The sequence below is a fragment of the Betta splendens genome, chromosome 3 (genome assembly GCF_900634795.4).
Source record: "Betta splendens chromosome 3, fBetSpl5.4, whole genome shotgun sequence".
NCBI lineage: Eukaryota > Metazoa > Chordata > Actinopteri > Anabantiformes > Osphronemidae > Betta > Betta splendens.
The window spans coordinates 17,058,519-17,179,187 of NC_040883.2; the positions used below are offsets into that span (position 1 = coordinate 17,058,519).

The window sequence follows — 120,669 nt, forward strand, 5'->3', positions numbered from 1 at the left end:
GCCCTGCCGGTTGAATCCCTTTAATCACGCTCAGTAGTCGTGTTAATGTCATCTTTCCCTCCTGCAGCAGTAGCTGTGATTGAAAGCACCAGGTTGTACAATGAATGGATGGCAGGCTACGTGCACACACACAAACACGGTCAGCCACAGTCAAAGAAACCCACATTTAACAATAGAATCCAACTGTGCCCTGAAAGCCTTTATACATGAGTAATGTGCTGCTTGTTTAAGTCTTCAGCATTTCTTACAAGACGGCAAGTTTAAAAGTCCTGGCGTGTTGATGCGACGGAAAACAAAAACCATCTTGTCTGACAGGTCCCCCTCCTGGGCCTTTCAATATAAGCATGCTGTTTGAAATCTGCCTGCACACTCGCATGTATTGTACGCATACACACACACACCCACTAACATCCCGGTTGGAGGTGGTGGAAGTGCCAGCTATTATCAATTAATCTTTGCTGTGTTTTTTCTCTTGCAGAGAGTGGTGCCATATGGTTCCCTGTCAGCCACTGCTTTTAATTTACTCCTCGTGTCTGCTGTGAAAACAGACCAACAACCTATCTACGTAAATTGCTGATTTGATAGAGGGAGGAAGACGGGAAGGGGAGCAGGCACATGCACCCACACACACACACACACACACACGCACACACACACACACACACACACACACACACACACACACACACACACACACACACACACACACACACACACACACACACACACACACACACACACACACACACACACACACACATATAATGCTGCTAAAGAGGTCACACGAAGGATGAGCCTGCATGTGCTAAGTTTTGTCGCCCTCCCAATTTTGGGAAATTTGTTTCCTATGGCATACTGCAGAACTACCCAAAACTCTTATTACCAGGCAATGTAGTCAACTTTACCAACACCACTAGCAAATAGTGCCCAGTGAAAAATAAATACAGTTTAGGTCATTTTCTGTACAAATGTCACATTTCGAGCATTTAGATCTTTCTTTCATTTGATGCTCACTTAATGAGCAGCCATAGTCGTTAAATGATACTTCAATAAAAAATATTTTTGTTATTTTTTTTAGTTGTTGTTTTTTTGTATTTCACTGTTATTTTCCTGCTAAAAATAATTGATTGAAACAGAATTTAAATTGTCCTAGTCTACAAATTGCATGAAATAAAGATAATAAATAGAACCACCAAGGCAGAACAGTCCCATACCCAAAGATTACAACACATAACAAGGCTTCAGTGTACTTTATTATTTACTGTCAATGCATCACAGCCAAAACTGCTACAAGACTCAGCTCAGAGCCTGGAGTGGGGACGGCATCACTCAATGCATTTAGGATAAACACATCCTCTATTTGACCGTACAAATTTTCCCACTCCACTAACTCTGGTTCTGAGGCTTGGCTTGTCAAATTCACACGTTAGCTTACTATTGCAGCTTGTAATATTCACAGCTCATTGTGAATAACCCAAGGTTACATGCTCCTGGCTGAGCTGGAGTGCCATAGACTGCTTAGATGTTTTATGAAGCACTGGCAAAGCCATGGAGGGCAGGGAGCAGATCCATTCTCCGTGCCCTGTTGTGTGTGGGTGTAAGAGGGGCAGAGGTGAAGATGGAGAGGTTATTTGTGTTGTGGAGGAGGGTTAAGGACACATGTATGTGTTCTTTTTTTTCCAAGTGTGAAGGTCTCAGGTGGAAAAGGAAATATGTGGGTTGGAGTGACGGTAAGATAAATTAGAGTGTGTGTGTGTGTGTGTGTGTGTGTGTGTGTGTGTGTGTGTGTGTGTGTGTGCGTGCGTGTGCGTGTGTGCGTGCGTGCGTGTGCGTGTGTGTGTGTGTGTGTGTGTGTGTGTGTGTGTGTGTGTGCGTGTGATGGATGAGATGTGCTCATGTGGTTTCTCACCACAGATATTATGGTCAAACAGACAATCCATCAGTGAATATTGGACCAGAGGATTCCTCCACTTCCAGCACTGGAGAAACGGAGGTAGCGCGCGGCATTCTCTCTGGGGACTCCAAGAATAATGACAGCGCTAATGTGGATAAAACTCTGCTCTGTCTCTACTAGACACGTTATAAACACAACCTATTTTAACCTGTAACCGAAGAAACAGAAGCCAGTACATTAAATCAAAAGAGTTACAGTTGGATTCTAAAAGCTGTGAATTTTTAAATCACATTATTTGGAAATGCCTCTTTCTACTACATGCATTTTATTTAGTGAAGCTGCGCCTTCGTGGGTACTAGGTACTGGACAAACACCATTATAATGAAGCCTTCTGAGAGAAAGCAGCAGCAGCAGTGCTGTCAGGAGCGAGCCTGGCCTGCGAGCAGTGCTCAGGTGCTCAGTGCTGAAGGTAATCATCACAGTGTTGGCTGTGTCTAATGAGGGGATCTCCATGATCCAGTATCCAGGACAGGGCACTCTGACCCTCATTGACCAGCTCTATTGGCTCTGGGCCTCAGCTGCTACTAGGCCCTAGTGGTACAGGATGTAAACCGCTGGAAGGAGTCACCTCATGCTGAGCTCACCTCATACAGAAAGTGGTAGTGATTTGAAGACAGTGTTTTCACATCACATTTACTGCATTCAGACAACATCAGCTATGCAGAAATAGTGAAGGACACCTTTAAATTGCTTCAGTAAATGTATATGAAAAAAAAGGCAAATAAAAAAACTAGAAAACATTCCCATAAGTAAACTGCAGATTTACAAGGCTTGAAAACAAACATACTTTCTTTATACTGTGTATGTAACTTTCATAGAATTTCACAGGAGGAATCACAATGAGTCAGACAAAGAAATTAATTTCAGCATTCTCCCATTTGCTTCTCAGACAGGTCCTTTCACTCGCTGCGAGGTTGTATAACTAACCTTGCATCTCCTGCACCGCCAAGCTGTTTGTTATGTTCTTGGTTTGTTCTTAAATCGGAATGTCAGATGTTTTCTAAAGCCGAAGTCCTTGAGGTGTTTCAGTGAAAGGAGCTACATGATACCAGTCAGAGCGCTTTCTCACTCGGAAAGTTAGTGCTCAGTCACTATTCACCGCGTTCTCGTTAAATCGCGGGACTTCATTGTTGTTTTTAATTACCATAAAAAACAACACCTCCTTACTAATACAATAACCAACAACCAACACACAAAACTATTCAGACAAGTGTGTGAATCTGTACATTCTTCTTAGTGTCAGTGTGTGTGTGTGTGTGTGTGTGTGTGTGTGTGTGTGTGTGTGTGTGTGTGTGTGTGTGTGTGTGTGTGTGTGTGTGTGTGTGTCTGCGCGCGTGTGTGCTCTCGTTGTACCTGGTTGTTTATTCAGAACGAGCAACGTGACTGTTCTCAGATCTTTCAGGTTGGATAAAGTCTCCTGGAGGAAAAAGCAGATAAAGGAAATAATAATAAAAAAATAATACATTTACAGAACATTGCCATTATGATTAAATTAATCTGAAGTTGGCATTGAAATGCAGTTCAGCTGGTCTGAGTGTGAGAGTTCAGTTGCATGATGTTACTCACCTTCTATCATAGAACTTCCTAATCGACATGCAAACAAGCTAAGAGTGCCATTAATTAAGATATGCTAATCACAAGAGCGTTATTACAACTAAAGCATTGTTTCTTACTCGGTTAGGATTCATTTTCCATGCACTATATTCCCTTTTAATCCACAAAAGACTGGAGGTCACTGCAAAGACAAAAAGCTTTTTAACACTTTCAGACGGTGTGTTTTTGTTTTGTGTGTGTTTTGTTTGTTTCTTCACATTCAATGAGACGACATCCAACGTGGCCCTCAGAACTTTGTTGAACTGAATTGTTCTGTTTGTGTGTTTGTGTGTGTGTGGGTGTGTGTGTGTGTGTGTGTGTGGGGGGGGGGGGGGGGGGGGGTCATTTGGGGTACCATTTTACATGAACCTTCATCGTGTTTTATCTCTGGAGAAATGAAAATGTCTTTCACTTTAGTTTCTTTTAAAACTTCATTAAAATGGATTGAGCTTTCAAGCACTTTGTTCAAATCATTATTTCAAGTAGTAAAATCTCAAGTCAGAGCGACTCCCATGTTCGACCTCTGAATATCAAATCGAGGTCTTAGGAATAAACTTTGACTCCATGTCCATTTATTTCCATTAATGCTTTTGAGACCCTTTAACAAAACACTGCACACATACAGTAATCATACACGTGGTGTTTGAACAAAGGCATCTTGAAATCTGACAACTCTCTCAAAGATCTCCAGTCTGAATGCTAATTCACCGACAACACAGTGAATGCCAGTGTGGAAAACGCATTTGATCACACACTAAGCTGGATCTCTGTGAGATGCTGATCCCGATGAGGTGACGCACGATTTATTCCACAAGCCACGTTCGCTCCTCCAGTTTATTTTGTACTAGCTGAGACCACTGGTCTCAAAATCAAATTAGCAAAACAAATCAAGCATATGATGCGCAGCTTGCTGATTGCTGCTTTTTTTTCCCCCCGTCTCTTTTTTTTATTGGCATATTTTCCCCTCCTTTCCGCCTTTCCTCCTGAAGTTGCAGCTTTCTCGCCACGAGGGTCCCTGTGGACCGGACCAGATGTTCCAGGCAGCACACTTCCCCACTCTCTGCCTCATGGAATATTCATGGGCAACCAGGCACCGCAGCACAGCACAGCACAGCACCACGCTGCACAGACCAGAGACCGCTTATTTATTTATTTATTTCATCACCCTGCTGCCAGGCTGTCTGATGCACAACAACAGTCCGCCGTGCTGGAGCGTCTTCTCACCTTTCCGCTGCTCATGGAGTCACTCACCACGTCCTTTGGCTGTTTGTTTGTTCTGTTGCCGTTTCTTCCCACTGGCACGTTTTGCCTGGATGCATAAAGATGCCCTGTGCGTACGTTCATGGACCCTTCTCCGCTTTATCGTCCTTTCTCTCTCTCTGTTACTCTCTCTCTCTCCTCTCTTGCAATTTCCCCTCTCTTTAACCCACCACCACCACCATCACCACCACCACCACGCCTTCACTTTTATTAGGCGGATAGATGGGGAGGGAATCGAGTGTTGAATAACTGATGTTTGTCTGTGAAGCCTAATGGTAGTGCTTAAATACAATGCCATTATTTACAACCCTGCCTAATGCATTGGGACACTTAAATTCTTTGTTTGCTGGTGATAATTGGGCTAAATGCTCTACAGTAATGCATCCTGTTGGGCTGTTAGTGGCATGTTTTTCATGATGGATAGGCTTGTTGTTTGAACAGAGGTCTGGAGGCCATTACTAATCAGCAGACACCCGGGCATTTGCCGATTTGCCGGGGAACAGGAGGAGGAACCGGGTGATCTTCATTCACCTGAAACACTGCGATGAAACCCGTCAACACTCACTTGTGAAAAAGTTTGCGCGAAGGAGCGGCGCTGAGGCAGCGACGGGCGGCGAAAAGACGAGGGCGTTTTCTGGGTACGGAAGGAGGCAGGAAGGCAGGGAGCCAGGCGGTACCTCTGCTCCACTTGACTGCGGTCCAAAATGACAGCTGACGGCTGCGGCGCAGACATCATGGACGAGCAGATGTGGTGGCAGCTTTCCAAGTGCAGCAACACTTCATCCCTCCTCTCTTACTCAGTGTTCCCCTCTTCCTCCTCTTCTCCTTCAAGGGGATGCTGCTCCTCGTCTGCACCCTTCCCTCCTCTCGTCTGCGTCTCAACCCCCCCCCCCCCCCCCCCCCACCTTTTTTTTTTTCCTCCTTTCCGTCTCCTTCAACAGTTCCTTGCAGCTTTAATTGCACACCTTTATCTCGCAGACTTTTACTTTTGATGTCCCCATCCAGTAAGAGCTGTGAGCGAGGCAACAAGAAGAGGTCTGTGTTTAAAGAAACCCTTCAGATGCCGAGCAGTTGTTTAGTTTCCGAGACTAATCCCCCTGCTGTCTCCCAGCATGCACCTGTAGTAAAGAGGTTATTCAGCTCTCTCCCAGCTGAGGCACAGCTGACTACACCCTGGCCCACATCCGGTTCTATTTCCACTCAGCTAATCACATTGCTTTTACATCATCAACTATTTAGCAACAAATGTTATTCTTTAACTATTTCAATGTTTGATGTTAACAGTACTTTGACATCTACACTCCCTGGTGTTTATTAAAAGTCTGATTCATACATATCGGTCTACCTCCTCTTTACAGGTAGACTTTACTCCGATCGCTCAATGTTTATAGGCTCCTTTGGTCCAGAAGATAGTAATCTGCACACAGCAGCAGGGTAAAAAAAGAAGCAGGGATCCTCAGCGGGACGAGTTTATCAAGAGTGTAGGTCAACTAGGCCAGTTAATAATGCTGTTATCTTGGAGGCAAGGAGGAGAGGGTTGAGGAAGGAGGGAGGGAGGTAAAGAGAGTGGAGATGGAGGGTGTAAGAGACAGAGGCAGAGGAGGGAGCAGAGAGAAAATAGAAGTAAATAAAAGAAGGGAAGGAAGGGTTGAGAGGGAGGGAGGGAGGCGCATTGGAGAGAGGACAAGAAGTGCAAGGAGGGAATTAGCCCATGGTTCAAAAGGAGCTGTGCCCACAGAGAGAGAGAGCCCTGCTGGGTCCATGCAGGGGGGGCAGGTGGCAGTCTGGAGGGCTGTGTACGTGTGTGTGTGTAACACATGTGTACGAGTGTGTGTGTGTGTGTGTGGCTGTGATTCTTTGTGTCTCAGTGTATGCAAAGGCTGCTCTGCCATATTCAATATTCCTGTCAGGCCAGACTTAGAATACCAAAACAACCTGTCTGGGAGTGTACAGATGCTACTGCTCCTCTACCCCCCCCCCCCACACCCCCCTCGTCTCCTCCTCCAGCTCCTCTGCTCTGTTTTCCTCTCCCTTCCCTCCCCTCACACATATGGTCTGCCGTTTCAACTGCTATTCCTCTGACAAAACTGATATTTGTTTCTAATGGGGGCTTAAGTTTGAATAAAACATTTTGTTTCATAAGCTGCCTGACGTGCGCTAATAGATAAATAGTTGCACTGCGTTTTGTTTAAGGCGATATAGATCTCAGCAGTCGCACAGATGCTGGCTCCGGTTTACACGGTTTGATCTCTGTCAGTGTTGCTGAGCGGAGGGAAAGTGCTGTATATTGTTAAAGGCCTATTTTTGACAGTGAAAAAGAAGAAGAAAGCAACAAGGATTGTAATTGCCTAAAAGAAAAAAGAAATCACTGAAATGTGTTTTGGAATAGTAAATGTTGTGGGTCTGAATAGGAAGAAAAACAACATTGTAAGATTTCTGTGGATTTCTCACTCCTGCTCCCTCTCACATTTAGACAAACCTCATAAGATATGCTTGTAGTGTTGAGAAGAAGGCATGCTCTGCAGAACAAATGGTGTTAATTTGCCGCGCCTCTCTGAAGCTGCACATTAGAGAGAAGCCTTCGGGGAGAGAGAGAGCGGGGGGGAGGGAGGGAGGAGATGCGGGGTTGGGGGGGTGGCTGGGGATGGCGGAGGGAGGTGGAGAGAGGATGGAGGGAGGAGGAGGCAGCAGCTGTGCTGGAATTAATGTCTGCATGCCAAATTAGAAACACCATGCATCTCCGTCAGAGAATCACAGAGAAAAAATTAGGGAGGGGATGGAGGGAGAGAGAAGAAAGCGGAAAGAGTGAAATATAGACATAAACATTACGAGACACAGAAAGGCAGAAAGGCAGACAGACAGACAGACAGACAGACAGACAGACAGACAGACAGACAGACACACAGACAGACAGACAGACAGACAGACAGACAGACAGACAGACAGACAGACAGACAGACAGACAGACAGACAGGCCTCTTGGAAAGTGGACTCCGACGCGTGCACTGATGTGTCATTGATAAAACACCTTCACAGTGGCAGTGCAGGGCTGCTGGGGGCCACCTCTCCCAGTGGTGCCCCCTAGGGACGGAGCATGCATGGCATTATCAGGCAGGGGATCAATAATGAGAGTACAGGCTCCCTCTAATGATAGCTGCAGGCCACGGGGCCGGGGGCCTCGGGGCAGCGAGCTGGCAGACAGGCCTCATGAATTCACTATAAGAGTGCATGTGTGTTACGTACAGGAGTGTGTGTGTGTGTGTGTGTGTGTGTGTGTGTGTGTGTGTGTGTGTGTGTGTGTGTGTGTGTGTGTGTGTGTGTGTCTACATGGGCCAATATGGGTGAGAAGTATGTCAGATGAAGGACACAGAGAACAGATGGCTCACTGGAACTGTGTGAACACCTCACCTCCTCTCTCCCTCCGCGCCTTCAGCCCTTTTTCCAGGACTTGTTCCTGCGGAGCACCGTCGCTTCCCACCTTCCCAGCCACACACGCGTCCTTTGTTATACACCGCACGCACACACGCGCAACTGCTTTGGCACCGGGAAGATTCAGTGTTTGCACCTCTCCACCCCACATTGTGCAACACATGCACAGATGCGAGCCTGCTCAGCAACACGGCCCGCCGGGTGCAGGTGCTCCTCACTCGGATGCCTCGCGAGCGGCGCCGGGTCACGTCGCAGAGAGACCGTACGGAGCGACAGTGGGGACGGCGGCGCGCTCATTAGCTCACTTTTCCCTTCTTTCTGCGCTGAGCTAAATTAACCATCCCACTTCTCTTCTTTGTGTGTCCTCTGCAGAAACAAAGCCATGCTGCCCCCCCCCCCCCCCCAGCCCTCCCTCCCCTCCACCCATCCTGTCATCGCGAAGTATGCGTCTCCCGTCTGACCGTCCTCCCCCTTTCCCCTCACACCTCCTCTGCACCCCCCCCCCTCCCCATGACAACCATTGCCTTCATACCTTACCCTAACCCCCTTCCTCCCCAAGCACACACCCACTCCCTCTCTTCCAGCCTGCCATCCAATCATCCCCTGGGAGGTGACATCTGCTGGGATGCGCTCGGCTGGTTCCAGATGCACCACCGCCTCTTCCACCACCGCCGCAGCAGCCGCCGCCACCCGAGTGAGTGAGCGAGCGAATGACACCCCGGCACTCATTTCAATTCCATCACCCTCTCCCAATCATCTTGCCTCTCCCCAGTGCAACATTAACGAGCCTCTTTCATTTGAATACATAATTAGCCGCCCGAGCACTCTGCTTCACTAATTTTGAGACAAAAGAATCGAGCGGTGGAGGGGGGTAGGGTGGGGGGGTTGTGGAGGGCGAAAGGGTGGGGGTGGGCATGTGGGATGAAGAGGATGAAGCAAATAATGATAACAAAAATGAAAAAAAAACATTTGCATTTTAATTTGGAAGGGAGGGGGGGCCTTTTTAAAGGAGCATATTTCTGGTCTTTGTCTCCCTCCTGGTGCCCTTGTCCTCTCCCTCATGTCTGGCTTTGGGTTTTGCTCTGGATGCAATTTTTTTTTATATTTTACTGCGACTATATCTTCCATCCACTGCTTACTGGGCGCTTCTTCACTCGTGAGTGTGTGTGAGTGAATCCATGAGGCCTTGGGGCGTGCGTGGCGCCCAAGACAAAATAAACCACACTCACTCCTGCACAATAAATCATCCTTCTGAATGGGCAGAAGCCAGCTGAGATGCTCTTCAGTGCATCACAATACCGTCTCCATTCAATAAACACTGGGCCTATCGCCCTCGCTTCGGGGGATTTCACTTTGTTAGAACCGACGGCTTTGGGGTTGTTCCAGTGGACGACACATTCGGATACAAATAAACATATCAGGCCTTTATTGGACTCCTAACGTACTTCACAGTCACTCCATCAGCTCCTTAGTACGTGTGTGCGTGAGCGTTGCATCTCCTTCCTCAGTCTTTTCATACAAACACAGGGTGGGGAGAAGGAGAACGGGGCTGCGCGTGCGCTCGCGTCGCCTGTGAAAGCGGTGTCGTCTCCCTTCCTTCCTGGTGCCGTGCCAGGCCTGGCCTCCTGTCAGCCGTCGGGGGAGCCAAACGACAGCTTTGATCCTATTAGGATCAGCGCCAAATCAACACTTTGCTCATTAAAGGCCTGCACGCGCCAGCTAACAACATGCCCGCCTTCCGTGCCGCGGCGCGGTCGACCCCGCGCGCCGGCGGCCCGCGCCCCGCGAGCGCCACGCTCACCTGTCATCGCTGGGTGAGCACAGCAGCAAAGGGGAAACACTTTGCTGACTCAGCGCCGAGTCAGCAGACTGTAAATAAGAGGAATTTAAGTACAGTTCAGTTCCGTGCAGCAAGTAGCTCGTTGCAGGAGACAAAAAGAAAGATTGACAGAGCAGCTACTCGTGTGAACTTAATGCATGGCTTTGTTGAAACATCCAAACAAATCCTTGACTGCATCGTTATCTATTTGACTCACACATACCAGTGCCCACAGATGCTTAAACGCAGGTGCACAAACCACCGCTGTGATGTGTCCACATCCTGTGAGGGGACACTTCAGGTTTTATTGACATGTCATTGGCTATTGACAGACTGGAGGGGGTCATGGAGGTCAGAGCACCAGGCTCGGCTCCAGCCCGATACACACACGGGAGACGAGCACACACACCTACAACACGGCCACAGAGGAGACGTTAGCTCATTACATCTTATTTACTACCAGCCCAGTCTCTGTCTTTCACCTTTGACCTCTACCTGGGGAATAACTTTATGGATCCTCAGTGCTTCACTGGCTTATTGAGCTGTCAAAGTACTGCCTCGCTACTCTCGAACTCGAAAGACTCAAAGTTACAAACGAAGACAAATGTGGTTTTGACGTCTTCATCCAGAGGAAATAATCTGTGTCGCTGTGTCGTCTAGAGTTTCACAAACATACAAAACATCTCTGTCACGTTTTCATTCCCTTTGTTTACCATTTGGACTCAAGGATTCCCCATATTGTTACGAAAGGGTTAAGTCCATTTTCAGTGTGTTGTCTGCTCCGCATCAATGTACATTATGTACTCCTAATTTGCATACTGCAGAGCGAGCTCAATTAAAATGAACTTTTAATTTCTTACAAGTAAATTAGTTTTGCATGCCATGCGTGCAAATGTCGGGATAATGGGTGCTTTTTAATGAGCTCACAAGCTGAGTGCACCCGATCCACTCCCGGGGTGGAGGAGAATGACGCGAGGGACCCGGCACCCAACCACCTTGGTTCGCTGTCACCACCCACCCCGCGGACGCCTTTCCTCCCGGTTCCTCCCGTTTCCTCCACCACCGACTCCAACCCGGTGGCTCCAGGACCTTATTCTCACCCTCTTCCATCTTCTCAGTCCCTCTTTCTTTCTCCCACTCCCACCTGGACCCTTGTGTTCTCACCCATTCCAACTTCCCTTCGCTGCCCCTCACTCGTTCTTACCTCCCTTTCTTATCATCGCATGCGCTCTCTCCCCTCTACTCTGCTCTTCCCGGAGCCCTAATTCATTCTCCCTCCTGCTGCTCCCCTCTGGGGTGCAGAGGTGGTCTTTGTGCGCTGAGTGCTGCTGATGTCATGGTTGCTGAACAGGTGCGCAGACAGAAAGAGGCTCGTTGTTGTGGCATGACGGCTGGGTAAACAAACGCAACAGAGGTCCATGCCACATTGTCACACACACACACACACACACACACACACACACACACACACACACACACACACACACACACACACACACACACACACACACACACACACGTTCCCCTATCCGACGCACACTCACAGATATCTATCATCTCAGTTCAGAAGAGTGGGAGTGTGGAATGGAGTTTAGGCTGGGGAGGACACACAAAGCGCTATTACAATGATGAAGCAACGCACACACACACCTGCGAGCGCACATGCTATTAGAGCAGAAAGTGTGTCACCACAGTGTGACCCTGGTCTGTGCTGCAGGTGCTCTCTGTATGAGCTGCTTCAGGCCAAGAAGCTGCTGAGGGATTATCTGAGAGGCAGCGCCCTCGCCACCCACCCACACACACACACACACACACACACACACACACACACACACACACACACACACACACACACACACACACACACACACACACACACACACACACACACACACACACACACGCCAACTTTGTGCCTTCGATGTGGTTTTGAGTGTTCTTCACTCTTTCACCGTATCTCTCCATCTCTTTGTTCTCCTCTCATCACTTCCTTCCGCCAGCATCAACCTTTGTCTTTGTCTCCCTAGCATCCTCTCCCTCAGTTGCCCTCTGGCTCTCCCTCCTCTTCCTCTCTCCATTTCTTTCTCCATTCCTTCCAGCGTTCCTCCGTCTTCCCGTTCCTCCCTCGCTCCATTCCGCTCCTCCCTCCTCCATCGCGCTGCACAGCTGTGCAGAGGCAGATTAGTGTGTTAGTACCTGCGAGGGAGAGGCACGGCAAGCTGCATGCTAAAACCCAATCAGCTAATGTTGATAAAGGAGGTGGGGTGCGGACATCTGTTCACACAAAACACCAAACTCATTTGAATCACAAGATGAAATGGCTCACATCTGCTGAATTGGAAAATATCTTTTTGCCCTCCTTGTTTTAATTTTGGGTGGAGGTGGGTATACTCCAGATGCCAGGGTGATGCTGAGTGACAGGCCTCCTGGAAAGCGGAGGAGCTTGGTGCAAATGTGTTAATCGAGTCCAAATACAAGAAAGGCTGCACATTGTAGCAGGGTCAACAATTTCTCATAAAGTTTTATAATAAACAATTGTGTTTAACATTATCCACAGGGCTATTGCACAGTCATGTTTGATGATGCATGAATGATGGAATGCTCATACATTCCATGCATCTAAGATGGGGCCATTATGTCACACTACAGTGCAATAATAGTCTGCGCTATGATTTTATTTGGTTGTATCTCAGATTGTTCATGCCTACTGTTGAGACAATGGAGGGAAGAGGGAATTCTGGCTAAATATGCAACTCTAGTGTCAAATCTACTGTTAAGTTTGTCTTTTGAAATGTCTCCTAATCTGACTTCTCCTCAGCTCTTTACAAGGCAACACAAAGTGAGATCTAAGATTACTCAGGTACTGATTGTTACACAACACACACTCTCTCTCTCCGTCTCATGCCACTTACCCTATGACCCAGTCAAACACTCAACACAAGTGTTTTCAGGGCAAACAATGCAGGGAGAGAGGGGAAAAGCAAAGGCTATTAAGGATTCTGGAGGCTACTGTGGAAGACTTAACAAAAAAGCTCTCAGTACGTGTTCTGCGTCAGTCTATCAGCATTTATCTGTGCACTTAGCACCATGGAAACTGTACTTAAATGTGATTAAGAGTCCTAAAGTTTGACATTTCCTCACTGGTAGAACTAGGAAATAAACATTCATTAAAAAAAACGCATCTAAAAATAACAAATTGTCAATTGTATTTTTTAAATAGACTTCACTACATGTGAGTTTTTAATGATATTTTTAGAACAATTTGCAGAAGAAAATAATCAACAGTTGTCATAACAGTTGTGAGAAAAGCTTTTTTAACATTATCATCTGAACGAGATGATTTTGTTTGATGTGTGCAATGAGTCGGACCTTTTCAAGAAGGCAGAATCCGAGATGGTGGGTGTTTGGATGCAGTTGAAGCAGATGTTAGCATAAAACATGTCTACAGATGTTTTGAGGATGTTTGAAGGATTTCATTCACTAAATGCTTTTATAGTAAATAGACTTCGTCTTAAGTCAACACCTGCAGAGCTGTGGTCAGAATTTCTTTATTGATTACATAAACAATTAACTTTATTAAACAAACTGGAGAATACAGTTTTTGTTATGACATTTGTAGATGGCCCCACAACAGTGGCACAGCTTTATTTTCCTCATATTTCATTCCAAGGGGCACGAAAATCACACATTTCAAAAATCATGGAAACACAAATCAATAGAATTACTGAAATACACTCATCTCAATAAGCAGTGATTACGGTACTAATCAAAATGATAACTCAAACCAAATGAATTGTTGGTAATAATAAAAAAATACAATAAAAACAAAATTATTTAATTTACAGTACAGTAATAATCCTAACAATTATAAACCACACAAATAAAAATTTAAACTGATTTTAATGTATGTATAGGTCCAAAAAAGATGTATGGTAAATAACACAGCAAAGCATCTACTACCGGTATATATATGGATTTTGATATTAAAGTGATAATGACACAATAAACTGTTACAAATTGCAATCTGAGTTAAAACTGAACAAGTTTGTAGTTGTTGTTTGAGTTTATGTTTTCATTCAAAAGCTATTTAAAAAAGTTGTAGTCCTTCATCATAAGGTAAAAAATATGAAAATGACAAAACTGACTTCATGCTAAAAACAACATGAATTGTCAAGATGGAGTTGTGTTATTTGTGTTGATGTCACAATCATTTAATGCTTCTACAGTACGTTTCATGTACAACAACTCTCTTGCTGGTTGCTGGAGTTGTGCGTTCATGCTCCTCTATGTCCGATTTCCGGTGGCCTATTTATGGGAGCTGTGCACAAGCTCGAGGCGTGCATATTTTCTTAGTACATGAATGGCGATTAGCGCAGCTCTGCCAATCACTATAATTTACATTAAATTTAAAATTAATTTCACACTTTTTCCCCCCTCTCTGTAATTATGTCAACAGCTGCTGTGAAACCAAGCTGCACACATGAATTTTAATGGCTGTTTCTTTCAAATCCTTCCGAACTTCGGAGAGAAAAACGCAGCATTATGGCAGGAATTCACTTATAAGCTAACAAAGATTTCACGTAAGGAGGGGAATTGATCATTAAGTGTCCCATGCTTCAGTCTCACTAAAATGCAGAACTGTCCCTTGATCCATCTGCTCATCCATCTGTCTGTCAATCTCTGAACTACAGACTGCTTCTACAAAACTGAAATTTATTGGCTGGGTTTACATTCCGTATGATACGTTGTGTTTACTGACATTATTGTTTTGGGCTTTGTACTTGTATGTACTGTATATAGTGTATAAAGACAGGAAGACAGTCAAATAAAGGACAAATGTACAAGATAAAAGCATTACCTGTAATTCACATCATTAAAAGCTGTCTTTGTTGTTGTTTTTATGATTTATGCAGTGACGACTGTTGCACCGTTTAGAATATCTGCTGCTAGCTGTGTGTCTGTTTGGGTCTATTCCTCTCTTTATCTCCATGTCACCGTATAGGCTTTAAAGACGGCACCTGTCAGGCCCCCACACTGCTGTGCATTAACAAAACTGGTCTGTCCAGCCACAGCCCTGCGTGGCTCCATCCCCCCGCTGGGCTGAACATTTAACAGTTCACCACAGGTGGATCTGAGCAGCCCACATGCAAGGTTCACTGCAGTGAGCCAGAAAGGAGGACGAGCGCGAGAGAGAGAGAGAGAGAGAGGGAGAGAGAGAGAGAGAGAGAGAGGGAGAGAGAGAGAGAGAGAGAGAGAAGGGGATAAAGACGAAGAAAGCAAGAGAAAGGGAACGAGAGAGCTCAAAAAAAAGGCAGAAAAACACGGGGTCAAGAGGTCGGGATTGAAGCAGTCAAGGCCTCATCTCCACACAGCAGGAGCCTACGACCAGTAGCCCTGCAATTACACAGCCATTTAGGACAGACACACGGAGAGAGGCCCAAGCCTGGACCCTCAGCACCACAGACTGCAGCTTAAACCCAGACCCCATGTCAAAATAACACAGGAGGCGTGAATATCCTTCAAACTAATGCTGATAAATCTACTGTATAAGGCTTAAGTTTGGATTGCTACTAGGTTTTGGTTGCTTAAAATAAATCATTTAATACAATTTCAATAAAAAAATATTATTCTGTACAGAGGATCTTTGTTCCAATAACTATGGACCCATAACATGTATTATTTTTATTTCATGAATAATTTAAGATGTGTCATCTTCATTTTACATGACTAGTAAATACAAAATGTCCAGTTTAGAAAATTAAAAAAAACAATAAATAAAGTATTACGCTACACAATTGATTAGTTTTAAAAAGAAAACAAATCCAAACTATTAATTTATGGTCTGGCAGAATGACCATCAATCTTCCAATTTTCCATCAATGCTGATCAATTTTGTGTCATACTTTGTTTTATTGCTTTCACCTTTCACCTGCCTGGAGCAAGGGGACGGTGGAGCTGGTATCATCTCAGGATTCTCCATTTAAGTCTCCCTTGTGCCCATTTGGGACATGTCCATCCAGGTTTTAGTCCACAACATGTGAAATCCTCAGTAACCCATACAACTGTTACTGAGGATTTCTGGGCCTCCTTAGTGTGTATTCATGAAACACACAGACTGGAAGGCCTTTTCTTTTGTATACATTAGCACACTGTATACATCCTATTGTGTTCTCTTAGCACAGCATTGGATCCTAAAGGAATCAACTCATTGTTACAGACAATTAAGCTCAGCCCTGGTCTGTGTCCCCTGTCAGACAAACGTACACTCTGCCACAGATGTGCTCGACCCGCCTACACACACAGTGAATAGACATCGTAACCATAGAAGTGAGGTTCAAATACCACTCAACCTCACGGGAGCCTGGTGACCTTTACCAGCAGCAGCACCATCCGTCTCTTCCCTCCTGTCACTCCATGGCTCATTCTATCGCTTCCACCTTCTCACCCTAGTCTCTCCACGGAGAGCTCTGCTCCTCCCCTGTTTCACCAAAGTCTGTCCTTCACATGTCCCTTTTATCCCTTGAACATCTCTGACAGGAGGACCAAGTTTTCAACTATCCATTATATCGTCACTGCCGCTTTACACCCACACCACGCGGAGGAACAACAGAAATAAAACAGCAAACATATGAAACAAGACGTAAGCCTTGCAGCGCATTAGTTTGATGTTGTTGAATATCACAATGTCCCAATTTCTTTATTTATAGGAGTAAATTATTGAAGGTGGATGAAAACTGGCCCGGGCTCTATTGGGCACTGAAATCTTCTCTTGAGAAACTTCCTCTCCTCATGATGAGCAGAAGAGAGGAGAAGCCAATATGTAAGAAGAGAAAAAACAAGGATGACAAGGACTCAGACAGAGAGGGGGGACAGGGTGCAAGGAAAAGGAAATGGGAGGGAGGACGGAGGAGGAGTTGATAGTTGGAGGGGTCGACCACCACCTGGTATTCCTTTACAACCAAGGAAAATGCCTGGAGAAATGATAATAAAATAGAGAGAAGTCGCGGAGCCTTCTGTTGCTGACAGGAGCTGTGTGTGTGCCCTGCAAGAGGTGTGTGTGCATGTGTGTGTGAGATGAATAATTCATGGCTGTTCATTAAGGAGCGAAAATGTGAGTGAGTGCTGTGTGTGTGTGTGTGTGTGTGTGTGTGTGTGTGTGTGTGTGTGTGTGTGTGTGTGTGTGTGTGTGTGTGTGTGTGTGTGTGTGTCTCTCTCTGCGCCACGTCGCCTGCCTTGTGGCTGCCATCTGGCTTCACGCCATCAGAGTGCCACCCTCCAAAGCCCTCGCTCTTGCAAACATGGCAGGAGAGGAGAGGAAGGGGCTGATGGTGGGTGTGGGGTGAGAGGGGAGGGGCGGCATATACGACAAAGGGAAGGAGGGGAGCGGGGCAGAGCCCTAAGTTAACTTCTTCATTTCACTGATATCATGTGACGTCCACAGTCTGGTAAAAAGAGATGTGCAGTTGGATGTGAAGCGCGGTGACAGTCCATCACCTATGATGCAAAGTGATGCTCCGTCATGTCCGCTCACGGAGACCTCTGCCTCTCTCCTCATCTCCATCCATTTATTCTACACATTCATTTGGGTTTCTCCACCACCGCCTCGTGCTGTACATGAGGCAAAGAGAATAGAGTTCAATGGCAGCTTTTTATTTATGATTTGTCCACTTCACTCTGTAAAAAGTGTCATTTTTGTTATACATATTACTCACAATGTATGTAGCGTTCGTCCTGAAATGATAGACTCCTCAAAATCTTGTTAGAATTGTTTAATACATTTAAGACATTCGTGACTTAAATCCTCGTGGTCTATGCGATTTACACCCACACAAATATTATCTAGGAAAAAAGTACGAGGCTTAAATGACTCAAATGCAGCGTGGGGGTCAAAGGTCAACAGTGGGCATTGGCATGGACAAACGTTCCTTCGGTGAATGATGGGAAGGAAGCAGACAGACCAGCAAGGACAGAATGAATGAGATGAATGCAGTGACCAAGGGGAAGGTGAGTTCGATTACTTGATGAAGCTGGTGACAGTAGACAGAGGGGGGGATCTGGAAGTGGGCGTGGCTAGAAAGAGAGAGAGGCCAGTCTCTGGTCTGAGAAGGGCGAGACCAGGAATCCTGACAAAATGATGAAAAACTGCAGTTTAAGGAAGTGCAGTAGGTACAGCACTATGCTACATGTATGTACTGTTTTACCTCATGGTTCCACTCTGCTCATACCCATGTGCAGATGACGGCGTGCTTTTAAGCACGGATTGTATGCAGTGTATGTAACCAGCAGGAGCAGCTACAGTACGGTTGCAGGACAGTATCCTGAAATGAGATGCCAGGTGTTTGTGTGTGTGTGTGTGTGTGTGTGTGTGTGTGTGTGTGTGTGTGTGTGTGTGTGTGTGTGTGTGTGTGTGTGTGTGTGTGTGTGTGTGTGCGCGTGTGTCCATCTGGAGGGGTGCTTGGGGGTCACAGTAATCTGGCACAGCAATCTTACACTGTAATCATCTCAGTGCTCAGCAGGTGGCCCCGGCAGAAGGCAGGGGAGAAAAGTTTCTGCACACTCCCCCTCAGTGGGCGTGGGGCCGCGCGGCGCCGGCGCCCCACGCCGAACGCCACGCGTGTGAGCGCACGCGGGCCCAGATCTTAACTAAGCCGCCCAGACGGGCGATTTTCATATCGCATTACGATTAACAGCAGGGCGATGGCCCTGTTGACAGCGCTGTCCACAGCTGATCGCTGGGAGGCGGGGCCTCGCGAGCCCACAGCGGTACAGCGCCGGTACAGGGCCACATGTAAGAGCGCTGGGCCACGAGGTACAACAGAGCGTCCTCTCCACATAAAAAGACATATTTCCCAATAGCTGTTTACCTCTCAGGCGAAAGCTCCCTATTCTGCTGTAATGGAAGGTGACAGATAACAGAGCAGAGGGGATAATAGTATATATCCCACCTCGCTTTCTTTTTTTTCCCATTTACCAGTGGAAGGTCTTAGCTCAATAGCACAGCTATTTCAGATCCCGGCCTTATCGTGCCACCACACACAGGGATAATGAACTTGTCCCGCCGTTGTATTATATACATGTGAGTGTGCGCGTTCTGTTTTAACTCAAGAGGACAGCCTGTGTGTTGTTACATAGTGATGAAGGGCGCTTGGTTATCTCTACCTGGCACTCTTATCACATCTGCACATGTGACACCTTTCAATAACCCCCCCAACTCCTCACCTCTCGCTCTCCTCTGCTCTCTGCATACAGGAGCCAGGGAGATAAAGTGTGTGTGTGTTTGTGTGTGTGTGTGAACGTGTGAGTCGGTGGGAGTAAATGAAAAAAAGGGAGAATAGGGGATTGAGTGAGACGAGGATTGGAATGAATAGGAAAGTCTTTGAAGGGGTATAATTATGTAAAAAAAAACAGATAACAGAGCAGCGGGGAAGTAATGGTACGTTTTTCAGGTTCTTTAATATACTTAAGTATATCCTTTTTATCGCTGCACATCAGATGGTGCCTCAGCAGACAGAACAACAGTATCAAGTCCAACAGGCAAAGTTGAGGGAATACACTTTATTTCATGTAATTTCATTGTGGTCCAACCAAGTGCTTCCATTTATTTTGATTTATTTGCGTCTGGTCTGGTTCTATTATTATTTTATCATACCAACAAAAAGGAGGGTCAAAACTACCAGCAAAGCAAACCGCATCGTTAGTGAGGAGCAGAGGGAACAGGTAGGAAGGGAAGCTGAGCGAGGAGGAGCGGGGAATCAGAGGCCGGGCTGCCGGGAGTGTGAATGGGCAGAGTGTGAAGCAGAGAGACTGTTGGCCGGCTTCCAGTGGGGATAGTGGGTGTCCCCGTGCCAGCTGGCAGCCTGCTCCTCCCATCCACAGCGCCTGCGAGAGTGTGCAGTAATCTCCTGGAGACAGCGGCTCGGCCCAGGCCAGATTTAAAGGGATACGGCCAGCTGGCCAGCCATGGACAGGTCTGCGCCGGGGAGAGAAAGGAAGGGCAGGAGAAGGCCAGCGAGAGGGGAGGGGCTGAGTGAGTGAGCCGTGCTGAAGCAGGTCAGGTGTAATGGCGGGGATGATACGGGAGCTGAGGATTGTCGGTCAGGGAGCAATAAAGAGCACTGGTAAGAATGATTACAGTCCAGCTGCCAGCGAATAATGGAACAGTGTCAATGTAATGTCTTTTGCCTTCAACTGGGAGAACTACAGTGGGCCTGCGCTGACGCCAGCCATGTCTAGTGTTTACTGTACCTGTGCCAATCCCAGCTTACGCGCAGGAAAGCTGCGTCTCGCCGCTCTGCCTGTTGCCTTCTCCCACCGCTCCGTGTCACAAAAGCAACGCTGCGGCTAATTGAAGCGAGTTCTCCGTGCCCAATCCAGCAAAAGTAATAAAATAAGCCGAGGGCCAAGGAGCGCAGCTCGGCTCTGGGTTCCGTCCTCGGTGTGATTGTTGCAGATGGCAATCGGAGCCCAGCTGGCCCGTCGGCTGCAGCTCAAGGCCTGGGTCTCAAAGTAATGTGGGTTTAAGCGACTCGTTTAATCCAGTGTTTTTACTGGAATCTTTTCCAACAGGACAACGGAATTTCGCTAATCCCGACTCATTCAGGACTTTATCAGGTTTTACCCACTCCGGTGTTGTTCTTCCTCAAGTCCAAGCCAAGAGATACAGTAGCTATTTGTTTAATTTGTTATTCTGTTCCCCATGCAGCTGCTCAGCTGTTTCCAGAAGATGTGGGCTTTTGACTGAATATCAGGGTCAGTGGCTCCTCCTTGCAGAGTGGGAGCCAGGTGAGGGAAGGGGGGAGCTAAGAGGGAGACGGAGGGAGCGTGGAGCTCACAGCTGGGGCCCGGCTGCATATACATGCGAAGACGCTCCGACGCACACGGCCGCGGCGTCTGGCCGCGCTCATCCTGAAGACGTCTGGGGAACGAGGCCGCGTGCGTGCGCGCGCACAGGTGCCGCCACGTGCACGAACGCGGGCGCTCACGGAGACGCTCACGGAGACGCGCACGCCCGCGGCGGCTGCAGGAGAAGGAGTGAAGTCATGCAAATTCCCAGATGTGCAGGGAGACGGGGAGGGCGATGGGGGGGGGCTACGGCGGAGGAAGATGGATGGGATGGGACGGCGAGGGGGGGGCGGCTGTTTACTACCTTTTAAACGGCAGTGGGTGCTGTGTGCAGATTAATAAACAGGAGGTAATAGCAGAAAGACTCTATATTTATTTTTTATCTTAAATGTTGCTTGTTTGTCGGGCTGGATGAATATTGACTGTGAAATTGGGATCAGGGGCGACACATGCCAGTGCTCGGCCTTATCTCTGGGATGCAGGCGGGCCCGGGGCCGTTATCGCCGTGCCACAGCGGCGTGCCGGCACTCCAGCGCTCTCAAAGCCGCCACATTCCCTTTGTATCTGCCTGGAGAAGCCTGTTTACCTTTCACTGGCTTGATATTCGTATTAGAGCCGCTGACTATTTACTCGCTGCCTCCTCCTCTCCCTCCACCGGGCACTGTGCTGTCTCTCATCTTTTCCTCTTTCAGTCTCCCTCCCTCTGTTCGGCTCTGCCTATCTGGCTCCTTTTTTACTCTGTGCTTTTTACTGTATATCTTTTTGTCCGGACTGCGCTTCTGACCTTCAACGTGACATAAAGTTCTGGACTCAGTCAGCTTCGCCCATAAAGAACTAAATAGGTTTTTGTATGAACTTTATGAGAGTAGTTTCACACAGACATTAACTACATGATGAGGTGGATGTGTTGACGCTGAGCACAATAAGAGGCCGTCCTTACCCACAAGTTCACGCACCACTTCAGACAATGCAAACACTGGAGTCAGCGCTCAAGCACTTTAAAAAACACTTGAGTCTCATCTGAACTTCATCTAAGATACAGAACGGGTTGTGATATTTGAGTTCTGAGCGCTGATTTGTAGCTTCCACCTCTGAAGCATCCAGCAACCACCGTCAGGTAAAACTATAACAATCCACAATCCAACGATGTGAAATGAACAAATATACAGTAGCAACTGTCAAAACAGATATTGAATTTGGATCCAGTTTTCCAGTACAGCAGCTTGACATCAGCTGTGTTCCAGAAGCTTTTCTAGAATCAACTGCGACATCAGGAGATCTGATGTTTCAGAGCAGCCACATTATCACCACCAACACAAACCTTACCAGGGAGAAGCAGCAGATGTGGTCCAAGGCCCAGAGGAAGGATTCTCTTAAACGCGTTACTCTCTCTGTCTGCGACCAAACCTTACTGTTACCAGCATCTGGGTACAGCAGACATCAAATGCATCACAACCTGCAGGCAAATACGGTTAAAACAGAGGAACTCTGGCTTCGGCAGTCAATCAGTTGTGTTTTTTAACAATTAGCAAGCGCAGATGTCGGAATATCAGCAACGCGGTATTTGTGTGACTTCAGCAGCTTCCTCTCCTTCAGGGATGGATTCCTTCAGCGACGCCTCGTCTCTGGGTCTCGTCTCGTACGGGAGCAGCGCTTTGTTTCATCCCTCTCTCTTTTCACACTGTGCCTGGTGCCACGAGGAGGGACAAGAAGCACACAAACTCACACAGGCAGCACTTAGTAACGCTGATCACAGTGTCCAGCGGGGTCCTGATAAGCCGACAGGCAGGAGAGGACCCGATGCTGGAAGGAGCGGGTTGCAGTTATGGGAGGAGGCTGCTCACAGTGAAGGGTGCCTGTTCTTAGAGTCTGTTCCACACACACAAAACCTCAAACTAAACCATATAGACCTCACGGTCCAAAGCAACGCGTGTCATGTTGTGTTCCCCCCGGAGGCCAACACTGAATATGTTGCTGTCCTACGTTTTTTGGATCCTTCACAACCCAAAAGTGTATTTCCATCTCGCCATCTTACTACAGTATGTGAGCATCTGCTTGTCTTTTGATGGTCGGTCAGTCCATCTGTCTGCTGATTAGTGCACATCTGTCTGTCTATCCATCTGCCAGCTTTTGGAGCCAAGGTGTGTGTGACATGAGCAACATTAGTGTTCTGTTTGTGCAGCACTGGAGGGAGAAATCAGAGAAGGAAGAAGAGAGGGAGACAGGAAGCGCATTAAAAGCACTAGACATGAGAACAGTCAGTACATCTTACTGTGTTTGCAGATAAAGCACTTTCTTCTGCAAAGTTCACTTCTTTTTATTATCGACCAACAATTTATTTATGGTATAATTAAATTTAGGCTGATTAATGAGCTCTTTCAAAGCTCTGTGATCGCGTTTGAGTATATGACACATACCATCGGTGTTTTAACCCGACTACAAGTAGCATATGGTTCCCAAGAAAAATAAACAAGGCATGAAAAGTATTTCCAAACGCTATGTATTTGACCCAGGTCTGTTTACAGATCAGTGAACCCTAATTGGCGCTGTCAGCCCGCGCTCACTTCCAGTCTATCCATTCCAATACCGAGACAATAACAACATTATGAAGCTCAATAGCTCATATTCCTACGTGGCAATAATATCTGGACCCCCCCCCTCCTTCTCCTCCTCCCAATGCGAATCAATGTAGTGAGATGGCCTTTGGCTTCATTTTTCATCCTTAATATTGACTGCTGTTCTACTTTGGAGTGCACTGTCAGTCCAATTACGGAGAATTTAATTGATTTTTCCTCACAAGCTGGGCTAGATTGGATTGGTTTATGCAAAGCAGGTCAAACAAGGAGTAGTCCCTGGACTCGCCTCTATGTGTAAAATACAGCTCTAATGAGCATCAGCACCCTGACACTTTGTACATCTCACCCCACTGTCCCTCTGTCGCTCTCTCTCTTTCCACGGACAAAATCACACGTAACAGCAGCTGCCGCAATTACTGTAAAGTACAACAATAGCAGAACTTTTAATGAAAAGTCTACTATTAAATGAGCGGCCATCTTCAGCACAATGCATCCACTAGGAAGTATTGTGATCAGTTACAGTAGGTAACTGAGAGTTAGACAAAGATTTGATAATTCATACAATTAAAGGTGATGAATACAACAGGCCTCTCCCCTAGTATGAAAATTTCACATTGACCTTTACAACGAGCCTCGACTCATGAAATAAATGACCCACAACACAATATGTCTGACAAGGATAATTAGGTGCAGGTAAACTCTGGAGGCTTTGCTTTTACTTCTGATTTCACATGCACAAACAAACCAAGTGACACCGAGTGTTTGCATTTTACAGTGACTTTGCATTGTTTGCCAGCATGTCATGGAGAGTTTGTATATTGTATTCATACAATATACAAAATGCGTGGTTCAGTATTTTGTCATCGATATTCACAGAGAAGTGAAAGCACAGGTTGCACAACTAGAAACTGGCTACACATGACTAGTTTGAAAATGAAGAGGATCTATATCATGGAAAAACATGAACAACCCATCTCACCTTTATCAAGATTATTTCAGTCGATTCCTAGATGCAGGACTGGCCTGATGCCCCTGAAGACACTCACAACAGAGACACAAACTCAAACTACTACAGTACTTTTCACAGCAGAAACCTCCTGCTATGAATTACACTGTATACTTCCCTTCATTTGCCATTTAACTGGAATTTTGCTGGGCTAAGGTTTAATATATGAGTCTATAATCATGTGTTTCTGCCTACTTAATGTATGTTTAATGTATGAGTATTCGGGCATATGTAATTGTGTCTGTGTGTTTGGCCTGCCATACAGCAGGGGAAACGTGTTGTGTTATCACAGTCTATCGCTTGTCTCCTCACTTAAATCTCCACTTTCACATTCCTGGAGGCTGGTATTGGAGCTAACACCCTCCTCTTTGCAACTCAGCAGAGCATCGAAGTGTGTGTGTGCATGTGTATGTGTGTGTGTGTGTGTGTGTGTGTGTGTGTGTGTGTGTGTGTGTGTGTGTGTGTGTGTGTGTGTGTGTGTGTGTGTGTGTGTGTGTGTGTGTGTGTGAGAACGGGAGTGAGATGGTGCTGCTGTCTTCTGTGTCTCTGGGTGCCCTTGCTGAGCTGTCATCACTCCCTGGCACTGGGTACACAGCACAGCTGCAGGGGAACCACTCTGCAGGGAACCTTCGTTTCCATCTGTCTCCAATTCACAGTGGCACCTATTTAGAGCAGCTCAGCGGCTGTGCATGCCATGGGCCACAGGAGAGGAGAGAGGCTGGGTTTGGGGGGGTCAGCAGAGGTGGGGTGGGCACCAGTGAATCATGTCTGAGGAAGATTACAGGGTTAGATGGGCAGAGGCCGAATACACCTGACATGCTGTAGGTGACTATCGTATTATTGCATCAACCTCTGTCACATATTACATTTTTTATTTATTTTCTGATGTAATCAGAGTCAGATTTTCTATTTTAGAGATGCAGGAAAGTAAGAAAAACAGTAAGTTTGCACTTTTCTGCACTGAACGCAGCAGTACAGTCTAAATCTAATCTGAAACTCAAACAGAGGGAAGGTTTGTGCAATGTTTAAGCATGAATTATGACATTAACCCATAATTGGTCAGATTTTCACTACGCTGACAGACACTTTCTGAGTTTGAAGAGAATTAACGTAACACTTAAACCTTATTCTGATTTAATTAGTAGATTTTAGAGAAATGTACAAACGCACTGCGCTCATCATCGCAGCGCATCCAAGCTTCTGCCCGCACGCGCACGTGCGTAGGTATGTGTCCATTTGTGAACGTACAGTATATGTGCGCTGCGTGTTGGTGAATAACGGGCTTAATTTAGCAGGTGTGCTTTGACAGTTCTTGAATGAGTGCCAAGTCTGCTGTGCAAAGGATAAGAAAGAGGAGGCACTCAGCGTGCATCTGTGTGGGGCTCGACTGTGACAGATGGGGACGGTTTAACTTATAGAGTTCTGTTAAGATCTGGAGGTTTTTCTGAAGCTGTCTGTGCCAAACAGGTGTCTACTCTAAAAAAAACAGCAGGGAGGGAGACAGAAAGAGAAGGTGAACAAGCCTCCACTGACTTATTTGTCTGATGGCGGTAGTTTTACTGATAGTGGGAAGTTGCCAGTGTGAACTGTGTCCTTAGTGCTGTTGTTCTCTGTTGCTTCTCATTCATGAAGTACAGCAAATGCAGTCACGCAACTGGTTCATCTGGTTGTGTCACACAATACATTCATATTGGTGGATAAGATGATTCCTGATCACACACATCATACTGTATCACGTCACAAGATGCGGGAAGGTTCTATTTGAATTATTCACAGGACCGATGCATTAGACGGATCCAGTTCCATAGTCAACATTGTTGCTGTTGAGCTGCAGTATGTGTTGGCTCCAAGTGCTTGAAGGATGGCTGCAAAGTTGAAGAGTTCAGCCCGTTAGTGGGGGCCAGGTGTCTCACAGGCAGCCAAGACGCTTCACCATATGGCTGCTTCTCACCACCGCACACCAGCCGTCTCAAACACTGACTTTCACATACTTGACTTTGCACTGTGCAGGGAGACAAGCTGCATCTGGTCCGAACCTTGACCATTGAACTGTGTTTGGGATGGTGATTGTTTTGATTCAAAAAAACAAAGAGAAAGCTAGTTTGACTGTGTTTATAGTGAAAAAGGGCAACTTGTACCATTCTGTGCCAATCAAATGACAATTAATGACCTGGTAAACACGAAAGCCTGATTTCCTGCATCCCACAGGATTTCTGATATAGCAACAAAGTTGCAGATTATGTTGCTCCTCTCCTGCATGCTGATCAGAGTTTTAAAGAGGTAATGAAGTCCTGGTGTGTCCTCCTGCTGGGTCTGTATTTGGCGAGGGGTGCCTGCGTGTCGCTGATAGAGGGATCTCTCTGACACGGATGCTCTGACCCGCCACATACGGAGGCAGCAGCGGCAGCCGCTGAGGGGAGATAAGGCTAGGCTAGCTGCTCGGCTGTTACGCACGTTTTGCCCCCCTCTGCCCCGTTCTTCTCTCCTCCCCGGCTCCTCCCTCCATCCATCCTCCCTCCCATCATCCTGCTGACCTTATCTCAGGGGAGAAGGCACCACTGGGTCGCTACTGTGATAGCACCTGCCAGAACCAGAGCTGGCCTCTGGTGATTATGGGGGAATCATTATCGCTCTCTCCCCCAAAAACTCATTTTATACCTGCCAACATCTGAGGGGAGGAGGGGAGGAGGGCACAGGAGCGGAGGCTTCTACTGTATAACAGGTAGCACAGAGTGTGTGTTGGTGTGTGTGTGTGTGTGTTTGTCTCTGTTAGGTTATTATAGTTGAGGTATATACTGTACTGTAGGCAAAACCACAAGCTCGCTCTGCCATGAGATATAAACGTAATAAAAGATTATGTAAACATTATTAGATGATGATGATGGATCACCTGTGTTAACCTCTCACATATGTACGATAACCTTAGGCAAATGGATGGAAAACATAATATGGACATAAACTAGATTCTCATCCCAGGTAACGTCTTCTGGATACTACATATATACTGTATTTACTCCTTTTAATGACTTTAAATGCACCTCATTCCTGTCACAGCACACAGTCAAGTGAGGGGGCGACTGTCAATCTCAGTAACACAAACTATTTTTGCTGCGTTTCTGACTTATTCTGTTTTCCTCTTCTATACAGTATGTTCCTGAACAATCACGCTTTCCAGCAACATCCACACATGCTCTCACATCGGTTCAGGTGTGTTTCATCTTGCTGACCACCTTCAGTCATAATATTTCTTCCATTTGACCTGTCCCAGTCACACTGTATAGTGTTTTTAAATGGGAGCGCATTCTGTAAGTACATGTTGTAAAGATGGGAAAGTCCGTCATTAATTGTGTGAAAATCAAAAAAACCCTAGATTTCATGTGCTCGTTACGTTGCGGGTTTAAAGAGAAATCAGTTCTCTCTCTCTCTGTCTGTCTCTCTCTCCCTTTATCTCTCTGTCACCCCCACCCAGAGACAGAGAAAGCAACATGCGTTTCTCTCACTTCCTCTCTGCTTATGACCATCTGTGTGTTGGTTTCAGCCAGGCACTCGGCACATCTGTGAACTCACATCCCCTCTCACTTCTCTGCTCTGCACAAAACCTGCTCGAATAAAAAGTACGTCGGCGTGTGTTTTGGGCGTGTAGCCGTCAGGAGCTAGGACCGAGTTAGGGGCTAATGACTCCTGGGAGGTCGGGAGGTCAAGGAGGTGACGGCTACAGTGTTGCTGGAGTGTCACATGAAAGCCATTGTCAGCTGCCCCAGCTTTGTGGAGTTTACTTTGGCATCTATGCTACCAAATGTGTGGCTGGAATGTCTCAAGCAGATGCCTATTGCCAAAACCTTCCTCCGTCTGTTTGCTGTGACCCTCACGAACGAATTGGAAAATAAACTGAAGGTCTAAGCATTAAATGACAGAGTTCAGCAATTACAAGGGCTTACTAGAGACAACAGACACAGATACTGAGGGTAATAGAAGCAATAATAAAAGTGAAATAGTATGTTTCAAAGCGCCCCACCCTTTAAATGTTCTCTTTCTTTTATGTCTCTTAAGCTAATGTGTTATGGGAGATAAAACTACCTTCATTCAAATACTTATGTTCACACTAGCTTTACCTAACTTCACATTTAACTGAAACTGCTCTCAAGGGAAAAACCTTGGTTTATATGGAATGCATAAAATGAGAAGTAAATGTTGAGCTGATGAGAAGAGCGGTTCCAGCAAATACTGTGAATAAAAACAAAAAGTGTTATTTCTACAAATGACGTTTCCGTTTAGAGAAGATGAAGAGTCTGTTTTTATTTTCCTAAGTTTTAGAAACACAGGTGGAAGCTATTTACAATGAATTACATTTTACACTGTTTTATTACGATTTGTTAACCTTTAGGGCTTATTTTCAAACCTTTAGCATTAACTGGAGACCATCCATCAGCACTGATTATGGGCCACAGCACATGCAGGCAGAGGGATCTTGAGAACAAGGTAAAGGGAACGCCGAGACCCGAAGATGCGAGGAGGGGAACGAGTGGCCGGCGTCCGCAGACACAGCTGGTTCCTGACAGAGGAAGCCCAGATGGAGGCCCAGGTCCTGCTGACTGCTGCTGTTAGCACAGGCACCGCGGCTGCGGCCCCTGGGGAGGCCCGGCCCGGCCTGCAACAGCAGCAACGCACACAAACTATCATACGAACGCACACTTCTCCTTTGAGTCGCAGCAGCAGGGCAGGGCGGGAGGAGGGTTCAGACGGGAGCACAGCCCATCAGCCGGGCTGCGAGAGACCGAATGACCTGGCTGTGACACACGCGCTCACACACATGCTGTTGCTCGCCCAACGCACACCCTGCTGAAAAAAAGGGAGGAGAGAGAAGCAGATGGAAGGATAAGAGGGACCGGAGGGTTGTGTGTACAGGAGATGAGCCTGAAGACAACAGTCGTTGGTTGTGGATATTAATATGCAACCTCAGCGTGTTTTTCTAGACAGTTTTCCGTGAAGCAGGAAAATGACTTGAGGAGTCCAGGAGTTTTACAGCGAGAAGACTCTGATGAGAGGGGAAAAGGACGCGACTCACACAGCTCTGACAGCCGTTAACGCACAGTGGGTGAAAGATTTACCAGCACAGAACAGGACAGGCTTCAAAGGTTCCGCCGTTTCTTCTTCGGTGGTGGTGAACTCTCGCCGTGGTGATTCCAAGGTCAGAACATGTCGGCTGAGGTTCATCTGGAGCGCCAGAAGAAGGCTGGGACTTCATCCGCTCCAGGTTTCGCTCCACGTGTCCCCACAGTCACGCTCGTCAGCCACAGGGAGCTAAGGGTTAAACACGCCTGCCGCGGACTCCGGCCCGGGAGCCTCGATCCCGACCCGGCCACCAGCAGCCACTACAACTGTAGCGAAGGTAGGCGCTTGTCATGTTGAAGGAGCGGTTGTGCGGAACCTTTTGGCACGGCGGCGCTGCGGTGAGTGATGGAGGAACCTGCAGCTGTCAGGTCCGCTCATTAAGTGGGAGTGATTGACGGATAATCAGTTTGTGTTGACTCAGCGCCGCGTGCTGTGAGGGCATTTCGGCAGCGGGGCTGTTATTCGATGAGTGACGCAAGGGTTTCAAGGTTAAAATGACATCAAACGTTTCATCGAAATGACTTTTCCTCACCCGGATGATTGAGTGCAACATGATCCCACGCTAGGACCCAAGTCAAACCAGTCCAACAAGAGCATTTTCTTATTTTCATGAGCTCAGATGAAGTCGTGGTTGTTGTGAAGGAGCCCAGAGGAGCGTCCTCATCCTGTGGCACAGCGGAGGAAAGGGAAAGACGCTGTCTGGGACGCTGGGTGGGCGGGGGCTTTCTTCCTGCGGGCTTCCCCAGGCAGCTGCAGAACCCGGTTCTGCAGTTTCGCTGCTCGGCTCGAACACAGATGCAGGTCGGAAGTGTGCAAAAGTTCCACACCGGTGTGGCAGCTCCAAAGGCGTCGAGGCAAGAGAAAAATGAAAGGGAGGGAAAAATGTAATTGATTCTTAAAGAAGTGAAAACACTGAAGTAGCGCCTGGAGGTAAAAATAAAAACCTTCACTTAAATCAGCAAAGGGTTCAAGGAGAGAGAGATGCTTTAAGAATCAGACATTAAAGGCCTAATTTTATAGACTCTAAATATGTAGAAACTGTAAGCCAGCGCCAGGACTAATACCCAACGTAGTGAATTACCTGCAGCGACTGCCGTCTCTTGGCAGTAATGAGCTTTGTGAACGTTGCAGCGATAAGGCCTCTATAATTAGGCTTAGTCAAAAGCATCCCCCCCTGTAATTCTGTGATAAAAACACAGTGGAACTCGGGTGTCGGTGCATTCGTCTCACAGCCACGCGTGCGCTCACGTGCGTGCGCCGAGGAAATGTGTCGGTGTGAGACGTAAACACTGCTCTTTGTTCAAGTAGTTCACCTGAAATAACTGTGTGTGTGTGTGTGTGTGTGTGTGTGTGTGTGTGTGTGTGTGTGTAAGGGGAGGCTAGAGTCCGGCAATACTGTATGTTCACACTGTATGGAGAAGCGGTGTGCATGCGCGTGTGTGCGTGCATGCGCGCGTGTGTGTGTGTGTGTGTGTGTGCGTGCGCGCTAGGTGTTGTGAGTTGCAGCGGAGGCTTCCTGTGAGGGAGCAGATGTCGCAGAGCTCAGGCACAGCTGCGACGGGCGATAACTGCGGTGGCAAGAATATGTCGGCACGCTGGCTCTTCTCCCTGGGTCTTATCAGTCGCACACAGTCGCACAGACGCACACGCACGCACACACACACACACACACACACACGCTCTACAATAAGGAACTGCCACCCAGCACCAGCACAGCCGCACAGCAGGCCCAGATAGAGGGAGGAAGGCAATGAGAGCGCTGCAGAGAGGAAGAAAAGGAGCAAGGACTAAATCAAGGGACTTGACTGAAAAGGTGCAGTGAATCCCTAACAAAGCCTTGGCTCATGTCGGCTGTATCATAGAGTTCATAATTTTGTGCCCATCCTAATCCTCCACAGCTATGAATAGGCTATTCCTTGGAGTTCTCTCTCCCTAACAGTCACCAGCAGCACTTTTATGCCGTACATAACACCACAGCCGCGTGGCTGTCATGATAGATCACCAACGCGGTCGCTCACGTCGCCACACACCTGTTTCATGCGAGCACAAGAGTTTCAACACTCTGTGGATGATGATGGGGCGTGTGTGTGTGTGTGTGTGTGGTGGGGGTGGGGTGGGGCTGTTATCCTCTATTTCCTCAGCACCAGCTTTGTGGTTTCCACGAGGAACAGATGTTCACAACTTGATACAGTGCCTCATCCCCTCCGCTCACTATCTCCAGCGCCAGTACCACCAACTGCCTGCGAACGCACAAACACACAAACAAGTGCCTCCACACGCAGCATTGTCTCATGGGAAACGCGCTCGCACACGCCGCGGCGCGGCGTTCGGGGGGGCGTGTTCGGCGTTTTTATTGTCCGTCTCCCTCAGACTCAGACTGCATATCCTGTTCTTGAGTCAACACTTGATTTAATCAGGTGTCACTTCCTCCTTCGTCAGCTTGCACTTCTGTTGGTCAACGCTAACGCTGCACTGAGGCCCTCATTCAACCTGGGAACACACCAGTGCTTACATTGCTGCACCCAGCTCTGTGCATGCTCACCCCTCACGACCGCAGACAGGTTTATTTTGGGAGAGACCTATGCTAAAGAGATTCACGCATTGCAGCTTCGTTATCTATGTTCTTCTTCATGAGTCCTTAATCATGTGAATCAGCTGAACTATGATTCTAGTATAGGGGATCATTTGGTTTTTGCCACTTTGGGCACATATTGTGGAGGCAGCGCTGGTGGCGGGTCAAGGACCCGTTCCACAAGCCACGTTACAAAGTCGGCCGGTCCTCCTTCACCGCATCACGGAGCAGAGATGTTAACACACGCGGCGAGACGCCGACATCCTCTCCAGCGCCGCTATCGGAGAGAGCAGTGTTTAAATGACAACACCGCATTCACAGATGACGCACGCGCTGAAAAGGAAATTTCTCAACACAATAATTTTCTATCAGCGTTTCAATCAGCATAACACAGCTCAGTTACGTTGGTGCCGTGATAAAGAGATGTGCTCTCTCTCTCTCTCGCTCCCTCCCCCCCCTCCATGGCTTCGCGGAACCTAGATTGGTGTCTTTAATGGCAACTCCATGAGAGTGTTTGTTGAATGTGCATGACAGTGGAGAAGATAGCAGAGGAGAGAGGAGCACAGGAACACAATGGGTTTAGCGTTCCTTTCACTCGGCTCAGGGCCTTATCTCCTTTCAACACACTAGCCTGTGACTGCCACTATAGGAAAGGATTTACAATGTGAATGAATGAAATGCTGCAAACTTCTCTCTTTCCCGCTCGCTTTTGCTCGCACACACGCATGCACACACACACACACACACAGACACACACACGCACACACACACACAAAAATTGACAAATTCAGACCAGCACAATGACCAAAACTAATTCTAGGAACTAAAAAAGCGTTTGTGCAACCAGGAGATGAGTGTCACTCTTGTCTGGACACAAGAGTCCAGAGTCTGGGGCTGGTGGATGGAGGGGGTGTGAGGTAACATTAGGTGAAAGACAGAGGACAAAAAGCTGTTTTGGTCATTAATGCCATCAAAGGGTCCACCAGTCATAGTATTATGGCAAAGGGAGTTCATGAAGGCGAGGTTCCCACCTCGCGTGCGCTCCATTGTGCAGTTTATCAGGCCAGCCACATGGAGTGTCAGCGCTAACCCAGTGACCGCTCAACAAAAGGCCAAATTAAGAGGAGCGAGGCGCTGTCGTACAGGGAGGCTGACAGGTTGACTGACGCCGCTCCCGAGGAGAATAGCATCCTGTCAGTCTCGGAGCTGTCACCTTGACAGGAATCCTTTCTTTGGATGCAACCCCCATCGTCAACCTTTCTGTCACTCAAGGCCACACACACACGCACACACACACACACACACACACGCACGCGCGCGTGCACACACACACACACACACACAGAGCCACCTACAGAACCGCAGTGACACACACTCACAAGGCTGCGTGCATTGAGAAGCTACTGTAGGGCCTTTACTCTCCAACACTCCCTATCTGCATTTCTCTTTCAGAGTAAGTTTTATAAACACTCCATCCATCTCCTTGACAACCATGCTCCGCACACTACACACTCTGCCGATGACACACCCGTCCTATAAGGGCCTGTAGCGCTTGTGTGTGTGCGTTTGTGTTTGTGTACGACTACGTTTGCAGACGCAGCCCAACATTCAATGCACCCCATGCTTCAAACATTGGGTCATTTCACTCGGCTGCGCTCCGATCAGCGAGTGCCGGGGTTTCCCTCTGCGCTCGGTCACGATATTTAATCAGTTCCGGAGCCTTTTTTTAAAAGTCCTCTGGGCTCCATTAGAAGCCAGCGTTTGTGTTGGAGGCTGGTGAAGCTGGTGAGACTGGAGCTGGGGCAGAGCAGCTGTCCGTGTGTACTTTACAAGCTGGTTCTGTTTGTTCTGTAGAAACAGAAGAGGGCAGAAGGGTGTCAGCTTTGTCTTCTGTCCCCCTCCACGCCTCTGAGTGTGTGTGTGTGTGTGTGTGTGTGTGTGTGTGTGTGTGTGTGTGTGTGTGTGTGTGTGTGTGTGTGTGTGTGTGTGTGTGTGTGTTTCAGGGAGCGCATGAGAGCAGGTGGGTGGGGAAAAGGGTCTCACAGACCTCACAGTCTGGACAGGTGTGGGGTTCTCACTATAAACAAACCAGATGTACCTGCCTCCATCTCTGTGTGTGTATTTCTGACTAACTAATACTGTGGTGTAAATGCACCAAAGTCAGTAAAACATCTATTTTAATCTGTAGAGAAGCCGGTATAATTCAGAATGAGCTGTGTGTGTTAACTGATAAAACTGATAAACAAACAATCAACTTTTTCTTTTTTCAATCTGAGGTGAATTTTTTTTAAAACAGTTATTGGGTCCAACTTTTCAAATCAGCGCCTCGAAACGATACAAAAACTGAGTAACAGTTCAATAATTCAAATACTAAATAAAGTTTGTTGTCCTGCGCTTACCTGGTTGTTCTCGTCGTCCTGATATGAGGAAACAGCGGCCCCTAGGGGCAGACAGAGGGACAGCGCAGCAGTTGTGTTTCACCTCCCGTTGCTTGTTGATTTGACTGCGCTGGTGTCTGAAATGACTTGACAGGACAAGGTTTATTTTAGGCTGCACTTCGTCACTCAATCATCAGATACATTTTATCACGTACAGTTGCATGTATAATTATATTTGCACATTTAATTGTAATACCCGGGTCAACTGTCAACTGTGATTAAGTCATTTGCTGATCTAGTGCAGTATATTTAGCCTCCAATGGCATCATAATCAATTTGCACGAATTGGAGTTTTTGAATTCAAGGATTCCTGTACAATAGATGCCAGCTTTTGCCACTAATGGTACCCGAGAGAGAGAGAGAGAGAGAGAGAGAGAGAGAGAGAGAGAGAGAGAGAGAGAGAGAGGTTAGGAGCTCCAGATGGTGTTTAAACGCAGACAGAAGGCTACTGCGAGGACAGAGAGGGAGGAGGAGGAGAGAGCCGCGGTTACTGCGCACAGTGGGCCCGCCAGCTCCACTCATCAGCGAAGATAAAAGTCCGAAAAAGCCAAATCGCGAATCCGCGGAAACCAAACTCACCCCTTCTGGTAAAAGCAGCTGATTGTGATTTTTCCTCGGGAGAAGTGAGTCTTTTCCAGCACCATCCGAAGACGGCTCAGCGGACGACCGTGGGAGGAGAGGGGGAAACGCGGCGGCGGAGTCGCCTCGGCGTCAACCGCGGTTCGAAGATATTAACGGAGCCCAGCCGGTGCCGTCGGATGTTTGAGGACTTGACCCCGACACCGCGGACTGAGCCCAAACTGTGTTTTTAAACTTGTCACAGCGGGATAATAACAGAGAAACAGACGCGCCCTGCAGACGAGAAGATCCGCATCTCAAGCGTTAGTTGCACGAGAGACGCGAGGATCTGTGGACTTAAAGCGAAGAAGAAAGCAGGTTGATAGTTCTGTCCACTCATAACAAAAAGAAACAGAAAGTGCGTTTTTGGTTTGCAGTTCGAATCGTATTGTTCCATTTCTGGTTCCTTTCCTGGATGGTCAGAATGAGCACGAAGGCGAGTCGATGACTGCGAGAAGTTCTGATTTTTCCCCGTTGTCCTCAACGCGAGAAGCTGTTCGCTCAAGAAAAACACACACGTCCTGCGAAACCAAAGACATCAGTGTCGTTAAGGATCCAATTGTTTCTTCCGTTTAGGCGAAAAGAGAAATACCTCATCATTCATTAACCCTGGATCATCAACACCGCTTGAGCTCCCAAAGGAAACTTAAAGCTTTTTTTCTTTTGTGTTAGACGTCGGCTCCTGTCGCTCCTTCTTCCCAGTACTTGAAAAACAAAAAGAAGGAATAACACCTGAACTGTGCGCACTATCCAGCACAGGCTTCGGACCAGTCCCTGTTTCCAAATAATGCGGATTGAGACGATATAAAAGCTGTTTTAGAAACCGTTTGGTGTGGATTATCACCGCTACAATTACCTCAGCTTGACCTCGACCTTCACAAAGTAAGTACAACCTGCAAACGCTCGCTATTGAAGCAATGTACAAAGGACTATTTTATTTCTTTAAAGAGTGAATTATTCAGGGGTTTTGCAAAAGTGAATAGGTTTTCGTAGTTTTGCATGTTTGGCATTCTGAAGAAGTTCATTTAAAGAACTTATGCAAGGAAAAAGTCTCATAATATTATGTCTGCAACTCATAGAGGCATAAAAATATATAAATATATGTATAAAATAAAACTAGGCTGGTTTTAAAATTGTCTTAAATTTTCTCCACTTTTATGGCATCCTTTTACCTTCAGTGTCTTAGAGGCTTTAAATTATTACTCCTACTGTATCATAATACTATTATTGCCCATCAGATCTACTTTGGTTTATTTGTGAACAGAACGTGGAGAGCTGAGGTGGACAGATAGTAAGAAAAAAAAGAGTGGGGGGGGGCGGGTGGTGGTTGTGAGTAGTTTGCTCCATCAGTCTCTGCTGAACATCAAAGCAGTGTTGAGACTCGGTGATGACACCAAATGTGTGGTCTCCATGAACTTGGTGTCCACCTGGGCTCCATGAAGGTGATGTGTGTAAAAGGATAAGTTTAGACACTTACCCTGAGCCCGACCCAGAATAACCTCTGCAGCCCCGTATGGTGCATTATTGCACCAGTGTGAGTGTATACAAATAAATGAGAAACTTGAATGTTTGTGATTTCTGGCGTGCGCGTGTGTCCATGCGCCCAAATCGTTGTGTGAAGGCGTTAAACAAAAAAAAAAAAAAAGTGTCCGACAGAAAAGCTGCGGCAACTGAAAGAAGTGAACGCTACTGAAACGTCAGCGAAGAAGCTGCGATCATAACGTGGGATCTATAACAAACCTGGCGTCTGTGAGGACGCTCCCTGAGCAGCTCGGGTCCGTCCCAAGGTTTCTACCCCCACTTGAACAGCCTCAGCAGCGCACTCTTCCGCCTGTTAGTGCAACAGTAAAACACTCAAGCCATTTTCTCTGCAGGACATGGGGCCTGTATAATTGGCCCTGGTAAATATCATCTGAATAATTGAACAGTTGATAATAGTCTCCAACAATGGATGAGGGGTTGCAGAGGTGAAACCGCAGTGCAGACACCCAGCCTCACCGCACATTATGGCTGCATCACCACCAAGCGAGCCTCTCTCCCTCCCTCCTTCCAAACCGGCCACATCGCTCGGCTCGGCCCGGCCCGGCCCGTCCAGCCACCTGCTGAGGCAGATGACCCCCCCTTTTCATTAAGAAGCTCCCTTTAAAGGCAGGCCATTCGTTCCAACCCCGGCCCGCCGGGCGTTAATCCGGTTCCGGTCCAGACGGGCCCATGCCACAGGACGCGTCTCTGAAAGAGCAGACACTCAGAGCCCAGTCTCACCTCACGTCTAGACAACGCAGGCATCACGCAACAGTGGAGGACGTGTCCCAGTGAGTTACGCGTCCAAAGGAGCCGTCCACCTTTTAGAACCTTCTGCTCGGCCGTGTCTGCACATGAACTGGGATCGCCGCGGGATGTGAGTGTAGCTTACAAGCTTACTGTGGGAGTGTGTGGCCTTGTTGAGTGCGTGTGTGTGTGTGTGTGATTACTGTGATCTAAATGCGGGCAGTGCAGGTGAAACTAGCTGTCTCCTAATTAATGAGCAGAGCAGATGGCCTTGGGTGGGCGGGAGCTGCGAGCACACAGCGAGCCGGTCAGGTGGTCAGCACAACACAGGCACCTGGGCCATCACAAACAAGACAAGCCAAATGGCTGTGTGTGTGTGTGTGTGTGTGTGTGTGTGTGTGTGTGTGTGTGTGTGTGTGTGTGTGTGTGTGTGTGTGTGTGTGTGTGTGTGCGCGTGGCCTTTAAGGAAAAATAAATACGTCCTGTACTGCTGTACTCTTGGTAAGTCACAGGTGTGTGTGTTTATACATGTGTAGTGAACACACTCAGGTAACAGAAGTGTTAGTTTGATTACTGTTAGTTTGGTTCATGTGAATTTAATGAGATCAGTGTGTGAATATGGAAGCAAGTCAGCAAATGATGGAGTGACTTTCCTGGTCTCGCTGCTGTTTATCCTCATGCGCTGTGGGAAAGACCAGTGGGGTTCTGGCTGCCTTCTGCCTTGTTCTGGGTCCTGTGTACTGTACGTATGCGTGTGTGTGTGTGTGTGTGTGTGTGTGGGTCCGCCTCGCTCTGCTCTGTTCCACATGTGTTTGACATTACTGTGACAAGGCGGCCCAGGCTCTCCGGGGACATGGAGAATGTCAGAGAGCAGAGCAGAGCAGCGAACAGCTTCCCAACATCGCACGGAACCAGAAACACACTGGCCGCACGTCGGCCCGCTGACGCCGCAGCGTGGGAGCTCAGCAGAGGCCGAGGCCGAGTAAAAACCCCCAAAGTGTGCGCGAGACGTCCTTTTCCCCGCCGGCTTCCCCACGCGTGCACGGAACGCTGTGGAGCACGCAGGCACGCGGTTGTTCCTCGTTAGTCAAAACGCTGTTTTGCACCCGTTGGAAATATCAAGTGTGTTTTCTTCCCGCGTCTCGTGGAGGCAGGTGAAACGCTCCAATTACCTTATTGTGTGAGAGTCAAGAGTGAAAACTCGTCCATGGTTGAGCGTGTCTGGAAATTATTTGTGCCATCGACTCTTCGTTTCCCCTCCCCCCACCATTCTCCCCACGGCACTTTCTCGCCTCCCACGTCCTCGTCCTCGCGGTAGGAAGTGTGCGCAGATCAGAGTCAGACACAGGAAACAGCTGCGCTAATCTCCACCAGCGCTGAGCTCCTTTTTAATCAAGTCAAATGGACACAGCGGCAGGCGGAGAAAATGGGAAGTTCATATCGCGTCTCCTACCTGATCCAACCAAACCCACCCTTTCCTACAGGCCGACCCCGGTGCCGCTGTCGCAGGCAGGGAGCAAACGAGCACAAAGGAGCGCGGGCTGAAGTCACGGCCTCTTCCTCCAAAGTCGTCCTCGAGGTGGAAGGAAGGCGCGTCTCGTCTCGTGTTCTGGAGTTGAGGAATTAAAAAAAAGGCGACGTTATCTCCTGGAAACAGATCCTGTGCCACACAGATGGTTCCGTCTCTCTTCAAATGGGAAGGCGAGCCACCGAGTGCCACCAGTCAGTCGGACAGGCCCTAATCTCGGCTCCAGCCTTCCTTCCTCCGCCGCGCGGCCTCTGCCGCACGCACAAAGGCCGACGCTGCCCCTCCAGATAAAAGCTCCCGCCCGCGTGCTGTACAGATCACTGCTAAATGGACATTTCAGCTTCTCAGATGTATTAGAGGCGCAGCAGGGGGGGGGGGGTCACCGATTTTACCGATATGTTAAAAAGATCAGTGGTCAACTTATTGGCTGGCATTTAAAGTCACGGGGGCTCAGCGGGGGGCCGCGGCGCGTCTGATGCTTTCAGCGCCGTCTTTCAAGTGCTGCCTCAGAGAGAAACCAGCTCCTCAGTAATGTGCTCTGACCTCCGCCGGTTATCGTTTAAAGAGCACTTCTTACACGTTTCTCCGGGCTCTGAGATAAATGGGGGGGGGGGGGGGGGGGGGGGGGGTGGGGGGGGGGGGGGGGTGGTGTGGGGGGGTTGTGATTGTGCTGGAGACGCCGGGCATTAGCGAGCGCGGCGCTCCGGACCGGCGCCGATGTGGAGCGCAGCTCCTCGGTCGCTCCTTCTTGGGCCGCGACGTCGGGTTGACAGCTCACCTGATCGGCGCGTTGACGGCCCGGTGACCCGCTCGCTCGGCGGCGCCGGCGTCCCGTAGTCGGGCCCGGTCCCGGAGGACTAGCTGGTATTTATTTCTGCAGCTTCCAGTATGAGCTGGCCGTGGGCTAAATGGAGAAACTGTCAAAGCTTCTCTCTAACCTGTCACATGAATTGCCCCCCCCCCCTCTGCATTCTGCTTCCCAGCAGCTCGTGTGTGTGTGTGTGTGTGTGTGTGTGTGTGTGTGTGTGTGTGTGTGTGTGTGTGTGTGTGTGTGGAGGCTACGGGGTCCTGCAGGATAATGCGGAGCACACGCTACCCGCGGCTGGCTAATGTCAGGCGCTATTGTTACTGTGCCCGTGGGCCAAATCAAGAGGCATGAGAGCAGTTCAGGCTGCAGACAGTTCTGTCAGCGCTGACAGCTCCGCGGTGACGGAGCAGACGTTTAACGCTGAATGAAATGAAATACGTGACATCAAGCGGGAGAATGACTAAGACGAAGCTGCTGTTTGTTTTCCCATCGCAGCCGCGGAGAGACAGCTCGGTGTCGGGGCTTTAACAGAACGAGGCGGCCACAATGTGTGTGTGTGTGTGTGTGTGTGTGTGTGTGTGTGTGTGTGTGTGTGTGTGTGTGTGTGTGTGTGTGTGTGTGTGTGTGTGTGTGTGTGTGTGCGTGCGTGTGTGTCTGCGTGCGCACCTTATGTTGCCAGGGTCAAATCTAAGTCTTTTGTGCTCCATAAATTCGCAGGCAGCGGCAGTGACGTAAGAACAAACAGAGCTGCTCGCTGCTGCAGCTGGCTCAAAAGAGGGAGAGACAGCGGAGAGGAACACGGGAGGGAAAGAGGGAGCAGGACAGCAGCTGTCAGGCCTCCGTCGCACACCTGTCACACAGGAAGCGAGCGCCGGCCACTGTTTCCTGGATACACCTCCTCAAACAGCGCTCCTGGAGGAAATGGACGCGGGACATCTGCCGTGACGGGGACGCGGATTCATGCAGCCAGAGAAAGTCGCTAAAGCAACTGCAGCGTTTCAGCTTCTGCTGGCGCCGTGGTGCCAGCTGCCCCCGTGTGTGTGTCCAGATTGTGTACAGTTACAAGGATGTTTGTGTTATCATAGGCGCACTGTGACAGACGGGTCTCTCTGTGGAGACTCCGGCCCAACTCTCCCAGAATCACAATGAGCCCACATGCCAGCGGGACGTTCCCACGGCTGCTGCTTCAGACCCCCCCCCCCTCCTCCCCCCACCCCTGTGACCAGTATGAACTAAGCCAGATGTAGTGTAGCTGCTCACAGATGTACGCAGGACTCCTCACACGGCCTTGCTCCGCTTTCCCCCCGTCCGTCCCATCGCTCAGCCGCCGGCCCGGCCTCCGCGTCCAGCGGATCGAACGCCGACGTGAAGTCACTCGGTGCTACAGTGATGCGGACGAGACACTTACTCACTGCTTGTTCTCCCCTTTGCACCCGGCGCTGCTCGGCCGCGGCCGCTCTTGGTATTTCTCGCCATGTTGTGTCTTCTAGGACGCTCTTCATGCTGCCTGTTTGCAATTAAGAGCGTAATTGAAAGCGCTAATGAGCTAATTGTGCTAGTTGACGCTGCAGGTGTCTGGATCAAGAGTCCTGTTTATGCAGCTCCTGTCACGTGGAGCATGCAGCGTGCAGGAAGACAGAGTTGAAGGTTTCAAGGGTTATGACAAATTCAGTAAAACTGTTTAGGTTTCGATCAGAGCTTAAAGACACCAAACAAAGTTTTTTGCTTTTGCAGAACTTTCTTTTTATTCCTGTGTTCTTCAGCGTGTCGTGTGTGACGGAGCTCGTTGGAGAGCAGAAAGACAAAACCAGGCCTAATCTGATGTTGGCAGCCTGAGGCTGAGCTCTCAGCTGGCATAATTAGGCTTTGGATGGATGCGAGGAGGGAACAAAGACGCGTTATCACACGGAGTTCTAGCTACATGTAAATCTCTCTGAGCTTGTGTCTGTGCCTTTACGTCTCTGGCCCCTTCCCAGCTGTACATGCTCAGTCACTTCCTCATGTGAGCGTCTCTTTCTTGTCTACTTCCTCCCCCATGTCTCTGCTTGCTCTCTCTTTCTGCCTCCTCCCTCCCTCCCTCCCTCCCCCCTCTCTCTCTCTCTCTCTCTCTCTCTCTCTCTCTCTCTCTCTCTCTCTCTCTCTCTCTCTCTCTCTCTCTGTGGCAGCTGTGCTGGTGATGGCTGTGTGCCCATGGTGCAAGCTGGCTGTGGGGTCCCAGGTGGCCCACATGACAGTTATTGATGTTCAGGTGTTCAGCTCCTCTCACACTGAGACCCCAGAGCCACACACACACACACACACACACACACACACACACACACACACACACACACACACACACACACACACACACACACACACACACTCTCACATGCATCCACAGAATACTGTACATGCAAGTCGTCGTGTACTGGCACAGTTACACATATAAAACCTATTCCTCTGTCGCTGTCGTGAAGTGTAAACAATGCGCTAACAAGCAGCTGCTGGGCTGTGTGACAAGCCACAAAAATGATCGTTTTCAGCGAGATGATAACAATGTTTTTCAAATTTAATGCAGAGCTGTTTTTACACTGCGTGATTCATACACATCAGTATTTGTGACCGTTTTGTTTCACGATAGCCAGCGTTGGTACCACAGCCCAGTTCGGCCCTAACACTCTCCAGATGTGTCTGGCTAACTGGGGAGTTGTTCTTGGCACAGTCCGCTTCAGCTAATGTCACAAATACTTTCCTTTATTTAGGAATGGCTCTGGGTTAGTGGCTGGAGAGGGAGGGAGGGAGGGAGGGAGGCAAGGATGGATGGATGATAGAGAGAGGAGGGAGTGAGCGGAACAGAGGTCGATGCGAAGAGAAAAATAAATGATTAGCGGCGTAGAAGGACGAAGAGGAAGGGAGACGAGACGAAGAGGGACAAAAGATGGAGGAGAAGGAGGGAAAAGTGAGCGAGCGAGTCACAAAACGGCTCCGGTCTCGCATCTGGATTTTATTAGCAGCCGTTGGGAAAATCTGAAAAGGAAGTTTTTTCTCTGCGAGCACGTCAGCAGCAGTGATATGCTGCACAGAACCACTTCACTGCCGACGAGGAGCCGGGCCTCCCAGAGGAGAACAGATGGTCGCTGGAACTTCAATACAATTACATCAATAACAGCTTTCACAGATAGAAGCGCTGTATGACAGGATCCCCACAGCTCACAGAGACAGAAGTGCAGCTCCTCTGCCCTCAGCACCTCTGGCCCTGGAAAAACACCCACCCTCGCCCGCTGCTGGCCATTTTAACCGTTCTGACAAATGACGTGGAAACCTGCCTGTGAATGATGTGCTGATGATGATCCCATCAAAGACAAAGATGGCTCTTGGTATTTCTTTCTACGCGCCCCCCCCCCGTTTGTTTTCTGCTCTACGTGTTTGTTCAGCCGGCGCTGCATGTGTACTATCGCAGAGATTGTCGAGTAACAAAAGGGGAAATGTGTGTTTGTGTCCGCAGCGTGAGCGCGTACGCGTTCTGCAAACTGGCGAGCAGAGATGCACGTGTGCGTTTGTGTACAGTACACAGCTCCGACCTGGAAATCACACGCACACACACACACACACACACACACACACACACACACACACACACACACACACACACACACACACACACACACACACACACACACACACACACTCCTGTCTTGTTAGCATCACGTTTCAGACTTCACACTGATAACGATGCAGAACAAGCAGGTCCTCGGCGGCTGCACACCCCAGGTCACTGGCTTCAGCAGTGCTTTCCCATTGCACTGGGAGGATGACAGTGGAGGTGGTGGATGGCTGCGTCTGAGGTCCACAGCGGAGGCTTACAATCCATATGTTTTGATATGAAGGCCTGGTGGGGGGCTGCGGGCCAGGGGCTCAGGCGCTGTTTGCGTGGACTCCTCAGCGGCCTGATGGGGAACAGATGTGGGAAGGCAGGCGGTTGGGCAGCCAGCCAGAGCAGCTGGGAGAAATTAAAAACAACAGCATTCCTGGAGACTGGGGGAATTACAGTGGGAGGGAGGGATGCAAGAAGCAGGAGACAGCGGGCGAGCGAGAGAGAGAGAGAGAGAGAGAGAGTTTTAGGGCTATGTGGTCACTGACAAGGGTCTCTGAGGAGCAGGCAAGATGGAGTAGACGGAGGGGACTGAAGGGGACTGTTGTGCAGCGGTTAGCTGATGTTAATCAGATGCAGCTGGGTTTCCAACACACAAGCACATGCAGTAGAAACACACAGGCGCACGTCCGTGTGACACCAAACTGCGCTACCAGCATCCGAATGGCGCTCGCTCCCATGTCTCTCTGCTTGAAGGCGGACAGACGGAGCATCGTGCAGCATTTCACGTCACCCCCTTTCTTTTTGTGTGCGTCTCCGGGAACTGTTTTAATTTTTTTCATTTTGTTTCATCACGGCACGAGCGAAGAGCGGAGACGGGAGCGCTTTTAGATCCCGGCCTGTTTCTTGAGAGCGGTGAGCAATCCTTTAGCTCTGGTTACGTCAAACGCGCCGTCATACAGTCCGGCGGTGCAGAGAGCCAGGGTATCGCCGACAGCGGCACGGAGCCCCGTAATGGCTGCATTGTGTTGCTTTATTCTCAGACCAGCATCCTGTATCCTGTGCACATCACAAAGTGGCCGCCGCTCAGAAACTCAGATCAGATCCTGTAGAGGGAAACGGAGCGAGCGGCCGGTGGACGGACCTGCTCGCCTGCTACCTGCTGCACCACCTCCTTCTTTTTCTCCATCAGGCTGGAATGTTTTGTCCTTCAGCGCAGAACACAATGGGAGCACAGATGGCCACAGATGGGCCTGCAGACCTAGCAGACCTCCTAATGTATTAAAAGTCAAATCCAGAGTATGGAGTGTACAGTATGTGTGTGCCCTGTTCCTGTAGCTGGTCAGATTAAACAGCTGTCCATAATCCCACGGTGGGAGCAGACAGACAGCCCCCCCCCCTTCTCTTCTCTCCATACATTTGCACAGAAAAACCTGATCAAAGCCGAGCTTTACTGAGACATATGGCTGCCAACCCACAGGAAGCGCTCCTCCCACCGAGCGAGCGGCACCGAGAGCTTGTTTGTGCGCCGAGAACGCTCGCATCTATTTATACCGGCCCGAACGCGTCTACCTCCATCCACAACCTTGTGTGTTTATGCTCAGAGCGTCTGGCATGGGGCAAACAGTGGAGTGCCCCTCGTGTTCACGAGGATCACTGTGTCAATGGTCCTCATACAGCACACTCCAGAGTGACACTCTTTAAATACAGACACCAGCTGTTGAGCGCTTCGACAGGAGCTCTCAGAAATAGGCTAATGCCAACGAGCGAGCGGAGCCAGCCGAGGCCTCGGTGATTTAATATGTTCGTTGGTGACTACGGTACTTTTAGTCTGCAGCTGTAAACAGGATTTCACATCAAAGTAAACACGTATGAGGACCGGAGCAGGATTCTGGATGAATTGCTTCAAAAGTGCCGTTGGTAGTGTTTGCTTCTTTTATTTGGTGGATGTTTAGTGGAAGCAGTGGCCTCTGATTTTGTTTAGATATTTGAAATTTGAAAAGGTGTGAAATTGCTCAATTTTATGTTTGTAAAAAATGAGCAAAGGTTAATATTTCTTCTCTCATTAACACAGACTGTAAGAGGCCGAAGTAAAAGCAAGAAGGAGAGCAGAGTCCAAGTACGAAGGTTCAGTGTGTGCTCTGAACCGCGAAAGGTCCTGATTCATAATTTTTTATGCATAGCGCATAAATTCATTGCCCTCTCTGCTATTACACATGTACACATACTAAAAAGTTATCTTCTCACAGGCTGTGAAAGTCATCACACCTCTCAGCTCAGTTTTTATTGCAGAGGGATATGGTTCCAGCAGCTGCGCTGACAGACAGAGCATGGACCCATAGGTCACCGAATGACAGAGCCGATACCCGTGTTTACAGTACGCTGCACATATAGAGTATATTAGGACTCAGTGGATGCTGTTCAGCACATGACAAGCAGGCAGTGCAGAATGCACGGTCGCATTCCTCCCATCCGCCCTGTGTGGACTATTCTCCCCGCGTCCCGCCGTTCCATCTAGTCCCTCCGTGCTACGGAGCCAAGCCTTGCCTTGTTTGGTCCTGGCAGGGTGTCTGGCAGAGGACAGCGGAGCCTCTGGTAGCAGGACAGAGGTGTGCTGAAAGCCAGTCGGCAGTGATGGACAGCAGCAGATCCAGCTGCACTTGTCACTAGCTGTCACGCAGGCTGTCTGAAGTAGGAGATGAGGGAGGACAGGCGGGAGAGAGCGTGCGTGTGTGTGTGTGTGTGTGTGTGTGTGTGTGTGTGTGTGTGTGTGTGTGTGTGTGTGTGTGTGTGCGTGCGTGCGTGCGTGCGTGCGTGCGTGCGTGCGTGCGCGCGCGTGTGTGTGTGTGCGTGTGTGCGTGCGTGCGTGCGTGTGTGCGTGTGTGTGTGTGTTTGTGTGTGTGTGTGTGCGTGCGTGCGTGCGTGCGTGCGTGCGTGTGTGTGTGTGTGCGTGTGTGGGGTTGGAGGTTACAGTGGAGGGGCACTGATTGGGATGTCAGAGCTCCATGAAGTGTGCATGTGTGAAGGGGAGAGAGGGGAGAGAAGCAGGGAGCTCAGTTAGCAGCAGCTGAACGGGTGAGCAGGTGTTACTGTACGTCTCCCAGGCCCATGAATCTCCAGCCAGAGAGAGAGACACAATACAAGTTTGGATGCGTTTCCAGTCCCTGCATTGATCTGTTTTGGTTCTGCTCTGGTTTAAGGAAGCAATCGATTGTTCCCAGGTGAAAATGTCAGCACTCTCCTCCTTAACCAGCCGTCTCCACAGTGAAAACGTGATATTGTTTTTTTTTACTTTGTGTGTTTTTTTATTTTTATTTTCTATTTATTTATTTATTTTTGACCACTCTGTCTCTGTTTTGTCTCCTTTAATCCCTTCGCATCGCAGATAGCAGAGTGCAGAAGGCTGGAACGATGCCCGATTCACCTGCGGATGTGAAAACCCAGCCCAGGTCCACCCCACCCACTATGCCTCCTCCGCCCCCGGCTGTCAGCCAAGCAGCCAATCGCAACGCTTCCTTCACGCCTACCACCAGTAAATCAAGTAAGCATGCGTTTTTCCCAAGTCTTGTTTGACTTGAAGATGCCACTTTAGCGTTAATGCTGTATCACAAACCCTGAGCTTAAATAACCCTTTTATTTTATAATGACCCATAGGAATTATTATCTAAACACTCATTAGATTTTTTCTAGGTGAACAAATTACTACACTCCTACTGTAGTCTCTTTTAAGTGAACTGCGCCTGTGTAACGCTCATCAGGTGCGTGTGCGTCAGTCTTCGGGAGCATGTGTGCGTCTTTTTGCCGCGCAGCGCTGGGACACGCGCCTTCGAGCAGCGTTCGCCTCGTTCGCCGGCTGACGGTGCGGCCGCGGGTGCAGGGACGCGGGTGTGTGGCCACCGCTTTCTTCCCTATATAGCACTGACGGGCTGTTGCATGTTGTTTCACCTGCTGCGGCGGCGGTCAGCGGGTGGCTCTCTCCTTGCACCTCTCCCCTGCGCTAAAACCAGGACACAAGCACTGCTTGTCGGGACCACGTGGATTAGAGCGCAGATTAGACCGACAAGCATTCCTGAGAGGACCTGCAATAGTAAAAGAAGGAGAACGGATACACCGTGGCGGTTGTGGTCCAACTAGCGCAAACACATGCCTGGAAAAATGAGGCATAATTAAAAAAGACAGGACATTTCCACTTCTTTTCTGTCGCATGCCAGACTGTTTGTACACTGCATGCAGTTGGTGCCATCTGGTTCCAATACACGAGCATGAAAACAAGAGAAAGGTCATACGTGTGTGTGTGTGTGTGTGTGTGTGTGTGTGTGTGTGTGTGTGTGTGTGTGTGTGTGTGTGTGTGTGTGTGTGTGTGTCCTCTGTATTTGTGAGTTTGTTTGTCTCTGTATTAAGAAGAGTATGTGAGTGATTATGTATGTGTATGAACGCTGTGTCTATTCTAAACCTTAAAGCTGCAAATCTACTTTCAGCTGGTGAACATGTGCGCGGCCAGATTTGGCTACACACCTGCTACTGGAATAAAAGTAACACAGGCCACAGGACTATTTTTGGCACCTCTTTAACAAGTTCCTCTTATAGTTGTATCCTAGTGAGTGGGCGAATGGGCGAGTGAGTGAGTGAGCGAGTGAGTGACTGAGTGACTGAGTGAGTGAGTGAGTGAGTGAAGGGGAGCAAGGGTGGTGAGACCATGAGACCACTAAACTCAGTACAAAACCACACACACACACACACACACACACACACACACACACACACACACACACACACACACACACACACACACACACACACACACACATTTCAAATTGTAACCACACTCATTTATCACCAGGATAAAACAGCTCCTGTCCCCTCGATGCCCCCCAGATCTGTCAGCTGCTCCCCAGGCTCCTTCCAAAGCCGCTGACCCACTTCACGTCCTCCTCCCTGTGTGTGTGTGTGTTTACCTGCAGTGCTGAATGGGAGCAGTCACTCCCCGACGTCGCTCAACGGTGCTCCGTCCACGCCCAACGGCTTCAGCAACGGGCCGGCCATGTCCTCCACGGCGTCGCTGTCCAACCAGCAGCTCCCGCCGGCCTGCGGCGCCCGGCAGCTGTGCAAGCTGAAGCGCTTCCTGACCACGCTGCAGCAGTTCGGCAACGACATATCGCCCGAGATCGGGGAGCGGGTGCGCAGCCTGGTGCTGGGGCTGGTGGTGAGTGGCCGCTGTAGTGACACGCTGTGGGCCGAAGGTGCCGCGCGTCCGCTAAGCTCCTCTCTGTTGTCTCGGACAGAACTCTACGCTCACGATTGAGGAGTTTCACTCGAAACTTCACGAGGCCACAAACTTCCCCCTGAGGCCGTTTGTCATCCCCTTCCTGAAGGTAAATGTCTTTGAGATAAGATATCTGTGTCACTAGGACACAGTTTTCATGTCCACGTCATTTCTCCTGTTTAAGTTCACCGTTGCCTTGATTCGGTGGACAGTTGTGTGATGTGCATGAGTCTCTGCCTTGAAAGTGCTGTGTGCAAGAGTGTGGGACCTCCTGGCGTGTGAGGATCCTCCACATCTGGGACATTGCAGCTATAGCTGTGTTATATCAAGCAGACAGGTCTAAGGGAGCTATTTGACAGCACTATTGCACACACACACACACACACACACACACACACACACACACACACACACACACACACACACACACACACACACACACACACACACACACACACGCGCCCCAGAGAGAGAGACACACGCATGGCAGAGGAATGTGTCAAGGGACCTGTCTTATCTCATCCTGTCTCATCGCTCACTTTCTTCTCTTTTCCTCGCGCTAATCTGGCGTCATTTCACTCTTGCCTCCGTCTATCTAACTTTCCACCGCGAGCTCCTCTCTCTCTCCGTTTGCCCCCGGCTCAATAAACCTGTCCCCTCGCTGCGGCCACTCATGCCACTGCTAATCCAGCCGCTTGCTCCTCTCACCACCAAAGGCGAACCTGCCCCTGCTGCAGAGGGAGCTGCTGCACTGTGCCAGGCTGGCCAAGCAGACCCCGGCCCAGTACCTGGCCCAACACGAGCAGCTGCTGCTGGACGCCAACGCCAGCTCGCCCCTCGACGCCTCCGCCGAGATCATGCTGGAGATCAACGAGCACGGCAAGAGACGGACCCCTGACAGGTAGCGAGCCCAACGCACACAGGCTTCACGGGCGCACACTTGTAGAGTACAGTAGATTTAGTAGTTTCCAAGCAAGTGTGTGGGGTTCCTTCCTCTCCCCCAACACAGCTTCACTCGGTCAACTACGAAGATGACACACGTGGAAATTAACAGGCATTTTGCTTTCTTCCATTTTGGACACCGCTGTCCTCTCCTAATCCCCTTTGCGCTGCACTGTCTTTGCACTGCCCAGCGGCCGTCCGTATGTCGGGGACGGGTCCAGATGGTGACGTGCCGACCGCGACACTGAGCGCGTCCTGAGCCGGGTGCGGGGAGGTGGACGGTGGTGGTTCTAGACGAAGCAGGGTTGAACGTGCGATCCCGCTGTAATCCCGCACACCTCCGCCCCCGTGACCTCTGGCTTACACACAGTGGGCGGGGCCCCGTGCTGGGGGGAGGCGGGGCCTACGGTGCGCCAGCTGTCCCTCGGGTTTATCAGATCCTGGAGGATGGGACGTGTACAAGTATATGCGCAAATATGAAAACACATTTTCCACACAGGGCATACGTAACATTTATTTGGCTTTGATCCCCGGGATGATAAAGGGAGATTTCCATCCGAATGCCTGGCTATTGCCATCCAGCTAAACAGATTAATATCAACACTCGCATTTAAACTGTCCAGATGGCTGAATAACACAGCCTCTCTCTCTCTCTCTCTCTCTCTCTCTCTCTCTCTCTCTCTCTCTCTCTCTCTCTCTCTCTCTCTCTCAAACACACAGACACAAATGAGTGTCTCCAAACATCTGCCAAACACACAGCGTTCGGCCCATATTGCCCCTTAAGCCCGAAAGCTGGATGGGGAGGGAGTGGGAGAAGTACTTGCAATCTAAGAGTAGGCTGAGGGATATTCAGATTAAGAGCTTGAGAGGTGGTGTACAGTTGGACTTGGCTTTGTTTGGTACATATGGCGTACAGCTGTGCAAAAGCTTGGCAGGGCCCAGTGAACAACACTAACTGAACAACAAGGAGCTCACAGACGAGTGGAAGTCTGCACTGCGTGGGGTTATTGACCCGTCTCACACGCAAAGACGTAGATAAACATCATGAGATGAATCACAGCCGCCTGTTTGCTTCACGTGGTTTCTTGCGACCCTTCGTGTGATTTGAAGGACATTTCAGTCTCGCTGAGGCACATTTTCCCAAACTGGGAAGTCACTTTGTGGCATCACTTATTCCATGGGGCAAAACCACCCCACCGTTTTCCCATGACTCACTGTGGTCGAGCAAAGGCACCAACAAGTAGAGAAGGGTGAAGCAGGCCACATGGAGGTCGCCTCTATTGTGGTAATTCAGACCCAGATTTAGGGTCTTGACACTGAAGCTCATGTTTTCTCCCCGTGTACAGGACCAAAGACACTTCGGAGAGGGACGGCCTGCACACGGAGCATCTAGCCAAGAGGCCCTGCACCATCAGCCCCAGCCAGCGCTTCAGCCCCAGCACGGGCCTGCCCGCTCACCCGCCACCCAACGGCCTCCCCACACACCCCCCCAACGGTCTGCCCCACCCGCCCAGCCCCCAAGTAGGACCCCAGCACTATCGCTTAGAAGATATGGCCCTGGCACACCAATACAGAGACGCTTACAGACATAACGAACACCGCGATGCCCGAGACAGACACCGGCCGACAGGTAGAGGAGCCGCCACCACAGCGATCACATGCTTAGGTCAATACAGTCGTATGGTCCTTCAGTAAACAGCGGTACACAGTATATGAGGGGTGCATGCGGAGAATAAAGGCCAGTTGTCAGTCCAGTGTGATAATCCTCCTGGCAATGCATCTATATAAAGCACACGGCCGCACATGCCCAGCGCTACAACTGTGGCAACCATATATGTCTTTACCTCTGCTTTCTCCCAATCATAGACAATCAGAGACAATTATTGGTCTCAGCCATAAAATGCTACTTAAATTTAACTACAGATGACACGGACAAAAAGAACAACCAAAAGCACAACGAGTCGCTCCTGGTGTGGATGTTTTAATGCAGTTCACATGCGGGTTTACATGGGTTTAACAGCGCTCTGGCCTTGTGCTTCTGTTACAGCCGTGCACGGAAGCCGCCAGGAGGAGGTGATCGACCACCGCCTCACAGATCGGGAGTGGGCAGAGGAGTGGAAGCACCTCGATAACGTGCGTGTCAGCGCCTCCCATGAGCCTTTTGTCTTGTTCATAAAGAAAAGCTAAGCCAGGTGATGAGCAGGTGAAAGTTAGCTGCGGGGCTAAAGATGGCGCACACATGTCGGGGACACCAACAGTTGAGAGACAGTCCCAGCTGAGTTAGCAGTTGACGGACAGCTGACCCGGCGGAGGTCCGTGTCAGTGTGTGGTGGCGATTTAACAGCAGACAGACACGTATCTGGCTTCCTGGAATCCTACAGCATAAAGGCAAAATCATGCACACTGACACACACACACACAAACAGGGCCCCAGATGGAGCTCAGGACTCAGCAGAGAGCAGCTCCAGCTGGGGAGAGCAGCTGAGACAAGAGCTGTAGTCATGGAGCGAACCGGCCAGGCCTGGACCCCAGCCAAATTAGAAACACTTCACTAAAATAAATATAGCCAACTCAGAAGGGGGGGAGTGGAGGGAGAGACAGAGAGAGGAAAAGGTGAATGGGAATAACGATTTGGATTGAATTGTCAATTATGACAAGTCCATTTCAGAGACCAGGTCAGGTCTGCAAAGGCGGGACGGGTAGAAAGAACTGACACTTTGGGAAAAGGGAGTGAAAAGAGGTGAACTCGATTGGCAAGAAATGGGCAGGAGGCTGGATTGTAACCGTGGACTGCTGTTACATTAAAATAGTAGTAATGCTCTGACAGTAGGTGCAGTGATCAGTGAAGGAATAGGCAGAAACTTGCAGCTCAGCAGCTCCATGTGTAACTTTAGCATACTTTATATATTTTACAGTCTTTTTTGGTGATGCATCTACTCACACCTACTGGTCTCATTGCAGCTCCTAAACTGCATCATGGACATGGTGGAGAAGACGCGGCGCTCTCTGACCGTGCTCCGCCGCTGCCAGGAGGCCGACCGGGAGGAGATGAACCACTGGATCCGGCGTTACAGCGACGTGGAGGAGATGAAAAAAGGTGGGAGCAACGGACAGCACTGCCTTCCTCCTCCTCCTCCTCTTCCACCTCCTCCTACTCCTCACAACTCCTCCTCCAACACAGCTAGCAGCAGCAGCAGCAGCAGCGAGTCGCTGCCCGTAGGAGCTCCCTCGGCTGCTGAGAGGCAGACAGGCAGACAGACAGGTAGTCAAACACCACAACACAGGGTGCGCCTTGGCAAAGCAAAACACTCACAGCAAGGTAGGGCTCATGTCACGCGCAGAAAAAGTCCCGACGCATCAATTTAGACAGTCAGGGGATCCGAATCATGAACAAATTTCCCAATTTTGGCTCATGCTGAGATGCAAATCCAGCTTTAGCATCCTGGCTCTTTAAACCAGCTGTTCGCACCCTCAAGTTGCCAGCGTGCTCATTCATAATTGCGATTTGCATTCATTTCTAATCTCCATCTTCCTATTCCTTCTTGGAAATATTTGAAAAGTTCACAACAGCTTGTTTACGGATGTTTCCACACAGTTTGCACTGCTTCCAAAGATTCCGCAGATCACATTGTGAATTGCATGAGCGGCCCGTCTCTGCACGTGTGCGCGTGCGTGACTGACGCCGTGTGCGTGTCTTCCAGAGATCCACCGAGACTTCTTACACCGGCCGCCCTCGGGATACCTCCCAGAAGAAATCTGGAGGAAAGCCGGTAAGAGTCCTCTCGTTTCCATTATCCTGATGATTGAGCTCCCTCACACTGACCAGACACACAAACACCATCAGCCTTCCTTTCTGGCTACTAGGACAGACTGAGCAGAAGCCCCACAGCCATGCAGCGTAGATCCATAGGCTTGAAGGCCATTAGTGCTAAATGCCCTCCATCCTTCACTGCTATGAGGCCACTGCAGTTAAAGCTTCGGTGGAAATGCAGTCACACAGAGCAAAGCAGGCCACAGCAGCGCAGCTACGACAAACACATAGGTTCTATGACTACTTTGTTAGTCTTGGAGCTCATAGTAAACCAAACTAAAGTGGAGGTCAAACACAGACATTTAGACACACAGACTGAGCCAATCTCCACCACGGTTGATGATTTCCAACTCAGCAGGTGGGAGTGTTGCACTGCACGGGCCCTTCCTGTACCCTGCATGTCAGCTAGAGCCCATCCCAGGAGTCGTCTGGCTCAGCCTTTGCTCCACCTCAGTCCCAGCACTATTATGTCGCAGGCATACTCCAATGCCCCGCGGAGGAAAGATGCTGCTGCTGTTGGCAAAATACCGTGCTGCATTTTCACCAGCCGAGAAAAGAAAGCCCTTTTAATAGCAGTTGTTTTTCATACAGGTACCACGAGCATCCCGCTCTCCCCAGCACTAAAGCACCTCCAAAACAAGCAGGGTGAGTAAAACGGCTCAGTCCCAACACCTCACCTCTGTGTGTGTGTGTGTGTGTGTGTGTGTGTGTGTGTGTGTGTGTGTGTGTGTGTGTGTGTGTGTGTGTGTGTGTGTGTCTGTGTGGGGGGGCGCCCCTGCCCAGCGTAGCTGCAGCAGCTTTTAATTAAAGCCAGACACGTATTCTTTGGTCTGGTTCAGGTTCAGAGACTGCAGTGCGTTTGAAAAATAACATCTGAAGTGTGAAAGCGCAGACAGAAATAACACATCTCAGAGACTTGCCAAATCCCAGCGGAATTAAAACGTTAATATTGGTGCCCCCGTGTTTTCGATTAGGTGCTAATTGCCCCAGCATCTGCTATGCAGTCTCCTTGATAAGAATTAATTAAATTTGCCAACTAATCTTAGTGGTGCATGCATTAGGCCAGATAATTGAGAAGCTTGGGATAGTGCAGATAGTGTGTTGCAAGGGAGAGAATAAGAGGAAGACGGTATAAGAAAAAATGTACAAATGTAATGAACGCAGAGATGGGATGTTTGAGTGGGACTGTACGTTGATGGAATTTGACAGACTTCTCTGCATACGAGCATGGGAGTCCTCTTCCTCTGCTTCCTTTTCCTAACACTACTTTGGAATAAGTGAACAAAGACCAGAGATGATGGGCATTTTTGTGCACAGAGACCAATAATATAAAACGTGATTACGCCTGCCTGTTACTGCAGGAAGCTCCTGTTTTAGACACACCTGCTTGTGTAAGAGCAGCCTCCTCACTCACACTTAGTGCTGGAAGAGAGGCCCCATGACAGAATCCACATCACAGGCAACTCTGGATACAGAAAATCATTCACTCGCTTACGGTAACCACCAACAAGTGCAGTTTGAATTGTTCTCATGACAACCCAACACCGGTGCAAAAAGGGAATCCCAGGATGCTGAGCATAGACATAAACTTTGGAGACACATCGGCTGTTGTTCGCGTGGAGAATTACTGTGGTTGGGCACGTTGGATTTAATTATTGAAGTCTGGCCGTTTCCTTTTTTCTGGCAGAAAGTTTAAATCTTGGATGATGTACATCTGTTCGCTGAGACACAACAAGATGGCAGCTTAAAAAGCCTGAATAAAGGATGTCAGCGCAGGCAGTGATGATGGTCATAAGCAATAACCCCCCCCCCCCCTCTCTCTCCTCTCTCTCTCTCTCTCCCTCAGAGGAGGCGGTGAACGAGGTGAAGCGACAGGCCATGTCGGAGCTGCAGAAGGCCGTGTCGGACGCCGAGAGGAAGGCTCACGAGATGATCTCGGCCGAACGCACAAAGATGGAGCGGGCGCTGGCGGAGGCCAAGAGGCAGGCGTCCGAGGACGCGCTGACCGTCATCAACCAGCAGGAGGACTCCAGCGAAGTGAGTACCCACCACCTCTCCTTCGGATCTGACCGCCTCCTGGCTCCACCCACCACCCTTCACCAGATCCCCTTCATCCCCTAGTTCCCTGGTAACTCTGCGTTGAGTAATCCACGCAGCTGGCTGCTCTCCCTCTGCTGCAGCTTGTTGTCATCATTATTGCATTATGAGCAGCCCAGTTGTCTGTGTAAACAACAGCAGACAGACCCAGATGGTGGGAGCAGAGGGCCACGCTGAGGCCTTTACGGAGCGGTTGACCACCACCTGCTGGTAACGCCAACCACTGGGTCGGAGCAGCCTTCAAATCCAGCGTCTGGGCGAATATTAAAGAAAAACAACTTCATTATTATTACAGTATAATGTCTTGAATTGGATTTTAACACGTGCAAGAAATAAACGTTACGCTGTCCTGGGGCAAGAAAGAGACTTATTTCTATCAACCAACTCTCCCCCCACTGTCTTACCAGAGCTGCTGGAACTGCGGGAGAAAAGCCAGTGAGACGTGCAGCGGCTGCAACACGGCTCGCTACTGCGGCTCCTTCTGCCAACACAAAGACTGGGAGAAGCACCACCACGTGTGCGGCCAGGGCCTGCAGGGGCTGCCGGGCGGCAGCAGCGTGCCCCTGGGCACCCCCTCCTCCTCCTCGGCCTCCTCCGGCGCGCCCCCCGCCCACCCGGAGGGCACGCCCCCGGGACCCCTGTCCCTGGCGGGCCAAGGCGGGCTGGGGGGGGGGGCCGGCAGCGGCGGAAGCGTGTCGGCCAGCCCCAAGGAGAGCAGCTCCAGCAGTGCCTCGCGCTCCACCACCCCGGCGACCCCCGCCCTGTTGGACGCCACCTCCCGCTGACGCCCGGCCCGTCCTCCCACCGCGGATGCGACGGTGCCCACACTCCACACAAAACCAAACTGAGGAATCTTCGTTGCACACTGCCCCCCCCCACATCAGTGTTTATTTCCCATGTATCCTAAGCCCTTCTGAAAGCCCTCTCACCACCTGAGGACAGACTCACCCCTCTCCCCCCAAACATGTTTTTTCCAGCCTTTGTCTTTGTCACAGTCGCATTCAAAGATTCCAGCCTGGGGTTCGGTGCAGCGTAAAGCATGAATATTGCAGCGTCTACTATCTCTGTGATAGAAACATATCAGATGTGTTTGCTGAGAACGTGAGCTTTGACTTGAAGATGCCCTCAGAAATGTTAGCATGGTAAACACTGTTCATGTACGGACAGAAGACAACACTGAAAGGGGGGGGGGGTGACTTGGCCAATTAGCACTTGGATCAGATTTCCCTTTAATTTAGAACCAATGAACCAACAGCACCCAGCCCCGAGATGTGCACTACCAGTCCAAACGCTTCACTGATGTGGCACTTTGTAGTGTCCTGGCGAGGGACGTAATTACTTTTTGTCAAGAAAAAAAAGTACGAGGGAAGGAGAAAAACCTGTGATGCAATTCATTTCTCAGACACAGCTTAGTATTTATTAAATGTTTCTTTCTGGCTTTAAGGGGAAATTAAGAAAAGTCCAAATATTCAAAAAAGGGAATAGCGATGATGACGATGCTAATGATGATGATAACCATAATAAGAAGAAAATTAATGAATTTTAAACTGCTAACTACCTTGCTAGCGAGCCAAGAAAATCTACACCGGACTCACCTCTCTTACACCATTGTGAACCCAAATGATTTCAAAGATGAAGAAGAACGTGATCCAAACCTTTGTATTACACTGCCAAAGTGAGTAAGTAAGCGATAAGGAGCAGCACTCATAACCAAACGCAAAGCAACATCACCTCCTCAGCAGATAAGCCAGCCCTGAGAGCCCCGGGCTGCAGAGGAGCCCACGTGACCCCACGGCGTCCGCCTGCAGCCCGGAAATCACCCGCAGCGATGCCACAGCGGAGGCCCAGACTAGTGAACGTGGACAAAGCTGTGAACTCGCCTAGCAGAGAGAAGGACTAGGGTTTCTGTCAGCAGAGGATCAGACGAAAGGAACTCCACGGCCTCAAAGGACACGTCCATGACGCGAACAGTCGATGGCAGTGGAAATGCCAAAAACCTCAAAACTAGCTTGAAAACATTTTCCAAGCAGACGATGCAGAATATGGAAAATGTTTGGGGAGATTGTTTTTTTTTTAGACGCTCCGCCAAAAGGAGACACTTCAAGGGATTGCTGTTACCTTTACATTCACTCCTCCCTCCGTTTCCAAAGCATGAACGGACGAACGAGCCCGGCGAAGGACGGTGTCGACCCGGTTCTCCTCTCTCTGTCTACCTCCCCTCACCCGCGCCTCCTTCGTGGCTCTACTTGACTCGAGCGAGGCCCGTCTCCCCCGTCTGCTTTGCACAGAGCAGTCACCGAGGGAAGGGTTCCAACCTGTACATATTGTTTTGGCTTTTCATTTTTCAATAACGTCTCCTGTCGCTGATGTCCACATGTGCTGCCCCTGTGTGTACCCGGAACGATGGACTTTTGTTTCGACTTTTGCTTTTTCTCCTTTGGGTTTGGGCCGAACAGGGAAGTCACTTATTTGCGAGAGGACGCCCCACATCGTACTTATGGTTTGCTTTGTTGTATCTATATTAATGAGATAAAACCCCTCTTGTAGAATATTTTGTATTGCTCGCATTGTAAGACAGTGAGAGGACGGAGGTGCAATATGAAGAGAATTCAGCTACTGAATGGAACCTCAGCAACTGCCCATAGGGTGTCATATAATATAGATACATATAAATATATTTAAAGTAACATCAGTAACTTAATGTGAATGTACATAGTATTTAAAGAGGTCCAAAAATGTGTTTGCCAAATAACAGAAACCTTTAAAGTTTAATGTCCAGAATATGATTTTCTCACAGTACATCTGTTTTCTCCAAGTTATTCGTTTCTTTCTTCTCTCAGACAAGTTAAACACTGTCAATTGTCCCTCGAATCAAAGTGTCATCTGGCTCTGAGTGGAAGAGACTGTTCGTAACGGAGGTAAACTGGCCTGAGTGCAGGTGCTGTAGCTGAAAAGTGATGAAAGCTGATTCAGGATGGATGAACATTGTTTTTATGTCCTAGACCTTATTTCAATTGTCAGAAAAACCCATTGCAGTCAGTTCATCAAGAGAAGCGTTTGACGGCTAGGAGCTTCATGTTCCCGTCTCTTTGGATCAAACTACCGCGTGCTGTCTGCCTCTGGGGTCGGTGTGCATCCAGCCAGGCCTCATCAGCTTTGGTTTTAGCCTGCTATTGACTAAAAGCTCAAAGAACGCCACAGTATAAAACAACATGACGGCTCAGCTTCAAATGGAGCCTGTTCACGTTAAACTTAGAAAAGGTCAAAGTTCATATATGGTTTCCCACCATCCTTCTGTGCTCGTGTACAGCATCGCTCCACCGCCTCTCTTCAACCTGCGTGTGTGATTACGAGCGTTCGTCTCCTCCAAGATGCAGAACGAACCGTCGACGCCGAGGGACACGCCAGTGTTAAGCTACTGTAAACTCCAAAGCTAACTTTGACGCCCGTATATTAGAATTTTCACCGTTTAACTGATTTTTTCAAAGAATATTTTTATTATTTAATTGTTTGCAAAGCTTCAATGAGAGCATAAGCTTCAGATGTGGGTCCGCGTCACAAGGTTGGCGTCTTTAGGTTGATCTTGATCTTTTACCCTTTGCTACAGCAACGTATCCTGCAACCCCTGCATCTTTCTATGAAACCATCTGTAGCTGGCAGCCAGACTCACTATGTACTCGGCCTCATACGCACCTGGACCAAATCAGTTTCTTTTTGTTGCGGTGAGTGGTGTAGGATGACAATAAGTCTGCCTTCTCTGCTCGTTATTCGTTAACAGATAAATAAAGTGGGGATATGGACTGATTCAGTGGGATAAGCTGTGAGGTGCCCCTGCATCTGTGTGTAGCATTTGTGTACGTGTGTTCTAATTACTGTGATTTGACGTTGACCTCAGCCGTTTTGTGTCATTCGTTCGTCCCTCCCCGGTGTCTAATTATTCCGCTATTCTGACAGACCACCTTCCACCCCACCACCACCACCACTCCCCTTTTCCAAACTAGCTACCTCCTGTGACCATACAGCGAACCACCAGGAGAGCTTGACCTGGACATTAAAAGCTGGGCTGGGAGCAGACACGGAAGTGCACGTTCAAAAGCCACCGCATCTGTTGAAAGGAGCTGCCGTTAGCGATGATAGGGAGGCCCGACCGCAAACGTAGGTCACGTCCTGTCACTGTGGGGATTTACTACACATACAGTAAAACGCTTATTACCAAACCGAAACATCGACTCCACCATGACAAAAACCAATAAAGCGCAGACCAAAGTACTCCTGCATCGCCGTAGTAGGCTGTGACATGTGTGTATTGACTGTAGGCTAGAGCTCCACTACACAAGCTAACCAAAGTGTAGGGAACACACACACACACACACACACACACACACACACACACACACACACACACTGAGCACACACTGAGCACAAAACTGAGGAGCATGCTCAGTGAGCCTCTAATATGTGGAATTGTTATTCAAGCAATCAAAGCGCTTGTTGTCTCCATGTCGTACAGTGCTTCTGCAGCTCCTTCGTCAAAGCCTACAGATTGCGTGTTCTGCAGTCACAAAGCCTCGCAGAGACTAAACCAATGCCTGGTATGTTTGTATGTGTGTTTGTGTGAACGGCGGTGTGCGTCCGTGTTTTGTAAAAAGAAAGAAAAACAACAAAAAAAAACGATGCTTTTTCTTTGTGCGTCTGTACGAACTACTTGAAACCTCCAGAGCTTTAATGAACCATCCCTGACAGACTACAGAGCGCTTCACGACGTGTGTCAGCGGCTTTGGGCCGTGAACCGCCGGCGTTCCGTTCCGTCTCCGTATCAACGCGACGCGGCAGTGGTAGTTCCATTCAACCCACAAGCACTTTGCGTGTGCCTCCGTGTCTGCGACCAAGCCTTGGGTGAAGCACACGACGAGCCCCACAGACCCCACAGACCCCACAGGGGTGACCAAAATGCAGCCACATCACACTTTTAGATCCATGTCCCAGCGTTGAAAAGGTTAACGAGGTTCACTGTGAGGCTACAGTCCACTAAAAGCTGACGGAAATGTCTTTTTCCCTCCTAATTTTCCCAGACAGCAACAATAGGGTGTTGTATATTTAGCTGTGAAGGTATTACAGATGGCAAACGCATAAGGGCTCTGCTGTTATTGAAAGGGTCTTTGAACACTTGACATTGGCCATTTGTCTGTTGGTTTAAATATGTACATGAAAATGGGAAAAAACGCATGCTCCGAAAAGACAAATATTAGCAGGTTGGCACCCCCCCTATACCGTAACTCTAGCAACTCTAGCAGTGGAGAGGCTCAGCTGGTGTGATGGCGACATGTCCTTCCTGTGAAACAGGCACTGATGAAAAGCTACAGTAAGAAAGTGGCAAATGGTGGATTCAGCACTTGTTTTCCCAAAAGCCGTGGCTCAGGATGGTTTTGTTTTTATCTTTGCAGAAATTGAAAAAAAAAGGTTTATGGTTTTCTATGTGTAGGGAAGCATTCTATACTGTATTGTGCAATACATTATTACAGAAAAAACACGTTTCTGTAGGAAAGGTTGGCGCTTTGAGGATCTTTCTTCCTTTTGTTCGATTTCCCTCCTCAGAAGGTCCCGTTGCCATTTTTTTAGATGAAGTAAACTGTGCCAGAAGAATGAAATTCTGATTTGTATTTATTTCTTGCATGCTTTCCTCCCTGTTGCTAATACCACTCTTTAACTGTTCGCTCTGTTGGATGTGTGAAGCTGTAAAACATTCTAATTCAGGTTATTGTCTGTGTTGAACAATGTAACTGTGTAATTAAAACATGAAATGACATATTCATCACCCTTGTTGCTTTTCTTCTTTATAAAAATTTAATCCAATTGAATCATTACTAACTCATAATTACTATGCAAATTTCTGTCATGATTGCATTCCCTCAAAAAGGATTATGATTTGAAAACCATACTATAAAAAAACCCACTGGAAACATTAAATCATCATCACATTATCAACACATGTAAAAACTGAAAACCTCTTAACAACAGGATAAGTCCACATATCAACTGATACCAACTGATAGTTGGGCTAAACTTTGTGGAAACATAGAAATGTTTATAGTATTTGATTAGATATTTGATTGATTTTAATTGTTAAGCCATGAAACTACTTCACTTAATATGAAAATTAGCTTTTGATTTATCTGAACGAGTGAATGAACGTAACATCAAGATCAATTTTTTTTCTTTTTATCAGGTTTTGTATTTTCCACTAGTGGTCAAATCCTGTACGCTTCAATGTTATGGTTCTTTTATTTCTTTTCTTGTTTTTCTCATAATCCGATAAACTTTGGGTATCTTAACGACAAAGTACTAGTTTCTTACATACAATTAAAACAGGAAGAATGCTGTAGCCTAATAAACTCTTGATGTCATTTAATAAGATTACAAGGTTTACCTGAACATTTATTTTCCAGTCCTCTGTATTTTCGCCCTTCATATAGGAAATATCAGTGTAATAAATAATTCAACTGCTAAATAAATGCCATTATAATAAGGGGGGCAGTGCCCCCTGTTTCATGCGTACGGCCCTGGACGGACTCAGCTCCTGCGGCTCCACTCCACTGACAATCAATCGGCCGCGTCGTTCACAGGTGATCTCTATTAGCGGACGTCACGTGCCGTCAGGTGTCGCGTGTGCGGATCATCAGCGCGTTGCCTCCGCGTGAGGCTTCATCTTTGCGGCGGGTTCGGGACAGCTGCAGTGCGCTTCGCAGGTGCCATGTTTGCGCGGTGAGCATGGCGAGGAAGCATCTGGAGCGCGGCTACCTGGAGGGCCAGTCGGTCGGGGAGCGTTTCGGCGAGGACCCCGTGAGTATCACCGTGTCCGTGTCGGTCGCAACGGAGCCGCCGCACAAGCCGTCGTCATGTAGCCGCTGAACGCCCGGCGGCGAGAGCCGTGCGTGGGTGTTACAGCCGTGTAACATGCTGAACGGGGCGCACGGCGTGTCCGCATTGTCTGCGCATAATGCGCTGACAGCGTGCTTAGACCGAGGGGACCCGCACCTGCTCGCGGTAGAACGGCGTTTTCCACGCAGCCTTTGGGACAAAAGCATCTGAACTGCACCATGTTAAACAGCTGGGGGATCCTTGTAGCTGATCCATATGAGGCTGATGAACAATTTATTTAAAAAAAACAAAACTATTTGAACTTATCTTTGTCCCCGCCCATCTGCTACTAATCAACATAAATTGTTTTTAAACATGTCTGGATTCTTTTTTTCGTGCCACTTTCCAGGCTGTGAGCTGAATTGCACAGCTGGTAACCTGTCTTGTCCATTCATTGCTTCGACTACTAGCTTTCCATGTTTGTGTCTCAGGAGCTGGCAGCCATCAAAGCCAGGGTCCAGGAGCTGGAGATGGAAGAAGAGCTTGAAAGGCTGAAGGAGGACGAGAGGTGCGATGCCCAAGAGATGCAGCTCCTGAGCAGCAGCCCCCGGCCTGGTGAGCAAGCAGGCTTCATCCTTTACGTAGGCTGATTCTGTGTCCCATTACTGCTGGGTGGGGTTGGGTTGCGTTGCAGCCTCCAGGCAGGTGAGGTAGCCGCATACTTCACCATCTGGTTAACTCCTGGAACACTTGGCTGTTCTCTGCACTCTACTTTATCCCCTACAGGACCTTTCTACAATATGACTCCAGAGGAGAGAATTGATGCAGACAACAGATCAGTTTATGTTGGAAATGTAAGCGCTTTATTTCTTCTTCACTGTCAGCACTTTTTCTATTAAACTCACACGCTGTTGCACAACTTCAGGTGGACTATGGCGCCACTGCGGATGAGTTGGAGATCCATTTTAACGGCTGTGGTCCTGTCAACAGAGTTACCATTCTGTGTGACCGCTTCTCTGGCCATCCAAAGGGGTGGGTTCATTTTGTGCCTGCACCACCTAGTTTTTGCTGTTTTGACCATACAGTACAACAAACTAGAACTGTCATGCCAGTGTATAATACTTTTCTCTCTCCCCCTCTCAGTTTTGCTTACATTGAATTCTCTGATAGAGACTCTGTGCAGAGTGCCATTGGTTTGCATGAGACAATGTTCAGAGGAAGAGTCCTAAAGGTATGGAGCATTGCATGACCTGTTCTCTGTATGTAAACTTCAATTTAGACAACTGCATTTTGGGCTAATGTCTTCAGACTGAACTTGTACTATGAAATAGACTTCGTTTCGGTATTCTAACCAGCAACCTGGCTTGTAGGTGCTACCTAAGAGAACAAACATGCCAGGTATCAGCACCACAGACAGAGGAGGACACCAAGGGGGGCATGCCAGAGGAAGGAGCAGAGGTTTCCGACCACCCAGACACCACAACAGCTCTCGAGGAAGGTTCCGGTACCAGTCAACCCGGCCGCAACAACAAACACCCCACCCTTACTACGGGGGAGCCCCAGTGGTAAAGAGACAGTGGGGACATATGGACTACCCTGAACACATGCCTAAACGTTATCCATGTCTTCTTCTCATCACGCCACCATCAGAGGACCTGGGGCCAGGCTCGAGTGGACAACACTACCCCCAGCAGCGCTAGCACCACCCACAGCTTATATCCCAAGTGGGTGTTTGAGGTGATGATTTTAAATTATTTCCATACTCCATCAGAGTGTTGTGGAAAAGACAGATGACTGATTTGCACTGTTGAATCAGTCGTTTGACTCCCTAACATGTAGACCTATGAAGACTGGCCATCTGTTTTAGCATTATGAACTTGGATTGCTGTGAATGCATGGACAACCCACAAATTATGCAGTTGTATCTAGTACTGTTTTTATATATTGATGTAAATGTTGTTGCTGCCTGCAATTTAATGTAGAATGTATCATTTTTATGTAAGTGAATAAATAAAAATATCTGCTTGTACTAAAAGCTGTGAGGTTTAGTTTTATTTCAGCAATCAAGACATGTAAACATGGGGGAGACATAGGGTTATGTACAGTGGAGGCTCAGCAGGAGTGGAAGAGATGTCAACCTGTTTGCGTCATCATTCCAGAAACTATTCCATCAAAGGCTCTAGGAGGGGGGAAAAACAATTGTGTTAACCACTCAGTAAATCCACAACAAAAACCTCATTGATTCTCACGAAAAACAACTTACTTAGACTGAATAGGGTCCCCAGGATTGTGGAATGGATTACACATTACATCAGTGAAAGAGTTGTGCAATTTTCTGAACATCTGGAAAACAAACAATCTGTTGTATAACCAAGTTACTCAAATCTGAATAAACTGTAAAATCTGCACACACAATATCACGTTTAGTGTGGTTTACATGTTGTATCAAGCATGTCATGAACTCATCTTACACTCCTAATTTCATTGTCTCGCAAGGACGTATTTGACGAATCCACAACAATGACAAATTTCACCTTGGAGTTAGTTACGTATCCATATCTTTCAAAACAGTCAAGGATTCAGTTTATTTTTGGTAAAGCTATTTGTAACAAAACCAATATTCAACTGTAACAGAAATCCAACAGCAGCAAATAGATATCAAATTATATTTATCTTTACATGACAAAACATATAGGTACCACAATATATTGTTAATGAGCTATTAGAAGAGCGCTGGCAATAAGACAAGATAGTTTTTTTTAAAAAAAACTACTAACCCAAAACATTCCAAATTTAATTCTACAAATGATAAAATCTCAAACTCTCAGTAAGAGGCACTGGTACATCAAGCACTTGGGTTCACTGTGATGTGGGATTCTCTCATCCCTGAAAATGACGATTAAACTAAAAACAGGATACACTTTGTAATCCTCGGTGGGATAGAGCAGACCCAGGTACAGCTCTCTCTGGTCTCCCAAGGATTTCCCCACGGCAGAGATCTTCTCCTCCACCACATCCAGAGATGTGTGCACTGTGTAATGGAACTTCAGCTCATTCTGAGTGGGAACACTGCGAATGTACAGCGGGTAGTTCTGGAAAATAACACACCAGAGAAGACAACAACAAGTGGTCAAAATACCAACTTTAAAGCACAACATCGAGGGAGGAAGATGCTAATGTTGTTAGCTTGTTGTCGTTTGCCCCTGTTGGGGTATTTAACCTGCTTCTGGTCAAAAAAAGAAAACAGACAGATTAACTATAGCAATATAAAGACGTTTAAACATTACAAACACAATACAATCCCAACCCAGGACGTGTAACCGCAGAATTCTTTACCTCTTTTGCGATCACAGCTATGCATACCGCCATCTTGGTGTTCCTCCTCCTAGCTGTCAGATGCAGTCACGTGACATTTAGGTGCATTCAAGAGCTGTTGGAAAAGTGAAATAACCTTACTATCAACTCTGTACCTGATGATTTTATTTTTCAACAATTTGACATGTCACTAAATGCAGCAGTTATCACGACATATTCTATCGAAATATTTTTTAGAGGTTTATCTGAATTGTGTAATGCTACAAAGAAATAAAACACACCTGAACACAGCTGTAATAAAAGTAAATAACTGAAACCAAAGTTGTCTGTATATGCGCAAATGCAGCGCCGACAACAAACCACTTCCTCGAAGTGAACGCTCGTGATCACAGCGTAGCGATGCCTGCGTTAAGTTTGGTTCTTCTCTTCAGTGCGATAATATGTTGTTCTTCGACACTGCAGCCAGTAAATACTTCATCTCCGAACATTATCATCATGCTGATGGATGACGTGAGTTATGTTTGTGTTTCGGTCCCTGTGACTGCAGCTCATCACATCAGCTGCGTTGTTTCTGTGCAGCATAAAGTAATGCATTTTCTGTGTCCCTTTCTTATTTCTTTAACATTTTGTTTGTTTGTTTCTGAGTCACCAGGGAAATCATCTGTCTGTAATCAAATTTAGCCTAATCTAATATATTTGACTGATTCATAAAACCGCCTGTGCTGCTCAGATGGGCTGGGGGGACCTGGGGGTGTTTGGGCAGCCTTCTAAAGAGACGCCCAACCTGGACGCCATGGCTGCTCAGGGCATGCTGTTCCCAAACTTCTACACTGGCAACCCCCTCTGTTCCCCGTGTGAGTCAGTCAAAGTGCTTTTAAACTTATATCTAACTTTGTGTTCTATGGTCAAATTAGTGCAGTATTAGATTGAGGGGTTGTTGATTTAAAGTTGTGCACGGAAACAGTCAATCTTAAGACTAAAGGAAAAGCTTTAAAAACATGTGACATACGGTATTTAACATGCAAAAAAAACAGAACAAGCCTTATAACATCACTCTTGCAAAGTGGCGTGTTTGTTACAACAGAATCTAGCTGCTCTTGTTCACACTCAAGGCCTCGCTGCTGTAGCACAAGCAGCCTGGGGCCTTGCATTGTATTATGTAAACACACAGTTCTACATTGTATCTTCACAAATGACACAGGTGGCACAAACACCTAATAGTGTTTTTCCCAACTATTCATGAAGGCATCATTCTTCTAATTACCGTACCTTCTATCTGTTATTCTTAACAATGAGAAAAGACCAGCTCAGAGATTCAAGTTATGCTTCTCTTATACTTCTATCATCTCAACCACAGCCAGAGCTGCACTTCTCACCGGGAGGCTGCCTGTCAGAAACGGCTTCTACACCACCAACGCCCACGCCAGAAATGGTACACGTTCAGTATATCCCTACTATGCACATTGTCCTGTGCAAATAATATCTTTTTACTGTCTATAAGTTACAGTGTTCAACAAAGTTATGGATGATTTTGTACACTGTTTTACCTCCTTTCATAGCATACACACCACAAGAGATCGTAGGAGGAATCTCCAAGGATGAGATTTTGTTACCCCAGTTGTTGAAGACAAAGGGCTACGTCAGTAAAATTGTTGGCAAATGGTGAGTGCTAATTAAATAAAAAAGAACAGCCATAATATGAATATACTCCATGTACTGTACATGTACAGTATAAGACCTGCAAAATAAGAGCACAGATGTACTATAGGAAAAAAGGTCCCTAACAGTATTACAGTGTTATCTGTTAGCAAAATTATTATGTTACCATGTTATTTATTATTAACATTATAACAGTTGATTTATGTGGAATGCATTTTTCTACACTTTTAAATAGGAATAGTTTTAGATGCTGTATTGATGCTGAGACCTGAGCATTACATGACAGCTGCACTCAGCTCTCAGTATTCCTCATGAAATCACTTCTTAGTAGACCCTGTAAGAATACATATAGGATGACTATACTGTGACGTTCTGAGATGAATGAAGATTTATTATGAGGAGCAGGATCAGAATATGCATACAGCTCTTCCAACCTATGGGTGTGCTTCACTTGTCACTGCAGGCACCTGGGTCACAGACCACAGCACCTCCCGCTGAAGAAAGGTTTCGATGAATGGTTCGGGGCCCCAAACTGCCACTTTGGCCCCTACAACAACACCGTCAGGCCCAACATCCCTGTGTATAACAACTCTGAGATGCTTGGCAGGTAACATTACAGTAGTACTCAGATACACTACAGCAACAGACAAGCAGGCTTGAAATCTATAAGCGATCCTCTCTTCTTCCATGAATCAGTGGAATAGTTAGACTGCATGTGTCTCCCCTCCTCTTCCTTCTCTGTACCAGCTGTGCTTGTATATTCCATTTTCCGCCCATTTGTTTTCCCCAAAACAGCCATATGTGTATTCTGGGTCATTGAAACTGGCAGCCGGGCGTGTTTTTCGCTTAGCCGTGGGTTTAATCAGCGCAGAATACCTGGGCCCTGGACAGACACACACACACGCGCATATAGACACACAGACAAACACACGCACACCCTCAAGAGACGGCAGGTTGCGTCGGCTCTATGCGAGGACACCTGGAGGAAGCGAAGCGTGAGAAGGAGAGATGCCTGTCACTGCTTCCCTGCTCGCAGCGCCACGCTTCAGCAACACCTCATAACAGTTCCCTCTGCTCGGCTCTGCGGAGACTTCCCAAATATGTCTAACATCAAAACCTCCTGCAAGAAAACAGGAGGCAACGCGCCATCCTTTAGTTTAATGATAGCGTCTGTGGTAGCTTTGGTCCATTTAGAGCCTGATTGGAGGCCTTGACAAAGCAGCCGGGTCAGTGAGAGTGAGTCTAATGCAGTGTCCTGCAGCTGTTCTGAACAATCCTGTCATCCCGCTTGTTTTCCAGGTACTATGAGGAGTTTAAGATTGACAAAAAGACAGGAGAGTCCAACCTCACACAGATGTACCTGCTGGTAAGATCAGAGTCCCTTCCTCTCCTTCGCTGCCTCATTCTCATTCCTTTCTGTGGAGTGTTTCAGGTACAACAATACAGAACAGAACACAACTTTATTTTCTGTCCCTGAAAAATGTCTTTGGCTCAACAAAATATAAAAGCACAAAAGCCTCCATCATCTTATTTAGCAAATCAGTCCCATGCATTAAACAAACTGTATTGCTGGTTTTTGCAGTCTTGTAGCGATTATTTCTGCCGCCTACATCGCTCCCTCCTAAAGGGGCTAAATGCAACATGCGGAGACGCACTGATTGCACGCTTAAGCAATTGAAAACTGTGAACCTCCACCAGAAGCGCATCCATCTGTAAAGTGGAGCTTTGTGAAGCCCACGTGAAAGTAGCTGCGCCAAGCCATGCGTATTTACAGCGTCGCATCTCCGCAGGAAGGTCTCGACTTCATCCTCCGGCAGACGGAAGCCAAGCAGCCTTTCTTCCTCTACTGGTCCCCCGACGCCACTCACGCCCCTGTCTATGCCTCCAAACCCTTCCTGGGGAAGAGCCAGCGAGGGCGGTGTGATACATGATCTACCTTACTTACTCACCTTACCGATGTGAAGCACATGCATATGGTTTTATATGAACGACGGGACGGTTTGTGTTGCAGATATGGAGATGCTGTGATGGAGCTGGACCACAGCGTCGGTCGGATCCTCTCACAGCTGCGAACTCTGGGTATCGAAAACAACACCTTTGTGTTCTTCACCTCAGACAATGGAGCTGCTCTGATCTCTGCCCCAAATGAAGGTACTGTACATCCCACGTTCTTTTTTTTGTCTCTAATGTCTTGCTACAAGTGTTTTGCTGCTCCACTCCTCAGGTGGAAGCAACGGGCCGTTTCTCTGTGGGAAGCAGACGACCTTTGAAGGGGGCATGAGGGAGCCTGCCATCGCCTGGTGGCCTGAGCACATCAAAGAGGGCGCGGTAAGCATCCCTCAGCGCTTTAGAGCTTTTACCAAGGAACAATCCAAGACTATCATTCACTAAATCCCTGGCATGTTCTCTGGAGACCAGGCTAGAATCCAGAGCCAGGTTCCTCGGTTCATTCTAAGCCTTTTTTTCGCTTGTTACAGGCATAATTGCCTGTCAACAGGTATCAGGGGCCCTTTAAAGATGGAGGCGATGTTCAAAACCGTGAGGAGTGTAAAGGAATTATTATTTTGGTAATCCTTCCTTTGAATGATTGTTGCTTTTTGTTTGGCTTTTGTATCATTCACTCAGTGTTCGCCACTGGTGCAGAAACCAGTTGATCTTAACTATGTTTAACTTCTGTCATGTAATTGGACAGTAAAGATTTTTGGCCACAAAGCACATTGGTGCCTTTTCCACAGTTCCCTCAAATATTTTTGGTTTGGAATTAATGCCCCAGTGCTCTCCCTTTCTCCCTCCCCTTCTTCAATTTAACCCCCCACCCACACCGTGATCCCCTAAGCCCGTGCGTTCTGCAAATGACTTTTAATTGTATTAGGGGCAGCTGTGACACGGGGCTGTGACGCAGAGGGATTTGGTGGAGGAGCGAGCGGAGGCTGCAGTCGGCAGTAAGCCTTGCCCGTGGCTCATCTCACAGGGGTGTGCTGGGGCCTGATAGCACGGCGGAGTAGTGAGGGAGAGGGGGATTGGGAGCGTCTTAAGCGGCTAATCTGTTTGTGTGTTTGCTGAGGTTGGATTGAGCCGTAATGAGGACTTCAGTATCTGAATATGCCAGGCGCGCGGGATAAAGGAGCGGGAGGGGCGGGGAGGGAAGGAAGCAGGGGAAGACGTGAAAGAGGTGGCGGGTGGAGAGAAAAGAGAGGGCGGCTAAAGGCGCTGCCAGGAACGCGGCGGGGTTTGCAGGACGCAATGATGCACCTGTGCCACATCACAACTGATCAGCGGCGTTTTGCTTGATACGCACGAACCCACGTGCAGAGCGCGTCTGTGTCATGTTTGATTGATCCCGCGCGCCTACGCACGCGTGCACGCTTCTTTATCTACGTCCCAGACCGGCTTGTGTTTGCGCGGGATTTTCTCTGAAAGTCTCTGGGGTGCAGATGTCAAAGCCGCCTCGCTGCAGCTACGCTCCTCAGCAGCTACATTCATCAGTGCGCTGCTTGGGAGGGAGGGAGGACGGACCACGCGATGGGGTTCTCTCGTGCTTTTATTTTGCCGTCGTGGGAAATCTCTGATGATGATCTGTGCGTTGAAAGGTTCATGAGCTCTTTTGAGGGAAATAGAGGCTTCAGCCCTTGTTGAGCAGGTTTATTATAACCACTGTACTCAGACTCGTCTTGTTGGTATTAAGATAAACAGTTTAAGAGGATTGTTCACACGTTACACATCTTACACAGACAAAAGGTCTTTTATCTGGGGATGCATCTGATTTATAATTACAGCGCCTGACTCGTGAGTGTGCAGGAAGGAGTAGCGTTGGTCTGAAGCAGGTGATGCTGGGTGGCAGCTGTACTGTAAGCTGCAGAAGTGGGTGGGGCGGCAGCCCCACGGCGCCGCTGAGCATCACAATTCCCTCTTGTTGGCGTTTTATCAGGCGACAGACACACAAGCACCGTCGGGGATTGAAGCGCTGCCTCCTCAGATAACCAGCATCGCCACTCACAACACAGGCGCCGGTGAGAGAATGAGGGAACGGGTGTAACGTTAATAGAGAAGGATGAGTCAGACAAAAAAAGGAAGAACAAAGGGCAAAGAAAGAAAACTGAGCTAATAAAGGAAGGGAATGATAGACGGCAACTCACCGGATGGAGTTTTAAGCTTCTTTTTGGCCGTTCATGGTCTAAATGCAACTAAATGTCACTTTTACTTCATCTTGTGTCCTTTTGTCCTGTTTTCTTCTAGTTTGTATGTCTGTGTTAGGAGGCATTTATAAAAGGAAGTAAAGAAGTAAATCTGTTGGTGTGTCTGCAGCGCGTGTGTCTGGATGTGCAGATAGATTGTGGAATGCATTGCAGAGCCTTTTCTGTGGCTAGTTGTGTGGATACTGAGGAACAGGGAATTCATTTCAGTGTGTGTGTGTGTGTGTGTGCGCGCGTGTGTGCGCGTGTGTGTGTGCTGGCAGCCGATAGGAGCACAGCGGCACATGGCGGTGCAGCTGCACGGGCCTGATAGCACTATCTGATTGTGAGCGTGCCGTCTCCCTCTAAGGCTCGCTCAGGAGAGAATGGAACGGAAGATCAAGGATGACAGCGAAAAAATGGCATTTTATCTGAAAATAGTTCAAAGTTTATAAATAAAATAAAGCTTTTCACTGGGACTGGGAGAAGGAGATAAAACGCCCGCTCGCTCCGGCTCCAGCTGCCTACTTGCCCGGGCCTCGTCCTCTTCCTACCTTCTCTGCTCCTTCTTTTTCCCTCTTTTCTTCCTCCAAAAACACATTTAGCAGGAGCGTTCGGACGGTTTTTATAATAAATCCGCAAACAGAGCTCAGACGGGAGTCTGAAGGAAGGCCCCACATGTGTGCAGACTTCCCCACATGGCCACGCATCGCTGTCTAGCGCTAAAGGTCAAGCCAAGCGCATTCCTGCCTGATTGCCTGACTGGGCACGCTGGCAGTCTGTTATTCTTTACATTTTGATTGATTTGTGGCTTTTGCAGGTGAGCTTTCAGCTGGCTAATGTGATGGACCTGTTCACCACCAGTCTGGCGCTGGCTGGCATTAGTCCTCCTGATGACCGAACAGTAGACGGACTGGACCTGACGCCGGTCCTTCTCAACCGCCCCAGCACCGTCCAGAACAGGTGGGCACAGTTGGGAGTCGACGGCTGCTGCCTTAAAGGTCAAATGTCAGCTGCTGGAAAACTGTTGTGGGGACATTAATGGTTACAGACGGCGGATCCTGTGAACAGTGATCAGATTTTTATATGTATGTTTTTATGCTATCATGCGCATTAACTAGCTGGTAAACCATAAGGTTTATAAGTTTACCATAAGTTTACCATAAGGATGGCATCGGAGAGTCAAAGGGAGGAGAATGTGGGGAATCTGTAGGAAAAAGTTAATTTAAAAGTCTCAAAAACTCATCCGAGGGAAAAACAAATTAGCGCGTTCGTTCTCTGTTTTCTCATCCTTAACAGGCCGATCTTCTATTACCGTGGGAACGAGATGATGGCTGTGAGGCTTGGGCAATACAAGGCGCACTACTGGACCTGGAGCAACTCATGGGCGCAGTTTAAAAGCGTAAGGCCCTCTCTGTTGTGTGAGCCCTTGATTCGCTCGGCCGCGTCCTCCCTCTTTGTCTCTCCTAATCTTACTCAAACACACGAACACTTGCGCTGTTGGTGTTATCTTGAAAACGGCTCATCAGTTGACTGCTGTGTACATCAGAGAGTAATGAATATTAATGAAGAGCCCCCACATCAATGAACTTACATCATTCATCAACAAGCTGACTTGTTTGTTCTAACTCCAGTGGAGATTTCCTTCCTCTCCATTTACATACAGTCGTCCCCTGTTGTCGACTTGTTCTTTTGGCGTCATGGAGCTCTAAGAAAAGAAAGAGGAGTCAGATACTAGCAGTGTCTCTTCGCCATAATTACATCATCTCAGCGCCAGTTTTACATCAAGACAAATGTGAAATCTGACTCCTTCTTTCTCTGCTGTGTCCATAAAAACATGTCCTCCTGTCCTCCCTCTATGCCTCTGTATTTCCTGTGATCCAGTTTGTTTTATGCCCCATCAGTCGCTTAAATTGCTCTCTCCTTCAGGGCCGCTGAATCAATAGCAGCCTCCTTTATCAACTCATGTGAACTGAAGTGGAACTTTACAAATAATGGCATCTGATTGCCTGTGAGTTGCCTATCGATTGTGTGTGTGTGTGTGTGTGTGTGTGTGTGTGTGTGTGTGTGTGTGTGTGGGTGTGTGTGTGTGTGTGTGTGTGTGTGTGTGTGTGTGTGTGTGTGTGTGTGTGTGTGTGTGTGTGTGTGTGGGTGTGTGTGTGTGTGGGTGTGTGTGTGTGTGTGTGTGTGGGTGTGTGTGTGTGTGTGGGTGTGTGTGCGCGTGGGTGTGCGCGTGGGTGTGTGAGAGCATGGGAGACAGGGAGAAAGAGAGAAAGAACTGGGGAATATGCACATGTTTGTTTCTTCAGACAGATGTATGTGTGTTTATGGCATAGCTGTTAGGGAAAAGTTGAATTCCCAGCATGCTTCATTAAGGCTGAAACTTCTGTGTTGAGTCATTTCTTGGTTTTTATGACTTGTAAAATTAAATCAAACCTAAAACTTTCACATAGAATCAGTTGAACTCGCCTTGTAGAAGGAACACACAATCACGTTCACCCCCCTGTCGGCAAAACCTTTGTCTCCCCGCCTGCTTCCCAGCTTTGGTTATACTTAAAAATGTAATTTAGTTTTTCCAGCCAGTCATGAAAAATAAACAAGGGGAAGATGTGAGTCTGTGAAAAGAACAAAATTACAGGTTAATAGCTTGGAGACGTATCGTATCTGTCCGGGGTGTTTTCAAGCAACTCAGCCATGAGGAAAATAAGAAATTTCACAGATTTAAATGCGTCTCATCAAACTCTCTGGAGGCAGCGTAGCAATGTTAATACTGTGAAATGTATGTGTGTGAAATGTGAAGTCTGGATGCAGAGTAACCTGCGCTGCAGCTGAATCTTCTACTGTGGAAATCACAACATCAACTCAAGCGCTTATATAATAATGATTAGAGGTTCTGTATTCAACATCTACATACTGTCGCAACCACTTCAACACACTTGTTGACAGAATTTAAGAACTTTACAGCTTTTTATCTGTCTAACGGTGCATGGATGAACCCGTCTTGCCGTCCACATGCTGCAGGGCTCCAGTGCCAGAGGAGGCAAATCAGCCCTGGAGCATCACTAAGCCACCGCCTTCGCCACGATGCTACTGCCTTACTGTTCAGACTGAAACCTCAGTCGCTATTAACAGTCTTTTGAAAGTCTATTTATCCAGATTAGATCTAGAAAAAAAAACATTTTGTTCTCTTTACAAATCTAAAATTTAAATCTAAAACGAACATAAAGTGCTGTTTTTTTTTGTTTTTTTTTAAATCCACTCTGCCGGCCTGGATTCTACCGCACCTTATCTTGTAACAGCAACTGCTCTGCTCCAGTTTGAATGCAGCCTCGTATCTATAGCATTCGTGTCAAGCAAGATATGGAGTTCTTGCTGTTATGTCTTGGGAACGAGAGTGAGAGAGATACCGTGAACGCAGCAGGTCTTCCCCGCTGCTCGTCTTGGAGGATTCTGTTCGCTTTCCGTTGGTGCAGTCTAAGTTGTTGCCATCAAAAGACGGGACGGCTCTGCAGCGTGTGGGCATCCATCTGCCTCACTCTCTGTTTCTCTCATATCTATATATATACACCGAGGTGCTCTGTTGAGTGATCTCAGAGGGGGGCAGCAGCAGGGCCTTACAGATGAGTGATCTCTCAATATTAGTTCTGCTCATCAAAAAGAGTGTGTGTCTGTGTGTGCGCTTCATGTTCCGCTTTCATTGTGGGGACTCGTCTTTCTTGTGGGGACCAAATGTCGGCTACCGCCACGGACAAACTTGAGCTTTTGATCATAGAGCGAGGGATGGACAAGCAGTGTAGATAGTTGAGTGTACAGTAAGCGTATGTAAAGTCCTCACGGGTGATAAACACGCGTGTGAAGGGGGGGGGGGGGTCAGGCAGCCTGCAGTCACTGCCAAGCTCATGAGAGCGGAGTCATGAAGATGAAGGGGAGCGCAGCAGTCTGGGTTCTGTAAGAGACATCATAAAGAACATGGTTTGGATGAAAACCTCTTCTGGGCTGCAAAGTAACAGATGTAAAGTGACCGAATATCAACCGTGTGTGTGTGTGTGTGTGTGTGTGTGTGTGTGTGTGTGTGTGTGTACAATTTGCTTAAATTCCTACACACAGGAGCATAAGTGTGCGTCTGTTCCTCTGTTACAGGGTATAAACTTCTGTCCAGGTCAAGATGTCCCAGATGTGACCACACACGAGCAGAGGGAGCACACCATGCAACCCATCGTCTTCCACCTGGGCCGGGACCCCGGGGAAAGGTTCCCCATCAGGTCGGTTGTCAGAAAGCTTGGCGTTTCCTCACAGCTGGTTCCTGGGAGCGGGGAGTGGACCCGAGGAGCGGCGGTGGGAAAACAGAGGAGAGGAGCGGAGCGAGGAGCTTGTTGGCCGCCTGGAGTAAAGAATGTGTGCGGGATCGATGCTCATTGAGTGGCATGAGAAAGGAGGCAGCGGATTGATCCGCTCAGCCGCCCCGTGCCTGATTACACCCTTTTTTTGGGCAGCTGCAAACAGCCTCGGCTCTCGGCCGCGCCGCGCTCCGCTGCAGGTTAAAATTGCGAGGTAAATTGTTCAGGTCTAAATTGAGAGCGAGTTGTGTTTAATGGAGTTCGATGCGTCGGGGGGGGAGAGAGTGCGGCCGGAGCGCGGCGGCCGAGGCCGTGACTGAATAATGGGCCAAGACAGGAGCCTCATATTTGCTGCATAATTTACCTGCAGAATATTTATGTGTTCTCTTAAAAAGGCGGCGCGCGCCAACGCCATGACTAATGCATTAGGACAATCTCCAAATGATGAGAGAGTATTCCTTTTGTGCTCCGCCATAAAACTTCTGGGACAGACCTTTCTTGGCGTTTTGCTTTGGCCCCGTCTCCTCTTTGCCTCCTGCACGAACTCCTTTCAGTTCTGCAGCGAAATTGGATAATAAAACATTAATGTTGTTATTCATTTGCCCACCTTTTAGCCCTGCTACTCACTGGAAGGAATAAAAAAAAGGAGGCAAAAACCAATCAATATGCAGCCGTGTGTTGTGCTGAGTGCAAACACACACATACACGCACACACAATCCAGAACTGAGGAAGTCAAGTGATTTTCTTCCGCAGGGAGGTGTCACTGTTTTTTTTAGACTTTAGTCTTAATCCTGAGATCAAGACATGCTGCATTTTAGTCGAACTTATCAGTTTTATCATCACAAATGAGATTTAGTTCAGTCGGGTCCTGATGTGATTAATTTAAGCAGCACATCTGAGTGTAAAAGGGGATAAAGTCCAACTAGTGGTGAGATGCAGCACCGAACACAAACTAAAAGGTGTCTCATCAAATGTGAGTCAGTAATTCATCTGATGTGATCTGTGATATAACGCGAGCCCTCAGTATCCAGGAAAGAATGCATGCAGAGCCCTGACATTAATCCATCCGCAGTAGCGTCCAGCGGTCGGGTGCCGTCGCTGATTGTGTTGTACAGTGCGACTTCATGTTGGCTGCACAGGACCTTTGGATGATGTCATTCCTCCATCCTTCTCTCCTCGCCTCTGACTCTGACTCTGACTCCGGCCTCTCGCCGCGCCGTCGTTGTCCGCTGGGACTCTTCTCCTCTCTCTTAGTTAAACGTGTGCATCTGCGGGCGCACACGTGTGCATGTGTGCGTTCTGTCCGCGTGCTCCTCGGTCCCCCAGCTGGACTGGCTGCCAGCCCGTCATTAATCTCTGTCGGCACCTAAAGAGCCACTTAAGATGATGTAGAGCCTGTCTAAACACATACCTTCACTACTGTCGCAGGCTGTGATGTAGCAAAGAGCACACACAGTCGCAGTCACCCAGGAGGAGAGGGGCTTTTAGACTCGTGCAGTCTAAGAGCTGGCAAACACTCATGTTAGTTCTGGTTTTGATGTTTGGACGTCTGGCTTGGAACCGAAGCGCACCAGGCCTCTGGAGCCTTTTCCTGCCACCCACTTCGCCCTCGCCGCCTCTGTGACCCGTGACCTTCAGGTTAACACAGCCCGCTTTCTCACCACCCGCCATCCGGAGCACAGCCTCATCCCTGCCGCCGTGGCTAACGCCGCTCAGGCTGGCCTCATCTGCTGCCTGCCACCGAGCGCTCGTGTCCCCAATCAATAGTCCTCACTGAAGTGCTCAATTTCCACCGGGGTGGAGAAGACGGTGGAGGGGAGGGGTGGGCAGGACAGATGTATTTGATTGTCTCCTCAATTCCCCCACCTTCTGCGACCGTGTGTGTGTGTGTGTGTGTGTGTGTGTGTGTGTGTGTGTGTGTGTGTGTGTGTGTGTGTGTGTGTGTGTGTGTGTGTGGCGTTATGAATCAGTAATCAGAGTGGTGACACACCTGAGCAATGCCCCCGTCCCCCTTGGGTGTCATACATTATAAATCAAAAGACTCCATTTGCATACAGCCTGCTTATTATTCCAGATTTTGCCTCCACACAAGTAAGCTAAGGGTTATAATCATGATAATGAGCTGTGCTGACTGTGGGCTTTTCATTATGTGTTTGCAGAGGGGGCATAAACAAACGATATTATTAGTTTTTGATTTAGAGGACTGCACTGTACGATTCCCAGCGCATAGACAAAACAATGGAAACTTTGTATCTCGGGCGACTTTCTCGCCGCCCCCCCGCACGCTTTGCTTGCAGACACGCAGGGAGAAATTGAATACTCATAGCAGGCTGATAAATCTCCTCCACATTTACTTCTATTAAGTTGCTTCATCCGTTATCGCAAAACGAATCGCAACAATCAGCGGCAGACAGAGATAGGAAGGGAATGAAATATCCTTCCGGCTTATCGCGATCGCGCTATGGCAGAATTTGCGATTCCAGATACTGTAGCTGAAGCAATTTAATTTAAATGTCTTAACCAATTTAAGTGATTTTTACCAAGGGAAGTAATCAGTTTTTTTTTCCTTCCATAGCAGCTACAGTCACAATGCTCTGATAGTTAGCTTATGACAAATGTGGCACAGAAGCAGAGGGACTAATTGCAGCCAATGCACTAGCAGTGGAGTAATTGTAGGGAAAAGACTGAGAGTATGAGGGGAAAGGAGCAGGTGCTGGCTGATGGAGGAAGCCTTGCTGCCCTGTGGGAGACCTAAGAGGGAGGGTAGGTGTGAGCTGGACAGAGCCCGGGGTTATTACTCTAATTGACACTTCACCTCACACACATGCACATGTTCCCCAGGGGCCAATCAGAGAGCTGAGGTTCGTGGTGGAGGGAGGATGGAAGGCTGGCACAGGTGCTGCTGGTGAGTGTATCAGGGGTGTAATTGCACTGCTGATATTTGTCTATCTGTGTGTCACGCCACCAGATGCCCAATCCCCCAACCCACACACACACACCCTATTAACCCTACAGGTCCTACTGAGAGCCGTGTTCCTTTGAAAGCCTTCAGGGCCCCTGTGTTTTACACACTGAATATAATAATGCACAGAGGTGCTCGTGCTTACTGGTGTCCAACAACAGTAATTGAGAGACAGGGGAAGGGAGAGGGGTTACATAGTTCACCCCTGCTGAGTGCGACAGAGTGGACAGCCCGTGTGTGTGTGTGTGTGTGTGTGTGTGTGTGTGTGTGTGTGTGTGTGTGTGTGTGTGTGTGTGTGTGTGTGTGTGTGTGTGTGTGTGTGTGTGTGTGTGTGTGTGTGTGTGTGTGTGTGTGTGCGTGCGCGCGTGTGCTTAGGACATAAATGAATGCATTTCTCTGATACTGAGTTAATGGATGTTAATGGATGTGACTGGATACAGCAGACTCCTTGTTGGAGAAAAGCACAGGGATTGTGATCATTTGTTGGGTGTTGGTGCCCAGACGTGTGTAGTGTAATTGAATTCGGGGCACTTTACATAAATGCACAAGGAGCAAAGCAGCTGGATGTGTTGGTGTTGGTGTGGCTACACACTGTGCACTAACCGACACCGTCGCTGTTCGTGTGTGCACTTTTGTTTGATAAACTGCTGGAGATTTGATCTTTTTCTTTTCATTCATGCCAGGCTGGGTAATAACACAGTATATGATGCTATAGATTTTCCCTCTCTTTGTTATGTATATAATTGCAAATGAAATATTCTGTGTCGTGGCCTCGTGCTGGGATAAGACATCGACTCACCCGCCTTTGCAGTGTTTTGTCCAGGGAGTACCGTGACGTGCTGAGCAGGGTCACTCCAGTGGTGGATCAGCACAGGAAGACTCTGGTGCCGGGCGTTCCCCAGCTCAACATGTGCGACTTGGCTGTGATGGTGAGATTTACAGAACACAAATGTATGTGTGTTTTATGATCTATATTCAGCCCAGAGCGGGTCTGTAGGGTTTTAGATTTAGATTCAACACATTTGTTCATCACTGTTCCGCGGTTAATGGAGTCCTACGCTATCTCCTCAGTGGGTTGTTTATTTTTCTCCTTGACAGTGTTTTTGCTATGAAATCCGTTTTTAAAATTATTTCAAGACTGTGTATTGAGCCAGTGTTTCTCTCTAAGCGCCAGCGACTGGGAATCACTTTGCTCTGGAGCTATTTGTGTTATAACACCGCCCCCTGGTGGTGACTAAAAACAGCAAGATGCTGGGTGCCATTACACTACTGTAATTTTAACAAAGGACAGTGCACAATAATTATCAGTTTATTCCTCTGAGTGGAATAAAATCTTCCTGTACATAAATAATACCTTTGATAGGTTCATATTTGTTTAGTTACCGTGACCGTTGCTCTGCGTTGCAGAACTGGGCCCCTGCCGGCTGCGAGAAGTTAGGGAAGTGTCTGAAAGGTCCCGCGTCGAAGCCCTGGAAGTGCGTCTGGACCCACTGACACTAAAACGGCGGAGCCTGAAATGAGGGAGGAAGCAAAAGCTGGAGCTGTACCTTTCTACACTACAGCGACGTGAACAGCCTTGTTTTCATTTAGGAATTGTTATTTCTTTGGTGTGTACGTTGTTGAGGAGTACATGGGGTAAGACTACGTAAGGGAAATATGCTGGTATAACTATTAACTGTAAAAAAAGGAACCAGCAGGAACCAACACAAGTTCTACCTGTTCTGAAAATGCATTGCCTCAAGTGTCAGGGAATTAAATCACATCTAACTTTGCATATATATTTATTGTGATCAGGGCTAAAATCATGTCTTTCCTATTGGATGCTTCGCTGAGCTTGTGTCTTTTGTACTGTACTGCAAAGGGAGATTTCACACACATGAAAATAGTTTGTCATGTCACCGTTTGACGACTTTTGTACATTAGGTTTAAATATTAGTATGCATTAAACCAGGTCCAAGTCACTAAAACAATGTCCTCTACTTCCTGAAAACTGGTAAAGTTAATCGTTTATTTTGCCTTTAGTTTGTTGTAGAATAAGACAAATGGTTGCATTCTTGGTTCTACAGAGAGCTTTAAAATGACCCGATTAAGTGTAAATAAACAGATTTCACTGATGTTGTCTTTTTGTTATCACACTTCTAATCTGCCCACCTGACTTTACTGTGTGATCACAAGCAACACTCTAAAGTGATGACATCCATCAAAATAAACAGCCAGTCATACAGAATGTTTTTAATTGAGGAAATGTTTTTTTGTTTGAATGAACACATTTAACCAGCTATAAATAGAACTTGAGATGTTTGATAAAATAAAACACGTTTTCATAAAGACAAGTTAACATTGTGAAGTAACTCCTGGTGGTTGGACCTGTAAATACTGCAGTTGCCGCTTGTTTGTGGCTAATGATGTAAAACGAATGCACATTTTCTTGCAGCCATTTCCTTCACGACGCAGAGGAAATCACTTGTTTCAGGAAACACAGTGAGCTGCGCTGAAGTCACGCTGTCAGACGCCAAAATAACAGCCATGGAGGTGGACGCTGCGTTCGTCAAGTCCAGGAGGGGGATCTTGAAAGTAGCAGAGCTGGTGAGATGAGCTCAGCTCATTCTGAATATATTTCATTTTCACACTTCGTTAACATTAGTTCTGACTGACTAGAAACTGGGTTTGCTAGTTTGTCGGTGGCAAATAGAGAATAAAGAACTTGTAATAATGTGTAGTTTATTTCATCAGGTTTTTTGAGACTAAAGTAGCAGCGATGTCACTTTGCCTTTATAAAAAATGTTGATGTCCATTTCCTCTTTCTGTCCTGGCTGGAATGTGCAACCTGCTGCGCGAAGCATCGCGATGGGTGAATCATCAGCACTGAGCCCTTTCTGTCTGTCTGTCCTTGTGTCTGTCTCTGCTTCAGGGGACTCTGTTTGCAGCGCTCGTGTGCTTCGCCGCGGGGTCCAGAGCGGAGCACATCGCGGCCACGGTGCTGGAGTTTGTCATCACCTCCCTCCTGCTGCTGCTGCACCTGTTTAAACTCAACAAGAGGCTCACCTTCCTCTTTTGGCCCTTAGTTGTGGGTGGCGTTTCGCTGAGCGATGTCGTAATAAAGAAGTCGGTGGACGCGTTGCTCAAACGTGCTGTACTCACGTCGACCTCTGCTCTTGTCCTCAGGACGCCTTCAACTCTGTCTTTGCAGCAGTTTACCTGATGGTCCTGAGCGTGATCGCATTATCCACCTACGTGTCCACGGGCACGCTGATCGGAGGGGTGCGGATTCTTTACTAATCTACAGTGATAATAATTTGGCACCACACCTGTCATTTCTTTAGTTCTGACGTACGTGAACCCGCAGGTCTTTGGCATGGTGGTAGCGGGGCTCCTGTCTTTCGACAGCTACAACCTCTTCAAGAACATCACCCTCAACAACAGAAGTGAACCCAAGAGTCAAGACAACAACCAGTGACACCCGGCTGCAGCAAACGGGCCAGAACTCACCGGGTTCTGGTGTGCTGACCTGGGGTCAGCCTGGGCTCTTTGCGCAGCAAGCGTTCACTTTTGGAGGATCCTCTCACGAGCTGTGGTTCTAATTCAAATGAAACCTATTTTTTAACCTATATTCGACCTATTTAAATGCGTTTTGTGTGTGTACATATTGACTACCAATAAAAAAAAATGTCTTGCGACATGATGAATTTTGTTCTGTCGCCACTGAGGGGCTCGTGGTTCTGCTTTTTGTGGCCGGGGGCATCACGTTTCACATCTGGAGAAAGCAGATGTTGCTCTTTCGGGGCGCGCGCGCTGCGTTTCAGCGCTGTCACTGTTTCCGTCTCCTCCTCCGCGAAGACTCACGCCTCCGCGTACGGTGTCCTCTGTTGCGCTGCATCGAATCCGCTACGTTGGCCGCAGTTTGCAGCTGTGAGGTTTGAGAAAAGTCTTCCTTCAACAATGGGAGACATCGAGGCTCCCGACGCGGCTGGGCCACGCCAGTCCGCCCTGCGCTCCATTCTTCCCAGCAAAGAGTTCGCCTCCTCGCGGAAAGGAATGCTGCTCATTGCTGAAGTGGTAAGAACATCTGCTGAAACCGACGAAGCTGCCGCGGTGCCACTGTTCCGCACAAAGTGCGTGTGCGCTGCTTTTTGGGGACTTTCACGTGTTTTCTCACCGACATGGAAACGTGAGGAATCCGCCGTTTTGGTGCGCGTTTACAATGATTGTTACACACAGTGAGCCAGTTTCCGCCACAAGGTTTCCATTAAAAAGGAGGGGCAGCCAGTGTTTATAGGGCAGCCCTCTAATATTTGGAATGCAGATGCTGCATTATGCACAGACAACACGAAGCTAAGAGCTAAAAGTGACTCCACCTGTGTCGAACCAGTGAACCGTCCAGTACCTCATCATTATTAAAGTAAAACTGTTCTTATGGTGAAATTAAGGCTGATCAGAGCCTCCGTCCAAGTGGATTTGAACAAACCAGGAACTGAAAGACCCTGTGTGTGTGTGTGTGTGTGTGTGTGTGTGTGTGTGTGTGTGTGTGTGTGTGTGTGTGTGTGTGGGTGGGTGCTATCAGTCAGGGTGGGAGCACAGACTCATGCATTACTCCTGCATCATGTGACGAGCAGCTCATGTTGTTCATTCATGTCCTGCATTGTGGTGCCACACACACACACACACACACACACACACACACACACACACACACACACACACACACACACACACACACACACGCCTTTTGTTCTACTCTGTGCCGGTGGTTTTATCTATGAACTTTCACTTTCATACAACATTCAGGAAGCCAGAATTGTTCATAAAGTGTGTTTTGCCAGTGAGCGTTACCGTGGCCACCATACATGTAGGTAACCCTTCACTGGATTGTGCGACGTGAACTGTGTGGGTGGGCGTCCTCGCATTCTCAGCACTGTTCCAGATACAGTTTGAACATTGTTACATCAGCCCAGACGCTGCACAGTTTGTAGGTCTTAGTCAGACCCGGATCCTGCTGACGCTGCATTATTATACACAGCGTGTCAGACCACCATGAGCAGCGTCTCTCTCTCCACCAGCTGGAAAAAGTAGAAACACCGCAGCTTGTTTCAAAGCTTCTGAAATGTGTGTCTAATAAACTTGCATTTGCGATGTGTTGCTCCTCTTATCCAAACTGAGGATGGTCAGATGTCTGGGCACATCCCATAAAGTTTCACTGCCATTAAGATCTGCTCACGTGCCTCAGACCCACACATGCAGCATCACACACAGAGTAAATCAGCAACATGACAACATCTTGTCATGTGCGGATTTGGTTTGACTTCACAAACTGTCAGCTCAGAGCCGTGCAGTTCTTCAGTGCAACATGGTGATGTTCCCAACTTCCCACAATTTACTCTTTATAAACAAACATGCTGGAGGATCCACCCACAACTTCAAAGGGAGCGCGTGTGTAGTGATTCTGTTGACAGGATGCAGCATTTGCAAAGAAAAGCAGCTGCAGCAGTCACAGAGGGTGGTTCTGCCCCCGGGCTGGTGTGCGACACAGACAAGATGGCCGGTTCTGTCTGGGATCTGGACGGATCCAGTATGGTTGGTCCGGTTCCTCCAATGGGAGCGCTTGCTTCTAACTAGCTGCACATGCGGAGCTCGAGTAAATGCGCCTCGTTCATTGTCGCACCTCTGTGGATGTTTAAACAAGTGTGAGCATGTGTGTGTGTGTGTGTGTGTGTGTGTGTGTGTGTGTGTGTGTGTGTGTGTGTGTGTGTGTGTGTGTGTGTGTGTGTGTGTGTGAATAAAAGGCTTTCAATAGCTGCGTGGTCTCACAGGAAGTGGGCCTGATGTCACAGAAGAGCTGAGAAGAGCCATAAAATAAGAATACACTTGATTCAAAGTGGCTCTTGTAGAAATAAATGAATGAATAATGAGCCGAACCCCAGATTCCACCCGTTTGTAGTTGTTGCTTCCCAGGTCACACACTCTCTCTCTCTGTCTCTGTCTCTGTCTCTGTCTCTGTCTCTGTCTCTGTCTCTCTGTCTCTCTCTGTCTGTCTGTCTGTCTGTCTGTCTCTCTCTCTCTCTCTCTCTCTCTCTCTCTCTCTCTCTCACTCTCTCTCTCTGTCTCTGTCTCTGTCTCTCTCTGTCTCTCTCTCTCTGTCTGTCTGTCTGTCTGTCTCTCTCTCTCTCTCTCTCTCTCTCTCTCTCTCTCTCTCTCTCTCCCCAGGCTCTGTCCTTGGTCTGCTTCATCTGCCTGGCGGCGTCCACGGCGGCGGCCTTCGTCACGGTGCCCCTGCTGGAGTTCTTGGCCGCCCTCTTCCTGCTGTTCGCTTACGCCACCAAATTCAACGAGAGGTTCAAGGGCTTTGTCTGGCCCCTCATGGTGAGAGCCGCATCCGCAGACGCGCGTCCAGCTTCCCGGCGCGTGCCGCCGTACATCGCTCTGTCTTTGTCTTTGCAGGACTTCCTGAGGTGCGTGACCGCTGCCGTCATCTATTTAATCATCTCCTGCATTGCCGTCTCCAAATACGTGGACGGCTCCTCCAAGGCTGCGGGGGTAAGATCACGCTAGCCGCAGCACCGTGAGCTCCCTGCACTCCCGCATCAGGGGATTCGTCTCATGTGTGCCTTTTTTTTCACAGATGTTTGGGTTTGTTGCCACCATTGTCTTCGCTTTAGATTTTTACCTAATTTTTAATGAGTTGGCCAATTTCCTGAAGCAAGGAAGAGAGTCCAACGAAGACGAGCCATCGAGGCAGGAAGGTAATAACAGAGTTGCAACAGGGAAATGCACTGGCCTTTATTAAATATCATTTTGAAAACAATATTTTCCTGAAAACACTACATGCATCTGATCTAGCTAATTCAAAGCTTAGTGCAGAGTTGAATGTGTTGCAGTGAGGTTTGGTGACGATAGCTTTCATCGCTAGCGCGTTGACTCGTTCTCAGTTTCATCTGTGCTGTTTCCGTGCATGAAGCTCGGTTCACGTGCCGCGGCCGTGGTTTCATTCTGACACAGGTTTTTTCTTCTCCTTTGTTTCCAGACGGCTTTTCAGACTCGGACTCGGACTGAGACCACGGGGAGCTCCACCACCAGCAGGCGGTTCCAGCGCCAGCCTCTGCTGCCGATGAACCGTCTCCAGTTACGCTCTTTGAATGGGTTCGAAAACGTAGAAAAGGGTTTAAGGGCAACCTGATACGTACATGGATGTAAAGCTGTGAAGTCGTTTGCTGGTGTTGTACTGAGTGAAGCTGTGGAATCTGCATGTGCAAATCTGAAGCCAATGCTTCCACACGTTTAAAGCTACAACACTAAATTAATATCAAACAAAAAATTTAACCAAGACGGTTTTTAGAAAATGGGGAGACAGGAGACTGCAGGTGGGTCTCATCATTTAAACATTTGCATTATTACTACGGAACCATATACAGCACCTTGACTGACTGCAGGTTGGCTGGTTACGACCTCTGTCTTAATTCTTTCAGCGTTTTTATATTAGTTATGTCCTTAAATTTGACTTTTGTACGACCACAACTTAGATTAAAGCTGGCATCACTGCATGACACCTTTTCTTCCTTTGCGGCCTTTTACAGTAGCTCAGTATTACTCAGTATAATTCCATATATAGATATGTGGCCGTGACCACGTCTTCCTCTTCCTTTCTGCACCCGAGCCACTACTGACGTAAAGTGCACTTAAATGCCACCATGACTGTTTATTGAACACACACCGCTGCCCATTTGATGCCGATTAGCATCAGCGGCCTTTGACCCACATTTGTTTTAGAAATGGTGTATTAATGGATAGGAACTAAAAACCTCCAGAGTTTACAAGTGTGCCTCTCATAAAGTGTTTTTAATAGTTTGGTACTTTTGGTTCCATTTATATGAAGTTTCATCTCAGCAGAAGTAAAACCAGCTTTTACTAAAAGAGGCATCAGTGTGTGATGTGATGTCCAAATCGACACAACTATCTTTTCATCCTCAATGTGAAGGGTTTGTAAATCAAAGCATAAAGATGATCAACATGAAGACCCGGTTAATAGGTGAGGCCTTTGCTGGAAAATGGTAGCAACAAATATGAAGATTGTTTGTGACCGTTCTTTGCCTTTTTGTGTCAAAGAAAAGTTTGAATAAAAACGAGTTTGTCCAAATCACTTTATTTGTCACTATAAACCAACGTGAAGACTATTGTTTAAATACAAAAATACAGCTAAGTAGGTCTCCATGCTTATTAACAAAACACACAGAATTATAAGACTCAGACTCATCGTGTTCATCACAATCTGGAAAGCGCAGCAAAAAGCTTTTCTTCCTCATAAATACAAGTCCTTCATAACGTCCTGTAGAGTTGTATAGCGTGACAGCGTTCCACACAGGTGACGGTCAGTTTATACGGTCACGCAGCAGCCTTTAGAGTCAACAGTTAAAGAATCACTAGCAAATTCACAGACATAAATGCTCACATGATTGTCTTTCCACACAGCTACTTCAGCCACTGATTGGTGGGACAAGCGCTACTGGACACTTCATGCGTTGTGGGAATGCTTGTGTCACATCCGTGTCTGGTCCTTCTTCAGTACACACGCTACTGGCTTTACAAGGAATCACCAGGAGATGGCGCTGCAGAGTCAGCTTCAATACGTCACACAGGTCCCAATCCAGCACTAACTGTAGTGTTATTATTATAGAACTAGAACAATGTAGAACCTTATGAAATAAAGTTGAAATATCTCCTGTCGTCTTAAAGAGCAAACCAACGTGTTTCCTTTCAAGTACAAGACAAAGCAAAGAATAATAATAATAATAATACATCAACTTTAAAGGAAGAACAACTGCTTTGCACACGTTTGAGATGCAATGTGAAATGAAATCATGTAACATAATCTTTGCAACTACACATTTTAGATACACATACAATGAATTAAACTGAAGCAATAAAGTAGTGACAGCGACATCTAAAAGCACCTCCCACCCATCCTGCTTGCTCTGTTTAAAATCATTTTGTGAATGATTAACAATGGCACTACCCTGTCTAATAAGTGGGAAGGCATTAGGGAATACAGCGTCCAGGCCGAGGCACCCTGTGATTCGATTCTAAAGATGGGGGTGATTGTATCCACACCTGAGAAGCAGAGTAGAGGCTGAGGGCGTCAGTCTGGACCGGGTCAACATGTGCCCTCAACATTTATAGTACAGGGGTTAAAAAGACACTCCTGTCTCTCATAGTCTTGAGTGAAGCATTTGTAAAAGTACCAAAACAAGAGAGGAGCAAGTGCTCACATCAGCACGTGTCATAGTTATGATGTCGGTACCGCGGACGTAGCAGGCAGTCATGTAGCGTAAGCAAACTGTACAAGAGCTGGCCTTGTTTCACCCATTCACAGTGAAATGGAAAACCTTCCGTAGAGTTGATGAACGGTTGGGGGCAAAGTCTTTTCTCCCCCGTCTTGCAGAGATTTCCTTCATTTCTGACCTGAGTCCTGCACTGGAGGGTCCCTCCAGGCCGCTGCGGCCAGGGTTCAAAGTAAGCGAGGCCACGGAGCTGATGCGTGGCTGTGAAATGAAGGTTCTGGTTGGCGGCCGAGGGCCGGCGCCGGTGGAGCGTGGCGCCGCCTCGGTCCCGGCCCGGCCCGGCGGGGCTCTACCCCAGCTCGGGCCGCGCCTCCATCTCCCCGCGAGAGGCCGTGCGCGCTCGCATGTACTCGCTGCTCTGAGCCGCCGCCTGACACCCGTTACCAAGGCGCCACCGCCGCACGGCCAGGAAGGTGTTGATCCCGAACACGCCTGTCGCCAGGAAGCCGAAGACCTGCGAACGACAGGGAACGCGAGGCGGGTTAGCACCGGATCAATGCGAATGAAGGAAGTAAATGAAATACTGACTAATGCTGATTTGACTGAGTAAACCTGCTCAAAGCCAATGTAGATAAAATCTGTATGGATTATTCTGATTCATTTATTCATATAATTTGCATTTCACTGGCCAAACAACATGACGTGGAAGATGAGAAAGCTTATTTACTGTAAGGTGCTCATCTGTGCTGAAGGAGCCGCGGCTAAAGGCCAAGAGCCATGAGCGGAGCACAGACACTGGATGTGTTCTATTCATGAGCTCCTGGATGGAACCACTGATATTAAAACTGCGTCTTCATCGCCGTGTGACTATTCACATTTACTCACCGCTGATGCTATTTCAGCTTCGGTGTTGTGGTTGATGCAGACCAGCACGAGAGACGACAGGAAAAAGAAGACGGTGCTGGTAGCGGTGTTGACCAGGTCCTAGAGGAAGACACAAGACATTCACATGCCACAGAAACCAGAGCAGCAGAATGAATTGAACAGAGTAAAGAGAAAGAGCAGCAGAATAACTTTTCAGTTCTTCATTTATCTGTGCATAAGCTTTAGTTACAGTGCAGCCACATCCTAACAACATGTTCTGTGATTCTCTGACAAAGTTTCCACATCTGAGCAGGACATCCTCAATGATGCCGGCTCCTCTAATCGCTCTGACGACACCATTATGGGACACCTCTCCGGCCGCCATCTTTTTGCAGACGGCCAGGAAAGGGTTAAGAATGAAGCAGCCTCGTGATCGGATGCGTGATTGTAATAACAGCCGACGCGCTCGCTCATGTGACACGCACGGCTCACAGAGCGGCACAGGAGGACGCGCAGACACTGTGCGTTTGGCTCCAATCCCACGGTGGGACCTGTAACACGTTAATACCAACCGGTGCCGCCGTTAAAACCCCCCCCCCCGCCGCATTCAGGCATGCTGGACGTGCACGAGGGAGGCGGGACACGACCACAGCGGGGACGGATCCTGCTGCACCAGATCCTGCTCAACCGGTTCAGCTGCACTCGCTTCCCTTTGAGTTGGCGCCTCTTCTCTATACTGTAGCGTTCAGGTCCTTCAGTTGACCCTCACCCTCTTTGCTTTACTCTCTCCCACATTCCACATTTTAACTAGGCCAGCGCTCTGCGAAACCCTAAATAACACAAGCACAGACCCAAAAAAACCACGACTCGCTCACTTATTACTGGCCCATATTGTTTTACTGCCTTCCTGCTCGTTCTAGCGTGCCTTTAAAACCTATTCAAACTGTATGTTAGACGTGCATTTATGGTTATTATGACTATGCAAACCAAAAATATTCGCTGTTACTGTAGATGATTCCACACATATACTCACAGGACGGCTACTATGGAAACCTCAGGATGAACACAAATCTGTTCCCGAGGCAGTTGCATCGAATCACACACAAAACCAGAAGGATCCATAAAAGAATAAAACGTCTCTGCAGATTCCGCCTCATTCCTTTTAGAAGACAAGTCGTGTCTTTTGTTTGCTTCAGGGGCGAGTTTCAGCTGACAAAACCAAAAAGGCTTTTATTGCATTCAACATGTAGGTAAAGTAACCGCGACTTTCAAAGCCATGCAGATCATCACCAGAAGAATAACACAAGGTCAAACACGAAACGTAGCACAGAAAACCAAGCAATGTTGATGAGTGCAGACAGTGTTATGGCATCAACAGATGCAAACATCTGTGACGCCGTCCCGGCCCCTGAAGCACCCACATCGTTCACGCTTCAGGCGTCTGTTCCCACAACAGCACAGCCAGGAAAGGAAAAGCGGTGTGTGTGTGTCCTCAGAGTTGCCCCATCTCTGTCCCCGAACCCTTCGGCTCGGGCAGCAGATATTTGGTGACAATTAGGAAAAGAATGCAGCAAGTAGTCGGACGAGCTCATTCACGCAAACTAGACCTTCAACTCCATCACTAAAAGTCACAGAATAGTTTCAGCACAAGGGGCCTCCTGGGCCTCCACTCATTTCCTTGTGTGTGTGTGTGTGGGGGGGGGGGGGGGGGGGGGGGGGGGGGGGGGGGAGGCCGTCAGTAGCACGTAGCTGCAGGATCAGACCTCTCCTCCTGAGAACCTCGAACCCCGCGGCTCCAGGTTCAAAAGACAGAGGAAGACGGCAAAAGGGTTAACGGCTGCTTAACAACTCGGAAACGCTCGCTCATTGCGAAATTCCCCGAGGCCCGGCGCGAGTGGAGCAGCTTTGAAGGCGATAGACATAAACAGAGTTGGGTTGAGTCCACACTGTGGTCTCAGGACAGAGACTATGAAAACCTCCCGTAAGACATTACTGCTTCATTCTAGTCTAAAATGCTGAAATCAGGCCAGTGAGCCTGAGGAGTGTTTCAGATGTTTACCTTGTACTGGCATCAAGTACGTGGTCAAAGTTCTTAAAATCAGCATTTTTCATCTCTGCTCTGTCCAACAGGCGTTCACATGGTGCGTTTGTGCCAGAGCCAAACGCTTCGTGTCTGAGGTGGGATGATGCACAGGATGCCCTGGTGCAACCCGATAGCTGTTACTAACTAACGTCGCCTGCATCACAGCGACACGTACGAGCTGTGAGGCCCCTGCAAACACAGGCAGAGCATTTTCCACTCTTCTCTAAAAGACGTTCGGCTGCAGATCCAGCATCTATTAACCCGGCTGGTCTACGTGCTGGAGAGCGTCCGTCCCTTCATTCATTCACTCACTCCCCACTTAGCTTCACGGTCTGTTCAGTGATCAGCTGAGAACCAGCCGGCGACGCGGCTACGTACCGTCAGGCTCCAGTTCACGTGGGGAACCTTGATGTGCAGGTTGAGGCTGAAGATCAGGAAGAGGAAGCCCGTGATCACGAAGGCGCTGCAGCTGACGAACTCGAAGAAGTAGACGCCTCCGCAGGGAGAACACATCTTGATGGTTTCTATGCAGACGAAGCCGAAGAGCGACAGGAGCTGAAAGTCAAAGCAACCAATGAATGGATGTGACACTGAGTCTAGTTCAGCATCTGTAAAAACAAAAATGTTGTGCATGAGTCATTGAATGATTAGTTTGGTTACACGAATGCCTTTTACAGCGCTTTAACATGGGGTTACACTAGCGTTAAGCATAACAGCTACAAAAAATGCTGATTCGGCAACTTTACGTATTTGCTTCAAGCTAAAAACCCGACTTTTCCAGACGACGGAGTGATTCCTTTATGAATAGAGGCCGCGAGCCCATCTCATGAGCTCCACTGCTGGCAGCCGGTGACGACGCCTGCCTCCAGCCAACATCCATCACCAAACCACAGCACGGCAGGAATTCTGCTATTTAGGTGTTCTACTGCCATACAGACCCCAAGGAAACCACACACAGACCAGCGTCTCGGAGCTGAAGAGAACCCGGAGACATAACGGGCCGGGACAATGCCCCCGCAGCACACAGAACGCAGAATTAGTGGAACCGTGTGGAGCTGACATGGAGCCGGGAAGACGTCGTTTACAACCTAAAGTCACTCCTCTCTCGCTCTGTTATTCTTTGTGTGACAGAGCGGGTCTCGTTTAAAGAGCTGTAAAAAGTTTAAGACTGGAAACAGGTATTTCACGCATCCCCTCATGCTCGGCCCAGCTCAGAGCCGACCCGTTGGCAGAGACGGTGGAACCTCCTTCAGTTGGGGGCTTTTTTCAGGTTTTTGAACCTCAAGCTTCATCTCGCACAGCTGTTGAAGCCCACGATGAGACGACCCAAACGGTTCCACCCAAAGACGATGACGTCATGCCCCCCCACCCCCACCGCCTGTGCAGCAGGTGTCGGGCAGTGGCAGCGAGGGAGGGGGCGGAGCCGCACGGCGCCATGGTGATCCTGCAGGTAAGCGTTTCTCACTCCAATGTAAACAGACCCGTCTTTGCTCCTCTCTCCCACATGCACAGACGTCCTTATCTGAGAGATTATGCACATTATTAGTTGCCTTTTAAAGCCCATTGGACTGGGATCCCCTTCTCGTGCACCATCTGCTGCTGAAAGAGCCTTAACAGAGGGGCTGAGCACAACTTTATAGGCTGCACCCCTGGAGATCTACGAAGGTTAACCTAAATAATATGAAGACAAATGCAAAGAGCTCTCGCCCGCTTTGTTCCCACAGCCTCCAAATAGGCAGCGTTTCAAATGGGAAGAGAGCTGAACGGCTCCGTCGGGTGTCAGATTCCTGTAGGTCACGAGGTGAATGTCAGTTAAGCTTTGTTCCTCAGAGGCACAGATGGAACTGAAGCCTGGACGGACTGGCCCCCGGTCGCAACGCAGCCTAAACAGGGTCAAACCGGCCGGTGCATCCATTGAAACGAGCAGGGAGAGGCTGCGATAAATGGCCACAGGTCCATCAGCGCCCGCTTCCTGCTCCGAGTAAAAGAATGCGCCGTTTGCAGAGGTCAGCGCAGGAGTCAGTCAGAGCGGTTTGTCGCCACGAGCTCCGTGCAAACAAGGGCTGAGGGTGGAGCTGTATAAACACGTCCTCGCCAGAGTCATAAGGAAGCAGGTGATAACCTTCATATAACCTGTGATAACCTTCTAATAACCTGTGATAACCTTCTATTAACCTGTGATAACCTTCATATAACCTGTGATAACCTTCATATAACTTGCGATAACCCCCAACATGTGCAGTGGTGGTTCCTTATAACTGATGTCTGTGCAGAAAGCATGACTTGGACCCTCGCAGCCACGGTTCACCCCATCCATGTGTGACACGCAGCCGTGCTTGTGAACCTGGGAGTCAATGCACAGCTCCATTCACAATGACCCGTCCTTGTGCAGCAGCAGGAAACAAGCCCAAATCAATACAGCGCTAGCTCTGTGGATGGAGAACGGAGCCACATCCAGAGAGGCCTTTCGTTGCAGACGTTTCCTGAAGCCTTCCAAGCTGAGCTGTGCTGCTGACCCTCGACCGGTCGGCTCTGGAATCGTAAACAGCCTCTCAGAGAACCACAGTCAATAAGTAACCAGGCGTAATCTCATTTTGTGAGGTGCCTTTCTGATTAAACACCTTCAGGATCAGCCAAATACTTGCCTGCGCTTCGCTGCCATTTCAGATGTGCTGTTGAAGGATCCCTGCACGGCCTCCTTTCAAACGCTTTAGGGACAGAGCAGAGGAGGCTGAAGCTATTACTGTTTGGCAGCAGGCGCCGCAGGCCTCCCTCTGAGCTAATGAGTGTACACTCGCGTGACTTTCATTGGTCCTGTGTCCTTGCGAGATATGATTAACTCCAACTGGAAACTCCGATAATGCGTCCGTGTATTTACTTTAGCAGCTGCAGTTTGCGGTTTGTTGAAGTTAACCGCAAATCCTGCACATATGACTGTTAGTAGCTTCCATGCACTCACTGATTCGTGTTTGCTTTGTGGTGGAACACGTTCAGAAAAAACCCGACTTTGCAGCGCGATGCACTTGAGCCTTTGTGTTAGAGCAAGTCTTGCAGCATGGTCGCTGTATTTACTACAGACCCAGAGGTAAACACCACGTGTGTGTGTGTGTGTGTGTGTGTGTGTGTGTGTGTGTGTGTGTGTGTGTGTGTGTGTGTGTGTGTGTGTGTGTGTGTGTGTGTGTGTGACCCAGCTTCTCATCCAAACTCACACTCTACAGGTCAAAAAGACGAGTCACAAACTTAGTTGGGATTAATTGCTGCTTTCCCAAACTCAGCTTTAGTTCCCACTCCTTGGTGTGTGTGTGTGTGTGTGTGTGTGTGTGTGTGTGTGTGTGTGTGTGTGTGTGTGTGTGTGTGTGTGTTCCAGGCCTGTGTCTGTGTGTAATGGCTCTGGTGAACTGTCAGATGCTGCTGCCTCTCAGTTCAGACATCTGTTTTAGCCGTTTACTGATCACGAATGTGTGTGTTTTTCCACGTACCACTGCACGACGATAAAGAAATTGTAACAGGATACGTTTCTCCCCCTTTGGAGCCATTCGGGACCAAACCCAACGCAGGGGCATCACCGTGCGCACTGTTGAGTCGATGCACAGTTGAAAAACACATTCCAGGATTTTGACATCAGCGGCAGAAAGCAGACGATTACTGGGGGGAAAACACTACTTGGAAACACGCAGAGCAAAGTGAATGCGGTTCCTGTTTTATCCGTTTACCAACAAACACTTGTGCGTCATTAGAACCTGAGTGTGGCTCAACATGAGGCTCTGCTGCATGTGCACCGTTTGTCAAAGTGGGTAAAGCTCGGATGAACGTCGCCATCATCCTTTAAAAAGTCCCCAGAGCCGTGGAGGACACGGTGTGTGTTTAGGGGTTAGTCAGACTACGTTGTGTATTTGTTACACACGTTTAGACGTGTGCTGCTCACTCTTACCACTTCGACCATCTTTAAAATCCCGAAGTAGGACCTGAGGTACTCCATGTCCCACCGGATCCCGCCCAGAACGCTCCGTGACTGGACCGGCTCCGTGGTGGGCTGATACGGACTGCTCGCCCCGGAGATCATGGACGTGTTGGAGGCCTCGCCGTCGAACCCCTCGCTCTCCTCCGTGTTCCTCATGACGGTCGCGCTGGAGCCGGATCCTTGGGCCAGAATCGGGGGAAGAATGCGGATCGGGGAGAACCGGCCGGGTCCACCTCGCGGCGCCGGGCTCTATGACATAAAACCCACTCTGCCCCCGCGCAGGCTGGAAGTGGATGGAGGGAATAACGCAGTCGGTCCACTTTCACAGCCGCCCCGCGGGGAAACGGCGGCGGTGGGTGCGCTCGAGCTTTACGCGCAGGAAGATCCGGTGGGCACGCGCTCGTAGTACCCGCGCGTCTCCTCCCGCCCTGTGTTAGCGGGCTTCACTTGTTCGCGTCCCGGCGACTCGCAGCCTCTCCGCCGTGGAGGATCGTGGTTAGTTCTGCCCCGCGGGGTGGGCGACCCGTCTCTGCGCCAGAAAAACAAGCACCCATTCTAGTCCGCAAACCCCGAGAAACGCTCGCGCTAACCCCCGTCGCAAACTTAAGCGGCGCAGACATTCGCTGCTCCAGCAGCTCCAGCCTGGATGCAAAGCGAGCTTGTCTCCGCCCCTCTGAGAGCTGCACATTCTTGTGTGGGCTCTGCGCTCTGTTCCCAAACGGCCTAGAAAAGCGAGCGCAGCCGGAACCACGCAGACGGAACCGAGCCCTGCTGCGTTTTCTCGGCCTCTTAGTGCACTTTTCATTGGTTGGTTCTTTGGATGTAGAGTCTGACAAAGCGTGATTTTGCTCTACGTATGTGCAGCTGGAGCCATTTCCTGATGAGCGAGTAGTGGCTCGTGAAGGAAACACGTCCCATTGTTATCCATGCAATTATTATCATTTCGATCAACTTTCAGTGACAGAGCTACTTTTCCTTAAACCAAGCTTCGTTGTGCTTTGCTGCCCCCTTGCGGCACGCATCAGTAACAAGAGGTTGCCTAGGTGACGGTGGGAGTCTGACGATGCCAAGTGCACCTGATACCTCAGTGCTGGACGTAAACACGGATATTAAGGTTTAATGAAGTAGTGCAGTGATCAAGTGGCAGCCCAGAAATTCTTTAACCTAGACATCAAGTCGCACTGCTCTCCATATTCCCCCACATCAACCACCGGAGATGTGGATGTGTTGTTTAGCAAAGGTAACAGTTGTTGCATAATAATCTTTTCTTTTACATTTAATGAATTCAAAGCCAAGAGCTTCCAAAGACAGACAGAGACAAAGACAGACACACACAAAATCAACAAACAGCATATAAGCATCAGCCAACGCTTGGATTCTCGGTTTTATTGAAGCCAGGGGTGTGATTTTCCTTATCTTTGTCGGCGTAAGAAGCTAGGATCCACACGGCAGCTCAGAGGCTACAGTATCGTGTTAAAGTTATACAATCAAACTTCTGAATTCAATCTGGACACAAAAACACAGCCAGCCATGTGCGTACAATGTCTTGATATTCTGTATACAAAAGGGCTGGAAGCAGAAGCTCGTAGTCTCAGAAGTAGACTGTCAATAGTGGTAGAAGGCAATTCCGTTAGGATGTGAAGAGGCAGTTGGTTTCAACTGACATCTAAGTACAAAAGTTACATCGGTTCATTATTCAACCTTGAGAGCAACAGCTAATCTTCACAAAGAGCAAGTGCAACCAAGCAGCATGAGACCAATTCATTCCACTTGGCTAAAATTGCCAAATTTAACATGTGCGGCCATGTTACATTAAGAAAGATCGATCAATCAGGTTAGTGTGACTTTATGAAGAAAAAAAAGTAATAATTATAATCAGACGGCCTCGAGGAGCAACATAAACAAGACATGCCTTAGTAGGATGTAAACACAAACAGGTTTCATGGGCACAAAAAGGACAAACCTGAAAATGAGTGGACATTTATTTGGTTTACCTACTTCAAGATGTCCCCAAAAACATCTCTCCCGGAGCTGACATGACTTATACGGGACTGAGAAAGAGTTATCCTCATGCCACCAGGGGCACCTTCCATAACTTAAGCAGCAAATGCAGATAAATAACGCAGTGTTACTCTGAACGTCTATGGTCACTACAACATTTGTCTAAAAGGCAAAATGAGAAAACAAAGCATTCTGTATTTTTAAGAGTAGCAAAAGGGAACCGATACAAGTGTCCAGGGAAAAGTGCTTATTTCAACATGTGGCGGTACTGCTTCTGGCTGCTCTAATTGTGCTTCATCCATGTCAGCAATATACCCTCGGGTGCACATTCCACCCAGTCACAAGAAAAAAAAAAGAGAAATAAAGAACAGAGAATAAAACATAAGAAGTCAGACCTGATCAAAAAAATAAGTCCACGACAGTTGGACAGGATCATTTTCACAACAAAGCAAGTCATGCATAGACTGTACACCGATGTGGTCATGTGGTTATTCCCTTAAAGAGCAAATCGTTGCAATTTATCTGTAGACCAGTTAAAAGAATTTAGCATGATCTACTGTCCTCCAAAACCCTAAACGTAGGTAGGATGGGGAGTAAGGCATTTCTATTGTCATTATCGAGTGCTATTCAAAATCATTCCCAGAGGTCTGAAGTGTGGAATGCAAAAGCTCCATTGGACAGCAGCACAATACACAGCCGCAGGTTAATCTTATGGGTGGCTGAGGACCTACAAAAGCAGATTACAGATACTAATATGCTTCTTTGGTTGAATGTCCCAAATCAGTTGAATAGCAAACAGCTCATCTCTTCACTCCTGTCCATTATTTCTGTAAAAGCCACTAATGAACCCTGTCCATAAGATTAAGTAGGGCGTTGCAGACAGACTTAAAACAACGGTAAAACTAATGCATTTTGATTCGACTATTACAGATTGTGTGATATGATGCAGTGTAAAGGTTTGGTTTAAAAAAAAAGCTAATTAGACAAGACAATTAAGCAGCCCCTTAAAGACACGCACATTAAATAGGAGCATTCCTGTGAAGGCAGGGTGTCCAGTGACAAGGTTTATGCTGTAAGTGAAGGCAAAGAGCGTCATTTGAAACGGGCACTGAAAGAGTGAACAAAAAACACCTGACTGAACAAACAAGCTTTGTTTTTTTGTTTTTTTAACTTTCTACAGCTACTTCATGTAAAAACTAGGAATGTTGTAACTGACGTGAATAATTGTAAAATAAAGGACATTGCTGTCAAACAACAGCAATTTCTGGCGTGTGTCTCGACTGTGAAGTGAGTGGTTTTAGCCACAGTAAATGTTAATGTAGGGGGCTGCTGAAGTTCCGTTACGTGGGCTAAGTTTTGAATCAGCAGCCTTTACGGCATGTGGAAAGGCGCTCAATCTATTGCTCTGCTGGACTGGGCCACAGAAAAATGTTTGGAAAACGAAAACTGAGACCACAGGCTTGTTGTAAAAATGTTAAAGTGAAATAAATTATTTGAATGACAAGAATTGGACAAAAACCTTTTAACTGACGGTGCTACGGTGCATTGCCTCTTACGTAGACAAGCACCTCTACTATGACACAAACAGCTAACTGTGCGAGGCACTTAGGAGATATAAGGAAAGATGCTGCCCAACCCCTTCCCCTGAATACACACACTTGGAGCTAAAAAAGGGAATTCTGCTCCCACCTGTAATAATTGCAATTTATACAAAAATCAAAGCAAACCTGGATAAACCGACTGTATTTATATTTACAGAATCCTGTGAGATGACATGGGTAATTGATGATATGTTGCCGGCACTTGTCATATTAGTGTCATGACATCAGTGGCTTTTTGAACATGTTTTGCGATCCAGATGAGTTTCCTTAATGAATCAATAAGCGAAGCACATAATAAAAAGGAGGAATTCTGTATAAATACATCAGTATCATTTCAAACATTTTTTTTACATACTACATGTTTGCAAGTCTTATTACTTTTCTCAGTTAATATATTTAAATACCTTTCCAATCACTACCAAATTCCTTCCATTAGATAAGGTGAAACAGAGGCACCAAGACCAGAACGTTTCCGCTCCTTACACCCGTGAGGGAAGGGTGGATTTCCCCAGAAACGGGGGTCCTGCAGCTCAGCACATCGTCATGGCTGCCAGGGAGTGTGCACGCTTTTCCAGAAACCGACATCCCTCACTAACTAACATTTACAGTGGAAGAGAGTACAGAAATAAAGCCAAGCGTCAGCACTTGGGTCCGGAACACACCAATCTCTGTTATCTCTCTCTCTCCCCCTGTCTCACCAAAACATCTGACAGTATTTGAAATTCTTTTGGTGGAACCACTGTGTGTGCTGACTGTTGCAGACATTGGGAATTTGGTCAATTTTCTATGCTCACATGTACATGTATTTTTCCAGAGTATTAACGCAGTGGATGATGCAGCTGCTTTCGTTGCCTTCACGCTTCATTCTCTGTCGGCGGTGGTATGTTGTTAGCTGAAACCATGGAGTCTTGTTTACGAGTCATTCTGTCCAACTCAGCCTGGACATCAGTCAAACCCGGCTTCTGCCCTTGGGAAAACAAAGGAGAAAAGGCCAAAAGTAATCTCCTGTAGCTTCTGTGCATATTCTTTCAATGACTACAGCCAGCAAGCAGATGGGTGGGATTTAGATGGTGATGTGGCCCATGCTGGCGATTGGCTGTTGATACACATGCAGAACTAATTATTAGACAAAGGACATCCTCATGCATTTTACTTTCCACTGTGTCGCTCAGAAACAGTACAGTTTCTTGGGACTGGAACAAAAATTACTGGTGTCACAGATGAGTAATACAAATTCTTCTACTCCTATCTGACTTTGTTAAGTTGGCCTCAAAGGAAGAAACAAGGTGGCGTTGACATGCAAACCAGGTGAGGTTATTGTAGTAAAACAGGTCCATACATTAGTTGAGCAAGAGAGCAGTGCCATATGAGGTTGAGTGAGTGACAGTAGTTTCATGAGTGCAATGATGGTTGGAGGTTTAGTGGATACAGGCCTGTAACATGTTCCTTCAGATGCCAGAGGTTCACTCAAAAGGATAACATTTCCTTGTCTCTTGTTTTAACCTTCTTTTTCAGACTGTAGAGATAAAACTCCAGAGAGCAAAGGGATTCACAGCCTCTGCTTACAAATGGTCCCAGTTTTTAACTCTATATTTCCTGTGAGTTTCCAAAAGCACAGGAATCTACACTCAACGGTGCTGCATGCAGCTGTTCTGCTCAAAGACAGCTAACCTGCAAAAAACAGTTTTCTGTGAATTAGGGGTAAAAGCACTAGAATAAAGGGTTGTACCTGTTTTCTTGGCAGACCCCTGCACTCCTGCGCCAACTGCTCCAGAGCCTGGACTCCCAGGGGCTCCAGTCTTTTTGCTCAACAGACTGTTGAAGAAGTTAGCCAGCACTCCCTCGTTGGCCGCCCCCGCTGCAGCAGAACGATGACATTAATATAGGTTAAACATGTTTTTAGGCTAACACCTTTTAACAGTACGCTTCTAAGTAAGCAGCATGTGATAGCTTCAGTTCTAATCTCCATCAACATATAATTACATATTACAACATATAATAAGTTGATTGTATTGATATAACTACTTCTTCTTCTACCACTTGAGGGCGGCATAGGAGCACTTCAAAGACAAAATGATCACATAATCCAAAAAAGAATTCAATTAAGAGAAGGTAACAATGCGGTTGTGCTAACAAGGAAAAAAAATCACAGTAAATGCTAAGTAGTAATAAATAAATGGAGATGATTAGAGCAAATCCTGGACTTAATTAACGGATTGGGTACAATCCTTTTACCCCTGGTGAAATCCAGCCAAACTAGGAACCATCAGTATTAATTGCTAATTACATTACCTTTCAAGTTAGGGTCAGGTTTTTTCACAGCAGCCATCGGTGAGCCACTGGTTATGTTGGTTTGGCCAGCACGACCCGCGGGCCTGGGAGACGCAGAGGCTGGTCGTCCTGGAGACTCCTGTAACAAAGAAGTCAGAGCAAGAAAAGCACTTAAATTCGTCTGAACTGCTCCTTTCTGCATTAAGGGAAAAAAAGAGAACTCATCCGAGAGCCACTTTGGAGGGAAGTTAGAACACTTACTGTTGGTCCTCTTGTTGGTGTGGCTGGCTGCTTCAATAACAAAGACTGTTGAAGTAAAACAGTTACAAGAGAAGGTTTACTCAAAGCAATGAGCTCCTCCACACTCCAATACACATCACTGGGCATAGCAGTTGTGTCAAAACAAGCCCTATGTATGCAACATAGGACCAGATCCGTCATCTCAGCTAAACTTTCATCTTGCTGTCACTAAAGAGCAGGCCGTCCATACAATTGCAGGGAAGTTAGCTAGTTTGTCCACTAAATTAAAAGTGACAGGTGCATTACTTGCAATGTCAACATTTCAGGTCTTTTTTAGGATCGCTTTCTGATTAAAACTACACTTTTTCCCTTCTTATAGTAACATCACAATTAATTAAATAGACAGAAGGAAATAGTAAGCAGGTACAGGAATTAAACTACAAACCTGTTGCTTCATCAGGAACACCTGCTCATCCTCCGCATTTATCTCTTTGTCATGTACCAGCTGTGTAACAGAGCACAGTAGAAACACACTCAATGAATTGAGGATGAAATCATGATGTTGTAACTTAACAACAGCTGTCTGTGGTTTCTTAGTTGGTACTTTGTACTGTAATCAACGCTGGTCATATTGTACCTTGCGAACTGGAGGCTTTGTGATAAAATCTTCAAATGGATCTTCAGGTCTGACAGTTGTGAAGTTTTCATGCAATATGCCAATTTTTTTTTCATTATCCCACCCAGAAGGACTGAAAGAAAGGAGAACGGTAGCTTTACAGAGAACCACCTGCTAATGAGAACTAAAACCTGAAAGAGATTCCCTTACATGAACACTGAATCCTTCTCCACCACTACAGCAGGAGCGGTGAACTGAAAGTCATACATCTTATGTACTATATATTTGTAAAGCAGATCCAGGTTCTTCTCCTCTTTGACTGAAGTGTAGATCAGACCAGCTCCATCTGTTTTATTCCGTTAAGGGCAGTTGGACAATGGCACAAACACAGATTGAATAATTAGTAAGATAGACTCTGACATAGATGTTTAGCACAATGACTGTTTTAAACAACATGGCAGAGTTAAAAAACATATATTACAAGGATACACTGTAAGCAAAATCGCCTGATGTGAGACTGGATGAAATCGAAGTGCTCCTCTCTGTAGTCATGTTCCTTCTCTAGTGCACTGACTGAATCACACTGAAGGGTAAAATATTAAAAAAGGGAGATAAATATGTTACAACTTAAACAATAGACATTTAGCACACAAAAATATCAACATATTAAGCTCTCTGTATCTAAATACCATTTATTGAGAATTCCAAACGAGCAGATTAATAGTTTGCTTTACCAAATAAACACAAACAAAATACTACTCTAAAATGTTATTACTAAAAACTCAATCTATTGCCATTTACCTGAGGTAAATGGCAATAGATGGTCTTTAACGATAATGTTTTTTCTATGAGACGGACTAAACACAAAGCACCAAAGACAAAACAGCCCATTCATCTCGAGCATGTGAAGCTCTGACGGCCACTGTGTTTTTAAAGCACTGGTGTTTGCCTGGCGGGTAGACAAGAAAGTATAATAGAGACTTAAATAGAAAACATCCCCTTATGCACACGTACTATCACCATAAGGCTTAAGCGGTTGTGGCTCAAAGTATTAAGTGATATTTAGTGTAGAAGTCCTAAAAGAATTCAGACCCAACTGCAATTTTAGGAATCATTTACCTTTGTGCAAACTATTAGCACTGGAATACCCAGGTTGTATGTGAGTGTGTTGTCCCCAAGTGGTAACACAACAGCCTCATCTTCCACTGCCGTGGGCACCCGTCTCTGTGGGGAGGATGGCGTGGCGTCCTCTGGTTCTGTGTATTCTTGAAATGCCTTCACCACTAGGATAAAGATAAAACATGTCTACTATTAGTGATTGAACAGCTTTTGGTTATATCCAATGAAGTACAGACATTAGCGTCACACTGTCTTTGAGCCTTTTTTTTTTTCTTATGAACACAAAACTGTACACTAAAAAATAATTATTTTATGTACTATAAAGACCAGATAGCTGCAGCAAATACTAATAGTAATATCTTATAATATCTAGAATAGTGTCCAGAAAAGATAAGCACACAGCAGCTTTGATTTTCCCATTTCCTGTTCCTAAGCTTGTACTGTGAGATGGTGGGGAGAATATATGCAGGAAGCTGTGACCTACTTCCTCTGGAAAAAGAATACTTGGGGCAACCCACAAAGCAAGACTGGCTTGCCATTTAAAGCCAAGTCCATCACCAACAGATTTGAGGTTTAGTGTTATCAGTAATCTGAATTGGGAGTGACACAGGATTAGAGAAATCATTTACACACAAGATCAAGAATTCAGCACGACAATGTTACACTATCAACACATATCGTTTAAGATACATCTCTAGCAGTTTACATAAAAACATACTTAATTTCACAAAGAATGTAATGACCGCTACAAAATCTTGAATCGGTCTGATTTTTTTAAATAAGCTACAGAGTAGGTCTAGTCATCTAAGACAACTACATACAGCAACGGGAAAACAACGAGAGACTCAACATTGGTGACAATAACTAAAAAATACTGTGATAACATCTTGTGACAACATCATAGCACCCGCTGAAAACATAATATTGGTACTTTATTACAGCGGGTTTAGAGTGAATCATAGTTTTAAATTATAAAGTGAAAGAGACAGACAGACCTTGCCCTACTAAGATGTCTTCCGCAAATATAGGTGAGGTCAAACTGCCTTGGTACACATAAGAGAACTGAAACATCTAAGAAATTAAATACAAATCTATACACTGAAATTATCTTTAATTACCAAATAGAAGCCCAGTCATCTCAGATGAGAAATAGATTTAGTTTTACCGACAGACACATCCAAACTAATATTTATACAACTGTCAGCGTTTGTTATCTTTCATTAAAGGCATTTGGCTGTGACTTGCCACAGACTTGCTAGATGAAATATTTCTCATTTCAACATGTGCCCCCAGAAAAGGTTGACCCTGTAATTTGAATTGTGAAAACTCCAGCACAAAACCTTCATTCAGCAACAGCATAGCATGAGCCAAAATATGTGTCCCACTGTCTGAATTCAGGCTCACTGTTTACGTCCATTCACTTCCCTGACACTGCTATTGGAGGAGAGGGAACCATGATGCAAGAGGCCTGCAAGACTGCCTGGACAAATGCCATTCACACAGACTTCCACTCTGTCTGTCAGCCACTAGCTCTCACTTCCACAAATCCAGTACATAATCTGACGAGGTCTCCACAAGCTGCTACTGGCATCATAACCTATATGCAGGAGCCTACAAGTCTCATTTAAACAGGAAAACCTGAAAACCAGTAAAAACAGGAAAACCTGTTGAAATGTTCCAACAGGGACAAAAATGAAAGCTTTCACAGCTTAAGTCAACATTTAACACAACATATACAGTAAATGTGTAATGTATATGTATAAATTTAATTTTTTTTCTTGTTTTGTATTAATCAATCTCAGCTAAACTTAATTACTGCAGCTACTTGAACTAAAAAAAAGTAATGTAGACCCTTTAAAGTCATAAGTGGCTGCAATTAACAATATGCGGTGGTTACTGCTTTAGAAGCTGCTTCCCTTTTCACACAACTGCTAACAGCTTCATGTTACCACTTTGCACTAGATGAGCATATGCTGGAATCATTTTGTGGCAAGCAAGCAAAGCAACCAAATTTTGCAGGAAGACATGGTCCCTCTCTTCAACCCTGCAGGCTGAACTTACTGATCTTCAGAACACAAAACAACTGTTCATAAGAAAGATGACTAGTTCTAAAATTAACAGAGAAACGACGTATGAGTGCATCACACATTGATCTGCAGGACACGCCTCTGGCCTAAAATCACAGCTGAAGATCATGGGCCTCTCTGATGACCCAGAAACATCTATGACAGTCTTATGAAGTGTTTGCCTTACATACTGGGCAGCAACCAGTCTCTCCCTTTTCCCAGCAGCCAGAAAACAAGAAGCTTTGCTCTTATCATACAAGAGTCCCATTGCTTCTACCCTGAAATGCTTCAGGCACCTTTTCGGAGTACTGTTTCCTTCTTGTTCTCTCCAGAGACAGAAACTACTATGAAAACTGTATGCAAGGTATATTTTCATTTAAGACAATGACTTTTACAGTTTCAGCCTTAAGAAAATAATAGACTAGATCCATATCTTTAGTATTTAACTCAGTGACAAAGAGATAAGAAATAATTCAAAGCTGTGTCAAAACATCTACATAAAAGTCTCTGTAAATACATTTTACACATATGTTTCTTTGCAATATCATTAAGTTAAACATATGAAGCCAACTTTTACGTACTCTTCTGCTCCATTTCCCTCAAGTCTTCAGGAGGGATCTTCAGCTTGTCCACGTGGTCACGAAGAACACTCGCCCACTTCTGCAGTGACTCCATAACGGTCCAGGGCCGCGACATATCCGCAACAAACACTGCTAAGCAGTCAGGTAATGACTTAGCTGAAACTGCAAACTTAAGTAAGCCTTTGTGGTACACGTCTCCATCAAGAATCCACACGTTACAACGAGTAAGGTCTGGAAAGGAAAAAGTTATTAGTTAGGTACAGTTAGTTATACTTGTTTTACAGTTCTGTTCTTTTGTAAAGGCTACATAGAGCAGCTAAACTCACCATCTCTGTCCTCATCGTGCACACTTAAGTACAGATACTCCAGTCCCCTCCCTTTCTTGTTGTGTTCAGCTCCTTGAAGTCTGGCCATAAGTGTTGTTTTTCCTGATCCATCTTCACCTACAGGTTAAGAAATCCTCCATTAATATAGGAAGCCTACAATGTCTGAAATTAATATTTATTGTCAAAAGTTGTTATTTTTTGCTGAAAGAGACTTTTTTTTCACTTGCAGTTGTGAGCTTTTGGGAATTCAGAGAAATATTGAAAATTCTGCACAAGCACTAGGCTGTTAACACCACTAGCACAAAGCTAACACAGCATACACATAGTTTAATATTACTTACCAAATACCAGGATATTTTTTCCTGATGGCAACTTTGAACTCGATCTAGTAGAAACTTCGCTCAATATCGAGGTCCTACAAAACAATGCATTATCAAGATAGATAGTGAGGGGACAAACACAGACAGACAGTGTAGCGGCCAGGTTGACAGTCAGGTGGTACATTGACAGGTCTACATCTCAGCAACAGAAGCTGCTACTGGTCAACTGGGCGCCAAATAACTGCTAGCATTACTCATTGTTAGCAAATAAAAGCACCACGTTGAGCTGCCCCACCAATGCGTCCACGACAACAGGAAATGATAAGTCATCGCCACTGGCCAGTAAATCTGCGTTACAACTAAGGAAATGTAACGCTAGCTTGGGAAACCTGACAACTTTAAGTGCCACGACGTCACCTGCTGTGATTATCAATTATAAGCGTTGGTTGAAGCCGTTATAACGTGTGCATACTTCGTTTGGCTGATCAGGTCACGGTGACATTATTGGCTCTTTAACGATAAAGTTGACTCGTGTTCCTTTTAGCTTGCTGTAGCCTGCATAACTATTATGTGGCTGCTGTCTAAACATGCACTGTCACGTCTCATTCGTTATTGGACATCTCAAGCTTGATTCGTCAATTCGGCAATACTAATTTTACTACTAACGCTCACTCATGGCCAACCTTTGCCTCGTTAGCTAGGCAGCAGCAGCCCCGTTGGCAGGCGTTAGCCGGCTAGCTAGCTAACGTTAGCACGCTGACCGCCCAGCTTCAGTTGGTGCTAATGTTACCGCTAGCGGGGCCGGTGTTTGACTGGGAGCAACCGGCAGTGACAAAGCAGAACCACAAAGACTGTGCTCCTCCACAAAGGGGCTCAATGGCTGTAAAGTCTTGCAAAGAGTAGCAGAACTTGCCAAAGGTTTTGTCCCTCTTCCTCTTCGTTGTTATTGTCGCCTGCCCCGGCAGCGCCCGGTAGTTGTTTCTCCAGAACGGGAGCCATCTTCTTTCTCTAGCACCACAAAGGCAAGGCCCTGCTGCACGGGCTCCACTAGCGCCGCCTTCATCCGAGCGCTCAGGGTGCGTTACATTCATCAACCGATGCGCCGCGCCGGCACCCGGGCGGCATCGCTTTACATTTTTCTATAGTGTATTTGTGTCACTAAAATATAAAGATGAAAACACAATTTAATCAAAATACTGTACTTATAGACACAGATACTTAAATGCAGTTTTGACAAAGAAGTATTTTTTGTTCAGACCGCTAAGCAGCAGCGGAGCTACTTCTGGCTGCAGCCCAATAGATGATGTCATTCTTTTTTAACAGCTGACAGAAAACACCGTGTCATATCAACAATGACCTAATGATTCGAACACACGCCACAGTTTATTCTGGTAAATTAAATCCAGTGATGCACTGTGGATTCATCTAATAGTCGAGGTTGAAACCTCACTGCTGAAACTTCTTTACTCTTTGCCAACTTTGGCCAGCTGCCATTTGTGAGTTTTCATGCAGGGAAAAAGCACGAGTGACGCTTAAACCTCACGCTTAACTGTACATTGTATATGTTAAACATTTTCTATGCGAGTATTGCACAAAATAGCCACAATAGCCATTTTTGGCCACAATGATTAAAGGAGTGTCACAGGTAGTTTACTGGTTAGATGTCACTGCTGAACTGCAGACACGGCTTTGTGTATAAACAGCTTTTCTCCAGAGTTCTTTGTATAATATAGTTCATTAATCATGTGATATAATGCGCACGTCCACTAGATGGTGCTAATTACCACTTGCTGAAAACTGGACAATTGTGTTGCATGTGAATAAACGTAATCGGCCGATTCAAGCTATGTAAATGCAATATTACCAAGATGTCAAGTACAAAAATATAAAAAAAGCAATGGTGATTGTACCAAAGCTAACTGTTCTCCTTGAGCATGTTCCTGCTCACTCACTGGTCGTGAGCTATTGTAGTGTGTTGTAGCAACCAACACCTGTTTCTTTATTTAGTTTGTATTTCAGTGTAGGTGAAGAGAATCAGGCAATGCAGACAGACGAGCTGTGGACAGTGACACTGACAGATAACTCGGGGGGATTTTCCAAGAGCTCCTCGTGTCTGTGTGACTTCTATGTGAATAGTCTATGTGGACTGGAGAGGCTGGCGGTTATGGCTACTCCTGGGAATGCATTCCAGAGCCTTTGCATCATGTGAAACTCACCCTTTGCTGCCCCTTTGTCACTGTTTAGCTGCGCTGCCTCTAGAGAAAAACAAACAAGATTGATTAGATCGTTATATTTAACAGACAGAAACCAGAGCTTTACATAAGATGGAAAGAAAGATAAAAGCAGATTATAAAAGCAATCGCTGTTACGTTTCATGAATTAATTGTGCAGGTTTTTTTAATTTTTACTTGTTTTTTTGTTGTGAGTGGCAGTAGATTTGACTTAATTTAACTTAATTAACTTTCACTTAATTTCACTATTAAAGCAAACATTAATGCCCCAATAATGTTTTCATGGATACGACGTTGTGCCATAGACAGACAGAGGGGGGCGCCGTCCCCTAAAAAATGTACCAGTATAAAATTCTTTATTCTTTTTTTTAAGAATGAAACAAAAATGTACGAATTTGTATGTAATGTTAAAAATACACTATGAGAAAAGTAATAAAAGTGTGCTATATTACATTCAGAACAATGAATGAATGTAATACATATTCTGTCTGAAGTGCTCTGTGTTTCTGTGAAATTGAACAAATAAAATAATATATAAAATTACAAAAATGCATATTGTAAGAAATGTACTAGTTCCATACTGAGACTCGTGTCTTAGAGAAATGAACAACTGACTCAACTAGTTTGTCTGCTTTAGTTATTTGGAATTAAACATCAGGTTTGTACGTTTGGAGTGACGTGACAACATCACCAGTTGCATAGCTGATATTTCTGAAACGGTAAAGAAAATGAAAATGATGGAAGTGCAACTGTAAAGAAAATCTCAAACAACGACACAACCTTGATTTTTTTTTCATTTTGAAAGAAGCAAATTACCGGTTTATAGCATCAACAGAAAGCGTCATGTATTTCATTAGTAACACAGACTCAATTAACGATTGTATGGCTCCGATACGCCTCAGCTCCATTCACCGAACCTGTGTGGTTACTGCATACGTTGCATGAGGGCAGCTGTTGAAGGAAACAACACGTTTACCTGGAAGGGTCATCTGTTGAATTTCAGGAAGCCTCACGTTCCCCTTAACGCGGCAGAAGCAAGGCAGCACAACATTTCCCACTGGTTAGTTAAATGAACCTTTGATGTTCCTCATGTGCGTAACAAGAATAGTGAGCTTATATTACTTTAAAAGCACGTTAAAGCATGACGCAGGCGGATTCTTTTCTTTTCTGTATGTCACATGACTAAAATACCAACAGTCGAAATTGGAAAAAAAATCCAGTCTATCATACGTAACATATACCTACATGCACACCAATAAAAGCAGTTTGTGGGGTTGCATGAGTTCATTCTGTAAAGTCAAATAAAGTTGGTTCACTATGACTCGCACCAACGAGAATGCTGACGGGAGACAAGGGGTTAAAGCTGGGAGGGTAGAGTTTGCAGACCGGGCAGTCGCGGAGGAGGCTGGATTGTGATAGCGACAGATGTCTGAAACTGCGCGAGGGGCACTCCTCAGTTAGAGCCCAGTCCCAGACTGCACCTCGGAGAAGGGGGCGGAATCTGCAGCTGTCACCCCCGAAGCTTTACCTCCATTATCGCGTCCAGCCGGAGCTGGGAGGAGAAACTGATTACTCTCGGCAAATTCAGGTAAGCCCCATATTCTATCATAAAGCATGCGTAACTCAGAAGCTATGGTGTTTGTGGAGAAAGAAAGAAAGAAAGAAAGAAAGAAAGAAAGAAAGAAGAAAGAAAGAAAGAAAGAAAGAAAGAAAGAAAGAAAGAAAGAAAGAAAGAAAGAAAGAAAGAAAGAAAGAACGCATATTCATTATTCGCCCTCTCTTCTTTTGTTCTATTGTGCAAATATCTACATTTTAAACGTGTCATGTTAAAAAAATACTGATTTATTTCCAACGTCCTCATCAGTTAAATTACATCGACCCGATCTTTGTGTCCGCGCTGCTTTTTAAGTAACAGCCAATTAAAAACCTTCTGGGATAAAGGAGACGCAGAATAAAGTTACGGACTTGTGACACGTATTAGATGTTACTACGAAAGCGCTGCAGTGATTTGCGTTTTGTCCTCTGTGTTCTTGTGAGAACGACATTTTCGTACGGTCGTGAACAAAAAAAAAAAAAAAAGCAGAGGAGCTGCGGTGGGTGGGTTGAAATGGGGGATGGAGACCCTCACTCGGCTTTTATCATTCAAGTGTTCGTGGGCAGTGTATGGCGTGAATCCGCGTGTAAAGGAGCGTGCGGTCCACGCTAGGCCGTGCCTTGAAGCAGTTCGCTGAAGACTTTGCCGAACCCAGTGCTCCCACAGCGGGGCCGCCCATCCTTTGTTACCGGCTGGCACATGCTGCCGTGGCTTTGCGTGTCTCCTTCATTAAAATGCGCACTCAGCCTGGTTTTAGTTCACGTTGGACTTTGGCGTGAGAATGCAAATTGTCTTGACAAATGGTCAGTGCAATGACAGCGGTTCGGTCTGAGAATCTCGTTGTTTCATATGAACTGTGCAATTCTGCTTTGTCTGAACTGGAGGCCGAGGGAGACACCGGGAGGGATCTGGGAGGAACTGGGCAAATGTGGAAGAAACTGTTTTAAATTAGGTCTAATTCAATTTAGATCTAAACCAAGAATCACACGGTGCCACTGCAACGGCCGACACGATGACTCAGGGCTTTTTGCTGTAGAACAGCACTTCATGTGGGTATAATGATAGGCAGCCTATCCCAGGCTGGTGTGCGGCGCATCCTGTGTTTATTGCACCAATGCAGCACTACGGACAGTTCCCCGATTGGTTGCACCTGTGGCCACACGCTGCGTAACGTCTACGAAACATCTAATTAGCCACAAGGCAGCAGCTTTGCGGAGCATTAAGGGCTGTTTGAGTCTCAATTCAAACAGGTTGATTTCTTCTGGGCCAGCTCAGTAACACACAGGGAGATGGAGTTGAGCCTCCAGTTCTCTTTTCTCTGGCTTATTGCACAGAAGTTTCGTTCTGAATCTTCCTCTGCAGCCGGTGTTGCAACACCAACATTAACAACTAATGTTGTAGGCCTGTTTTTCCTCGGTTTTTCACTAATAGCCAGTTGTCTCATTCTTGAATTATTACATGAATACAAATTACACTGGAAAAAAAAGGAATAATATACTTGATGGGCCAAGTTGTGGCTTCCCTTGGCACCAAGCCTTACCAGACATTCCTGAAATAGCCAAGAGTCTGTGGGGTTGTCTGATCTCAGCGAGGTTCCCATGCGTTTGACTGGCTTTTAATTCAACTCCGTTTCACTTGTGGAACATTGCATTTCATCATATAATCATTACTTTAATTATACCATAATTATTCTTCCTATTATTATAATTTCATGTCCCTCTCTTCAGGTTTGCTGTAGAATTAGTCTGACAATGCATCTTTACATAGTATAGCAAGAATAGTATTAGTAGTACCTGGTTATTTCCAGTTTACTGTACTTGTTTCTGAAATCAAAGTATGTATCAACTGTGAATTCTTTTAGTGTGGAGCTGACACATTTTTCTTTACTGACGCATATTTGAAACCTTAAAAAATGAGATACCAATGTGAGCTTTGTTTTCTTTCTAATATTAAATGTCTTGTTTCTCCCGTCCTACACAGGATACACAATGGGAGGCAAACTGAGCAAAAAGAAGAAGGGATATGATGTGAGTGACCCAAAACAGGTGAAGGATGACTCCACCAGCGCTGGAGGAGAGAAGTCCACTAAAGCGGAGAACGGCGCTGAAACGACAGCTGAGGTCAAGAGTGAGGAAACTGTGGGATCAAGTGAAGCAGCCGTAACCCAAGCTGTAAAGTCTTCAGAAGAAGACTCGGCACCTCCAGATGAAAAGGAGAAGGCTGCTCCAGTACAGGAAGCTGTTGCAACAGCGGAAGTTCCAGTAATAGAAGAAACATGTGCTGCAGCAGAAGAAGCCACTCTAGTGGCAGAAGTCCCAGCAGCAGCAATAGAGGAAGCAGCACCGGTTCTAAAAGAGCCAGATGCATCACAAGAGGAACCAACTCCAGCTGCTGCTCCAGCTCCAAAGGAACCAGCTCCAGCAGTAAAGGAACCCTCTCCAGCTGCAAAGGAACCTGCTCCAGCAATAGAAGAACCAGAGGAACCCTCTCCAGCTGCAAAAGAACCTGCTCCAGCAGTAGAGGAACCCTCTCCAGCTGCAAAAGACCCTGCTCCAGCAATAGAAGAACCAGAGGAACCCTCTCCAGCTGCAACGGAACCTATTCCAGCAGTAGAAGAACCAGCTCCAACAGTTGAAGAACCAGCTTCACCTGCAAAGGAACCAGCTCCAGCAGTACATGAACCTTCTCCAGCTGTAGAACAATCGGCTCCAGCTGCAGAAGAGCCATCTCCAGCAGTGGAGGTACCAGTTGCAGCTCCAGTTGTGAAGGAGCCAGAGGAGCAAATTCCTGCAGAACAAAGCCCAGTAGACGTTGCAGCAGCAACAGTGGAAACCTCTGTTCCAGCATTAGAAGCATCTCTGCAAAGCGAGGTTGAACCAGAGGCTGCAGCCACACCTGAAGAGCTCCCTGTTGAAGAACCCGTTGCTGCCTCGGAACCTGTGCCTGAGCCGGTTCTAGCAGGTACCGAGGAAGCGTCCAGTGACCATTTGCCTGAACCCCCCCCAGAAACTCTTACATCAGAAGTCACCTTGGAGGAGAGAGTGGTGACTGCTGCTGTCCCTGAACCCGAGTCAGTGGCAGAACCATCTGCAGAGCAAGTGCTGGAACAAGCTCCAGAAACAGAGCAACTCCACACGCCAGAGCCCGAACAAATCCAAGAGCCAGAACCGGAGTCAGCTGAGCCAGAACCCAACCCAAATCCTGAGCAAGACCAGCAGGAGCCAGAACAGGAGCGAGTGGCCGATACATTGGAACCTGCAGCAAAGGAAGAAGAAGAAGAAGCTCAGCCGAAGCCAGAAGCAGTAAGATCTTCATCAGAGGAGGCGCCTGTTCTCAGTCAGGCTGACGACGAGGAACCGGCCGAAGCAGAAGCATCCGACACGGAAGCGTCACCGGAGCCAGAAGCAGCAGAACCCGTTTCCCAGATTGTAGCAGAGGCCTCTGCGGAGGCGGCGTGTTGCCCAGAGCCCAAAGAAGAATGTAAGATGGCAAATGGTGATTTAGAAAGTGACGTGGCTGAAGCAGACGCGCACCCAGCTGTGAACGGCGGGAGCAAAGCCCAGTGCGCCGCCGACCCAGAGTCATGTGTGAACGGCGGTGGAAGCCCGGAGGAGACGCCGCTCAAGGAGAAGGGCGACTTTGGGCTCAAAAAGGACCTGAACCTGAGCGAGGACCTCCAGGAAGCCGCCGATGGCGTTTCGGACACGGCGCAGGGTCTCGGCACCGACGTGACCCAGGCCGTCTGAGGAAGAAACCCACGCGACATCAAGCTTAAACCCCCGACGGCGCGAGCGAGGCGGCCGTCAAGGTGTCACGAACACAGCGAGGCTTTGAGAAACGCTGGAACCACCGCAGCGTCGGCGGCGCTAACTCAGGCTAAAGAACGTTTCCTTGTGAGCAACCTGAAATGACATGCAACCACTGGAGGCTAGAGGGAGGCGGCGGGAGGGAGGGAGGGAGGGAGGGTCAGCGAGGGTCAGGTGAGGAGGAGGAGCCGGGACCAGGTCTGAGTGACGCGAGTGAGCGAGCGGACGAGTCTCGACCGCGACGCCAACGTTCTAAATGTGATGTAAACGAATGAATAAACCTGTGTTTGTGTGTGAGCCCCATTAATATTACAAAGTGGTTCCCTTCATTATTAGTGTATTATCCAATTTAGAATTTCATATATCCTTTCTGTTACTATATGCAGACATGTGGCATCCTTGTTCTGGTCTTTTCTAATAACTTGTCAGAGCTGTTCATTTTAAACTGATTGTTTGGAACTAGAGAATAAAGAGACGCTGTTATAGCCAAAGTCATCTCCTTCCTTCATGTGTCCTCAGAAAGTGTGTGCAGCTTTGGAATCGTCCGTTTCAAATCATAAAATGGACGCAGAGGAAACGTCTTGGTGCTCGAGCTGCGAGAGAAGCAGGTCAACGTTAGAAACGAAGGGCCTGTTAATGTCCAACTAATCCCTGAGAGCCGCTGCCTCCACCTCACATATCAGCTCCACCCGCATCAGTTTGGCTGATTATTAATATCTCCAAAGACCAACGTCCTTCAGGTCACTGCAAATATTTAGCTTGATGTCACATGAGAGGCTGGTTTGTTGAAGGCTGCATGTCAGGATTGGGCAGAAACAGACTCCGGCCAATTTTTTTTTGTTCAGGTTTTTTCAGGCTTAAAGCTGAGGCCTGGTGCAACAGCATCACACCCATGCACCCGATCTATGGGCACAGGGAAGAGACGCAGGCAGGGGGTGGGGGGAGGGGCGGCCATGCTTGCAGGGCCGAGAGAGAAGGGAAGAATGGGCTGGGGAGGAGGGTCCCGGCATGAAAGCAAAGAAGCGAGACCCTCTGAGGACCACGGGCGTGGACACGACCGGGGACCGGAGTGAGACGAGCGGCGCCGGTGGAGCTGCAGAACCGGACCCCTGCTGAGCGCCTGCTTGTAGCTGCTGCGTGTGCACACGCTAACATTGTGTTTCAGCAAGTGTGTGTGTGTGCGTGGGAGGAAGGAGGTAGAAGCATAGAGCTGCTTCATGTAAAAATCCACAGAGAACACGCTTTGCTGCCACATGTTGGTTTGAGAGTCCAATAAATCTCCTTGGCTTCAGACTGGAGGGTAATTTATGCAGTCATCAGTGAAGTCCATCGTTGGACTCTCTTCTCCTTTTATGTGTATGTTAGTGTTACGTCCTTGTCTGTGGGATCTTGATTTAAACACAGCGCTAACGTTGCGCGCTAGCGCTGCCTGGTCTCCCCAACACTACGCGCTCTATACGCACGCGCCGGCACAAAGCTCAGCTTGTGCTGCAGCTCCTCTTTTCACAGTGGAGGCTCCACCAGTGCTCCACGGAGGCCTCTGAGGAGCACCGGGCGCACGTGAACAGACTCCCAAACGCCTGCAACGCAGACTAGACGCTGGGAATCAGGAGTTACAAACAGAAAGGGAAATGGGGAACACATCATTTGACCCACTATCCTGTGTAATGTCCCTACAACCACACAACTAAGTCTTTCTAAAGCTTTGACCTGTGTGTAACGCAGGCACGAAAATGCACATCGGCTTCTTGTTTAACTATCGGCTGGGAAATGAACTGGGGAACAGGAACTTAAACTTAGTAATAAATGTAATAACTCCATATAAAGCCGTGACTCTGACTCATGAAGCTTCTGACACCACAGTATCTCTTGTAAAGATGGTCGTTATATTTCGTGTTTCATCTCTGGAGGGATCTTTAAGTTTCATCTCGGTCATTAGTCAAACCACAGACGCGCAGGATGTGAATGTTCAAAGACAGAGCAGAGCTTTAACGTTCTGAGTCGAGTGCTGCTCTGTCCACTGTGACTCGCTGAGGGCCGGAGCGTGACGAGCATCATTTTCCATCTTCTTTTTCTGCCTCTTGTCTCCACGTCCCAGCAGCATCGCTGTCTCCGTTCCTTCTCTGGATGTGTAAATCTTTTTAGCCTCTTTATCGCTCTCACTCCGTGCCCCCCCCCCCACGGACGCATCCCATCTGGATGCGTGTGCTAATGCTGCCTTTGTATCAGCACGGGCGAAAGCCTATTAGACTGAGCTTGATGGTAGCGCGGATCAATAGTGATCAATGGGGTCCGTCTAATGGACACTGAGAGCAGCCGTGGTTCTCCTTTGTCTGCTCAGAGATCCCATCACCGGCTCCTCGCACGCGCTCCCTCTCTGAGCCGCGCGCGCGAACAAAGACTCCGCTTTCTGTTCTTTCTCACTCTGCTGATGCAGCTGCTGCTCCGAGCGAGCGCTTTAAAGCTGCCCATTCTCCACGGCTACGAGAGAGAGCGCTGGGGGGGTCAACGTCAGCATTAGTATGTGTGTGAACGCATGTAGAAAGGCCTGTGGAGTCTCTCCAGGCAAACCTATGGCACACGCGCTTTCCCGTGGGCTGAGACTTTCACAATAAAAGCTGCGCCGCCGCGGTGGAACGCGTCCGGCTGCAGCGCGACCGCCGTCTCGGTTTTCGTTTTGGCTCCACACCTGCTGAGGTTTTTTTCCTGGTCTCAGCCTGTTGTATCAGCAGCTATTCAATGTCACAGCGTTTGCTGTGCGGCACCATTAGGAAAGTTGAGCCCGCATCCACCACAGCGGCATCCATCATCCAAAGTTCAGGCACACGTGGCCTGTTTTTGAGAAGTTGAGCTGAGGAAGTAATGCAGCGATCAGGCTCATATCATTTTATTATCTTTTACTTCCCCCACCTGCCCTTTTAGCAGACTTCTATTAAGTAAACACGCGCGTGAGGTGGGAATCGTTTCGTTCCTTCAGTCAGTCTCCATTTGAAAGCATTTTTCCAACCAATCAATTTTTTATCCACAGACATGATCCTAGAGCATGTAAATGTAAATGTGTTTGCTCACAGGCGAGGTGTGTTTTACACTAGAGATGGAAACTCGTGTGCAGTCACCTTGATCGAGCCTCTGGGCCCTCGGCTTCAGAGGAAACACGTGAAGGTTACTCAAATCTCTGACTTCTTTCCAGCGTACGTCCTCAAACAAACGAACAGAAAACCCTTCATGACGTGTTTCTGAATGAAAATGCCACAATAGAGGGTTTTACACGCGGCTCCATGTTTCTCAGGTATTGATACGATTTTGATGCTTTTAGCTTTTAGTGGCAGCTGGAGCTTCAGGGAACAAATCTGATATTCCACAACACATTTTTTATCGATATGTTACGATGGGAAGCACATTCCCGTTTCTGTTACTATTATTTTTAGAAAGTGCTAAAACTGCATTGGTGCCCTTGTAATAAAAGTGCAGTTGTAAAGTGTCTGAGCTGCAGCCGAGTGTCCGCCGGGCAGAGGTGACCTTCACGTTGCCTCCAGTGACAGAGCTAAATCACAGCCGCTGCTTGTTTAAGACAGCCACTGTACACGCGCTGCACGGCCCCTGGTGAATTATTTATACGCGAAACGAAATGACCTCCGGCACCTTGAAGGTCCAACAACTAAACAGATGGGGCGAAGTGGAGGGGGCGCAGGCAAGGAGACAGCCGAGAGGGAGAGAGAGTGAAAGCCACAGCAGGCAGATGTGTCTCACGCAGACGTGTGACGCCAGCGTGGGTCAGGACGCGGTACCGGAACCGCGGTCCGGCCCGGTCCGGTTGATGCTGAATATCAGCGCTCGGTCGCGGCAGCTGGAAGCGTCACATCGTTCTCCGGCCTCGACCCACACGCTCTGTGGCTTATTATTTCGGGGAGAAGAGGATATTCAGAGTGTAAATTACAGACAAGGTTGTCAAACAAACTCACTCTGCCTCCGACCTTCTATCCTGAACTCCAGCTTCTACTCCAGTAGATTGACTGTGATTGCATGTAACCTTTTTAGCAAACGACTGGCTCGGGCAGCTTAAAGCGGCCCTCGCCCTCTGCCCAGCTGCTGCAGGCCCACGGCCGGCCTGCACAAGCACACACAGCTCATTGTTATAGTTGGGCTCTTTATTTTTACATTTCGACAAAACGCTGTGGTTTTGTTTGATTACTATTCCTCACAAAGTCTTCGATGGTTCACAGAAGCACAACTGGCTCCACTGATTCCTTTCAGCGCAGCGGCAGCGATGCATGAAAGCTGCACAGACCGGCTCCAACAAGGCTTCATAAATGCATTCCAGTTATAGCTGGAAAAAAACAATGTGTGACTTCATATCTCATAAACCCAGTGAATGCAGATCCTGAAAAACCCGAATTAATTATTCACATCAGTTGTAGAATTTGCTGGGCTGCTGTTGTTTTGCCCTGTCAACCGCTGTTTACCATTGGATGACTTCACATGTGGCAGATCATCATCTGACATGTGCTCATGTCAACATGAAGGACAGAGGCATAAACAGAGACAGTCATAAACTGATTTATTATTATAAATTCAAATTAATAATAACAACAAACACGCATTTACAATGAACACGTCTGTTACAAACATTCTTCATATATAGAAAATGGAAGTTAATGCTACATAAACTATGGAACTCATTTTTTTAGTCAGACCACAAGTCATTTATATATATAATTTCTGAAAGATTAGGGTTTTCATCCAAAGCTCCATGCAGCTTACTTTGTTTACAGGATGAAATTCCAGTTGGTGTTTTCATAACGAGGCAGACAGGACTCATAAAAAAGGAATCTCTCCAGCCTGGATACACAGCAGATACACGGGCAAACACGATCCAAGAAACACATAACCTGATGAACTCTGTTTGGCTTCGGGTCGCGTGGTGTCGTTATTGTTCTGCGTTTTAGCTCCAGCCACGAAGGTAAAGGTGGCGTCGGGGGGCGATTCATATAAAGAGCAAACAGCTGGGTCCCACTTTGTCCCAGCTGTTTGTATCAGGTGACCGGGGGAGGCAGGTCATCATTTGACAGGATTGATTTTCCAGAATCCTCTGTTTGATGACCTTTGACCTGAGTCCAGTAATGTTTCTTGTGTCTCAGGCAGTGTTAGGCGCATATTAACCATGAAAGGAAACCAGGATGTTGACAATGAGCAGGCAGAGCCAGCAGAGTAACTCACCCGTGGCCCATTCATGTGACTGTGACCCAGCTCCACCACTGCTGTGGATTTCTACAGAAGAGTCTAACACACCACTAGTGACGTTCAATGCAAGGATGGAACAAGCTTGGCGCCGTTTGGCAAGAAAGCGATTTGGTCGACAGAGGAGGGACGGAGGCTGGATGTTTGTGGGCCCGCATGCATGCGAGTCGAAGGCGGTGACCTCCCCGAAAGATTCCCAATAAGATTCTTTCCAAAAAACAACAATGACTTATCCTTGTTAATGTTGCTGTACAGCTACAGGACCACGCTGCTGACTTTGCTCTGACCCCTTACTCCACACACGGGCTTAAGGGGAATGATAAGATTACACACGTGCTTGGGAGAAGGAGCAGCCTTACATGGCACACATGCACAATATATGTGTTGAGGCCAAGACGAGATTACAGCTAATTAACCTCCTGAACCGTTCATAAAAACCGTATCGTCGTAGAGTCGACTGTTTGTTAAACTCTGCTTCGAGGAGAGTCGCCCTGTGTGCGGCTTCAAAGCGCGTCTGAGGGAGAAGGGGAGGTGGAGGCGCAGACACAGGATGGGGGTGGATCTAGATCAGATGAACTAAATGGGCAGGTACAGTGTGGAGCCTGGCAGCAGACGCCGCTGAAAGGCCGTGACTCCCCGCGGTGCAGGAAGCACGGACAGTAGCGCACGGACACAAGCAGGAACCAGCTCTGTAAACTCTTAGCCGCATGAAAGCGTGTGGACCTGAATCTCCGTGGGTTTCCCCCAAAGCGGAGCCCAACCGTCCCGCCATCCAAGCAGTTGTATTCAAAGAAGGCTGGCGATAAAGCGACCGAACCTGAAATGCGAATGAGAGGAGACGCGGCGGTTGAAGATAACGTGCTTCTACTGAAACACTGCCCCCCCCCCCCCTCCGGTCTAATGAGAGGATTAGACTCTCCATATTTGTTACAGTCCCCCGTTGAGGTGACCCGTTCTTCTCCCTCCCAGACACACCGCTGCGTTTATGGGTCACTGTGGTTTATTAGACGATCTCCCGGCGCTGCTGACACATGCCGAGCGCCAGCACTCGCACATGCTCAAATCTCCACGTTCAAACGCCTGCGGGCCCCCCGCGCACGTGGACGCGTACCGCTACGGACGCGCACGCCCGCATATCAAAGCGGCACGCGGCGGGGAAACTCCTGCTCCGAGTTCTGCTTTGAAGGTGCGGCACATGAAGGGGCTTCTGGTGCCCCCACCCCTACACACACACACACACCCCGAGCTGATTGTTCTCTGTAGTCTGCAGCGATGTGCTGAACAGAGGTCGGGCTGAGGATGACCAGCGCCAGCGCCGGCCCGTGGATAAAAGACGTGAAGCTGAATCAGACACGCCGCGTGTAATTACCGGCAGGAATCTGAGGAATGCTGTGATCTGGGCAGAGCCTGACACCCTTCAGGGGCTTCACGCAGGCAACGTACCTGCGCTCAAAGCGCACGTCCGTGCCTCCGTTTGTCCCAAACAACCACGGTTCCAGCCTCCAGCGTGCAACGAGGACGCGGACGCTGCCTTTTTCTGTCTGGCGGGTTCTGCAGCAGCAGGCCTCCAATCACCTGCAGGTCAGTTTGGGTTCGGAGCTTTACCATATACAGCCAGCTCCTCGCTCCTCCACCCACAACAAAAAGGGGCCCTGTCACTTATCTGAG

At 47.7% G+C, this 120,669-nt stretch overlaps 8 protein-coding genes and 1 long non-coding RNA gene across 14 annotated transcripts; 5 read left to right on the forward strand and 4 right to left on the reverse strand.

Moving 5' to 3' along the window:
* Nucleotides 1-28,755: 28,755 nt before the first annotated feature.
* LOC129603913 (uncharacterized) lies at nt 28,756-29,722 on the reverse strand. The gene is made up of 2 exons (XR_008694268.1): nt 29,588-29,722; nt 28,756-29,318 (listed from the first exon to the last, which is right to left on the reverse strand). It is a non-coding gene; the product is annotated as an uncharacterized LOC129603913 (long non-coding RNA).
* Nucleotides 29,278-61,322, forward strand: cbfa2t3 (CBFA2/RUNX1 partner transcriptional co-repressor 3). Of its 4 annotated transcripts, XM_055507535.1 has the most exons (13): nt 29,278-29,868; nt 46,783-46,938; nt 48,359-48,600; nt 48,680-48,769; nt 49,377-49,561; nt 50,949-51,232; nt 51,650-51,735; nt 52,564-52,699; nt 52,784-52,864; nt 53,304-53,372; nt 54,005-54,058; nt 55,260-55,450; nt 55,918-61,322. In XM_055507535.1, exons 1-13 carry the CDS (start codon nt 29,676-29,678, stop codon nt 56,293-56,295), a joined length of 2,145 nt encoding a protein of 714 aa, XP_055363510.1. In that variant the 5' UTR covers nt 29,278-29,675; the 3' UTR covers nt 56,296-61,322. The 4 variants fall into 4 exon arrangements, with proteins under 4 accessions (XP_055363510.1, XP_029000193.1, XP_055363511.1 ...); XM_029144360.3 differs by having other exon boundaries at nt 52,564-52,864; XM_055507536.1 differs by lacking the exon at nt 52,784-52,864.
* Nucleotides 61,323-62,079: 757 nt separating this feature from the next.
* pabpn1l (PABPN1 like, cytoplasmic) lies at nt 62,080-64,403 on the forward strand. Its single transcript, XM_029144370.3, has 6 exons — nt 62,080-62,350; nt 62,860-62,983; nt 63,155-63,222; nt 63,294-63,400; nt 63,512-63,599; nt 63,739-64,403. Exons 1-6 carry the CDS (start codon nt 62,279-62,281, stop codon nt 64,066-64,068), a joined length of 789 nt encoding a protein of 262 aa, XP_029000203.1. The 5' UTR covers nt 62,080-62,278; the 3' UTR covers nt 64,069-64,403.
* A 2-nt stretch (nt 64,404-64,405) lies between these two features.
* Nucleotides 64,406-65,798, reverse strand: trappc2l (trafficking protein particle complex subunit 2L). The gene is made up of 5 exons (XM_029144374.2): nt 65,705-65,798; nt 65,288-65,460; nt 64,840-64,927; nt 64,632-64,711; nt 64,406-64,547 (listed from the first exon to the last, which is right to left on the reverse strand). The coding sequence occupies exons 1-5, from the start codon at nt 65,735-65,737 to the stop codon at nt 64,502-64,504; spliced, it is 420 nt and encodes a 139-aa protein (XP_029000207.1). The 5' UTR covers nt 65,738-65,798; the 3' UTR covers nt 64,406-64,501.
* A 233-nt stretch (nt 65,799-66,031) lies between these two features.
* galns (galactosamine (N-acetyl)-6-sulfatase) lies at nt 66,032-80,928 on the forward strand. Its single transcript, XM_029144366.3, has 14 exons — nt 66,032-66,193; nt 66,414-66,537; nt 67,041-67,115; nt 67,243-67,345; nt 67,806-67,949; nt 68,642-68,708; nt 69,133-69,260; nt 69,354-69,493; nt 69,567-69,670; nt 72,335-72,477; nt 72,814-72,916; nt 75,655-75,776; nt 79,626-79,743; nt 80,222-80,928. The coding sequence occupies exons 1-14, from the start codon at nt 66,083-66,085 to the stop codon at nt 80,306-80,308; spliced, it is 1,569 nt and encodes a 522-aa protein (XP_029000199.1). The 5' UTR covers nt 66,032-66,082; the 3' UTR covers nt 80,309-80,928.
* A 140-nt stretch (nt 80,929-81,068) lies between these two features.
* LOC114852179 (proteolipid protein 2) lies at nt 81,069-82,491 on the forward strand. The gene is made up of 4 exons (XM_029144373.3): nt 81,069-81,400; nt 81,726-81,881; nt 81,980-82,075; nt 82,161-82,491. Exons 1-4 carry the CDS (start codon nt 81,341-81,343, stop codon nt 82,269-82,271), a joined length of 423 nt encoding a protein of 140 aa, XP_029000206.1. The 5' UTR covers nt 81,069-81,340; the 3' UTR covers nt 82,272-82,491.
* Nucleotides 82,492-82,598: 107 nt separating this feature from the next.
* cmtm3 (CKLF-like MARVEL transmembrane domain containing 3) lies at nt 82,599-86,946 on the forward strand. The gene is made up of 5 exons (XM_029144372.3): nt 82,599-82,870; nt 85,016-85,171; nt 85,250-85,345; nt 85,431-85,551; nt 85,833-86,946. The coding sequence occupies exons 1-5, from the start codon at nt 82,754-82,756 to the stop codon at nt 85,859-85,861; spliced, it is 519 nt and encodes a 172-aa protein (XP_029000205.1). The 5' UTR covers nt 82,599-82,753; the 3' UTR covers nt 85,862-86,946.
* On the reverse strand, nt 86,930-95,727 carry cmtm4 (CKLF-like MARVEL transmembrane domain containing 4). Its single transcript, XM_029144371.3, has 4 exons — nt 94,962-95,727; nt 91,409-91,585; nt 88,969-89,067; nt 86,930-88,597 (listed from the first exon to the last, which is right to left on the reverse strand). The coding sequence occupies exons 1-4, from the start codon at nt 95,145-95,147 to the stop codon at nt 88,433-88,435; spliced, it is 627 nt and encodes a 208-aa protein (XP_029000204.1). The 5' UTR covers nt 95,148-95,727; the 3' UTR covers nt 86,930-88,432.
* A 635-nt stretch (nt 95,728-96,362) lies between these two features.
* Nucleotides 96,363-107,231, reverse strand: dync1li2 (dynein, cytoplasmic 1, light intermediate chain 2). 3 transcript variants are annotated; one of them, XM_029144368.3, is made up of 13 exons: nt 107,046-107,225; nt 106,154-106,227; nt 105,813-105,929; nt 105,487-105,717; nt 102,840-103,003; nt 102,210-102,303; nt 101,931-102,066; nt 101,742-101,853; nt 101,550-101,609; nt 101,126-101,170; nt 100,886-101,003; nt 100,323-100,451; nt 96,363-99,555 (listed from the first exon to the last, which is right to left on the reverse strand). In XM_029144368.3, exons 1-13 carry the CDS (start codon nt 107,129-107,131, stop codon nt 99,539-99,541), a joined length of 1,383 nt encoding a protein of 460 aa, XP_029000201.1. In that variant the 5' UTR covers nt 107,132-107,225; the 3' UTR covers nt 96,363-99,538. The 3 variants fall into 3 exon arrangements, with proteins under 3 accessions (XP_029000201.1, XP_029000200.1, XP_055363513.1); XM_029144367.3 differs by having other exon boundaries at nt 96,363-99,560; nt 107,046-107,219; XM_055507538.1 differs by lacking the exon at nt 96,363-99,555 and adding an exon at nt 99,567-100,123 and having other exon boundaries at nt 107,046-107,231.
* Nucleotides 107,232-120,669: the final 13,438 nt, after the last annotated feature.

Bases quoted from the DNA above. Each gene is read 5' to 3' on its own strand.
- LOC114852179 (XM_029144373.3), top strand. From the start codon at position 81,341: ATGGAGGTGGACGCTGCGTTCGTCAAGTCCAGGAGGGGGATCTTGAAA. The intron at 81,401-81,725 runs GTGAGATGAGCT...TCTCTGCTTCAG, and splicing joins TCTTGAAAGTAGCAGAGCTG to GGGACTCTGTTTGCAGCGCT. The intron at 82,076-82,160 runs GTGCGGATTCTT...GTGAACCCGCAG, and splicing joins CGGGCACGCTGATCGGAGGG to GTCTTTGGCATGGTGGTAGC.
- cmtm3 (XM_029144372.3), top strand. From the start codon at position 82,754: ATGGGAGACATCGAGGCTCCCGACGCGGCTGGGCCACGCCAGTCCGCC. The intron at 85,346-85,430 runs GTAAGATCACGC...TTTTTTTCACAG, and splicing joins GCTCCTCCAAGGCTGCGGGG to ATGTTTGGGTTTGTTGCCAC. The intron at 85,552-85,832 runs GTAATAACAGAG...CTTTGTTTCCAG, and splicing joins CGAGCCATCGAGGCAGGAAG to ACGGCTTTTCAGACTCGGAC.
- cbfa2t3 (XM_029144360.3), top strand. From the start codon at position 29,676: ATGTCGGCTGAGGTTCATCTGGAGCGCCAGAAGAAGGCTGGGACTTCA. The intron at 48,770-49,376 runs GTAAATGTCTTT...TCACCACCAAAG, and splicing joins TTGTCATCCCCTTCCTGAAG to GCGAACCTGCCCCTGCTGCA. The intron at 49,562-50,948 runs GTAGCGAGCCCA...CCCCGTGTACAG, and splicing joins AAGAGACGGACCCCTGACAG to GACCAAAGACACTTCGGAGA.
- dync1li2 (XM_029144367.3), bottom strand. From the start codon at position 107,131: ATGGCTCCCGTTCTGGAGAAACAACTACCGGGCGCTGCCGGGGCAGGC. The intron at 103,004-105,486 runs GTACGTAAAAGT...TCTTTATCCTAG, and splicing joins GAGGGAAATGGAGCAGAAGA to TGGTGAAGGCATTTCAAGAA. The intron at 102,067-102,209 runs GTATCCTTGTAA...GGAATAAAACAG, and splicing joins CAGGCGATTTTGCTTACAGT to ATGGAGCTGGTCTGATCTAC.
- galns (XM_029144366.3), top strand. From the start codon at position 66,083: ATGCCTGCGTTAAGTTTGGTTCTTCTCTTCAGTGCGATAATATGTTGT. The intron at 67,346-67,805 runs GTGAGTGCTAAT...TTGTCACTGCAG, and splicing joins AGTAAAATTGTTGGCAAATG to GCACCTGGGTCACAGACCAC. The intron at 72,917-75,654 runs GTAAGGCCCTCT...CCTCTGTTACAG, and splicing joins CATGGGCGCAGTTTAAAAGC to GGTATAAACTTCTGTCCAGG.
- pabpn1l (XM_029144370.3), top strand. From the start codon at position 62,279: ATGGCGAGGAAGCATCTGGAGCGCGGCTACCTGGAGGGCCAGTCGGTC. The intron at 62,984-63,154 runs GTGAGCAAGCAG...TATCCCCTACAG, and splicing joins GAGCAGCAGCCCCCGGCCTG to GACCTTTCTACAATATGACT. The intron at 63,223-63,293 runs GTAAGCGCTTTA...GCACAACTTCAG, and splicing joins GATCAGTTTATGTTGGAAAT to GTGGACTATGGCGCCACTGC.
- cmtm4 (XM_029144371.3), bottom strand. From the start codon at position 95,147: ATGAGGAACACGGAGGAGAGCGAGGGGTTCGACGGCGAGGCCTCCAAC. The intron at 91,586-94,961 runs GTAAGAGTGAGC...TTTGACTTTCAG, and splicing joins TTTTAAAGATGGTCGAAGTG to CTCCTGTCGCTCTTCGGCTT. The intron at 89,068-91,408 runs GTACGTAGCCGC...GTCTTCCTCTAG, and splicing joins ACGTGAACTGGAGCCTGACG to GACCTGGTCAACACCGCTAC.
- trappc2l (XM_029144374.2), bottom strand. From the start codon at position 65,737: ATGGCGGTATGCATAGCTGTGATCGCAAAAGAG. The intron at 65,461-65,704 runs GTAAAGAATTCT...GTTATTTTCCAG, and splicing joins TAGCTGTGATCGCAAAAGAG to AACTACCCGCTGTACATTCG. The intron at 64,712-64,839 runs GTAAGATGAGTT...TTTGTTTTCCAG, and splicing joins GAGACAATGAAATTAGGAGT to ATGTTCAGAAAATTGCACAA.